The sequence below is a fragment of the Candoia aspera genome, chromosome 13, assembly GCF_035149785.1.
Source record: "Candoia aspera isolate rCanAsp1 chromosome 13, rCanAsp1.hap2, whole genome shotgun sequence".
In the NCBI taxonomy this organism is placed as follows: Eukaryota; Metazoa; Chordata; class Lepidosauria; order Squamata; family Boidae; genus Candoia; species Candoia aspera.
In genome coordinates, this window is record NC_086165.1 from 15,006,883 (window position 1) to 15,128,720 (window position 121,838).

A 121,838-nucleotide genomic window follows, 5' to 3' on the forward strand; every position below is an offset into this window, starting at 1 on the left:
AATATGCCTTTGTGGACTGTCTTAAACCAAGCCTGTCAGATATCCTTGACTTCTATTGCCATGACAATACCCATTTAAAGTTGGATTGTATCAAACAGTGGGGGATAAGAATGGCCACTGGAAGATCACTACAAACCATTACCTGCGATGGTCATCCTTTGTTGGCTTGGCTGGCTACCTTGGTGGCTTTCAGGACTCTGTGATTTGGTGGCTGGATCTGAAGGAGATGAAATTTCATTCCTGCTGTGATTCTTCCTGGAGACTGGATCTCAGAAATAATGAAGGACCATGGTTCACTTCCTGGGCTTTATATCCCAGTGGGTTCCATCTTATCTCCCATGTCTTTTAGTAGTTGTTTGGAACCTCTGGGGTAGATTCTTTAGAGATCTGGTTGGCCCTGATAGGACACCAGTGTGATATACTGATTAAGGACCTGAAAGACCCCTAAGAGTGCCCTGAATCATGAAAGCTCACTGGATAACTCTGGTGATAGTTACTGTCCTGGTGCAACTTGGTTGTTGCAGGGAAAAGAGGGAAGGAGAGAGAGCTATATACTTTGCCTTGAGCTCTTGGAAGAAAAGCAGGATATCAATTAAACCAATAACTAGAGTTTGTTTTCCATTTAATTCCTCATTCCAAAGAGGGAGCAATCAGCTCCAATCATGCAATACACTAGGCTAGAATGCCTTTGCCTTTATAGCTTAGCATGTTGGATGAATCCAGCCAATGATGATTTATTAAACAAAGCAAGGTTATAAAAACCATAGTGTAGCATTGATGGGAAGCCAGCCAATGACTAGTAACAGCAGGGCTGTCTGCAGGAGGGGGGATTAAAAAAGACATGATGGCCCTGTGATCTACATCCTGTCCCTTTTTTACATATGCCACATAATAAAAAAGGGAAAGGGCTTTGATTGCATAGTTGGGGCCACCATCTTGACTTTTTTGCCCCACTCTGCGGATGCCCAAGAGGTACCTCTCTTCATATAAGCCTTGCAATCTTTCTCAGCTTGACCTGGAAATTCTGGGGTTCGGCTTGGACTTCATAAATGCAAAACCGCTCTCTGTACGGAGCTGCAACTGTTTGCCCACCTTTTTGAAGGACTGCAAAGTCATTTTAAAAGGTGCATTTAAATGCTTAGTGGGTTCCTTGTTTGAGTAACAGTGGAGTCCCTGTTCAAATAACAGCAAATCTATGCCAGACTGTTACTTTATTATGACTTCCACCAGCAAAGATGTGTTGGTTTCCACTGGGGCAGCCGTGTTCACCTTTTGCAGCAGAAACTAAGACGTTTGTGACACCTTAAAGGCAAACAAATTTAGTACTATAAGCTTACATTGCAATGTATTTGTTATTCTTTAGGAAGCCACAAAAGTCTTGTTAGTTTGTTATGGAGGCTGTGTATTTTAGTTTGAATGTGCACTTTAGTTTTATTACTTCAAAATCTATAGAAAAGGCAGTCATTTATCGGGGCAACTCAAGGTCACAAGAGTGCAAAAGCTTTAATATAATCCAGAACCCTTTCTAAAGCAAAATGGTAACTAAAGCATAGGAGGAGGGAAAGGTTGGTGTTTGGAATTTTGGTTTCCTTCTGTTACACCGCCATCAACTCGTTCAAAAACAAAACTACCTAAAACATTAGCAGACATTAAAACTTAAAAATCCAGTCGACATAACCACGCGCCCATGCATGCCTAATCCATATCTCAAACTGGAATCAATAGGAGGAAAGGACGATTTAGCACACCATTTGCTTTTCTGTGCCGGCAGCGAAAAAGGAATTTGGCAACCGGGACGGATGCGGAGTTCCTCTGTCCACAAAATAAAATCGCTGAAAACTCCTTCCTCCAATAAATGTCCAGGATATTCTAAGCCCTGGCGGGGTAACTGTGTTTTGCTGACTAAATCGCGTTGGCTGGCTCCGGAGAAGCCCCGGGGAACACTGTGGTGTGGTTGACTAGGTAGTGGCTCCGTGCGCCCGGCGACCAGCTTTATCGGCTCGGCCCGGAGTTCCCCGAGCAGCGGCGTCGGGCTTCGGTTCCGACGGGCCAGGCTGCCTCGCCGGCCAGAGACGGAATGCCAGCCGCAGCAGCCGCCGCCCGTCCTCCCTTTGGCAGCATCGCTAACGCCAAGTCCAACCCGCCGCCAAAGAGCTGTGAGGCGGGGAGCGAAACGAGGGCTGGCAACCCACGGCCGGACTGCCCGTCCCAGCTGGGACCCGACGGCGACGCTTGGCTCCCGCGCCCCCCTCGAGGGGGAGGCCATCCACTAGCCCGCGCCTCCACCCCCTCCCGGCTTCCCGCGGCCGCGTCCGCCTTAAGAGGTCGAGGCTCCACCCACCGGCGGGCTAAAGCAGGCGGTCGCCTGCCTGCGATTCGCTCTCGCCGGGCTTCCAAGTGGGCAGCGTTCTTGTGCGCTGCGCTCGCCCGCGGGGCTTCTTCGGCGCGTCCAGGTCCGGCCGCCGCCGCCATGCGCCCCTTGGAGACCTGCCTGCTCCTCCTGGCGGCGCTGCCGGCTTGCCTGGCCAGGCGCTCCCGGACTGTCTACACCAACCATTGGGCCGTGCGGGTGCTGGGGGGCCACGGCGAGGCGGACCGGCTGGCCTCCGCTTACGGCTACCTGAACCTCGGGCAGGTGAGGCGCGCAACTTTCGCGCTGTTTCGAGGGGCTGGAAGTCGAGGGAGGGGGCGTGCGGAGGGGTGGTGGGAGAGATCCCCCCACCCGGTTGCCCCTTTCCTGTAATTTCACCGCGCCGCTGCACTCCCGAAAGAACTTTCCCACTCTTGGCAGTGCTTTATTTCCCGCGAGCCCCCTTCTACTTGAAGGAGGCGTCTGGCGGAGGGGAAACCAGCGAGGGAGCGACGTAAACCGTCCCGATCCGGTTTGAAGGCAAAGTGCGAGGTCCTGTTAGATCAAATGAAGAGCTGAAGGGATTGGTGTCCGTCCTGGGAAGGGAGAAATACCCCCTTGTCCGAGGCTGAGATTTTCCACTTTTGCTAAGTCTAGCGAGGCGATGCCTCTCAGGTCAAGCTGGGCGCGGTGCTATCCTGGCCGAAGTGGACTTGGTGAGGTTCAGCGAGGCAGATTCCCCAGTCGCTGCATCAGCCGGGGCAGCTTACTTCTGAGTAGGCACGGAAAGGATTGCGACATGTTGGTCAGATCAACTCTCCGTTGATTTCAAGCTTCTGGTGCTTCTTCCCTGCTAGAGAAGAGGATCTCCTCGACTGGATCGGTGCCTTGTAGAAATTGATAGCAGATGTTTCCTTGGGCTGAAGCCGAGCGTGTCCTACCCATCACTTGCCCGCTGGAGGGGGCTTTTTAGCTTAGGAAAGCGCACATCATCCCATTGAGCTTGCTAGACTTTTTAAAATGGTGCCAGGTTCTTTCTTGGTTTTGCACAGATTTGCTGAGGTGTTGCAATGCAAACGAAATGCCCAGGAACGTTGTGGATGACTGGGGAAATGCTGGACAGGTGAAAGAGCAAATTTCTCCATTTCTGCTTGCATGGCTTGGACTAAAGACCCTTCCATACTGGGTAAATCTCACCTTTAGTTATTCTAGTGAACGAGCTGCCATATTTTGAGGTGGACCTGAGTGGCTCCATCTGTTCCAGCACAGGCAAAGTTCTTTTCTGGCTTGAACAATAGATGCTGGGATTTTGAACCCACGTCCCCTACGGCAAAACCTAGCTTATTTCTGAGGTTGCTTCTTGGATGAATGCTGTGTTTTTTCATGAGCAGGAAGTTTGAAGGAGGGCTTTGCTGGTTTTTAGGAATTATGACAGCCTGTGAAGCTATCATCTACCTTGGCTAAACTGCCCCAAGTCCCTCATATACATAACCGCCCCCATCCTTAGCTGAATTTGTGGCTCTTCCAGGGTTTTCTTTCACATCTACAACCTTTCTTCAGCTGTTCTTCCTCCCCTTGGCTCACGGCCAATTAACTTTTAATCTCCAACCTCAACTTTTTGCTGAGGACCTTTGTGTCCAAGGGACTAGAGTGGAGATTTGCAAAAGGAGAGGACCCCAAAGGTAATTACTTAGCTAGATCATGACAGCTGAAAGAAAGGAAAAAAAAAACCCCAGAAAAATAACCAGAGACAGACTCCAGAGGAAACTGACTGTTGGAAATGAATCAATATTTAATTTTTGCCCAGCAAAACATGCCCTTATCAATTTAATACCAGTTATAAAGCTATTTATATATTTCTTCCCAGATGCAATATATGTAAGATTAATTGATTTCTCTGTAGGTGTCTTTTTTCGGGGGGGGGGAGGGATTGGGACAGGAGGCAATGGAGAAAGGAGAAAGTCTTGAAATACCTGCAAAACTGGAACTTTTGAGATTCTTGCCAATACTGTCTTTTATCCCCCTGGCTAATTGTATTTGGCAGCTTTTGCATATTTTAATAGTGTCTCTTTTACTCTATCCCATCTCAGAGTTAAAGATGATCCTTTGGCTTAGGGGTCTTCGTTAAAAAAAACAAGGAAAGGAAAGCCACTGGCTGTGTTCATACTGAAACGCAAACTAACCAAGCATATTTTAGCTTAGCTTGTTTTGTAAAATCAGTCCATGCAATTAGTATAAGGTTTAGTGTGGGCTGTGAATTCAAAAACTGAGGTTCCTGGATTAAATCACAGTTAACCATAGGTAAATATGTTGTGCAGACCCAGCTAGTCCTTGAAAAAATAATAGGTGGTTTATGCAGTACTTTAAGTTATGAGGTCCCTTGTTGGTTAGGCTTAGTGAACTGGGTGAGCCCAACCAGTGCAGTAAATCATGGTTAAGGGATGACGTGCAAACCCAGTTATCAAAACACAGCCAATTGTCTTTCCTAATTAATGAATCCTGGGAAGGGAAAAAGCATTGCTTCAAAAGGCAAGGAATGTCCGACAGAGCGAGAGAAATTTCTCTAAGAGTTGAGGGCACCACATTTGAGGGCAGAGATTGACAAGCTGGGCAGTGCTCAGGGAGGGTGATAACACTGGGAAGGCATCCAGCATCCAAGACAGGATAGCTGTGAATAGCGATTGGTTGGCAATACAAGCAGGTGGCTACTGTTCTTCATTAATATCTTTTGTGTAGGCTTTCTATCAGCCTCTGGTTAGTGATTGTGAGAAGAGGATGCTGGACTTGGGCCAGGAGTGATGGGGGTTGTAGTCTATTACTTGTAGTCCAACAGGAGAGTGCCACATTGTGCTTTAGGTTATATTGTGATTGCTTCGGGCTCAAATGGAGGTCATTCGGTAGGTTGTGAATTTCTGGTCGTCCTCCGTGGCTTGCTGGTTGAAAGGATTCTTAGCCCACTTTCTAATTATTTTGTTGGTGGTAAACTGGAATTAGATTGTACTGCTTGAAACTATACAAGGGGCTCATGTGATTGAACTGATGACTGCATCTCACTGCCCATCTTCTTCCATGCAGACAAAAAGTGAACAAGTCAAGGAGAAGCCTCACTTACAGTATGTTTCCCCAGCATGCTTGTGATTTGTGCACTGGGTTTGTACAGTTTACTAAGCCAAAATGTGGCTTGCTTGTTTATGGCTGTGTTGTGTGAACCCATCCATTGTCAGTCAGTCATGGTTGTCTATCAGTTGTATGAACCCTCGACTCAGGTTACTCAGTCAACCATGACTTAAGCCAGCATGATCACAGCTGTGATCTAGAGTGATACATCTAAGATACAAGGGCAAGAAGGAATTTAACTCAGGTAAAGACACCTTGATCAGAAGCTGGATTCATGTATAACATTAAGCCTTAAGGTAGTTTGTTTGTAGTTTAGCTATTGTGATTTATAAACTGTAGTTTATGGCTCAACACAAGGTGAGAACCCAAATGTTTTAGTATTCATTGCATATTTGAGGAGAATAATGGGAGTCTGGTTAACCTCACTGTGATAAAGTTTCCGTACCTACCTACCTACCTACCTACCTACCTACCTATCTATCTGGCAGTTTCTACTGGAGGTCCCTCCATTACTTTCTTTTCTTGCAGTACAGCTTTACCCCATGTTCTGATCCAGCATCCATCTTGTTGACTTATTTCTGGGGCTCATCTCCAGATACATGTAGGATAACCTTTGGAATGAGGACAATTATGTTGAAATAGAGTGTGCAAAAAGAGAATTAAAAAAAAAACAGATCTCTTACCAAGGGCACTTTTTGTTGTTGTTTATTCATTTAGTCGCTTCCGACTCTTCGTGACTTCATGGACCAGCCCATGCCAGAGCTTCCTGTCGGTCATCAACATCCCCAGCTCCCCCAGGGATGAGTCCATCACCTCTAGAATATCATCCATCCATCTTGCCCTTGGTCGGCCCCTCTTCCTTTTGCCTTCCACTCTCCCTAGCATCAGCATCTTCTCCAGGGTGTCCTGTCTTCTCATTATGTGGCCAAAGTATTTCAGTTTTGCCTTTAATATCGTTCCCTCAAGTGAGCAGTCTGGCTTTATTTCCTGGGGGATGGACTGGTTTGATCTTCTTGCAGTCCAAGGCACTCTCAGAATTTTCCTCCAACACCATAGTTCCAAAGCATCTATCTTCCTTCTCTCAGCCTTCCTTATGGTCCAGCTCTCGCAGCCATATGTTACTACGGGGAACACCATTGCTTTAACTATGCGGACCTTTGTTGTCAGTGTGATGTCTCTGCTCTTAACTATTTTTTCGAGATTTGTCATTGCTCTTCTCCCAAGGATTAAGCGTCTTCTCATTTCCTGACTGCAGTCAGCATCTGCAGTAATCTTTGCACCTAGAAATACAAAGTCTTTCACTGCTTCTACATTTTCTCCCTCTATTTGCCAGTTATCAACCAAGCTGGTTGCCATAATCTTGGTTTTTTTGAGGTTTAGCTGCAAGCCAGCTTTTGCACTTTCTTCTTTCACCTTCATCGTAAGGCTCCTCAGTTCCTCTTCGCTTTCAGCCATCAAAGTGGTATCATCTGCATATCTGAGATTGTTAATGTTTCTTCCAGCGATTTTAACTCCAGCCTTGGATTCCTCAAGCCCAGCATGTCGGATGATGTGTTCTGCATACAAGTTGAATAGGTAGGCTGAGAGTATACAGCCCTGCCGTACTCCTTTCCCAATCTTAAACCAGTCCGTTGTTCCGTGGTCTGTTCTTACTGTTGCTACTTGGTCGTTATACAGATTCTTCAGAAGGCATACAAGTTGACTTGGTATCCCCATACCACTAAGAACTTGCCACAATTTGTTATGGTCCACACAGTCAAAGGCTTTAGAATAGTCAATAAAACAGAAATAGATGTTTTTCTGAAACTCCCTGGCTTTTTCCATTATCCATCGGATATTGGTAATTTGGTCCCTAGTTCCTCTGCCTTTTCTAAACCCAGCTTGTACATCTGGCAATTCTCGCTGCATGAATTGCTGAAGTCTACCTTGCAGGATCTTGAGCATTACCTTACTGGCATGTGAAATGAGCGCCACTGTTCAATAGTTTGAATGTTCTTTAGTGTTTCCCTTTTTTGGTATGGGGATATAAGTTGATTTTTTCCAATCTGATGGCCATTCTTGTGTTTTCCAAATTTGCTGGCATATAGCATGCATTACCTTGATAGCATCATCTTGCAAGATTTTGAGCAGTTCAGCTGGGATGCCATCATCTCCTGCTGCCTTGTTATTAGCAATGCTTCTTAAGGCCCATTCAACCTCACTCTTCAGGATGTCTGGCTCTAGCTCACTGACCACACCGTCAAAGCTATCCCCAATATTGTTATCCTTCCTATACAGGTCTTCTGTATATTCTTGCCACCTTTTCTTGATCTCTTCTTCTTCTGTTAGATCCTTGCCATCTTTGTTTTTGATCATGCCCATTTTTGCCTGGAATTTACCTCCGATGTTTCTAATTTTCTGGAAGAGGTCTCTTGTCCTTCCTATTCTATTGTCGTCTTCCACTTCCGCGCATTGCTTGTTTAAAAATGATTCCTTATCTCTTCTGGCTAACCTCTGGAATTTTGCATTTAATTGGGCATATCTCCCCCTATCACTGTTGCCTTTTGCTTTCCTTCTTTCTTGGGCTACTTCTAGTGTCTCAGCAGACAGCCATTTTGCCTTCTTGGTTTTCTCTTTCTTTGGGATGTATTTTGTTGCCGCCTCCTGAACAATGTTGCGAACTTCTGTCCAGAGTTCTTCTGGGATCTTATCTACTAAGTCCAGTCCCTTAAACCGATTCTTCACCTCCACTGCATATTCCTTAGGAATATTAGTGAGCTCATATCTAGCTGATCTGTGGGTCTTCCCTAATCTCTTTAGACTGACCCTAAATTGTGCAAGAAGAAGTTCGTGATCTGAACTACAGTCAGCTCCAGGTCTTGTTTTTACCGACTATATAGATGTCCGCCACCTTTGGCTGCAAAGGATGTAGTCAATCTGATTTCAGTGTTGTCCATCTGGTGAAGTCCATGTATAAAGCCGTCTCTTAGGTTGTTGGAAGAGAGTGTTTGTTATGCAGAGTGAATTGTCTTGGCAAAATTCTATCAGCCTATGTCCTGCTTCGTTTTGTTCTCCCAGGCCATACTTACCTGTAATTCCAGGTGTCATTTGACTGCCCACCTTAGCATTCCAGTCTCCTGTGATGAAAATAACATCTCTTTTAGGTGTGTTGTCCAGTAGGTGCTGCAGATCCTCATAGAACTGCTCTACTTCAGCTCCTTCAGCATCTGTGGTTGGGGCGTATATTTGGATCACTGTGATGCTAGATGGCTTGCCCTGAATTCGAGTTGAGATCATTCTATTGTTTTTCGGATTGTATCCAAGCACTGTTTTAGCCACTTGACTATTAATTATGAAGGCTACTCCATTTCTTCTGTGGTCCTCTTGTCTACAGTAGTAGATCTGGTGGTCATTTGGTGTGAAGTGGCCCATTCCAGTCCATTTCAGTTCACTGATGCCCAAAATGTCTATCTTTAATCTTGACATCTCACCAATAACCACATCCAATTTGCCCTGGCTCATAGATCTTTCATTCCAGGTTCCAATGGTGTGTTGATCCTTAGAACATCGGATTCGCCGTTCACCACCAGCACCGTCGGCTGCTAGCCGTCCTTTCGGCTTTGAGCTAGCTGCGTCATCACGTCTGGGGCTAGTTGAACTCATCCTCTGTTCCTCCCCAGTAGCATTTTGACCATCTTCCAACCTGGGGGTCTCATCTTCCAATGGTATACCGACATATCTCTGGTTGTACTGATCCATTTAGTTTTCACGGCAAGAATACTGGGGTGGGTTGCCATTACCTTCCCCAGGGATCGCATTTAGTCTGACCTCTCTGTCATGACCTTCCCGTCTTGGGTGGCCCTTCACGGTTTAGCTCATGGCATCTCTGAGGTGCTCAAGCTTCAGCACCACAGCAAGGTAACGATCCTTTGCTGAAGATCAAGGGCACTAGTAATGGGTTATTGGGGTTACGATGTACATAATTTCCCCACATGATTAGTAGGATGCCAGGAGAGAAGAGGACACTGTTGTTAGCAAATATCTAAGCAATCAACTCAAGTTTGAAGGTAACTCAGTTATCATTCAAACCATAATGCTACGTAGCATTCCACACGAAGCACTTGTTACTATCTATGAGAGAATGAAGAAGTACCTTGGATCTAAACGGATCCTTTGTCTTCATTGCAAATCTTGGTCCAATAGTAGTTACACCTGGTGTTTCTGATGCTTTGCAGAAGATTCTCTGTATGAGAGAGTGAGTTCTTACATAGTCCATAAGACACAACACGATAGCAAAACTAATGGTTGCAAAAACAAGTAGAAGCAGAGCAGTTGGCTCATATCTCTTATGTGGGGCAGGAAGGAGAAAGATACACAAGAAATGTTTCTACATATAGGACTTTTTCTTAAAACACAGCAGTTGGTGATGGCTTCCTACTTTCTGAAATAATGCCTACCAGAAGTTCTTGGGAGGTTGCCTGAATGGTACAGTTCTCTGGGCTGAAGCCTGACATTTTGTCTGCATGTGTCAATGGACTGCAGTTTGTAATGGTCAAAACCTTTGAAGAACCTTGTCAGTTCTTGGCTTAAAACTCTTTCCAGCATTTCTTTGAGTTTTCATTGTGATGACCTCTGCTGAACTTTGATTCTCCCAGGAAGTCCTGCAATCTTTTTTTCTTAGGTTCTTCAGCTGCAAAGAAGTTTTTTAAATTATTTTTTTAATCCCTGCATATTGCTTTCCTTGCTGGCTCAGTACTGTTTCTTGGTTCACTGCTTCTCTGTCCTGGTAGCAGGGCAATTTGTCTGTGTACTAAAAGGACTGGTGATAAATTCTGACTTAACTTCAACATTTCAGCCCTCCTTTCAGTATAGTTAAGCCAACAAGCTCTGATGTTAAATATTTAAGGTGCCTTAGGGCAAAATGGGGAAGACAAAATTGACTGAAATAGGTAAATGTCTTGAAATCAATAGTTGTGGTCTAAGATTATACAAACCCATGGTAGAATGAATTCACACAATCCACTGAACCAAAAATTAACCATATTAACTGGGTTTGTGCAACGGACTGAACCACAATTTAGCCAAACAGACTTTAGTTTTGTTTTATTAATCATGCCAACCTCTTGAGACGTTGTAACATAAATTAGTTTTGTAACTAGGATTGGAGTTCTCCCAGGAAGCACAGCTTGGAGGCTGGGTCACACAATATGATAGACTAAAGTATGATTAATTACTTTGGACTCAATGTGTTATCCAAACCCTGTCATCTGCATTAATTTAAATAAACCATGCTGAAACCTATGATATGTTCACATGTTGGGTGAATACAGCCTAGAACATCATCTCCAGAAGCACTAATCAAGGCAGAAGCAGGTTGCCAAGTAAAGTGGTACATGAACTGAGTGGAGGAACTGGCCATGGTTCAAATCCACTGACCTACAAATCTGCTAAAGCAAGATTTAGGTAAAGAGTTCCAAATGCCCCAACTTGCTCCACATCATTCCTGTCCTTGGATTCAATAATGGGATACATGAGGCTATGGCCTGCAGATATCTAACAGAAGAGAATACCTGTAGCTCAGGGTTGAACTGTGGAGTCCTTGGTGCTCTCTGAGCTTGGTTGTTTGCTTGCAACAGGTAACATCATCAGTAGCACTGGTGATGTTACCTAGTCAGGTAACGAAATATCTGCAGGCAAACAACCAAGCTCAGAGACAGCAACAAGGACTCCACTACAGATATCTGTTTCGTGATGATACAAAGCAGAGCCTTCTCCATAATGGTTCTTGTCCTATTAAAGACCTCTCCCTATAGAATGCCAAGCTCCCCCACTGACCTGTTCAGATAGATCTTTTGGTATTGCTTTTCCCAGCCATTAGCTCCCCCTAAGAGTTGGCTCTTTCATAGATTGCTTTATTCTGGTTTTTATTGCATGTATAAACTGATTCTGGAGTTGTTTGCAATGCGAAGGAGTATCACAATGAAACTGACAAAATGGAGATAGATGGTTCCCAAGTCTGTGGAATTGGTACTTAAGTCTGTATTGGATGGTGGTGTGCCACTCATCTCCTGGAGGAGACTTGGTTATGTTCTTTGCCTGATCCTATCCTCACTGCTTTTCTTTGCTGATTGCCTTTCTTTTATAATATGAAGGTGGTCTTTTCTTCTCTCAAATGTTATATGTACTATTTTTGGAGTACTTTGACACCTTACACTTTATAGATGTTTTACTGTCAGCCCTTCAAGGTAGTCCAGACCTGGGACGCATCATGTCCAATTGTAGGAAAGAGTGATAGATGCCTCCCTTAGCCTCCTGGCGGGGAGCATTTATTTGGGTGCAATTGGCAGGCCCCCATTTCCATGGAACAGAGCAGCCTATGTGCTAACAGTGGTGGTGTTACAGAGCGAAGAACACTTCTTCATTGTTTAGGATTTGCGCACTGCAGATGTAAACAGGCTGAGCCAAGCAGCACCGATCTGATGGCTTGGAGGCATCAAAGCATGGCACTGCAGACAGAGGCAAAAGAGCAGAACTTCTGCACATCTGGGAAGCCCTAACAATTTGGAGCAGTTTGAGTTGACCCCATTGATGCTATCTGTCCTGTTTGCAAATGAATATTGGCATGGTCAATTGATTGTATGGCTGATCTTAGCAGGTCCTTTGGAAGACCTTGATTGGAAATTTGGAGTAGTGCCCCTTTCCTCTTGGTGCCTGTCTTCAGAATGGGCTGGGCACTTGGCTAAAAGTATTAGCAATGCTGCTACAGCAGCAGAAATTCTGTTGCTCTGGGATGATGATGATGGTCTCTTGCGTTTATCTTGTACCCCTCAAGTGCCGTGCATAATGTTCCTCCTATTTTCCCAATAACATTCCTAGGAGGTGGGCTGAGCTAGAGTGAGTGACTGGCCTAAGGGAGGACTAGAACTCATGGTCTCCCAGTTTCTAAGTAGGATTCCTTACAGTGCTAGTGAATGGGACAAAGGTTCATTTGTTGAATGACAGGACTGGCCTTTAGGAAGACAAGTTCTACGTTAGCCTTCCTTGATTCAATTCCCTTTAGATATGGTGAACTGTAATTCCTATCACATTGGCCATGCTGGCTAGAGGTGATTAGTATTAGTGTATGGTGCCTTTGGAAGGCAACAGTGGAGAAAACTGGATAAGCCTCTTCAAAAAGAGGAGGGGGGGCGGGCTGGGATCATGCAGCTTGCTAAGCTGGACTTCCTCCACTTGGGCTCATACACTTGGACCTTAACTTCCAAAATTCCTCTGCAAACATTTATATTGCTAAGAATTCTGGTAGTTAAAATTCATGCATTTGGAGACTGCCTAGGTGGAACAAGGCTGAGCTGCACCATGACTTTTTTTAAAACATTGGTTTGTGGTACAAGTCTTGATGCTTGGGTTCACATGCCACACTAAGTTAAAACTAACTACATGAAAGCTTAAAACTGTCTAAGCTCACATGTATTAGAAAATCTTGCAGCATGCCCGCTATATATAGTCCATTGGTGATATAGCTTTCAAAGGTCTGTTCAATGAGATGACTTGGAAATGTTTTATTGAGCACTTGAGAACTGCTGCCAGATCAAATAGACCTGGGCTAAATGGACTATTAGTTAGACTAACAACCAGATGAATTTATTGATAACAATTGGCCTGGTAGGGAGAGGAGATTCCAGATAGACTTTGGAAATAATTCCAGCTGGGATTCCCAGGTGCCTTCTCTCAATTTTGAATTATTTCTTCATCTGTTTGTTAGAACAGGGTCATGTTGCAGACATCTGTGCCTGAAGGAAACTATGTTTCTATGATGCTGCATCTTTTTCTTTGGCCTTGAATCTTTTTTTCCTCTTTTGGCCTCTCCAGCTGCTTATTTTCCTGCACTCTTTTGTTAGTGGTGCATTTCCAATCTTGCGTTTAGAACTTAGAAATGACAAACAGAGAACTGCATAGCTCTTTGCGGGTGGTAGAGAATGTGAATGCTCCTTTGCCTTGATTGTTTATGAATTTAATTTATACTAAAAATGAAGACCCCAGGGATTGCAGATTAGAACTAGATTTAGAGTTTAGAACTAAATGAACATAATAAAGACCGGAAAATGTAAACTCTACCAGCAGGAGATCAGGAAGGTAGTACTGCAGAAATAAATTACTAACAAAACAGAGACAAGAGAAGAGGCATTGCAAAAACTGGCCAATGTAGGTTGTATGTACACACAAATAGTAATATATGTTTTTTAAAAATGATAAAAACTCATTCCTGATGTCTGCATAGACGGGTTGATGGATGGATGTTCAGATTTTCCATGACTGATATAAAGCATGAAGTTCAGCCTGTACAAAGCAAAAACAGTCATGCCAGTTACAGCTACAAGCACGTGCAGTGTTATCTCACAGAACTTCTAACGTTGACTTATGTGACCTTCGTTGTGGTGGAAATGACTTTGTTCAACCTGCAGATACAAGTTGGAAAGGGCAGGGATGTTAGTTGTCTCCTGAAATGCAGAAGCGAGTCAGAATGCAAGTTAGCAAAGCAGGAAAATGATTGTGAACAAGTGTACAGTTGGGGTTACAAGGCTGGGCTGCTGCAAAAGGAACTTCCTAGGGAGGTTAAGAAAGAAACTGCCTTCTACTGTGACCATTGCTGATCCTTTAAATTACATTGCTACTAAGACATGGCCCTCCCTTCTATTTCAGATTAAAACAGAAGCCACACATTATTCGGCTGAACTATTGTGTGGCTTGCTAGGTTTTGGCTTAATTTATGCTAACCCAGCCACTGTGATTTGTAAACTCAGGCATATGGCTGTGGTTGTCAACAAGCCACAATTAAGCAAACCATAGTTTAACACAATGTGTGGCCTCAGTCAGAAAGCCTGAAAAACAGTAGATTGATGTATTCATCTTCCCTTGTGTCTTCCAGCTTAATTTTTCCTCTCCCCAATTGTTTTTCTGGAGGAGATGTAAATATTTAATTTTGCAAATTCCCAGATATAGTTCGTTGCAGTGCCATGCCACCAGTATGGTGAAAAGACAGCATGTGAGTTCCGTGGTGCCCATTTGTCATTTTGGACATTATTATTATTTTTTTTGAAAGCTGGTTCCCTTAATATTCTGCTCCATTTGGGGTTGAAAGCTTATAGGTTGCTGAGCATGATACGGAAAAATCAATCAAAAGCTGAGGGTAGCTAACATCCTAACAAGGCAAATGGGAGTAGATATGGGAGAACTAACAAGGAGAAGGTGCTGAGATCTAACAAGGCAAGGAGTAGAAACACTGGGGAGCTAATTTAACGGCAGCTGCTTGAATGTCAGGGTCTCCAGAACTTTGGAGAGCTCCACTGGTTGACCAAATAACCCCAAACACAGTTTTGCATAAACCTTTTTCATACCAAAAATGCAAACTTAGAACCAGGGACAGTTTGAGTGCAATCCACTTCACAGTGGATGAGGTTGGGACTGAGTGATCTCTAGCTGTTCTGTCTACTCTCAGGGTGCTAACTCTGAGTGGTAGCATTCAGGTCTGCAGTGCTTGCTGGTTCATCCAAGTGGACCTGGATGGGACATTCCTTCAAACAGCGGGTGGTTCTGTGGAAGGGTCAACAGATGCTTATCCTGTGCCGTTCTTGATTTTTACAGCATATCACAATAGGGACACCATTTCCCAATCTATTTCTGAATGTGGGTTAGATGCAAGGCTTTTAACCCTTTATCCCCTGCTGCATTTCTAAACCAAGCATGTTCTCATTGCTTTGGAAGGGAAGACCCAAGCTGAAGCTTGCTTTCTAGTGCAGACAGCTGATATGGCAGCTCATTCAGCCCAGGCTGCAGCAGAAAAGGCCCAGGGTTAAAGCCCTCCTATATATCTGTCTGGGTTTAATTGAACCTTGTTTTTTTTTAACCCATTTTTCAGATTCTCACAACATACTGAATTATGGGCCAACCACAATGTGTTAGGTTAAAATGTGGTTGGTTGGTTTATGGTTCAGTTGCATGAATGGAGGCATTGACATTTTGTTTTCCATAATTCATTTGGGGGATTTTGCTTTTTAGAGTGTGCTAGACACTATTCTACAGGCTAAATATAGATGTGTATTTCTCTGCTTATTTATAACCTTTACTCCCTGGGAGGCAGCAGCTAAGCAAAAATCAAACTTGCTTCTGCCATTCTGCTGAAGGGTCTTGGAGGATTAGTTATATTCTGTCTGCATTGATTATTACATTTTTTTTAAAGGACAGACTACAAACTTAAAACAACTTTGATGGAGAAACAACCTGTTATTTTTGAATAACATACTGCTCTTTTAAAAAAAAACTAAAAAAAATAATGGTATGTGTCTATCCCCCACTCCTTCATCCAAATGGAGGTGTGTATGGTAGGATTTGCATGCTGCACAAAACCAAAATGTGTTGTGCAGATGTAACCCATTCTGATTTATTCAGTAAACCATGGTTAAACAAATATGTCTTAGCTGATATGTTGGATTCTAATTCCTCTCATTACCGGCATCGATCACCTGATTATCCACGAAGGAGCAATAATCAGTTTCTCAACCCTACATTAGTGGAACTGAACTGCTTCAAAAATAAAAAGCATTCTTGTTAGTTTAATCTCCTAGATTGCACCAAATCAACTGGGCAAGATAGGAAGTGTAGTCCAAAATAGGGAATGACTGGTGTCATATAGGAACCAGAAGCAAGTGAGCTGTGTGTGGGTTTGATAAAGGATTTCTGTGACTCCCTTTGCTCTAGGATGCTGTAAACCTCAACATGACTGTGTTTGCCCATCATGCTAACTTGGTTTGTTTAGGTTTGGCTTAGCATGCTATGGGAAATCAACTATTAAACCATGATTTATGGCTTAGTGTGTTGTATGAACTCAATCAGTTGTGGTTTAGCCAATAAACAATGGGTAAACAAATGTATTTTAGTGCATTATGTAATCCCACCTATTATGTACCTCCTCCATCTCCACAGGAGTGTATGAAGGTGAAACCCGTTATGACATATGCCTACTGTACATTATCAAAAAATGAAATATTTGTTTGCCTTTTATATTAATGGTTTACTTATTCCAATACAGAATTATGCAGAAAGCCAGATTCCAGCCATGGAAACTTAATGATTGACTTCAGGCTAGTCACAGGGTGGTGGTGGAGAAAAATTGGAAGAAGGGTCTCTATAGTTGCTGCTTTCAGCTTCCAAAGGAAAGGCAGGATATAAATCTGACAAATAAATATGAGTTCCATAATGCAGTCTGATATACCTCCAATCAAAATTATGGTTCATGGTTTTCAGTGAGGTTGATTTCCTGGTAAATGTCTATAAGACTGCAGTTTTAGCAGATCAATACAACTAAGAAACGTTCTCTAAGATGCTCAGCTCTACAGAACCTGTGTGGATTTGGCTAGATTTCTAACTTGACCAACACTGGGGTCTTGTTCTTCTCTCATCTCCTCTCCATTGGATAAAGTTGTGATTACCTTGTTTCAACCTCAAATGATCTGGAGGGTTACAATTATTGTCTCTGCAGCTGTTGGCCTGGAGAACATGAATGTGTCTCCAAGCAGTGGGTTGTTTGCTCTTTAGAGCCCATTTTCCTGGAATAAGCATGCAGATCCTTGCTGCACCAGCAAAGCAATCATAGCCTTTAGCTTCTTCTCAGATGGGTGCACCTGTGAGGGGCAGATGGTTTTTCTGAGGGTTTTGATTCCAAGTTCTTGCCTGCTTTGTAACTTGGGGGGCCATTTTTCAGATAAAGCAGATTTTGTTGCTATAACAATGCTGGGGAACTATAAAGGTTAACTTTGTTGAACTGGAGCTCTGATTTTTTTTTTCCCATTTCAGTTTAGCTCATTCATCTAGTAAGAGGCTAAAATGTTTAGTTTACCTATTCACATAAAGCTTTAAACAGAAGATTAGACAGATGGACCGTGCACCTCTCTATCTTGGTTCCAGTGGGACTCAGTCCTAGACAATCCAAGGAGATTAACTTAAATACAGTAGCATAACTGATCTTTTGAAGCTGTGTAAATGTGAATGTGCAAACAGTCAAGCTGGGGCAGGTAATCATGCCTGTTGGACAGCAGTGCCCACAGAGAATTAGCTCATTCTCCAGAGTGCCCTAGCAATTGAAAAATTAGGTAGTCAGAAATGCCTCCAAGAAAAACGTTGGGTTTCAACAACTTGCCAGGAGGTGTTTCTTTAAATACCTCAGGGCTCAATGTGACTCATAGAGATTCTTAAGAAGAAAAAGAAGGTAGTTTTAGACCCACATTTTATGTTGAAGTGTACCCAATGCTCATCACCAAAGTTTAAACAACTAATGTATGGAGAGAACATGCTATTAAAGTCCCTCAACTTTAGATGATGAGGCTTCTCTTTGCAGAGTAGATCTTCCCCATTCTTCACCCCCTGAACTTTTAGTTCTGGGAATAAAATGGGTGGAAGGAGCATGAAGGGTTACACAAAAATAAGGGTGAGGGTTCTCCAGGAGAGAGAAAGAATCCATTCTGTTGGGTGGATAGTAGGGGAATACAATTAAATTTCTGTCACTGTCTTTAAATCTTTATGACTGTTCCTAGGACATTTTAGGTACAGTTTTGTATTTGTCTCAGTGTAGGAGTTAAACCTCATTATGCATCATTTATTATATAATCTTTTTACTAAATATTTCAGTTCAAATTGTTGTCTACTAAGATATATTAAATTAATATTAGGTTCCTTTTTTAAAAAAAAAGTTGACTAAATGTAAGTCTAATGATCATGCTTTATCTATGTGGTCTCTAGGAGTTGAAAATGACTAGATGACACAATCAATCATGCTTAATCAAATCTTTCTTTAAGGGCAGCTTTTCCTAACCTGATCTCCTGCCAAATGTATTGGAGGTACATGTCAGCTGCATTCACACAACACCTTAATCTGGTGTTATTTGTTTTATCCATTTTCCAAATTTGCACAAGAGATTGAGTCATTAACTAACCAACCAGGTTGGGCTGAACTTAATAAAGCTTAACACTAACAAAGCTTAGAATGTCTGTGAATTATCTACTAAGACTTTACCTGATCTGGTTAAGCCTGATGGGTAATCACAGCCATCTTAGCCTTTCTCAATTTTAAACTGCAGACCTTATGGTTGTGACCTTTGGCCTGATTTGGGTCTTCCTTCCCTCTTCCCCATAGTTTGTATTTTTGGTCCAAAAAAATTCAAAATATTTCAAATTCAAAATAAGCTGTTCTGACCTTACAGGTCATGCTTTGATTCTGCTCCAACATTGCTAGAAGTGTTTTGACTCCCAGATTAATGTTCCCAGCTGAAAGCAACATTGGCTTTTAGCTCAAAATATTGGGATGGCACAGATTAGAATAGTTGGTTTCAAACTGGAAACAGCTATTTTGAGCTCCTAATGGGGCATTTCCAGCTCAAAATGTTTTGCGCTATAATGTGCAAAACATTGAGAATTTGAGAAGATTCTTTCTTTTGGAACTAATGGACAAGCAATTAGAAAAATGCCGTGGAACTTTGTTTTATATATATATGACAACTGCAGCGAGAGTATTGTGTGCTCAAAAGTGGAAAGGTTCGACACTACCCACAATGGAGGAATGGCTGGCGAAGATGATGGAACTTGCGAAGATGGCTCAATTGATTTCTTTGTTCAGAGAAAAAACAATATCCACATTTATGGCTGACTGGAAACCCCTTATAGACTTTTTGCATGAAATGGAAAAACCATCAGTTATGATTTGTGGTTTTGATGATTAGAAAGAAAACTGGATAATAGAAAAAAGGGAACTTTATTTTTTGCAACCACAGAGTAAGAGTTAATTTTGTAATTGAACTTATATTTGCTGCAAAAGAAATTGGAAGCTTCTTCTATTTCTTTTTATTCTTTCTTTCTGCACTTTTTCTTTCATCTTTCTTTTTTCTTTCTTCCTTTGCCCCTTTTACTCTTTATTAGTTTGGGTTAGTTATGTTCTTTGCAAAACCTAAAGAAAAAAAAAGAATTTGAGAAGTGTCAAGCTTGAAATGCTGTGTTCCAGCTTCAAGACCACTTTCCAACGTCAGCAGAAAGCGTTCTAATGCTGTACCAGCCATTCTCGAAAGGTTCCAAGCTGAAAACAGACCCCTTTCAAATTCAGTTTAGAACTGGAAACAGTGCTATTTCCAGCTTGAAACATTTCTGGAACAGCACTGGAACCCATCCAGTAAGGTCAGATCAGCTTGTTTTGAATTTGAAACAACTGTTTCAAGCTCAAAATATTTTTCACACTCCTAATTTTGTAGACCTTTGTTTTTGGAGAATTAAAAAGATCAGAAATTCTTTTGTGTTGCTCCTACTAAGAACAAAAATACCATCCAGCTATGGATTTTGCATTCATTCCCATGCACTAGCATAACCATGATTGTGTTTGTCTATGCTGTTTGGTAAGTCTAGGAATTCTAGCACCAAGAGATCTGAAGATCATGAGGTTGAGGAAGGCTGATTTAAGACCACAGAAAATATTCCATTTCAGTATTTTCTGCATCTCTGATTTACATGCATGTTGAAGAAAATGAATACCTGAATTGGTTAATTTCCTGACTTGTTTTTGTACATTGATTGTTATAGGTTGGAAGCCTGGAAGACTATTATCACTTCCACCACAGCAAGACCATTAAAAGATCGACGTTCAGCAGCAGAGGTCCACACAACTTCCTCAGAATGGATCCAAAGGTATGTGTGTCCAGTACCAATATCAGCTAAGCACAAAGGCCATGAACCAATGGGACCCCTGGTTCCAGAGTGAAGGGAAGTCAACCAAGTAACAGAAAGTCTATAGAAGGCCAAAGTATATGTGATGGGTAAAGCCCTATTTTTATTTCCATGTATGCTAAGTTCCTGATTTTTTTTGTTGTGCGTTGTTGAAAGGTATTCTAAAATGTACAGTGCCTACTCTGTGGCTCTGCTTTTCTTAAACAAAAGGCAATGTATGAATCAATGTATGGATGTGGTGGAAACAAGGATGTTTTGTACGATAGAAAAATACAGAGAGATATAGCCAGTGCTATTGATGTAAGCTAGCTTTAGCTATATTTCCTTTTCCTTTTCCTTCCTTTCCCTGAATTACTATTTCTGCATGTCCGCACCCTTTATAATCCTGCTTATCCTGAAAGGGAATACTGCAATGGGTATGTGTAATGATTGCCTACCCTAATAGACTCAGACTCACAAGCAGGAACTTAATGATATCTGATTTATTAAAGAATAGTATGCAAATACAGAGAAAGCTGAGAATGAGCAAAAGCGCGCCAAATACAAACTAAAAACCCTCGGCTCAAACGTAATCCCTCCCCTTGCCCTGCCGTTGCAAACTCCCCCCCCCCCCCAGGTGCTGGTAACCGTTTCTGCTAATGTCCTGGGAAAGGAACCTTGAACACACGAGATAACCCAAACACATTCCAATCCAGCTACTAACATAACAATCCCACGAGATGGAATCCTCCTCCCCTCCCAGACGAAACACGCATCAGCCAAATGACATGCGAAACGTTACGATGTACCGGCAACATTGGAATGGTGAACATGACATACCGCCCCCCCAAAAACATTAAGGAGCAGGTTTGAGAGGATAAGCTAGATGAAAGCGTCGAACTAAAAGAGGAGATTGTACATCACGGGCAGACACCCACTCAGGGTGAGGAAAGTGCTTCCAGCAAATAAGGTACTGCAGAGTGCCACGTAGACGGCAAGAATCAAGGACCTTCACCTCAAAATGTTGCTGTCCGTCAATCATGATCGGAGCAGGAGGTGGGGGTTGTGGATGCCAATGATCTGAGTGGTTGACAGGCTTGCGTAAGCTGCAATGAAAAACAGGATGTAAACGTTTCAGATTGTGTGGCAAATCCAGTTTAAACGTGACAGGGTTCACAACTCCCACAATGGGAAAAGGACCAACAAACTTGGGAGCCAACTTCGAGGGCTGAGGGGACTTAATGAACTTAGTGGAAAGGTAGACCTTATCACCAACTTTAAAAGCAGGTTGAAGGGCTCGTCGCTTATCAGCATGCAGTTTATAGGCAGATTGGGCATCAGCCAATACTTGCTGAATCACCAGCCAGGAATCTGCCAGTTGAGCAGCCCAATCAGACGCGGAGCAGGGCTGTGTGGGGGGTTGAGGCAACTCAGGAATGGGAACAAAATCGCACCCAAAAACAGTCTGGAAAGGGGTGCGCCCGGTGCTCTGATGGACGGCGTTGTTATAAGCCACCTCAGCAAAAGGTAGCAGATCAACCCAATTATCCTGCTGATAGTTGACAAATGCCCTCAAAAATTGCTCCAGGTTCGAATTAATAGTCTCCATAGATCCGTCAGTCTCCGGATGCGACGCAGTGGACAATGCCTGCTTGGTGCCCACCAGCTTCAAAAATGCCTTCCAAAATTGAGAAGTGAACTGTGTCCCGCGGTCCGTGATCAAGCGGGAGGGGCTCCCATGAATCCGGTAGATGTGGATTAGAAAAAGGCGGGCCAATTGCTGAGCAGACAGAATAGAAGCACATGGAATGAAATGGGCTTGCTTAGAAAAGTAGTCCTTTACCACCCAAATCACAGTCTTTCTCTGACTAGGAGGCAAATCCACAATGAAGTCCATGGAAACCTCCTCCCAGGGACGGGAGGGGCTGGCCACCGGCTGCAGCAGCCCTTGCGGTTTACCCCCCTTCCGTTTTGACATGGCACAGACAGGACAAGAAGCAACATAACTTTTTACATCACGTCTCAATGTGGGCCACCAAAATTGGCGGCGTACCAGATGCAAGGTTTTGACAAACCCAAAATGACCAGCCACTTTATCATTATGAGACCTAATCAAAATTTCCCTTCGCAAACTCTCAGGGACATAGAGGTGGTTTTGCTTCCAAGCTAAGCCTCTGTCAAATGTAACATTCTCTATTTGCCTGCAACCAAGTGTCAGATTTCAGCTCTAGCAGGAACTGTTGTTGCAATTGTGAGGGAATTGGCGTCCTTCCCCCAGCCGGTGAAACCGAAGCTGGGGGCAGCTGCGCACGAGTCTGACTGTGTGTGACAGCTTGCAATCCCAATTGGGGTGCTGTCCACACTGTACCCACAACGTCAGGTGCCTGGACCGAATCCTGGGGTAGACGGGAAAGCGCATCAGCTAGGAAGTTTTTCTTGCCCGGAATGAATTTTAACTTAAAGTCAAAGCGACTGAAAAATTGAGCCCAGTGGATCTGCTTAGGACTGAGCTTACGGGGTGTGCTGAGCGCTTCCAAATTTTTATGGTCAGTCCAAACCTCAAAAGGACATTTAGCCCCCTCCAAGAGGTGGCGCCATGCCTCCAAAGCAGCCTTGACTGCAAAAGCTTCTTTCTCCCAAACATGCCATCGCTTTTCCGTCTTGGAAAATTTTCGGGACAGATACGCACACGGCTTCAGGCGGTCATCAGCATCCGCTTGCAGCAAGAGCGCTCCAATTGAGAAATCGGAAGCATCCACTTGAACCACAAAGGGTTTAGTGGGATCAGGGTGTTGAAGAATGGGTTCAACAGTGAACAGGCTTTTAAGTTTGTCGAAAGCCAACTGGCATTCAGGTGTCCAATTGAGCAATGCCCCCGGGTTCTTTACCTTACGTGTGCCCCACAACCCCTTCGTACGTAACAAGTCAGTGAGAGGCAATGCAATTTCTGCAAACCCCTGGATGAATTGGCGGTAATAGTTGGAAAACCCAAGAAAATTTTGGAGCTGCCTGTGGGTACGCGGGCACTCCCACCCCAAAATAGCTTGAATCTTTGCAGGATCCATTTCAATGCCCTTGTCAGAGATCCTGTACCCCAGGTAGTCAAGCTGAGTCTGATGAAATTCACACTTAGGCTGAGCTTTATGCTAAGCTTTCTTTCTCAGTTTGCTAAGCACCTGTTTCACCAAGCACTCATGTTCCTCCTCCATTTCAGTATAAATCAAAACATCATCCAAATAGACCAGTACACCCTTGAACAAATGTTCATGTAACACTTCATTGATCAATTGCATGAACACCCCTGGTGCCCCCGCCAACCCAAAAGGCAAAACCTTATACTGAAAAGAACCCAGTGGACAATTGAAAGCAGTCTTCCATTCATCCCCCTCCCGTATGTGGATACAGAAATAGGCTTCCCGCAAATCCAGCTTAGAGAAGATTTTCCCCTTAGCCAGATGTGCTAACATGTCTTTTATTAATGGCAGAGGATATTTGTTTAATATCGAGACTGCATTTAATCCGCGGTAATCTGTACAAAGTCTCAATGTCCCATCCTTCTTCGCTTGAAACAAGACAGGGGCGCCCACTGGCGAATTTGCTGGTTCAATAAAACACCTGGCCAAGTTTTTGTCCACAAAATCCCTCAACGCCTCCAGTTCCTTTTGCGTCATGGCATAGATTTTTGGTTTGGGCAGTTGAGCGTCGGGGACCAACTCTATCGCACAGTCAGTTTTTTGATGGGGTGGAAGTTGGTCCGCTTCTTTCTCACCAAACACATCTGCAAAGCTTTGGTATTGCTCTGGCAAGCCCTCCAGTGGTGTGACAGTGAAATGCGGGGTTGCTGCCGCCGCCCTCCCCACTGCAGCCTCCGGAGCATCGTCCTCCCCAGGGGCTTGATAGAAACCATCCCCAAAAGTCAAAGTCCTGTGCACCCAATTTATATAGGGGTTTTGTTGGACCAACCAAGGAATCCCCAGAATCACTAAGGGATGCCCCACAGGCGCCACCATGAACAGCAGCCCCTCATGGTGGCTGCCCATTTGCAACGTCACCATGCCTGTGAAATGGGTGACTGGTTTCCTCCCCTCCATAGAACCATCCAGTTGGGTGAAAATCATGGGACATTGTAGTGGAAAGCTGGGTAACTCCAAAGCAGCCACCACGTCAGGGTGCATCAAGCAACGCAAACACCCTGAATCGATCAATGCCCAAACTTCAACGATTCTTGTGCGGGAGCCTAACTTCACTTTAATGGTCAGTGTGGGATAGTTGGCACTCACCAAAATATGTTCACGCCCATCCTCTACCACCTGCCCACAGGCGCTCTTTAGAGCAGGTGGCTGGCGTTTCCCGCCGGCTGGTGTAGATCGGGCTCCCCCTCGGCCCCAAAGTAAGGAACCTCCTCCACTTCAGTTTCAGCCATGGCTGCCTTCATTTTCCTGGGTAGGGAGGGAGATTTCCCCGGTCTTGCCCTTCGGGCACGCCGCCGCTCGGTGACCTTCCTTCCTACATTGGAGGCATTGCCCTTTCTCATAGCGGTGCTCCCTCTCCTCCTCCCAGGCATGTTGACCAGACTTTCCAGTGGGCGCAGCAGTGCGGGAACCCTTGCTGAGCCCGGAATATCTCATCACCTTCCTGTGAGCGAAGGTTTCATGGGCATGCTCAGCCTTCCCTGCCAGCTTTATCCATTCATACAGGGTATCTGGGTCGTCCCTGCCGAGCGACCACCTCAGGACCTCCGTATTCAGACCGTCCTTAAAAAGTTCTATTAATGTAGATTGGGACCAATTCTCAACCTTCCCAGCCAGAGCCTTAAATTCCAGAGCGTAGTCTGCACCGATTGTGGCCCCTGGCAAAGCTCCCTCAGTGCCCGTTTTGCTCTTTCTTTAGCTAACGGGTCTTCAAAGTGTAGTTTCAACGCCCACAGGAATTCTTCAAACTCCTCCAGCTCAGGGGCATCCGATTGACATAACTGCACATACCAATCGGCAGCCCACCCCTTGAGCTTAGTGGCAATGGCATTAATCTTGGCTCTTTCTGAACGAAAATACGGTTCCCATTCATCCATATACCTCCTTGCATTGGTAAGGAAGAACGATAGCTTAGTTGGATCTCCATCAAATTTAACGGTAAAGTCCTTAACCCCCACTCTGGGCGGTCCCTTCGCCACAGCTGGGCGGTCGGGCTTCCTTTTAGCTCCCAGGGATCTCCGCTCTCAAGGAGGGGACCTTGAAATTCTCACCCTCGGCGCCCTTGCTTTCTCTCTGCGCCGGGTCCTACTCCTTTCCTCCGGGGAAGGTGGGGGCAAAGAAGGAGTCGAATGCCTATTACTAGACTCCTCTCTCCTCCTCTCCCGGGGACCCCAGTCCATGGACATTTTCTGAAACATAAATTCTAGTGACTCCAATTTGGCCTCCACCAGTTTTATACGGTCAGGGGTTTGGGAAACCTCCTTTTCCTCCTGCCTCACCACGGTTGGGGACATCGGGTATCGCTGCTTCCAAGACATTTTGGACATCCCTGGTAGGGATCCCTGTGTTTCATCCCAGGAGATCAGCTCGCCTGGCGACTCACCGGTCGGTTCAGGGGTTCTTTTACCTCCAACCTCCTCTTCTCCTAGGCTGGAGCTCGACCCCTCTCGAACTTCTGAGGGCTCTCGAGGAAGGACTCTCTGTTCTTATCACCGTGGAGTTGGGTTCCCCCTTGCTCGATTCCTCGCTTTCCGTGGTTTGGGGATTTGGTTTGCTCATCGCTAGCACTTCTCCCTCACAAAATAAATCTGGAAAGGCTAACGGAAAATTTTTTGAGATTCTCAGCTTTATGTAATGATTGCCTACTCTAATAGACTCAAACTCACAAGCAGGAACTTAATGATATCTGATTTATTAAAGAATAGTATGCAAATACAGAGAAAGCTGAGAATGAGCAAAAGCGCGCCAAATACAAACTAAAAACCCTCGGCTCAAACGTAATCCCTCCCCTCGCCATGCCATTGCAAACTCCCCCCCCCCCCCCAGGTGCTGGTAACCATTTCTGCTGATGTCCTGGGAAAGGAACCTTGAACACACGAGATAACCCAAACACGTTCCAATCCAGCTACTAACATATAACAATCCCATGAGATGGAATCCTCCTCCCCTCCCAGACGAAACACACATCAGCCAAATGACATGCGAAACGTTATGATGTACCGGCAACATTGGAATGGTGAACATGACAGTATGTATGTATACTGTATACACAGAATATGATGTGTTTGGTTTTTGTGTTCACATGTTGAGTGAATATAGTCATTTGTATAGTCAAGATTTATGTGTAAATATGTGTAGCCAACCCAGTCACTTGTAGTTAATCCAGTAAATTGATAGGGAGGAAATCATGGTGCTGGGTGAAAATGTGAATGCAGCTAAAGCATGGGTAGTTCTAAGATTTAATTAATTAAATAAATAGGCTGTGGTCATGCACAGAATAGCCACGGCTAATTATTTTTGTCATCCATGAGAGACAAAGAAGGCTTTCTTTCTGGCTGCTGTTCAGTCTCCAACCAGGACCCCTCATCGGCTTGTCTCCACCTTTTATTCTATGTTGGCACTATCTATCAGTGAAATGGGGAATATGCTGTATCTCAGCTCTGCTGTTTCAGCTGAGAGCTTGGGAGAAATCTTTCATAGGAGGGTGAATATTGCTTATTCCTTTCCCTCCACTAGCTGTCCTCTGCCACCTTTCTTATCTTCTTCTCCCTCTGCATGTGACTTGACTCCTGTTTTGGAGGAGGAGGTCCAGTCAACCATACAGTAGGAGATGTTCCCACATACCAGCCCTGGCTAAACCTCTCCCATGCCCCCACCCTTCCTACCTCTTTTCCTGCCCTATATTATCTGCCTGGTGAATTGTTTTTTACCCTCTGGCAGTTTCCCAGACAGAATGTCTAATTCTTTATTGAAGAAAAAATGCATCTTTCCTTGGATACCTCTTTGTGTCTTGGTTATCAGCCTGTGTGCCTGCTTTCTTTTTTCAGCCCAGGTTCTTGAGAGAGTTGCCTTGCCACACTGATTCCTTATTTGTCCTCTAATGGGCTTCTTGATCCATGTCAATCAGAGAGGTCATTCAGCTCAGAATGATATTCTGCTGACCAAGTCTCAACACCTTACATTGGTGCTGGTTCTCTTGGCCCTGAATCAGCATTTGCTACTCTTGTCCACCAAGCAAGTTGCTGTCTAGGTTACGATCCTTGGGCATCATTGGCTGAGCACTGGTTTGATTCAAGTCTTCTGTCTTCCCATTCTTTTGCAGTGTTGCATGTTGGCTTACAATGCTAGAAATTTCCCCTTAGTGCAGCTGTCCCACAGGAATCAGTCTGGGTGTCCCGATTTTTAGTATCACTGTTACCCAGATGAAACCCAGGTCTTTCCATCCTCTTGTGTTTCCCCCCACTGATTTCCAGGCTCCTGGGTTGTCCTAGTTTCCTCTGCCTGTGGTCTTGGGGTCTTGATTGATGATTATCTGACTGTGACACAAATTATCATATGGGTTCATAGGATCAGGAGATGGGTGTTGATGGAAGGGACTATGGCTTTATTGGGACATGCTTTGATTGATTCATACTTGATTCATACTTGATGATTCAGACAGTTGCAATGATCTCCTTGGAGGTGTCCCCAGTTCCTCTCTCTAGCCCTAATCCTAGTCCAAAACAGCCATTTGGATTGTTCTGGACCTTCCAGGCTATTCTCATATTTTGTTATATTGCAGGACTCTGTACTGGTTCCCTGTTCAAGCTGGAGGTAGTTCAAACTACTGGTGCTTGGGTTTAGAGTTCTTTGGTTACAACATTCCTTGATCTGTTGGCCCATATTTCTTCCTACAACCCTATTAGTCCCTTATGTTCCTTGGGGCATGGTCTTCTCTCATTCTCCCACTTCAGGGTCACAGTCTCCAGGCTTCATGCTTTCAGGGACATTGTCCCATGACAGTGAGATCAACTCTCTCCTTATGGTCACTTCTTTAAAAAGAGTCAAACCTTTAAAAAGAGTCAAATAACTTTTTTTTTGGACTAGTATATTAGAATGGGGCCTGGTTATTTTACTCTACTCTCATTAAGATTGGTAGTTTTCAGGTTAATATTTGTTATAGTAATTATGAATGTATGTGTACTTTGCTGTTTCATGGGGTGTTCTTTTAAATATTTATGGCTGTTGAGTTTGATTTGTATTACAAATACTGGTTTTATAGGGTTGGCTGCTAAGTTATGGACTCATTTTATTGGACAAAACTGTATAAGTATTGTGTTTTCTTCTGATTTGTACCATGCCTCAGTAAGGTATGTAATATTAATAATAAGTAGCTAGGGCACAAATAGCCAACGAAGTTTTTTTTTTTTTTTACTAATAATCACTACAATTCTACATTTAGACAGCCACTAAGTGACAGAATATTTCCCAAATTGACCTGCCAAAGGAGCTTTTAGACAATTTAAAACACTTCTTTAGGGCCGTATGATAATTGCTGGAATATTTAATATTCTTTCATTGATGAACAGAAGTTGTTTTTGTACGACTGTGGATTGATTGGATTAAAAAGATGCTAATTACATCTAATTGTCTTTGAAGAAAGAGGGTTATGATATGCTCTACCAGTTGAGTATTTTGTCCTTGGGGGATTGTTTTTGGCTAGTCTATCATTCCTCTTTCTGATTGAATTATACATCCCTATATCTTTGCTACAGGGCATTCCAACCTTGTGGTGGATTATTAACACAGAAGTAAATAGATAATACGTACTTCTTCCCTGTAATCTGCATGAAGATTTTGAAACACAAAGATCATTTATCCCAATTCTGCTTTGTCAAATAACCTTTCCATGTTGCTCATTCTTGCCCTGCTCTTAATTTTGGGAGGTTTCCAAGACACCTTTTGAATTGCCAAGCTGTCCTTACTGGAATTCCTAAAAAAAACAATAGACAGAAAGCAGGACAAATACTATGAACAGGGAAAGGAGAAGAAAAACATTGTATCCTTTCTTATCACATGTGGTATATTTTTCTATTTTTTTCTCTTCAAAGTTATTGATGAAAGACACTAGGTTGAGTTCAACATCAACCATTTTCACAAGTGATGCAACTGCACCAATAAAACTTGCATCCAAAGCTTTAATGGAGAGAAGAGGAGGAGGAAGATCCACTCCTGTTACAATGTTGGGCTTCTGTGGGATTATTGAAAATCTAGACTTCTGTTTTTCAGTCAGATGAAGATAAAGGGAAAACAAGAGTTGAGGCACAGTCTAAGTATTTCCTTGTCAGCTAGCCAAGGATAGAAATCACCAGGTTATAATTGTTTTTCTGGGAGCGGAGGGAGCATTTGAAGATGCCAATTTTAGGAGCTTGGTACTCAGCCCACAGCCTCTAATGGATGACACTATTCCCTAACCCATAAAACCAACTCACTTAGAATTTAATGACACACATTGTTTACTGTGCAGCTTGAAGCTACAGTATATGGGAGAATTTTAAAAAGTTCAAAAGCAAGGGCAGGGAGCCATTTCACAGAGAGATGGCATGCATGGAGGAGAGACCTAATCTCCATTCCCACCCTAAATAATTCCTACCCATAACATTGCAGCATGGAATAGAGTTCTTCAGAATTTGAGATTGGAAGACAAAATTTTTCAATGCTAGTGGATGGTAGCACCTGTCGGTAACTCTTTAAAGCAGCTGTGTCTTTTTCCTGTGTGAGCTTTTCTTCATAGCTCTGCAGGCCACATTTTTCTAACCAAGGGCAAATCGAGATTTATGGACCCTTTTTTGGGGTGGGGGGGATGCCTTTGAGTTGGTGTTGACTCCTGGCAACCGCCTGGACAAGTCCTTACAGTTTTCCTGGCAAGATTTCAGAAGTGGTTCACCATTGCCTCCTTCCAGTGCTGAAAGAGAGTGACTGGCCCAAGGTCACCCAGCTGGCTTCATGCTCCCGTTTTCTATCCTGGTACCTTAACCACTACACCAAACTGGCTCTGTTTCTGGGCTATATCCTTTCCCTAAAGAACCTTTCACAGAAAAGCCTGTGCTTGCAGAAAAGTGTAGTTCTAATACTGCACGCTGAAATAAACTCAGAATCTATACACAAAACCTACTTTGTTGGTGGTATCCCTAATGCAAGTAGACAGTGTGGCTTCACTGGCATTGCATTAAGGAGACCTTAGACCGATCTCTGATAAAAGCCCTTCTCCTTCTTGCAGCTGACCCCAATCTATAGAAGTTCTCTATCAGCTTTTTATTCAGTGTACTTCAATATGTCTTCAATTCTGTAATTTCATCTTATTCAGCAGCAAAAACAAAGGCAACTGTTGAATGGCCTATCAATTGGAAGAAAAACATTTGGTGGTTAACTTTTCAGAGCACTCTTAGATTTCAGACCAATGCAAGGTAGATTCTTAGTGTGAAAATGAATAATTTCTGCAATGGAAAAGCAGCTGTTTAAATTATTGTACAGTAATGCACACCACTAGTATTTACCTAACCATGCTGTCCAAAATTAACATGGCAGCATTCAGGACTTGGCTTTGTTGTGACTTCATAATCTAGGAGTACATTTTTAGTTTATTTTAGGAAGATGGATTACTATTTGACTGTTCCATTTAATGTGTTTGTGTGAATATGCAAATGAAGGTGGTGAAACCTTCACTTACACTGACAAGTAATGCCACCTGGAATTCAAATGGCAGAGAAAAATACTGTGGGGTTCTTGAGCATTCTTATAAATAAGGGTTTTGGGAGGGGAGAATAAAAAGGTAAGTAAACTTTATGTCATCTCAATAAGCTGATGCTTTTAGAGCTGAGATTTCTTTTTAATTTATCCATGTTTTTATAGAAATTTGCATTCCAAAGTGCCTTTTTGCTTATGTTTAGCAGATTGTCCTGTTCAGTTTATCTGGACGTCTTTGATGGATGTGCAGTGTGCACTTCCCAGCTGATCAAAAGCAGATTGAAGATGGTGCATAACCAGCTTTTCTTCCATCAACCTTGCCCCACTAAGAACAGGAACAAGAGACCCCAGGTGCTGGAGAAACTTCTCCCATCCCCAGTCCAGGCAAAAGAGAAAGAAAATGAATTCCTTAAAGCTCTGGACCACATCCTTTCTGTCTCATGCTTTATGCATTTATCTGAATGTATGCAAAAGATATCTAAGCAGTTCCTAGGAGGAAGAGCTGCAAAGCTGCCAAGCCACCTTTCCCTTGCAATGTCTTCTGCATTGGCTGAAGTTCAGAAGAGAGGAGAAGGGTGAAGTAAGAGGTCCTGCAAATGGGGAAACACACTGCTTGCAAGCTCATCATGCTGTAGCAGTTTAAAGAAAAACTGAATTTAAAATACAAATACTCAATAGCTGAATTAGAAATAAATCCATTCGGCCCTGAAACATGACAACTCCAGGAGTTGCTGTCCCTAGGAGAGTGCCAATTTGGGAAAGGCTAGGCTGGAGTGTTACTTTAGTTAATATTCCAAAGCAAATTGCCTAGGTAATTTTTATTCTCTTTTCGTGAGTCGTACATCTCTTGGCCTCTGTCATTGCATTTAGACAGGATTAAAAATAGTCTTGCAATCAGCATCCAATTAACCACACGAGGGTTTGTGCACTTTTCGGGGGACATGATTGATTCTTGAAGGAAATAAATACACTGAGATGTTGCTGATAAAAAGGCCGTAAGAAATGGAAAGCACCTTTTCTCCACAGACTGTGTGCGTAGTATGTACCCAAAGGTGGTGTCTCTGTGGTTGGAGTAGGCAACCTGCAGCTCTCCAGATGTTGATGGATTGTGACTCCCATTATTTCTCACTGGTGGCTATGACTCATGGAAATTGGAGTTCGCCGACATCATTCAAGTCAAAACTTTATTGTGGTTATTGACCAGAAATCCAGTATAATAAGTAAAACCTAATACATAACAAAACATTCAGTAATTTTCTTATGCCAGCAACATTACCGTCGCAGTTAGTCATCTGACCCACGATGGTGACATTCTCGTGGCTTATCTGTGTTGCTAAGTAGCAATGTTGTGCTACTGAGTAAGCAACTTCCAGATTTCTGCCTGCTCTAAGATAGCTTATATAAAATTGTTCAGCATGACTGGGAAGATTTTTTTAAAATGGCTGAAATAAGTTATTTATTATTCCAATTATATAGCAGTTCATCTCATAGATATGACTCTGAGTGGCTATATAATAGCCATTTTGGCTGGAGTAAGCTGTTGTCTTAAATCAGAAAAAAAGGCACAATCTAAAAATCATGCTCTAGGGATTCAGTTATACCTGATCCACATGGGCACTGCCTCAGTGATCCTGGAAGTTTTTGGATCTGCCCTCCAGCGTGGCTGAAGGAAGTCCATTGAAGCCAGCCTGGAATTATTATTGGTGTGTATGAATTTGCCACAGTCTGAATGATCACACACTGCTGATGTTCCCTCTTTGAGTTTTAATTCTGTGTCATGGTGGCCTGTTATGTATGCAATGATTAGCCCAATCACAGATGTTCATCAGGGTAATGAAAATTAAAGCAAGTGGCAAATGCTAAAAGTTAAATACAATCCAGGGAAAGAAATGGTTGCAAGTCGAGGACTACCTGTGCAGAGAACCCTTCTTCGCCAGGAAAGAACACTGATAGACCATGATGGTGGTTCTTCTGGACTCCCATAAAGGCTTATCCAATAAGCTGATTTACGCATATCGCTAAGAGCAACTATGTTGCTCTATGGCTGTGTCTTTAGCAGGTTGTGTTTTGTCTTTACCTAGCTTTGAACAAACTCATTTTGTCTCTCCACTTCTGGCCAGCTTGGTAGAAGCTGTCATTCATCCGGACCAGTTCTCCTCAACCTGGGTGGCTTCCAGGAACTCCAAACGTTCTCAGGGCTAGTCACGGTGGCTGGGGAACTCTGGAAGTTGCTGCCCCCATCTCAGGAAGGATCGTCTAGATGAAAGGATGATGACTAAAAAAAACCTGCCCTATGTTTTTTAGGCCCCTCATTGTAAACCTCATTACATGAAAGCAGGACTGTTTGGGAAAAACAGTCAGAGTGAGGGGTTTTAATATCTTTAAGGTTCTGAGGCTAAAGATGTTTGACAACCCTCTAGAACAATTACTCAGGAATCAGCTGAGCACACATTAAACATCTGGTGATGTTCCGCAGCAGTTGCTAAACATGCCGCGTTTGAAAAGGTCACCGTTGTCATTTTTCCCCCTATGAATTCCTATTTATTACTATCAAAATGTGAGACTAAGCTATATATAAGACTCTCATTTTCTGAGATTCCATTATAGATTCCCTGCGTTCCCTTAGGGATTCTGCTTACCTTGGAGCTTAATCTCAGGTTTTACGGTTGTTTTCTCTGAAGCTGGAGAGGAAAAGGGGGGGAAACACACCAATTTCCTTTCTCCACTTGTGTGGTGAAGATCACATCATTTCCTCATTTTATTATAATCCTAGTATGTTTATAATGGATAAACAATATTTAGCCTACCATTTTCAATGTGCAGGAGATTTATAATTTGATTTATCTTGTTAGTGTGTGAACAGGACTCTCCAGCTGCAGAACAGCTGCTGTAGCAAAGCTGCACAGCAAGAGCTAGAAGTGTTATTTTGACTTTGATCAAAAGGGACTGAAATTATTTTAATGGGGAAAATAATTTTGTTTATTTTGTTTGCTTTGTGGCATTTATTTGACGTGTCATTATCATTTGGTGTCAGGCAGACTAATAACTAAAAACAGTGTTTCTTTGTTCTGAAATGTGTTGAGTGTTAGAAAATGAGACCTATATAAGAGAAAGAGAGCCAGGTGTAGTGGTTAAGGCACCAGGCTAGAAACCAGGAGACTGTGAATTCTAGTCCTGCCTAAAGCACAAAACCAGTTGGGTGACCTTGGGCCAGTCACACACACTCAGCCCTAGGAAGGATGCAAGGGCAAACCACTTCTGAAAATGTTGCCAAGAAAACTGCAGGGACTAGTCCAGGCAGTTGCCAGGAGTCAAGACTGACTCTAAGGCAGAAAGAAGGGAGGTAGAAAAAAGGTAGAAGAAGAAAAATTGCTTAGAAAAATGATAGAACTATTCACAGCTTCAAAACTGCTTTTCATGAGATAAACAATCTCACTATCTCAAGGCATTATTTGGAGGGGAAATTAGGCACTGGGTCTGTGCAACACATTGGATTTGAAGGAAAAACAGGTGCTTGAAAGTACAAACAGGCCCTCCCATAGGACCTGTTGGTAGTTCCTTATAACTGCGGCATCTTTTCCCAGCTTCAGCGTGATCCTGAGAAAAGATGTGTTTGGTTTAAGGAGTTAAGGAGGGCCTGCTTGTGCTTCCAAAACCCAAGTGTCCTGGTGCATTCTGTAGCACAGTTTCCCCTTTGAATCGGAAATGCTACATGGTCCTGTTAAGCACCTTGGTTGGTACCCCCGACCTATTACCTAGGAGCGACTCCCATTGAGTACTTCTAAGTAGAAAAACAGAGGTGTGAACTGCAGAAAGGGAATGGGATTTCTCATGTAGGGAAGAGGGTTATGAGGACAAGAAACTTATGGTGGCCCCTTGTTTCCAGGATCCTTATCTCAAGAATCCCACCAAGTATTTTTCTCTCTCTCTCTCTTAAGAATGAGCTACTGCTGATGACTTGGGGGATTGCTTTTACTGATTAATGAGATTCACTTCGATCTTTGAAGGCTGTGGCCTCTGTTTGTTTCATTATTTTAACTGAGAGCCATTCAGGAGGCATCTGGTGAGCCGAAAGCCAAAACTGAGATGTCAAATACCCTGTTCTGAGGAAGCAGCTCTTTAAAAGAGAAAGCAAATGGGACAAATGCGGCTATTTTGATCATTTTCTAGGTAAAGTGGATGCAGCAGCAAGAAGTTAAACGAAGAGTCAAAAGACGAGTTCGACGCAACCACCGTTTCGTTTCGTTCAATGACCCGTTCTGGACTGAAATGTGGTACATGGTAATTATACACTTGTGTGTGTGAATGGCAGCCATTGCCATAAGGAAGTTTAAGGTCCCCTAATCTTGGGAGGATGTCACAAGGAAGTCCTTTTATTCTTTTAACTAAATTTAATTTTCTCTGTTTTGTTTTGCTTTATTTTGTTCTCCTTCACTTGCTTCTTATACGTATAAATTTCAATTAGCAAGTCTTTATGGTGGTTTTATTGCTCTTACTGTTTTTGAACTGCTTTAATGGGTTGCTTTAGTGTTGCAGCTACTTCGCTGGTCAGTGACAACAAAATAACAATAACAATAATGGTGTGTGTGCTTATGTGAATGCAGATGTGCAATAAAATTAATTGCATTTAATTAATTGATTGATTAAAATAAATTAAATTAAATTAAAGCCAAAAAATCTGGATAGTGGACTTTGCAATACCTGGAGACAGCAGAATAAAAGAGAGAGAACTGGAAAAAAAATCACAACATACAAAGAGCTGCAAATAGAAGTAGAACAACTGTGGCAAAAGAAAGCAAAGATAGTCCCAATAGTAATAAGCACCTTGGGACTCCCAAAACATCTGGAGCACCACTTGAACACCATCAGCATTGACAAAATCACCATCAGTCAATTGCAAGTGGCAGTTTTCCTTGGAACAGCTTATGTCCTGCAACAATACCTTTAACACCATCCAACTATATCATCTGCCTATCCCAGGTCCTTGGGAAGGACTCAGTAGGTGGATAGAAATGCCAAATCCAGTCTAAAAACCATCTGGCTGACCATGTAACCAACAATAATAATAATTATAATGGTGTGGGTGCTGAAGTAAATGCATATGTGCAATAAAATTAATTGCTGGGGAAGAGAGGCTTAAATCCCTCTTTTGTATGATAAGCTGCAAGTTTTCCCACAGTGATTTCACCTTACAGGTGAATCATAATATCTTTGTGGGATGCTAGAAGAATCCTGCCACAAATGTCCTCTTAAGAAGCAAGTTCTGCAGTTTATTTATTAATAATTTTCATATCATAAAAGACAGATAAAAATAAAGGAAATAAAAACAAAAAAGTGCAAGAAAAGAAAAAGAAAACTAAAGTTAAGAAATATATAAATGACTTCCCACCTTCTTTTCAACAGATAATTACAATCTTATTGTCCCTCTTCCCTCTTAAATATTTTACAAATTCCCCTCACCCCCTCCTTTAGTCCACATCTTTCTTAATTTTGAAATCCATAAATCATTAATTCATTTTTTCTACTTTCAGCAAAATGTCCATATAAGTTTTCCAGTCTCTCAGAAAAGTTTCTGTTGTTTGTTCTCTGACCAAACAGATCAGTTTCACCATTTCTGCAAATTCTGACATTTTCACAATCCATTCCTCCACTGCAGGGATTTCATTATTCTTCCATGGTTGTGCACCCAATAATCTTGCTGCAGTTACCATGTAGAAATCAAAATCAAATCTATTACAGTCATAGACCAGCATAAGGAGGGTGGGGTACAGTCAATCAAATAACATAGAAGATACATCAGAGTCTAAAAAAAAGTTAGAAGATAGAGTATAAAATATATGTATTGAAACAGAAAGTAAATATTAAAAACAAGAGTCTAAAGAATCTAAAATGAGGAACTTTAGGTGGGTGTAGGGGAGCATAAAGGTTAGTACGTGGAAGACTATATCTACCAAATTACGGAGCACTCTGGTATGGCGAACTAGCTGCTCAAAAAGTCTAGTCTATGGCACAGGTCATCATCTGACAAATTATAAGCCCTGCTGCGCAGAGCCTGGCAACACTGTATGTTGCAGCAGGGTTGGTATCTGAAAGCAGCAGGGAGGTGTAGAATTGTCCTGTGCACCCTGAATATTTATGCAGTAATGGCGAGATGAGGCTAGCACGAATGTCTCTGTAATACAGGCCCTGGAGAAGCACACGTTCTGCTGCTGCTGTGTGACCAGAGTCACAGGGGCATTGTCTCTCTGGCTAAGGAATCTTCCTGTACCGGCCTTCAGGGACAACTGAGGGGACAGCGTGATATCACACCAGAGTAAAGGCCCTCTGGTGTTAGGTACTTCGAGTTTAGTTAAGTATGCCATAGAGGTGGCAGGGTCCCTGTTGGGTTCACTGGCAATAAAGGTTGGGATCTTGGCTAGATCCAGTTGGCACTCTGTTTAATGAGTGCTGTTGCCTGATCATATCCCATGCTGAGTAGAAGTCCTGGAGAGAAGCCCAAGGATGAGATTTTAGTTGCCACCACCTGTTTCCATGTGGATTGAAATCATCCCTCATAGTTGATGGGGCAAGGCCAAGGGGAAAAAGGATAGTCTGAGGCAGTAGTTGAGTATGGTCACCCACACCCTGGTCTCCACTTTCATGAGGCCTGTTTCCAGTCTCAGGGTGTCATTAGAGACACATTTTGGTACTTGAAGGGCTGATCTTAGAAATTTGGATTGTACAAGTTCTAATGGTGCAAAATTGGAGAAGGGGCCCAGCCAGGCACCATAAAGAAATTGTGCTATTGGCTTGGCTTCGAATAATTTGAGTGCTGCAGTATATAATGGCCACCTCTTGTCTTAAGTACCATATGCAATATCAATGTACCATGAGTCTTTTCTAATTTGTTGTCCATAAGTCCCAATAAAAAGAGAGGGTTTCATTCTCTTTGGTTTCAACCCACCCTTAAACAACAAGAGAACTTGGAAAGAAGCTCTGAAAATTATGCAACCCACAGGCAGACTGCTACAAGAGCAGACATTCATTCAGGTTTTTGAGTCCCAAGGTGTGCAGGACTTTGCTGGTGAAAACCACCTTGGAAATGGCCAGCGTGTTCCTGAAATTCTTTAAATAACAGGAAAATATGTTCTCAGTGATTTGCTTGGGTAGTAGCTGAAGCTGAACTGCTGTAGTTTTGAACAGATTGCAACTCTTGAACAGTCCTCAGGGGAAGTTTCACACCTAATGCATTACAGTAGTTGGTCCTGCCAGTTACCAGAAGAGGAAGATAGCTATGGCCAAGTTGTTGCTGTCCAGTTCAGGTTGCAGCTACTGCATCAGCTTAAATCCACAACAAGGATTTGGGTCTGAAGTGAGAAAGCTAGATCGTGGAAATCGAGCACACTGTGGCTCATTCAGCTACCAATGCAATGTTTCTCAAACTTGGCTACATTAAGCTGTGTGGACTTCAGCTCCAAGAATTCCCCAGCCAGGGTGCCAGTGTCTGAACCCAGCCAATATGTGAAGTAATGCATTTATTCTTTAATAACCAAAAGAATGGGTATTTAATATTTACAAAGCTGGTGTTCATGTAACACACCAAAGGATCAGTTAGGAAGTACTGCTGAACTTTTGCTACCTCCATTCCATATATGGAAGCCAACCAGGCTGTTGAAGGTTATTTCCCCATTCCCAGTGGGATACAGTTTTTTTGTCACAGCTGAGTGCAACAATCTAATTTAGGGTGGGTGCAGCACCCACAGATCTCTCCAAGGAATGGGAAGGGCAGAAGGCTTGAGAGGAACAACTGAGTGGGCATAACTGCTTCTATTGCCTGGGGTGGTGGCTTCCTCTCCCTAATGCAGGACAGGTCCTAGCATTTGCAAACTCAGAGTAGCTGCTGGAAGCATGTCTTGTTGACTTGGGTGTGACAGGTACAAAAAGGAAAGCGATGGCTCACTCATTGCTGTCTTTGTTCTCAGCACTGTGAAGACAACAACAGCGAATGCAGGTCCGAAATGAACATTCTGGGAGCCTGGCAGAGGGGATACACTGGCAAGGGTGTTGTGGTAACTATCCTTGATGATGGCATAGAGAAGAATCATCCTGATCTTGTACAAAACTATGTAAGTAAAGGTGGGGACTCTTTGGCACATGTCTTCTGGCTATAGTCTACTTGTAGGTAAAGGTAAAGGTTTCCCTTGACGTAAAGTCCAGTCGAATCCGACTCTAGGGGGCGGTGCTCATCTCCGTTTCTAAGCCTTGGAGCCGGCGTTGTCCATAGGACACTTCCGGGTCATGTGGCCAGCATGACGACTCGGAACGCCGTTACCTTCCCGCCGAAGCGGTACCTATTGATCTACTCACATTTGCATGTTTTCGAACTGCTAGGTGAGCAGGAGGTGGGATTAACAACGGGAGCTCACCCCGCCGCGTGGTTTCGAACCGCCGACCTTCCGATCGACAGCTCAGCGGTTTAACCCGCAGCACCACCGCGTCCCCTACAGTCTACTTGTACAACATGAGAAAAAGAAGCAGGAAAGTCTGAACGATCTGCTATGACTTCAGCTGCCTTTGCACTCTCTCAGCAGAAAAATAGAGGCAGTTATTCCAGTAGTCAGAAGGAGAAATGGAGTGGGGTCTCACCATGGACCCTGCAAAGTGTCCATATGTTCCTTCTGTTACCCAGCCAGCAACTTGTTCCATCAGGGTGTCTGTGCCTGTTCCCATCTCAGAGGAGTGGGAAAAGAGTTGCTTTAAGAGGTGTCTGAGTTTGGAGTTATGCCCCCTTTTCCTTCTCCATCTTTTTTTCTTGGATGTTGTGTACAGGGATGCAGTCTTTGGATTCAAAGCAGGCAAAACTGCTTTGGATCTGACGTGGGTCCCTTCTCTGTACTCTCCTGTTCGAGTTAAGGAGATGGCAACAGGACAGCAGCGCAGGATGCAACCTTTTGTTACCTGTGTAATACCTCTTCAAACAAGTATTTTCCTGAGCTCGTAAAGCTGCATGTCTGGGAGGACACCAGTCTCTTAAGTTGCTGCTGACAAGCATAGAGAAGGTGTCCACACCAGCCACAAAGTGCCTTAGCCTGCTTCTGATCCCAACACTTAAACACCTCTTGTGTTTTATTTATATATTTAATTAATTAATTTATACAGCCACCCATCTCAGACCAGTGACTCTGGGCAGGGTGTTGTTCTTTTCACTTGGATATCTGAGAGCAGTGATCCTGAGAGCCTCTTTCTGCTAAAGAAATTGGTTTTCGTTTTACAAAATGCTTTGAACAAGTAACTAAGCAAGCCAAAGCTTGCTTGCTTGCTTGAGAATGAGTCCTGTTGAATGCAGTGAAATTTACTTTTAAGTAATCCAGTGTAGGCTTGCACTGTAAACCAGCAATGAATTGCTCAGAGCCACACTATGGTCTGAACAGGCCTCGACGCAGAGATGGGAATCCCATATAAATCTTTTGAGATTTTTGGAAGAAGAGAAAGGATATACATGGAATGACGCATTTTTGAATCCTGAGTTTCTGCAAGTCTTGCTTCTGATTATTTGTTTTTTAGTTGTTCTTTATGTTAATTTTTTCCCCTTAGGACCCTCAAGCAAGCTATGATGTCAATGGAAATGATGAAGACCCAACTCCACGCTATGATCCAAGCAATGAAAATAAGTGGGTTCAGTTTTTTTCCTTTCCCCTACTACTCCTCATTAAGAATGGAATTGTGCTGCATTTTACTTTTTACCCCTGTTTTTGCAGTTAGCTAGTGAATCATTTGCCCTATCACCCTGAAAAACAGCTGGCTACTATGTCCCTGCTATACTTTCTGCAGAAATAACCTGTCCTCAAAAGCCTCATTCAAAGGAGAGTTTTATGCTCAAAAGGAAAATTCCAAATTCGACTAAGGGACGGGTGGGTGGGTGGGTGGGTGGGAGAAGGCAAAGCAAATAATTTTACATCTGTTTTGCATGTCGCAGCCATGTGGCCCAGTGCTGATTGTCAAGCTGAAAGTTTCAGCTAATTTGGGATTTTTACAAGGACCTGGGGGGAAAAATGGAGAGGAGGGAAATCATCCAGTTTCAGGTTGCCTCTACTTTTCTAGCAAGGCTCATTAGCTTTTAACAGCTGTGCATTGAGCAAGAGATTTCTTTGTTCTTCTCTCGCTGATTACAGCTTTTGTGTGTTGAAGAGTTGCATTAACGTTCTGGTACTCTGTTACCAGAAAAAATGTGGTGGCCCTATCCTTATGTTTGGACCTACAGTTATGGGAACCAGTTTAGATATGATCTAGCATTGAATCATGATGGTTATGCTGTCTAGGGGCATGATGCTTTACAAAGAAGAAGGAACACAGTTTAGCCCTTAAGGGGCTTGCAGTCTGAAAGTAAACCCAAGAAAAAAAGACAGTGGATGGAATAGAAATAAAGGGGCATACAGGTAGTCCTCATTTAGCGACCATTCGCAGTTACGACAGTGATGAAAAAGTAACTTTCCGACCAGTCCTTGCATTTATGACCTTCTCAGGTCTGTAAAGCAAAGGAAAGCTGAAGTAAGATCAAAAGCACAGTTGCGGTTTCACTCAGCAACCACTTTGCTTAATGACTGAGCAGATGGTCCCAATTGTGGTTGCTAAATGAGGACTACCTGTAATACACTGTATCACAAATAAGGCACATTTTAGCCTTTGTGTATTATTACAAACTCAGCCTACATGGTTAGGTTAGGGTTCAGTGTGTTGTGCAGACGCAGAAAATTGGGATAATTGTGTATACTATAGTTAGATTAATCCTGGGTAAGCATGCCAAGCAAATGTAGCCAACATCATTCAGGTTACACATGTTTATATGAACTTTCATGGGCTTTAGGATTTCTCGAATTCAGAAATGCTAAGTTTGGGAGAGGGATTTACATCAAGAGGTGGCATCTCCTGGGTATCCTGGGTGGGAATTTCAAAGCATAAACCCAAAGGCAAAGGAGGGGTTGGATGAAGGAAGGTCTTAGGGAAAGGTGCATCAGGATAGATGAGTACGTGAAGACAGGGATGGTAATATACTGTAGCTCTGAAGGCTTTGAAGTTAAGAAGGAGATGCTTGCAGAAGATCTAGGCACAACTAGGAAAGGGCCATAGGATTTTAGGAGTGCAACGTAATACAGCAATGAAGCTTTGCTTTGAAATATGTAAAAGATTTTTTTCCCCCCAATGGTGGGATTTAAGACCATATAAGAACTCAGATCAAAGCAGGGAACCTCTATTCTAAATGCAAGAGCTGGTAAAATAAGGGCACCTAAAGAGTCCCAAACTTTCTGGTAGGGCAGGTATGCAAGCTTCCTGAACATAGCTTTCAAGCAGGAATGCACACAGAGGTGTAGAGCTTTTGGCATCAGTAGGCACATTTAGAATGTTCAGTATGAATTGTGAGTGCTAATGCAAAATAATGGGTTCTGGGGAAGGGCTTGCCCATACATAAAAGAGCTGCACTATAGGCCATAACCAGCCACAAAAAAGCGACTTAGCAGTTCCATATCTGCTCCTCTCCTGCAAGATGCTTCCTCCTGGTCTTACTTTCCTTTTGTCCTTTTCCGGAGAAGGGGCCATAGTTCCAAGGTAAACCTCTGGTCGCAGTCTACCCATCATCATTATAAAGAAAGTTTACAGGGGTCATTAACATGTTGTTTGCTTTGCAACGTGCTAACTCACCATTTTAAAAAAAATGTTAAAACTATTTTAAAAATCTAGTGGTGTAGGGAACCTGGCAGGTACCAAGGGCACTTAGCTGCTCCTGAAGGTCTGCATTCAATCCTTCTCTCTCTGCTTAGCAATTCTATTTCTTAAGAGCAATTCTGGAGGTGGATCAGCCACTGGAACGATAGTTTTCAGTCAGGGCATCCAGCCAAACCATAGTTAAGCTTCATTAACCATAGTTTGGTGTGCTATCAGAAATAAGATGATACAGTTGCTTAATAAAGTGCAGAGCAGCAATTCCCTAGGCCTAATTGTGTGTGTGTGTGGGGGGGTGTTATTTGTGTTGAATTCTGCAGCTCTTTGGCTGCAATGCAAATATATTCTCCAGACTTGCAGGGCTAAGCTTGGTATGTACTATAAGCTCTATTTTGAACATCAGCCTTTCTCTCTTTTAATGATAGTAATCCTCTGAAGACTTTATTAATTGAGGGGATTAATTGTCAAAAACTTGTATGCACTTTTGAAACTTTTCAGAACACAGGCTGCCATGAAGGCATTCCACTTTAATGAATACCAGAAAGCAGAAACGTAACTCAGTAATTCCCTGGACGTGCTTGTCCTTGATTTGCATAGCGTGCCTTTGCCCGTCAGAAATGTGCCTTAACTCTATCAAATGCTCTAGCATTATTTATAATACATGCTGTGGTAATGAAAACTAGCTCTGAATCATAGTCCAGAGTGGCTGTGTTTACACAGCACCCAGAATGATAAACTAGCTAAACGTTTTAGCATAGCACACCATGATAGCCCCAACGTGTATACTTAGTGTTATATGAACCAAACCACTTGAATTAATTTGGCAAATTACGGCAAGGGTATTTTACAAACACAGCAGTTTAAAACTGTTTCCCTGGAGTCCTAACTCTGCCTTGCCTGGACTACTTGAGAAGCCAGGATCATAGGGTAGATTTTTCCTGCATGTATAGAACACAGAAGTAAATACATAATTCCCTGCATCTAAAAAGGTAAATGTTGACTGATCTAGGCTAGCTTCCATGCTGTCTTCTATATCCATGGAATTGAACTTTCCACTGCATATTTCAGTGGGTGAAGTGCACCATTCTGGAGCTAGATGTGTGTCAGATGCATTATTAATATCTGACATGGCCAAGTGAATGATGAGGCCCATTAAGATGATTCCAGGCTTCTTTTTAAGAATGGGGGGAGCACTTTTAGCCCTAGGACCTGTACTTAGCATGCCTTGAAAGAACAGGACCCCAGTGCAGCAGAGATTAAGTACCTCTGTCTGAATAATAGGCTGCTCCTTCTCTTGCATTCCACCATCCCAAATAAAGCTTGCAGGGAAGAACTAATAGGAGAAAAACTATGATGACTGCAACTTTTAAGAGTCGTCTTATAGGGAGGAATGGCTATCAAACCAGAAACCAGTCCTAGTTTATTGCCTGAGTGAGATCCAGGCCTTAAGCCCGGTCTCTGTGGCTGAATTCTGCACTGGTCTCTCTCTCTGGTATCCGCTCAAATTCTTGCAAGGTTTCCACTGAATTCTAAAACCCTTTCTGTGAATTCTGTTCCTAGGCATGGCACCCGCTGTGCTGGAGAAGTGGCAGCATCAGCAAACAACTCCAACTGCATTGTGGGAATTGCATACAATGCAAGGATTGGAGGTAAGGAAGAAAGTTCTTATATTATTCAACCCAAGGGGTGCGTTTTTCATCAGCAGCTGATCTTTGTGGAAGACTGCTTTGAGAAAGCAGTGCGTAATGCAACATTTCAAGGACTCTGGTTGCTATACACTTGTCTCACCATCTACCTCTTTTACTCTTAGTCTTGTCACTGAGGATTCCAGAAACCAAACCTGGCTCAACTGATGCCAGCTGCTAACCTTTGCTACCTATCTTTTACAGTTTTTGCAAAACCACCTTGGAAATATAAATATAGGAATATCCATTTTTCCCCCTCTGTCTATGCCTCCTCTCCCCTCCCCAGTTTTGTAACCCACTAGGCAATTCCTTCTGCTTTCTCTGAAGTATAAATTCCTTCCTCTTTTATTTAAGGGAATGCAGCTCCTGTGATAAACTTACTGGGGAGGGGATAGTGCTGGGTGGGATAACCTACACAGAGGTGAGTTGTCAGTTTAGGGAGAAAGAAAGCTTCCATTTGTTTCACATACATGTCCCTTTAGCCCTTAGAAAGGAGCACTACTATTGCTGTTTTATATACTGAGTCAAATCCATGCTTAAACACACAGGTCTAATATCAAATATTTAGCTTGGCTCTCATTCACAAAATCTCACAAAGTGCAGTTGATGTCAGATTCCCTCCAGAGAATAAGACTACTGCTTAGGAAGTGTTTCTTCATTGCACACAGGATGTATCAGGCAGCTGATGGGCTCTGAGAGGGTGGGAGAAATGGTAAGGAATTATATCCAACCATACTTCAAAGGCCTCACCTCCTTTTACTGCCCGGCCCCCGTGAAGAGAAGTCTTCTGCTGCTTTTTTCTCGCTTGCCCTCGTCCTGTCTGTCAAGACAGTAGCTTTGTTTACATTCTCTGCATTCCTGTTCTCTGTCTGGATAATTCCATAAGTTAGTCTGGGATTTTCCTGCCACTAAAGGAGCCCTGATGCTTGGAGCAAGTAACACATGAATTGGCCCTGTGTTCTTGTTCTTGCAAGTTTTAGTTCTCTGTGGGACAGATTTGTTTGTTTGTTTATTTATTTATCATACTTTTTATCACCGCCCATCTCCCCCACATGGGGGACCCTGGGTGGTTCACAGTAAAAACAATTTAAAATTCAATAGAATTATAAATAATACCAATATTTCAATAAATATAAAATACAATAAAATCCAAATAGGGGCAGATCAAATTCAGCCCATAAAGGGATAAGGCTGGTCCCTGCAGGACTAGGGAACTAACCAGCCCCAAGAATGGCTCTTCCTCTCCCCACTCCAAGCATGGTGACAAAACCAGGTTTTCAGCTGTTTCCTGAAGTCCAGAAGAGTCCAGATCAATAGGCTTTGCAGTGTCCCTGGTGATAACCGAGTCCCCTCTGCCCTGCTGAATGTAAAATCTTTGTGTACGGCCATTCAGAACTTGCTTGCCTTTAGATGTTTTTACAGAAACAGGAAATTATTTTATTTCAGGTCTGTCAAATTTCACACTGACCTTTGGTTGCCCTCTTCCACTCAAACTGAGACTCAGGAGGCTGGAGGTGTGCTAGCAGGGAAGTTCCCTTCCAGCCATTGTTTAAAGCTGTTGCAGTTGAATAACTTTTGCCAGTCTAATCCTCTTGTTCTATGACCCACTGTCAGAAGATTGGCTGCAAGATGATGGCAGAGTCATGGCAGGGAATAGAGGAATAACCCCTGAAGCATATTTGCAAAGGCATGGAGAAACCAAATGGGAAAAATTCAGGGAGTAAATAAGAGATTTTCCCCACTTCTTGTGTTTGACCCACCTAGTTCTTTATCTGTGAAAGTTCCCCTGAGCTTAAGGATGGGGCACCCAATAGGATGTTTAAGGACACCTTTAGGCCTTCCAAGCTCCCTCCCATTTGTCTTTTTATGTATTTTTCTCAATATTTTTTTTAAGAAAAGCTGGCAAATGGCCTCACAAACTCTCACCCTCCAATATCCCCTTTATTTCCAAGGATGCCTGTGGTCCACAAATTGACCCCAAACTCTTTTTTTTAAAAGAAATTAATGGGTGCCATTCCCAAGATCAACAACCTGTCCTTAACATTGCAAATAGGCCCATCAGCCTAAAAAAAATTGGTTTAAGGACTTGTGGTGGTGGATTATACTTCTCTTTTATGCTGATGAGTGTCTATTTCTCTCCTCCCCATATTAATTTGTATTAACCCCTTTCCTGTTCTAATATAAGCAGAGTACAGTTGAAAAAATAGGCACAGCAGTAGAGCACTGACCCCTAAGGCAAATTAAGGAGTGGCCTAAGTTATTGCCCAGAGAAGCCCATGCTTTATCTGGAAGTGCTTCTTGCAAGGGAGAATACAAGCAAAAACTGCTCTTTAATATCAAATATAAAAAAATGAAGATAATCAGCTTTTGCCTGTAGTTGAACTTTGAATTTGTAGCTGGATGCCACAAACGCTTGCTTAATGCCAATGCTAAGCCCTATGCTGTGGTTTGCAAATGCCTGTGGCTTTAAGCTAAGTCAGATCCAAAATATGAAATCAGCCAGTGTGTTGCCTTGTAGCCCTTTTCCTTCTCTTGGAAGGAAGTGGGGGAAAGTATTCTTCTTTGCTCCACAGCTTTCATCGTTTGTCCAAGGGGGACCCCTTCTGAAGCCTCCAGTCTGCGACCCTTTCTCATCTGATGTCTTCTGCAAAGAAGCCTGCTCTTTGAAGTTGCCATCACGGAAACATGTCAGTTTTGTAGTGATGATAAACAGGAGGCCCCCTTGGGTTCTTCTACGGAGGCCAGTGTGCCTTTATCCCATGCACAGTTCTACACTCCTTAAAGACTAGTAGATTTATTGTGACATCAGCTTGTGCAGCCAGCAGCCCATTTTGTCCAACTGAGAGCAGCGCTTTAAACTTTAATCTGTGCAAGCTGAGGCTGCAATAAATCTGGCACTGTTGAAGGGTCTGTGTTGGCCTGCCTAATCAGGAAATCCCTTCTGGAATTGTTGTCTTTGTAGGTGTCAAGAGTAACCAAACATTAAGGCCAACCTTACCATAACCGACTGAAATCATCCTCATTTGGGCAAGGTGTGGGGAGGAAGCCTTTTGCTTCTTTTTGGTCATCACACCTAAGCCAAAAGAGACTCATTGGAAACACAATTGTTGAGGCCTGGGCTCTTCTTAATAGGGAGTCCTATCCATCAAATTCCCAAAGCTCCACTCTCATTTTTTTATTGATGCTCTTTCATTGCCTTCCTGTTTCTGTTCTGTTCTTCTTCTTTTTTGCCAAGGGCAAAGTACATTTACTGTTCAATAAAGAATAACCCATCATTCCCGTTTTCCCATTCTCTTGAAAGCTGCGAGCCATCAGAAGTTTTTATGGCTTACACTGTGGGAAATGGCTGATTTATTCCATCTCCTTTCCATTTTCTTTTTTAAACCTTGACTTCTCCCTGATAATCTATCAATTCCTCCTTCAGCTTGGGTGAATATTTGACTGGAATTGTAAGGTCTTGTCTTAGCTCCTGTGGAGTTCAGATAATGGCAGGGGTGTCTGCAAAGGGGGGATAAAAACGTTAAGTGTATAGCCACATAATCAGGGTCATTCTCCCCCCCAAGTGTATGCCCCCAGACAATATGTTTCTCCCTTTATAGTCCCTTGTTCAAAAAGGCTGGCTCACAAGTGGATTTACCTCAGTGCCCTAAGCCCAAACAGGGTTTCCTTGCTAGAGGTTTAGCGTTGTGTGTGGTTGTAAGTCATCATTTATGGTTTAGTGTACAGGTCCACAACCTGAGGCCACAGGAGACATGCCACTGCAGAGGAGAAATATTAATGCACTGCAAATAATCCTATCGATTGCATTTATTTAATATAATACAGTTACAGTGGTGATGAGTGCACCATTGAAAGATCAGGTTAGGGACAAATCGTCATGGAGAAAATTTATCTGTGTGGTCGCTAAGAGGTGACAATGACTTCATAGCACATAATCAGCTGCATGAAATAGCTACACTGCCCTGCTAGTGTGCTTTGTGAACCCAACTCAACTAAGATGTCAACAATGGTTAAATAAACCTAGATTTAGTATACAATGTGAACATGACCTTTGGGTATTGGAAGGCTGTTTTAGAGAAAGTGAAGTAAAGAACATGGGGTGTTCTGAATCTGATCAACTCTATGGAAGTGAAAGGAGAAAGAAGACTCTTTCCCTTGTCAGACTTTCCTTCTTACCATCTTGTCTGGAAACAGTGAATTCAAAGAATAAGAATCTAAGAGCTCTGATTAATAGTATTTCTTAGAAGGAAGGTTATGGTTACAGCAGAAGAATTCCAGCAAGTACTCTATAGTATTTTCAAATGAGGAATCAAGGAAAGAGATTCTACCTTTTCTGCTGGAATTATCAATCCAGGAGGCTTCCTGATCCACAATTCTTTGCATATCAGTATGCAAATAGGCAGCGATTCTTAACTGTAGCTTTCTCTCAACGCATACTTGCAAGCTGCTTTTGGTGGAGGGTTACTGCATTTTTGTCTCTGCTTGATGACTTAGTCCTAATTTTATTTGTTTTCATTGTATTTGAAATAAAAAATGTTTTAATTATTTTAAATTGTTGGATAACTCAGTCAGAATTCTGGTCAGTGACTGCAGTAAAGACTATTACAACTCTGGCTGAATGGGTTTTGCACAGTTTAGATGCTGTAACCGGATAGCCTTGGCTGATCTCCAAAAACTAAGGATCAGACCTGGATAGCACTTGGATGAGAGACTATCAAGAAATACCAGGGCTGTAGATAGACAGGGAAGTCAGAAAAACTTCCTTGAGGAAAACATTTGCAAACCAATTCCACACTGTTGCTGAGAAAACTGCATGGATGTGTTCTTGAAATCACTGGGAACTCAGCTCAACTGGAAGGAAGAATTAGCTAAAATGGATTTTGCACGTTTTTTGAACAGCTTGGTTACCCATGGATTCAAAAATTTGGTTTCGGGGATAGATATTATGCTAGTTCTACACAGGTTTTGTTTCACAAAGCCTAACATTGTGGAATCTCAATATTGGGGTTGTTTGTTAACAAGGTTTTCTCATGTAACCAGTCCCCTCCAAACCAGTGTATTATTAGCAAACCAAGTATCTGTACTACTATTTTTTTTAATCTGTTCAATCGTGTCTGATTCTTGGAGACTGCCTGGACAAGTCCCTGCAGTTTCCTTGGCAAGGTTTTTCGGAAGTGGTTTGCCATTGCCTCCTTCCTAGGGCTGAGGTAAAGCGATTGGCCCAAGGTCACCCAGCTGGCTTTGTGCCCAAGGCAGGACTAGAACTCACAGTCTCCTGGTTTCTAGCCTGATGCCTTTAATCACTACACCAAACTGGCTCTTATGTAAACTATAGTTCTACCTTAACTCAAGTGGAGGAAAAGCTTTTCTTAGATCAAAATCCTATTTCCCCTTCCACTTAGCCTATCTGTTGGTTTTCTGCAAACTTTTCCAGTTTTTCCATTACTGTGAGATCTAAAACCCTTTATTAAATGAAGTATAATCAAATCTCCCCATTGCAGGCTACAACTTTTTCAACCAGCTAAAGAGTTGCTTTATTTGTTTTTACAATATTTCCTAGTGGGTGAATGTTGATGAGTTTGTGCTTAGTGAGTTGAAACTCTCGTATCTTTCTTTTCACCCAACCAATTAACTTCATAGGAATGTAGAGTCTGGCCTTGAACTACTAGTAGCAATTATAGAAATAAGCCTGCTGCAAAATGCTGGTTGGAATTCAGCTCAGGGGAAGGTTTTTTTTTTTTTTTTTGCTAAACCACCTAGATTCATTCTGTGCTATCAGAGGATAATGTTCAAGAGGGTGTTTTTTTAAGAAACTACAATCCACAGTAAAGCTGCGGCTGTAATTAACTTTTTCTCTTGAGTTTTTTTTCCTTAAGGAAAAATATATGCGGAAAGAAAAATGGAATCCTTTAAAAATAAGCAGAGGCCTTTGTACTTAACAATATTATGCACTCAGATTACCCTTGGCTGCCCTTTCTCCTAAAAGTGCTGCCACCCATGGCAAGCCTCTAAACTGTGATAAATAATCAGTCTTTCCTCCTTACAGAAAGAATGAATCAAGCTCCTAGAATTTTTTAAGGCTGGTTCATGTATATTCATTCATTTATTCTTTCATTCAAGGCTATGCACTTTCTTTTTAATATTACAGTTATCTGCCAGTTTGGCTGCATTTTTCCCTCTTTAAAAAAAAAATACTTCAAATTCAAGGAGGATTTTGGCCCTGATCCAGCAGGCACAGCTGTTGCCTGGATCCCATTCATTTTGAGGAGAACCAGCCAGCTTTCTGGTGGACCGTGCCTCTGATTATTCACTTCAACAGAGCTGTGTTGGCTAGTGCTGGACCGGTGTTCAGGCTCATCAGAGGAGAGTAATTCACCCAATATATTTCCATAACCAACTTATGCATCGCTGTGCAAATGTTCCATCTGCCTTTCGGCTTCTAATGTATTCTCCCCTTGCCTCTGTTTATTCTGCAAGGTGTTCCCTGTGGTGTGCCAGAATTATGCACAAAGCAATCCTCCCCTCTTAGGGACAGCTCCATCTCATCACAGGGCAGCTGTGGATTTGGCCAAACATGAGTATCCATGGCTTGATAACTTTCCAGTTGCATGATTGTAATGCTTTGTATCTGTGGCCATTCCTGAAGATAATGCAGAAGCACCAGCTGGTTCAGAATTCATTTTGATTTGGATTGCTTCTGTCCTCGCTATCTTCTCAGTGGCCAAACCCTCTGCAAACAGCCATACGTACTCCGGGCAGCACCTTGAACTAAAGCCTTTGATTGCTGTCCCTGAGTACCTGTACAAAGAGCTATCACAGCCAATTTCTTTTGTTCTTTCTTTTTGAACCTCTGGGCGGGTTCCTTTTCAGGCATCCGCATGCTAGATGGTGATGTGACGGATGTGGTGGAAGCCAAGGCGATTGGTGCCAAACCAGAATATATTCACATCTACAGTGCCAGTTGGGGCCCAGATGATGATGGCCGTACCGTGGATGGGCCTGGTCCTTTGGCCAAGCAAGCATTTGAACAAGGCATTAAAAAGGTGTGGGGAAAATGTGATATGGTGTAGCCCATCCTTTCCCCTTCTCACAGGTGGGGGGCTTTTTTGCTTTTTTTCAGATTTTGTTCTCCATTTTGCACCAATGCACGGTCCAGTTATAGGGTTCAACATCCTTAGAACTGAAACTAGACATCCCACAGCCTCCTTCATTTCTTTTCTGGAAAAGCTACTTCAAGAGCAATCACGATCACGGAAGGGGCATCCAAGTTTGTTTCTCCTTTTTCTGTCTATGGCCTCTCTACTCAGTTTTCTGCAACCAGATGTGTTTAATCACAACTCCCATCATTGCTGTCAGCCTTTGAAAATAGGCCAGGACAAGAAACAGGCACTGGAGGAATTCTGGGAATGCTCTTTATAATCGTAAGGTAGAAAGACAGAATCTTGAAAGCCTGTCCATGTTTGCCTTTGTCCCGTCTTACAAAATCAAGGCAGGATTGTCTTGTGTCTCTTTCTCACCTTTCTTCTTTCTAAGGACTATGTAATTCTGAAAGTCCACCTTTTCTTCCTATTGCCTAGGGTCGTAGAGGACGGGGCTCTATTTTTGTGTGGGCTTCTGGAAATGGTGGCCGAGAAGGGGACCATTGCTCTTGTGATGGGTATACCAACAGCATCTATACAGTCTCCATTAGCAGTACCACCGAGAATGGGAACAAGCCATGGTATTTGGAAGAGTGCGCTTCTACCCTTGCCACAACGTATAGCAGTGGGGCTTTCTATGAGCGGCAGATTGTAAGTAAATCCATGCAGGGTAAAACTTTGAAGCAATACTTTGCTTTGGTGATGCTTCCATTCTGCAAAGCAATGCAGTCTCCCTGCTTGTAAACAGTAAAACTTTGCTTTGTTTATGTGACACTCTTGTAGCCTGTCCAGTAACAGAAAAAGCTTCGGCATGGATGTTGGGTAGATCTTCCAGCTGGTGGATGACTATAGAAGCAATGCAGAGCACCTTGATGAGTTAAATTACATAACCGCCACAACTGAACAACACCAGTAGCATTGCCTCTGATGTGCAAGCACCTTGCCAAAACTCAGTGAAACAGCTTTACACAAGAATACGGAGTTAGATCATTTCCTAGACTCCATAACAGTTTAAGGAGAATTCCCTTTTCTGACCACTCAGGTCCAAGTAAGACAGTTCCCCTTGTTGACAGTTAGATCATAGAGGAGAGGACTAGTTCTGATTTTTTTTCAGCATGTTTTCTCTGTGGAGACACAGTCGTACTAAACTTCTTGTCTGGAAGACGTTATAGCCAGTCAGATTATCTAATTTGCCCCAAATTTTAGAAAAAGACAGACAGACAGACAGACAGACCTACCTACCTACCTACCTACCTACTGTGGCTTACTAATGGAAGGCCGAAGAGCAGTTGGTATCTTCTTGACCTTGGCCATATATGGTTGCACAACATCTGGGCTACACAGTGTGATTTAAACTTTGCTTCTCCATTTCCAGCTCAGCTAATAGTGACATCAGCTTTCTTCTTAGGTGACCACAGATCTGAAGAAACATTGCACAAAAGGCCACACTGGGACTTCTGTTTCTGCCCCAATGGTAGCTGGGATCATCGCTCTAGCTCTGGAAGCTAAGTAAGGATTCAATTCATCTTCTGTTGTATAGACATTATTTGTTAGTGTGTTTTCATCTAGGGAAAAAGGGAGAAAGGATGAAGAAGACACTATGCTAATCTGGGTTTTGTTTCGTTTTTTCAAATGTATGCAACTGTACCAACATGAAAGCATTCTGGGTGGGACAGAGGCCTGCTGAGTTGTTCCCCTACAACCATTTTTAAAACATGTCCTCTGCTATTCTCTGGTCTTTTTATTTGAATGTCTTGTTTCCTGCAAAGGCCAACCAATTTCCTTCTTTGGTTGCTCCATAGCACCTGATATTCAAAGAGATGCACTCCGTAATCTTGATGACAGCAGATGCTTATATTTGCTCCTAGCCTTCTCTGTGAATTTGCCAAATCCCCTTGAAAGACATAAGATGAAGACATAAGAGTCTTGCTTCAAGATAGTATTGGTGATTTTTCTCCAACCTGATGTTCTCCAGATGGACTGGACTACAATTTTCAGATTTCTGAAAGTTGAAGCCCAGGGCATTTGGAAAGCACCAGGCTGCAGAAGTTGGCTTTATGCAGGTTTGACAGGAGAGGGCTGGCATGCGTGCATCTTGGCTATCCAAAATAAATAGAAGCCTTTTCTTAAAATAAAAATGGGCAGAATTTCATGAGATTCAAAAATCTCAAGTTCTTGCCTAAGATTTTGGATAAGACTGATGAGATCCTTAGAGATTCGGGGCAATTTTAAAAGTTTCTTGGTGTTTTGGTGCATGTCCTCCCTACTGTGGGACATTAGCCGATCATAATGGAACATGTTGAGATATGACTCCAAAAGTTTCTCTACCGTTACTTATTTTCTTGACTGAGAAACTCATGATCTTGCATAGATAAGCTTCTGAGGAACCCTGAAAACCTGGGTGAGACTGCATTGTCTCCTCTTTTCCAGTGAAGAATGGAAATGAGTTTCCACAGTAATGTTAAAATTGATTGCTTTTGTTTAGGCTCAAACTTCTTCAGCTTGGTTTATTTTAAAAATGAAGGGGAAGAGAATGATCTCCAAGCTATCACTACTGACTACTTTTAATACTCCCATGCTGTGACTTTGGCTTTCAGTGCTAATACATTGTTAATTGCTGTGACTCACAATGGCAGAGATGGGTTTGTTTGTTTGTTTGTTTGTTTTGCATTATTGTACTGAAGATGAGACCCTTTTTTTTGCACTATAATAATGGAAGAGATTGAATTGTCTCACAAGTATAAGTACAAGCATTGGCACCTTAAGTTTTAAGACTGTTTGAAAATTTCAAAACTGGATGTGTGACTGGGGCTTACAGAGAGACCCAGATTGTTTGCAGATAAATTGGTGGAAGCTAGATCTGTAAATTTTGGAATTATTTAGCTCTTTGGCATAAAACATTCCATTAAATGCTCAATACCAAACATGTTACAGCAGTGTGGAGTGTTCCAGTGTTTCCTTCTCTTGCCAGAGAGACAATCAACCAACATTTTAATTCCCAAATGCTCTGATTATTATAACATGTATATATGTACTTACGTGAATAATATATAGGTGCATATGAGACATTTTAAGAAACACCTGCAAGACGATAGCCAAAATCGCTGATTTTCCCAGATATTATTTTATTTATTTAAAAGAGTTACATAGCTGCCCATATTCTAACCACAACCCTATGTGGCTCACAAAACAATAAAATCAGTAAAGAACTCCAAATAATCACAATAAAAACTCATGGCACCCTGGGGCAACACTCTCCACCATATCAAAGTACCATCTTACCAGGCTTGAGCCTCACTTTACCCCACACGCTTGTGGGAACAGCCAGGTCTTCAAGGCCTTCTAGAAGGCAGGGAAGATGGGGGCCTGTCGGATCTCAGGGGGAAGGGCATTCCATAGGGCAGGAGTAGCTATGGAGAAAGTGCACTTCCTAGGTCCCTGTAGATGACAACATTTAAAAAGAAGGACCTGGAGCATGCCCATCCTATCTAACCAGGTAGATTTTGGCTTTTATGTCTATTTATCCCAACACCTTCTGAACTCATAGTTTATTTTCTGTCACTCTAAAGAATTTGCTGAACTCCAAATCAGTTCAGGAACAGCACCCATCATGCCTAGCCATTAGTTGGCTGAAAGTGATTGGTTTTGTAATCCAACACTTGGTTTCTTGTTTATTTCATTGATCTATGGCCAGTCTTCCTGTCCATACAGTGAAGAGGAATATACTGGAGGAGACAGCTTGTGAGAGATCAGGGGGTTTTAGATGCTTTGTACCAGCCTTTCTTGAAATTATGAGGTTGCATCTCCCTTCAGGAAGTGATAAGTGAACAATTTCTTGAAGTCTTCTTGGAGTTACCCCTGAACCTAATCTAAACATGGTTGTAATGTAATGCTCTTCAGTGACAGGGTGGACTATGTCAGTTTTGTTTCTAAGGGCCACAGCTCACCCTCTCTCAAATCAGCATTCCTGCTAAAAGAAACAATGCAGCATTTTGTACGTGGCTCATCTGCAGTGGGCAACCAAAGCTTTTGAGTGTCCCTGTTTCTATAGACTTCCCTACAAATAGAAAACTGGCTTGTCAGGTTGTGCTTTTTCCTTGACAGATTTATTTTCTTTAAAAAAAACAAACTGGAGCATTTATATATGGAGGAACATTTAAGCTAGGGAAAAATGTGCTCTACCTGCGATGCAGCCCATTCTGCTGTCACAGTATTCTGTTTTTATTCCTCTGTAACCGGGACTCCAGCTGACAGCATCCTAGCTGCTTGGGGGTGGTTTCTCAGCTCATTGACCAGAAGCCTTTAGATAGTTATTGGCTAAAGTTGAAGAATATTTCTGCCACAGTGCTTCCCTTTGGCTGAGTCCTTTTAGAAGCCCACCTCTAGAGACAGCAAAACCTGCTGCATGCATACATACATACATGCATTTCTCTGTCATTCCTTCTGTGATTTTTAGCCCTTTGCTGACATGGCGAGATGTGCAGCACCTGCTTGTGAAAACATCCCAGCCGGTACACCTCTTGGCTCCTGACTGGAAAACAAATGGAGCTGGACGTCGAGGTGAGATTTCTGGTAGATTTATGTTGGATGGAGTTCAGTTTACTTCATCAAAGCGGGACTGCAGTGTTCATTCTGCAGACACTGCTACTTAAAAGGAATCTGTAGACATATTTGGGACCAGGTATGAAGGAATGTATAGTACATGCCTCGTGTGGCGCAGAGTGGTAGGCGGCAGTGTTGCAGCTGAAACTCTCCCCGCAACCTGAGTTTGATCCCAGCGGAAGCTGGATTCTCTCTCAGGTAGCCGGCTCAGATCGATTCAGCCTTCCGTCCTTCTGAGGTCGGTAAAATGAGGACCCAGCTTGCTGGGGAAGGTGATGGCTGGGGAAGGCAATGGCAAATCACCCCGCTCTATAGTCTGCCAGGAAAACATCACAAAAGCAGCGTCCCCCCAGAGGGTCAGACATGACTCGGTGCTTGCACAGGGGACCTTTCACCTTCACATGAAGGAATGTAGAGCTGACCTTGGACATAGGGAAGGAATGAGCGAGCCATTAAGGGGGGACTTTTGGAGAAGATTACACAGTCCTGAGACAGAGGGAAGTGTAAGAAAGAAACTCAGAATAACTTCACCTTGATTGGGTTTGGTGTCAGATGGGGCAGAGAGAAACTTAGGCAGGTTTTCAGGATTATTTTATTCTACCTTGCTGCAATAAAGAACATTCCTGGAATTGCTGCCATGCCTATGTCTTGACCTGGTCTACGTCAAAGAGATGGGATCATGCCATATACTGCACTGAATAGTCTACATGCAAAAACTGAGCAGTGAACTAAATAGCATTACTGTTTGGGGGAAGATAACCTTGTTGTGGTCAGAGGTCATCCTCCTTTAAAAAATAAATAATTCAGAGGGCTGATGGCAGTCTGTTGCAGACACTTCCAGAGCAGCCAAGACTGTCAACCATTTTTAGGATGTACTGCAAAGCTGAGTATTGCAAAGTTTATTTTTGCTCAAAAACACTCACTTTAGGAAACAATACAATTTAAAATAAAAGGACCAGGCTGGTCTAGAGGTGAAGATGTTGGACTAGGGGCAGGGAGATCATGGTTCTAGTCTCTGCTCAGCCGGAGAAGGTTGCTAGGTGACTTCAGGTCAATTCCTTCCTCTCTTTCAGCCCCAGAGCCAGCATAATGTTGTGGCAAAGGTGTTCTAGGATTAGGGAGACCCAGGTTCTAATCCCCACTCAACCACAGAAGCTCTGTGGAAGATTTTTGGGTCAGTTCCTCCCTCTCTACCCCAGAGCTAGTATAGGATAGTGGTGAAGGTGCTGGACTGGCCTCAGGGAAACTCATGTTCTAGTCTAACCTGAGGAGTTCCCTGGGTGACTCTGAGTCTGTCACTCTCTCTCAAACAAGTAGTCTCACAGGTTGTCGATGAAGACAACAGGTTGTCTCTCACAGGTTGTTGTGGAGAAATATACAAGGAAGGAGGGCCCTGTTTGACACCTTGATCTCTTGAAGGAGAGGCAGGATATAAATCTAAGAAATAATAAATGCAGTAGTCATTTGAAGGGAAGAGGTGTAGAAGCTGAAACCAAACAGCTGTGCATTTCTTAAGAAAATCACAGAGCAAAATAAAGTTGAAAAATAGTTTGATTAATTCACCCAATGCAGGACCATATTCTTATATAATAAGAGGTACAAAAATATTGAAGTACTGACAGAATCCCACCTTCATTTCCAAAGCTCCTAACAGCCCTCCTGGAGGGGGGAAAAACAAGCAGCTTATTTTTGCTTCCATGAGGCCAGTCGCATGCAGGGACACTTTCTTTCAGGCGAAAAGACCTCCCAGCCAGCTATTTCAGCACAGCTGCTCTGATCCAATTCTCCCCTCCTGTGACAGACTTATTAAACTACTTTTTTTTGCAGAAGGGAATTCTAACCACATATCGCACAATGGTTGCTCGCAGGGGAGCATGATCTCTATTTGTTTTGCTTTGACGGATGGATGGATTGTTTTTTCGCCAAAGATGCAAAGCAACAGGACAAGAACTTTAAAAAAAGTTAAATCTAAAACAGGACCCTTGCTCCCCCAAAGTCAAAGGAGAGAATCAGAATAAAAACTTGAGGACATGGATACTACCCACACTCATGTCTACAATATTTGCATGTGCAATACATATGCAGTCTTTTTAAAAATGCATCCATATTCAAATCTGCAGTCTGGAGCAACTTTATTTATTATTTCAGGTCATACATCCACCAAGCACATCAAAATAAAATGTAGTAACAATCTTTGTATAGATGAAAGTTGTCTATTGGGGAAAATATTAATATGGCTGTTTGAATAGTGACCACATTTGAATGAACATAACCCTCATTGTAGAACACAATTGATTTTTCAGAGCTGTTTGTTGTATTAAAAGCAGTTTGTAATTCTTTTAAGTACTACTGATCCAATGAAAGAGGTATTCTAATTTCCCAGGGTTTTGTAATAACAATCCTGGCTACTAATAACAGGAATCAATTTAGTTTCTTACATATCTTTGGAAGTAGGAACAATAAACCGAAAGCAGGATTTATTGTGAGACATTTTGGGGAGATTTTCTCAATTTCTTCAAAAACATTCAACTAATGTAAATATTCCCAAGTGGTTTAAGAACATGGAATCACAGGATTTTAGGGCTGGAATCAAGGATTACCCACTCCAACCCTCTCCAATGTGCAGGAAAACTAACTAAACCATCCATGAGAGGTGGCTGTCTAGCCTTTTCTTACAAACTTCCAAAATGGGGAAAACATAACCCCTGCAGGTACACTGCTCCATCGCTGTACATATCTTACCATCAGGAAGAGTGATAGTAATAGAAAAGGAAGAGGACATTGCCTTCAAAGATGGTAGTAGGTGCCAATTTGCTTATAACCTGATGAACACAACTTAGAAAAGTGTTGATTTACATAATGCAATTTTAGCAGAGTGCCCCCCATGAATTATCTTCATGGTCAATTCTTGATGATTTTGCTGAAATAGATTTGAAAGAAATTCTGGGCCACCCAGAGTTCCAATGTGATTGGTCAATTCTTCCTTCTTTGGACTCCAGCACGTCTTTGCAAGGTAGAAAGAACACTGTATTATTTACTTACTTACTTCAACTTTGGTGCCCTTGATTCCAGGCTGATTGGGTGGGCTCACAATATAAACAACAACACAAATACAACAAAACAAATAGAAACACAGTAAGGGAAATAAAATGGCAAATCCAGACAACTATATCCAAACATATGTGACATATGACAAACATAACTAACAACAGGGTTCCATCCACCCTGCCCCAACGTCTGGGAGAACAGCCAGGTCTTTAAGGCCTTCTGAAATGTCAACAGGGTGGGAACCATCTGGATCTCAGGGGGAAGGGACCTTATTCCAGAAGGCAGGCACCACAACAGAGAGTATGTTGCTTCTTGTCTGTTGTAACCCTTTAAATAGGGGTGCTCATTCCAAAAACTCTGTGGCCAGGACAAAAACAAAATTAGACATAATTAACTGTAAACATATATTTAAATAAAATTACATTAAATGTTGAATATGTCAGGAGTCCATGTATTTAATAATATTTCCCCCTGTGACTTTAGAAATCACAAGTTGGTGGCAACTTTTGTGGGGAGGTGGGAGGTTGTAACCCAAGCTTTTGAGGGGTCTCTGAGTGCACACCTCTGGTTTAAAGCCAGCAGAAGAAATTGCAAAACTTTTTTATTGCTGCAACTCTGTGCATGTGATAGCACCGGGGCATCATAGAGTTAAACACATTTTCAATGAGAGAGTTGAGCTGGTGAAGAAAAAGATGTTTTTATTCCCCAGCAGTTACAGTGGGTTTTCTCATTTATGTTTTCCCCTAAATCTCAGGATTAGGTTCTTGAATTCCTTGGAGTCATCTTCTTTTTTTCAATAATTATATTAAAGATTATATGATACAAATAAAACTAATGCAAGAACCTAATACAAAAAAATCATTAAAAGAAGGAGAAAAAATATTAAGTGCAGAGAGAGAAAAAATCCCCCCCTCAAAAAAAGACAAGGAATTTCCCCTTTCATCCCCAGCAAGAATATTCAACATTAACAACTTATCACTGTCTCTTAAAATGCAACCAAATACCTCTTCATTCCACAATTCACCTCATTTTCTATAGAATTATTTGGAGTCTTCTGATTACTAAAATACTCCCCTCGACCCCAACCCCACTGGTGTTTGTGGAATAAGAAGGCCAAATCAGCATCCCCATAGGTTTTTGGAGCCATTGGTCTTGAGCATCCGTTATGTGTTGTAGACTGACCCACCAAGAAAAACGATCCTTCATCCTTCTGAGGACTGCTAATCCTCTTAGAGCCATGCTTTAATCAGGGGATGTATACAAGCTCCCGTCTGTTTCAGCAGGCAAAATCTTAGGCAAAAATAGCATTCAGAGAAGGCTTAACTTTCTCCGAATTGATTTCTCTAACTTGATTTGAGAAATTCCTCTGCTTTTTCTCTCTCTCTTTGTTTTTCTTAGGTTTAGTTTTTGCTAGAAGCTTGACATTGTCAAGGTTCAGAATAAGCCCTTGTCAGAATTACATTCTACCTCCTGTGTTTATTTTCAGTGACTTTACAGTAATCCTTTTAGTAAAACCGTTGGCAGCTTCTGAACGAGAATAGCCTGTTGCTCCTGGATTTTTCTATGACAAATGGAAGCAGATGTGCCTGTACGCACGTGCAGATAGGGAGATGTGTTACTGGTGCCAAGGAAAGAACCTTGCAAGTATTTTCTGATTGATGCGATAGGCATGATTGTCCTATGTTGTCTTACAATAAAAAATGAAAATCCTCAAGGTTTTTTGACATATGTTTATCTTTAACATAAGAAACATGACCAAAACAAGGCAATAATTCACTTTAAGCAACAGAATTGGCCCAGTTCAGGTTATTGTCATACTACTCTAGCTTTCCCCAAGCTGGTGTCTTCTAGATAGATTTGGATGAGAATTCCTAAAATTTCTAGCTAAGCATAGTCTTTCTAATGTAGCATAGTAGATTTGTTACGTATCTAAGCACAGTGTAAGAGCTGTTTTTCCCCTGGGTGGACTAGAACCTGAAGTTGGACTAGAACCACTCCCAGTCTAGCACCTTCACCATTATACTAAGCTGGCTGTTGGGTTGAGGGGGTGGGACTGGCCCAAAGTCATCCAGGGAGTTTCTGTGGTTGAGGGCAGGCTAGAACCTGGGTTTCACTGTTTCTAGTTCAACATCTTCACCACTAACCTGCGCTGGCTTTTGTCTTTAGCAGAGAATTTAAGGAGTTGGAGTTCCAGCATATATAGATGACACACAATTAGAAAATGCTATATCATTTAGCATATGAACATACAAGATAAATGATATTAGTCTTTCTTGGTTCAACTGCCCAGAAATAACAATAACTTATTGCTATTTCAACAATCCCAAATTATGACTGTCACAAGGCATTATATACACAAGATCTTGTGTATATAATGTATATAATGCATGTTGTAAAATTGACCTGTGACTGCAAACTGCAGTCACAAGTTATACGAGGGAGAGGGAGAGAGGAATGATCACTGACACACAAAGTAAAGAGGTTTTGATATGCAAGATAATAGAAGCAACTTTGTCAAGGATGGTCAGTAACTTTTTGGTGGTGGTGGGCTTCTGGATTGATCTTTGAAAACTGAAAGGCAGTGCAGGATGCATTTTAAATGTTCAGAACATTTTTCCTTTATTGTTTAACAAGATGATTTGTTGGAGGTTAAGACACTGTACAAATAAAGATTATTGCATGTGGAGAAGAAAGGAAAATCTTAAACCAGAATGGTATGGAAAATAGGGATACCTAAAGGAAAGGGGTCAAAGAGAACATCTGAAGAAAAGGACCCTGAGTCTTAAAAAGTTGTGCAAAACCCTTTCATATTTACAGATAACATCTTTTCTTTATAAAGTTGTGAAAAATAATTGTTTTTCAATAAACCAGTGAACGTCTGAGACACCTTTCTTTCCAGTTAGCCATTTGTATGGATTTGGCCTGGTAGATGCAGAATCTCTGGTTGTGGAAGCAAAAAAGTGGACGACGGTCCCTGCCCAACACATCTGCATTGGAACCTCAAATAAGAAACCTTGGTGAGTGTCGTGAGAGTGCTCACATCTTGATTGACTGACTCTTTGATTATGTGCCATTGTATCAGTATCAGCTCTTAGCAATCATATACTGTACAGAGGCCTTCTCCAGGATGATCTGTTCCTAGCCTGGCCCTTTGGGTCTTCCAGTGAGGCGCCCTAATCAAGTCATTCCATCTTGCTGCTGGTTGTCCTCTTCTTCTTTTTCTTTGTTACCCATCATTATGGGCTTCTCAAGAAGCCCTTTGCATAATGTAGCGAAAGCTTCTAACCTGCTAACCTTCAATAATACATTTTTTCCTTTGCAGAACTTGACATGTGTAGCAGAAAGAGATCCAGAGATTGTTCTATAGCAGACCCCCAGATAGCCTATTCTCAAAAATAAGTGTTTTGACTAATCACCTTTTCTGGAGTTCCCCCACTCCACTGTCCTCAGAACCATGACATTGAAGATTGGCTGCTGAAATGATTTTCTGCTATCTGTTTTGGCAAATTAAGAAGTAAAATTATTATTTATTATTTATTAAATTTATATCACCACCCATCTCCCCCAATGGGGGACTCTGGGCAGTTTACAATAAAATAACACTAAAAACATAACCATCTAAAAATTACCAGTAAAATATACATAAAAACAACTGTATAAAATATAGGTGCTTTAAGGCTCTAATGGGCTCAACCCACCTTTTTTTTTTTAAAGTCCATTTAAAAATATTTCAAATCCCTCCAGAGTAGTGCAGGTAGAAAATTCTAACTGGACATATTGCACTGTAAATAGACACTCAAAAAAAAGAAAAAAGAGAAGAGGTTAGGATTTTTTTTTTCTTTTAAAACTCCAGAACCTAGGAAAACTGGGCTTAGCAAATCTAGAACAGAGGCTGGGTAATGGAAAAGTGGGAGAAGACGTGGGAGAGGAAACATGGGATGGAGAAACATAAACCTGAACAGGTCCCAGTTGTCCATAGTGAAATTGATACGACCTGGGCAAAGTAGAGGATGTTTTAGAATGCACATCTGAATCAAGAAAGCTGTAAAAATCCTGGCAAGATAATGAAATGCTCCAGCACCTTTCTGGGATTTAAGGAGCTCCCTTGTGGGTTTTAGCTCAAATGCAGCATCTATAATTGCCTGGGCATGGAATTGTTTTATGAGGTTACCTTGGGCCTGTACCTTGCAAGACTACAAACACAGACATGTTCCTAAATCTTCTGAGACTACCCCGCCTCCTTTATTTTTCATACCTTGTGTTCTTGGTTCCCTTCCCTCTGAAAGCTTGTTTTCTTCTGATTTAGTTTGGTGTGGCATTTCTGATGAAAACAGGTTCTAATTACTGAACTGTGCAAAACTTTTTGTGAACCCAGAGATGACTGGAAGTTAATTCACTTTTGCCTTGATCCTTATTCCATGCATGTACAAACAATTTCTTCTCCTCCTCTTGTTCTGGGGTGGGGATGCATTACAAAGGAAATACTGAGTTATTAGATGTAGCTAAATAGGGCTTCGGTTTTGCATTAGAATTGCAAAAATTACTTCCATAGCCTGTTTCAGAATCAGTGCAGTAAAACAGAGTAAGAGTTTGTACTGTATATCCTCTTGGCCATGAACAGACTTTGGGTCAACCTCACTTTTTAAGCTACTCTACTTCATAAAAGAGGTGTTGTGAATATACAAGTAAGAGAGGACCACATGGTCTGACCTCCTGGAGAAGGGGAAAAACTGAATGAATAGTAAACATTTAATAACAATTCCTTATTTATAAGGTGGCTAGAATTGCTTTGCATGGTGCTAGGATATAAATTAACACAGGAATGCAAAACAGGAAGGAAACTAAAATGAATATATGCTTACAATCTAAATAAATATTTGATATTTATTTGTATCCCCAGAGCAGCTATATCACACACACACACACACACACTCTCTCTCTATATATATATATATATATGCACACACACATACACAGGATATACACACATACACACACACATACTGTGCAACATATGACTATCAGCATTTAATACATTATACTTGTAACAACATCAAGCAAAATACAGCATAAACTAAAATTGCAAGATGTGTAACAGTTGATCCACCATAATGCCTTCTTTAATTCCCAGAATCCCTGTTGGTCATGATGGCCAGGAACTCCTGGAGCGTAATCTCCTGGAAGGCACCAGGTTGAAAGAGGCTTACTTAAAATGGTCACAGCTCATCAATACAAAAGTTATTTCAGTAGACATCTTAAGACTGCAGTGCAAATGAACAGGTGTATTACACTACAACACAGGCATGGAGTTGAGTTTGTGGTTTCCCAAAAGTTGCCTTAAATTAAGCTCTGATTGGTTAACCACTCAGTCCTTTAGGTTTTCTGCTGCTCTGTGATTCCCAGGGAATCTGTTAGCCAAGGAATCTGGGTATGCTTTTGATGAGAAGCATACCCAGAAGTACTAGTTCTAACTTTATTGCAAGGTTACATTAACAGAAACTTGCAAGTCTGAAAGTACAGCTCTCCCCACTCGCCTTTACAGCCCAAGAAACTAGGGAGGGTCCCTTCTGAGAAATTTGCCTTGCACCTGCTCCTTCTGCCAGCTCAGCTGCCTCTTATCTGACTGTTGCCTAGTCTGTAACTCTTCCTCCTGTCTCCCAAGGTCATTCCCACATACCATTACAGAATCCCAACCTAGATAGTGAGTTACCTACAAACGTTCTTTGATCTGTGCTTCAGCACCTCCACTGCTGATGATTGCAGTATCTCCCACTGAGTGTCAGGTGATACCAGTTAGCTGCCCCTTGCTATCTGATCTATTCTGTCTGAGCCATTTTCTTTGGGCGCAGAGTTGGTTTTTGATTGCATCCCTTTTCCACTTTCAGGCTATGAGGCCTCAGCATTCATTATTTATTTTCTTCCCAGACATTATTTTCCATGGATCTATCTCACTCTAGAATACTTAAGCGGCCTTTTTCAACCTAATGCCTTCCAGATATGTGGGGCTGCAGAACTGGAATTCTGAGATTTCCTGACTGAAGATACTTGAAGGACAACTGTTTGCTTTGTAGGTCACCTGGCAACTGGGGTTAATAGTGTTTGAATGTTAATGAACAGTCATACACCGTCTAGTGCTGCAGATGACATCATTATCACATTTTCCCTCTTTTTCCACTTTTTGGGTGTTTTCCTGAGTGGAATGGGGAACCTGGGAGTGGTACAGTTGACCTCTGATTTGAAATGAGACATTCTGGAGAAGCTTGAAGAAACAAGTCCCAGATTTCAACCCTTGTACACTTATAACCTGCCACACCTGCTCTTGGCTTCTTGGTTCAGTAGGACTCTGAATTAGTTCCCTTGATGATAGTTCCATTCCCCAGTTGCTTCCAATTTGTGCAGCTGTGTAATCAGCCAGAGATGCTGATTCAATCCATCCGAGCCCTTGTAGACAATTGGGTGTGGTGCTGGCTAGGTTGATTGCTTGGCCATCTTCTTTAGATGATTGGACTCATATGGATATAGGTCTGGAGAGGCACTTACGAGAAAATGAGGTGGCATAAGGCTCAGTTTAGACTCTGTGAAATTAAATGGACCAATGGCTTGTATGAGACTGCTTCTTAAATTCATTCTTTGCCATCTAACCTACCTAGTGGGTATCCTTTGCTGAGCTGTTCATTTTATTGGCATAAGATTCTGTCTTTATTTGGACCATGAGAGCTGCTTAGCTAGAACCAAAGAGCACAGAACTGTGTCCTGCCAGCTTATGTAGCAAGCTGGTAGGGAGCCAGGAAAAAACAATTTTTGGACTGCTGGCTGAGCAAAGAATTGGCTTTCCCTTGGTCAAGGAAGTCTGTCACGGCCATCCTTCATCTGGCTGCCATGGTGTTCCCTGCCATTTATGATCTGAGCCCCTGCTTTGTTGCTTTCCCCTAGCAGTTGCACAATTCCAGCTAAGGAACTAAAGAAAGATTTCCAAACAATAGGGATTATTGGCCAAAAGGATATCATTTTCCCATGGCTGGTAGCATCCTAGTGGCAACAATGTTGTCTGTGTTTGGCCTTTTAAAGGTGACTTTTAAATATTTTGTTCAATCCATCAAGGTAATGCTCTGTTGCACAAACACTCTTGCACACATGGAGAAATGGTTACAAAGCTCATAAGATTAGAAGACAAATAGTTTTTAGCCCTAAGATGTATGAAGCCATCAATGAAGTCAGCATTAAAAAAAAATCCTCATTAGTGACCACTGCAATAATCTGAAAAGGGAGACTGTAGCATGCCACCAAAGTGACAAAAGTGCCTGCCACACCACCTGGTATATTCTGTATATGAATAGTCCCAAGCGCTTGTTGCCACACTCTGAAACAGTGTCTCCAACACCAATCGCAAATCAGAGTGGATTTATGTCATTGAGTTTAAATACCCTGGAAGAAAATTATGATTTCCAAGGCCACCACTTTGAACTGAGCTTGTAAACTTGCTGGAAGCCAGGAAGGTTTCTTTATGGAGTAGATATGAGAGCTCCCATCCACACACAGAATACTTTGTTCAAATTTCCCCATTTCTTTGAGCAAAGGAGGGTAGATCTGTATTTCTTTTAGACTCACAGCTGAGCTTGCTATTGTTGCAGAGGGCATGCTATGTGGTGGGTTGCTTCATACTGTATCTGCAGCTTCAGATTTGGAAGATAAGCTCGATCTGTATATCATGCAAAGATGTTAAGTAGTTGGTTTGGGCTTAAGGCAGTCTTTCCCAATCTGGGCACCTTTCAGTTATAGACTTCAAAATGCTTAGCTATTTCTGTGTGGCTGGGGATTTCTGGGAATTGAAGTCTGCATATAAGCCCAATTGTTGAAGGCTGGCTTAATGTGGAAACAGTATCAGTAAATAATCCAGTCAATCTCAGTGCATTCAGTCACAGAGCTAAGCCGTGATTGTTAGGCTTGTCTGGAAGAAAAAAAAACCCTCTGTCTTCTTCTGCAAACTGTGATCAGAACAAGTCAAACTTAGCCTGATACACAAACACAAATATCAGTAAGCAATATCACCATACAATAGGTTTGGATTTCCTAAAAAACCTTGATTTCTTGGCTCCTTAGGCCATGTCCATATTTTGCATTGGAGCATTGGACCTGGTGACTGCTCGAACAACTGAGCAGAACAGCTTTTAGAAAATGAAATCATGCTGCAGGCAAATAATGTTTGGAAGCTCACTTGTAAAGACCCTTTTCTTCTCAAGAAATGACATCACTGCTTATGGTTTTCATAGATTCTCCCTTTATGAGTAAGCCAAAATAAAAGACTAGTAACATGATACTCAAGAGAATCCTCCACCAGATGCTCAGAAGCATATCTTTAGAGCAAGTCTGGAACCAATGAGCAAAACTCTCCTAGTAAATTAGACATTAGCAATATGTTTTGGATTCTAAGTGAGGAGTTGGTTTATTGCTGATGGGGAGTGGCAGTATACCAAAATCAATGGTCTCCAAAAGCGTGAAATCCTCACTTGAAAGAGATCCCAGAATGCTGTTGATTGTCCCTTTCTTCTAAAAGGAAATGATTAAAAACAGTTGTAGGACTAATGTTGGAAGCTGTCTTGTGTTAAATCATAGCATTGGCTTCATCTGGCCCAATTTGTTCCACAGTGACTGCAACGCTCTCAGGAGCTACGAACAGGATTGGGGGGTTTTGTCCCCTGGGCTGACCTGGAAATGATTGGGATTGAATAGAAATTGTATTTGAAACTAGAGGAGATGGATCTGAGTTAATCTTGAGAATCTCTACTTTGCATGCCTTTTACTTAAGGCAAACCGTTCCCATGTGGATTCTGCTCCTTTTGAGAGATGATGGTAGGCTTTTCTTTATTTCCAATCTCATAGGTTCATCCCTGCCAATAAAACTGTGCGGACTGTGACTATAACCAGTGCCTGTGCTGATAACCCAGAGCATCATGTGGTTTACTTGGAGCATGTTGTTGTACGAATTTCTGTTGCACACCCTCGGCGGGGAGATCTACAAATATACCTAACTTCTCCTTCTGGAACCAAATCCCAGTTGCTGGCAAGGAGGTGAGTAGTATCGAATCTCTGCCATGACACAATTGGGACCCTGAGCACTTTAGTCAGAATGGGCTAATGACAAAAAAGAAAAATCTTTCCACTGTTTCACAGATAAACTGCTGGGGAGGGATGGGCAAAGGTTTTGAATCTTGCAAGAGGCAAAGTCATGATGCCACCAGTGGGGGGTCCACAGCAATGCCCAAAGAGCCAGGCAAGGGAGAAGCATGGAGAATTGTAGAACATGATTTTGATCCAGTAAGGTGCTTGTGAGTTGCTGAAAATAATCTGGAAGGAGGAGGTGTGTGCTGTCAGTGCTGCCATAAATGACAGACATCCTTGTACCAGATTAGACCTCAATTAGGCCAGACTTTGAGGGTTTCTCAGAAATAATGCAAAATGCTTTTTGACATGGGTTAGAGATCAACCGATAACAAGTGACCTTCCTGAGGACTCAAGCTGAGATATTTGAAGGCTGAGAGAGCAAGGCTTTAAATGGGTGACTTATGTTCTAGCTTTTTTCCTGTAATGTTTCACCCTTATCTAGTTTTCCTGGATGGATTCTAGTTGCATTATCAGTTTTTCCTTCTTTGAACTTCCAGGGAGATGAGAGGACTTGGGTGACAGGAGATGTAATGAATGGGTTTGCCTTTCATGCTAAACCAGAAAGAAGCAAGCCATATTACAGTACAGCTTAGCAGTGCATATGGACCAGGCCAGCTGAAAAGTGTGATTGTAGCTTGCCAGTTGCCACAGTACATTTTGCAGAGCCTGTGATTATTGGTCCTTCAACCCATGAGCTTTTTGCATAATTACAAAATTACAATTATACCTTTGTAACTGCCCTTTCAGCTGTACTATTTTATTTTCATATTCCTACTTGGTGATTTGAAAATCAAGGATCCAGTGGAAAATAATGGGTTGTAGGGAATAACATTCTCCCTCTTTCAGATGTGATTTCACTTGCCATGAACATGAGCAAGAGGTCTTAATCATCCTTTTTTAAAAAGTGGATAGAATTTGCCTTGCCTAGTCAGGGTTGGCTAATCCAAAAAGGCATCATTGCCCTCTTGATACAAATCATTCTGCAGCAGCAGAGTTGAAGCGAAGCAGAGTTAAAGCATTTTGGGCAGCGTGTTGGCAGGAATCAGAGGAGTAGAACTGGTAGCACACACATGTGCATTAAAGTTGAAATGAATGTCTTCTTTCTGCATCACTTTGTCGCCTGCACATTTTGATGATGGGGGTTTGTCAGTCATTCTGGGGGAATACATACTTGTTATTCAGTTGGATGACATGTTGGATGCCAAATTTGTTGTTTTAAACTTCAGTAGCAATTTCACCTTCTGGGATTTAATTCCTGGCTTAAAGGTTAACATCAACATCCAAACTTTGTAACCTGGATTTTTGTTTTGTTTTACTTTGGGAGTAACCTTTGCAAATGCATTTTCAGTGTAGGTTTCAAAATGGAAAATTATTTAAAACCATTTCTTGGTTTTAGGATCACAATACAAGAGAAGTTTCTGAAGGACTGCAGTTGGTTAGATGATAAATATGATATGCATATCACAGCTAGTTTTGTGGGTCTGCTATGGCAAGGATACCGATACTATTTTATTTGATTTACTGTCCAATCCCAAAAGTTCTGGGAAGTCCACATGTTGATTAGTTTGTGGTTTCTTCCAACCTGTTGACTTTCTTCTGTGAACCATCTCCCTTGAACAGGATTTTTTTTTTAAACCTGTTGGAAACTGGTGTTGTTTTAATGTATTTATATCCATAAGTATCCCTTGTCATAGCATGGAGTAGGTAATTATTTAGTTGGTAAAATGTGATTCAAGACAGAAGTTGAAACTCAGAAGGACAAGGAATATCCAGAGATAGAATTCTGGAAGGTACTTCCAGCTTGACTTTACAAGTTTAATGGCCCTTAAGCTTCAGATGTAGATTGGAACATAATTAGATACTGTTGGAAAATGAAGAAATGAGAGGATGATTAGTTGAAATATGGTTGACTGGACCTTCCATTATGATTAAGCTTCTTATATACAGCACATAAACTTGACCAGATAGAGCTTCACTAGGACAATTGTGTTAAAAGCAGACGTGATAGCTCTTTCCTAGTGCTAGCAAAGCTCAAGAGATAGTCAGCCAAATGCAGTCCTGCAGTTGTTTTATTTATGTATTTATTTATTTATTTTGGTGCCCCTGGAAATTATCCCTGCTGAATTTTATAAACAAACACCAAGAAATAGAGAGGGTTCCTGCTGTTTTTCAGGAAAAAATAGCAAAAAGGTGCATAACCTTTCTTTTAAGCATGAAGTACATCCCAACCTTCTCCCAAAACCATGAAACCAGCCCCTGACTCCTGGAAATCCTGAGTCCACCTACTACAATAAGGTGATTGCCTTGGCTGCTCCAAGCAAATACAGCCCCCCCTCCAGATCTGTGATTTGATCAATCAGCTTGAGAATGAACTCTTGATGCTGGTATCTTGTTAAACAGACCGCATGATGAGTCTAATGAAGGCTTCAAACACTGGGAATTCATGACTGTCCACTGCTGGGGTGAAAGGGCAGCTGGAGAATGGACATTGGAGATCCAGGATAAACCCTATCATGTTCGAAACATAGACATACAAGGTAAGCTTGTAAGAATTTTTTTCTGTTTTTTACAGTGGCTGGGTTCATGCTTTGTGCCAAGCCATAGCTTGTTTAATCAAGGCTGACTAACTAAGCTTCAATTGACTATGCTTACACGGCACTTTCGGCCATAAATTGTGGTTTATATTCTGCAATGCCTAGAGTCATGCTCAGTTAAGCTGAAACTAAACCAACCACATTGCAGCTACTGCCAAGCCCTAATTCTGAGTGTCTCCCACTCTTAATATACACAGAGATTTGAGCTGATTGCTTCCAAAGCTTAGTTACAAGCTGATTCCTAAGAAATCCTTTTCTTTTTGGTTCCACACTTACTTGCACTTGATTTTTTGAAGACAAAGGGAGGTGAAGCACTAACTCCATGGTGGCCAGATTCCAGGAAGAAGCCCTACTCTAACAAATATACAATTTCCATGGAGATTTTCAACAGTAAATGACTATCTACATCTTTGTTGAACTGGGTCAGTGGGTCATTTGATGAATAAATGAGTGGGAATTCTCATCGTGGGGGTTCTTGGCTGTTATACCTGTCCAAGTTAATGTCCAGAAGGTGCAATATCAAGAGGCGAGGAAAAATGCTTGTAAATATGTCCCCTGCTTAGCAAGCTGTTGGCAACAATGACAAGAGTGTCACCCTAAAAACCTTTCATCTCCTATCATCAAATTTGTTGATTTATTGGAACTCAGAAAAGAAAAGAAAATTCTTTTCTCGCACTGTTTAAAAATGTGTCTGTGTAGTGGGCAGAATTCGTATAGATAAAGCAAATGATATATGTCTGTTCTATGTCACTGTCCTTTATTATAGCTAGCAGTCTTACTGAGAGTGACATTAATGACTGATAATGAATTGGTGCTTGAGAGGAAGGTCTCTTTGCTTCTTGGAGTCTTCCCTTCACTTCCATTTTTGGTCCCTGGTCTCTGTCTCCAACAGAACCATAATTGATGTTCAGAAGCATTTCCCCCAAGTCTGGGCAGGAGGCTGAAAAGCAACAGATATCTCCAATACAAATGTCATTAGAAAGCATTGAACTAATTCAGTGCTGACATGCAGATGCAAAGAAACCAATGCAGGATTGTTTGTTTGTTTGTTTGTTTCTGGTGTTCCAAGACTTGGCAGTGTAATTGCCCTTAACCTCATGTAAACTATGCCAGGGCTTTGTAGTAGCACTGAAGCAGTTGACATCCAGAACAATCATAATTTTGCCAGTGGTCTAAGATAAGTCAGATAGCTGGAAGTATAAAAAAATGTCAAGATGAAGTGGATTGAAGAAGGGTAGCAAACCTGAACAAATGGAAATGTTGGGCAGAGCCCCGGTGGCTTTTAAATGAGCATAAATTCCTCATCTCCTGTAGCACAGCCTTTCCCAGTCTGGTATCTTCCAAAGTCCATGGGATTATAACTCCCAGAATTCCAAGTGCCACAGTTCTGATGTAAGGACCCATGCATTTGGCGTGGTGCTGGTGGAAATACCTCTACCTGTCACCTCCCAAATGTCTTGCCTTCTCTACATACAGTCATCCCTTCACCAGCTGTTACTATCACAGCTTTCCTAACTATCCACCCATTTATAATTGCTCCAGAGAACTGCTCTTCAAATAGGCATTTTTCTGAAGTTTTTAATGCAGATGTGTTATATACTCATAAGGATCAGTTAACAAGTTGCCTGATACTTATTAAGTCCACCTCTAGAGCTTGACTGAAACACTGGGGATTCTTCGACAGTCAAGGGCTTGGCCAACAGTTTATCCTGGAGATTTACCTGGCTGGTTATGGTATCCTGTGAGCTTATCTGCAACAGCAGAGCACTTTCTCCAAAGAGAGATTGCCTATCTTTGTAGATCTTCTCTAAAATATACAGTACTTCCACCAGAAAATGTTAGGATATTCCAGGCAATGTTTTTTGTTCCTGCCAGGGATGTAGACATTCCAACAAGCTGGGCCAGAGTTCCAGGTAAAGATAGTGTTCACCCTAAAACACACCTTTTTATTCACCCTGTTACATTCCAGGATTGTAAGCTAAGATGGAATTTATGATATAAACCCAATAATGACAGACTTGATATATTAACTAGGGTTGTAGAGGATTTGCCATTAAAATTTCAACTGATTCATTTGTGAACCCCACTGAATAGTTGGGGAAATGATATTGTTCTGTTATTTGGGAATGGTACCATCTCATTCCAGGAAGAGTATTAGAGGAAGAGCTATTCAGTAGCTTGTTTTACTGCTTCAATAAAAACAACCCTATACTGCCTGAGATGTCAAAACTATTTAATACACATTGTGCTCACTTACACCCCTTTTAATGGATTATTACTTCAGTAAGGGAGAGGACTTCTCAACTAAAATTACTGCTGATTGAGGAAGGTGATTTTTAATCTTTCATAGGGAAGTTAAAAGAATGGAGTCTTATTTTATATGGAACAGCTGAGCATCCTTACTCTAATACCAGCACTCAGCACTTTAGATCAACTATGCTGGACATGCCATCTTTGGAGACGGAGCCCTCAAAAGTTGCTTTCTTCCAAAATCAGATGGAGATACTGGAGGAGGAAGAAGAATACGCAGGTAAAGTACCCCAAACCATTTATTTCTTCTCCCTAGCTCTGCTTTCATGCACAAGCAGCCATCAGTTGTTTCTTTTCTTTTTTTCCTTAGACAAACTAAAACAGGCAGCCTGTAATCTAGTAACACCGAGAATGTTTACTCCACTATTGCCCAATCCCCCACAAAGCTAGGCTGGGAAATGCTTTTCTAAGAACTTCCAAGAAATTATTTCTCTTTAAAAAAAAAAAAAAAAAAGCACAAGGGCATTCCCCTTCTTCCGTGGGACTGCAAATACAAATTCAGATAAAATGAGATTCCTTTCAGATTTCCAAGAATCTTGGCTTTAATTTAAACAGGGAAGTGGAGAGATTCTGACGTTGTGGGGGCTTGCATTGTTAGGCTTGAAAAGAGATGGGAAAGGCTTTTTGAACTATAGAAACATCTGAAGTTGATTTCCAATAGCCAGAGGATAGAACTGCACAGCCCACAATACTTCATGTGTCTCTTGGTGGCTGCCTTGTTCAGAACAATAGAGACAGCAGTTAAAAAAGGAACACCAATGTCCTTCATTTTAATACAAAGCACAACATTTACAGGCCTTCCCTACCCTTCCCCTTCTCCTTCCCTGGAGGACCAACACTGGTCAGCCCCAAACTGTTGGGAAATACAATTGTTTCATAATGTAAAATGTCATTATATGATAGAACCACATGACAGGGCCAAAGCAATTAAGTGTCTCCTGAAAATTAGCCACTGTCTCTACATGGGATGTGCTTAGTCCAGCACTAAGCACACAACCCTGCTAGTGTATTGGCAGTGTCTCCACCCTGCAAAAAGAAAGAAAAAACCAAAAATGCAATGGGATTTTTCATGTTGTTCCAAGGGGAAACTTGGAGACGGTACTTTCCAGGAAACACAGTCCTCTCACTCACCCCTCTCTGGGCAAAGATACATAATGGAACAGATCAGTCCTGTTATCAGAGGCAGATGCTTGGTTTTTCAAAGGAACAGGTCTGTCTAGCTGTCTCCTGACCTTCGTAATGCAAAGATGTCCCTGCAGAATTGATCCCTTCTCCTGGAGATAAGAAGTCACTGAAATTGTCTGAGGCAGCCCTCAATTCAGAGTAAAAGGTGTGGACCATCACCTTGCTCAGAAGAGCCCCAAAAGCTCAAGTCTTTAAGTCGAGCTCAAGTCTGTGGAACTTCGTGGACACGTCCAGATAGTTTTCTTAGCAATATCAGAGAAGTGGTTTGTCCATTTTTTTTCTGGAGCTATGCAGCTTGTCAATTCAGTTAACCAAAGGCAGTATCTATTATGAGGCATTAGTGTATAGCAGAGCTGTCCCTGTTATTAGGTAGCGTAAAGCAAATGTCTCAGCAGGTGCTTTGTGGGGAGGTAGCACCAAGACAGAGCAAGTATTTCCAGATATATGGTACACTGATAGACCAAGTGCTGGATGCCATTTTGTAGGTTGAACTAGGAAGAGTTTCATATCTCTTCTTTCAACAGATCTGTCTGTCTCCCTAAGGTTTGTGTCATAGGGAATGTGGCGACCAAGGATGCGATGGTCCCAATGCTGATCAGTGCCTGAATTGTTTCCACTACAGCCTTGGAAGTGTTAAAACTGGCAGGTAATCAGCAGAAACACCAGGAAAAAGATGGGGTTGCTGGTGAGGGACAGCCACAGTTTAATATATGTTGCACAGTTAGTTCCACATGCTAGATTTCGAAACTAGCAACAGTAGTGTGTTGTACATAACCCAACCTGGTGCTCCCCAGATACATTGTGGCTATTAACCCCAGGATTTTTATAGTTAACACAGCCACCAGACAATTTCTTACCCATTTTGAACACCGGTAGCTTCTTCCTTCAGCTGTGAGGAGGAATCAGCTTAATAGAAAAAGCTGCACTAAGCTCTCAGATTTCTCCATTCTATCTTCATCTTTCTAAGGCACTTATTCTCCAACCTGATGTCCTCCAGACAGGTTAAACTACAACTCACATAATTTCCAGCCCATGTAGCCAAACATGGAGCTAATCCAACACATCTGGAGGGCATCAATTTGGGGAACTTTGGTCCAAGATTCATACAAGAAAGGGCTGTAATGTTTATGACGGAAGACATCACAGAAACATTCTAACAGCGCTATGAGAGCTACTTTGCCCCTGTTCTTTTGGCTGGCTCTTGCCATAATGGGTCATCTTCTGGTCTAATCTGGAACATTTGTGGACTCTTTCCAGGAAATGTGTGAATTCCTGCCCCCCTGGCTACTTTGGGGACAGTCTGCAACATAAGTGCCGCAGATGCCACAGGGGCTGCGAAGCATGCTTGGGCAGAAGCCAGAACTCGTGCACAGCGTGCAAGCGTGGTTTTTATCACCACCAAGAGACAAACACTTGTGTGATGCTGTGTCCAGCTGGGTTTTACTCTGATGATGGTAAGAAAGGGAAATCAATGCTGATCAGCTAGCACTCACTGATGGGTGGAAAGTTTTCCTTCTTCTCTGAGGTGGCATCTACAGTACGATCTACAATGGCTTCTCTCCTATTATAATATTTTTAGGTGCCTTTTCACAAAGACAGCATAAATGATTCCTGTTCTGTCTGTTTTCCTTCTACCATTTAAAATTATTTTATGTGTTTTTAATCTTATTCATCTTTGTGTATTTTAGTTGGTCTCTTACAGATCAATTCTAGGTTTATAATATTTAGCAGCAATACAAAAATACATTAACTAACAACTGTCATCAAATAATTTGTCTTTTAGTTGATTTTGCATTTTTCAGATTGCCAGAGCTGCCACAAAGCTCTTAGGAAACTGAAGGAAGAGTTTCACAGTGTATTAAACAGAAGCTTCTAGCAACTTTAGCTTTAACAACCAGTTTTGTTTTCATCCTTCCTTGAAACTGAAATAGCTTCTAAAACCATTAATGTTTGCACTTAATCTGCAGGTCCACTAATTGATTGTTGTCCTGCTTAGGGAGGGAAAAATCAATCAATTCCAGTTTTGCTACATTGGAGGAGGAGAGCCATATCAGTCGGTGGTGGAAAAAAAAATCAAGAGTCTGGTAGCACCTTTTCCAAGTAACATTTTTTTTTAAAGGCATAAGCTTTCATGAGCTACAACTCATGTCACCAGATGCATGGAGTAGCTAGACCAACGTAGGTGTCCTAACAGTCAGAAATCACGCTGAGACGAGGAGTAGGTCTCTAGTGTTTATTACTGCTACATAAAACAGAATCCTAACAATCTGAAGAAGCGTGGGAAAAACCCGGACAGATAAACCCCGAAAGTTAAGGTGGGTCTGATCTGTGTCTCTTTGAATGGCTGCTTAATTCCTCAGTACTACGCATGCATTTTCCCCCCTGGATAGGGGCCCCCTCCTGCTCGCCATCAGTACTCATGACAGTAGGATTTACATTGGGGTGAAATGGCGGACAGACAGGTTGGTTATGCACATTTAACCTGCATCTGCATTATCAATCTGTCTTCCTCTCTTTCCCCCCACCTCACCCCAATGTAAATCTTCCATTGGTCTTGCTACTCCATGCATCCGATGAAATGAGCTGTAGCTTATTTTATCAGCTTATCCCTTTTCATAAAATGTGTAGCTGGAGAAGGTGCTACATTCTGAGCTTTTGAAACATGTTTCACTTTTCCCATCTGAAATTAATTTTGCTTCATGTGTATGTCAGTTTCCTTGTTTTCCTCAAGCACCAAGGGCGATATTTGTTTGTTTGTTTGTTTGTTTAGTCAGTCCATTTTGGAAGCAATTTTCTGTAATGTTTGGACAGGCAAATTGCCTTGACAACATTTGAAGAAGTGCACATATTGTTGCAGAAGTGTGTTTCAGCTAACATGTGGGGTTAACGTGAGCAATTTCCCCTGCAACAATGTTCCTCGCTGATTAAAATAGGAGATCTGGGGATTGATCATGGATAGCTGTAGCTGGTTGATCGACAAGTTCCAGTTGCTGCAGGATTACATTAATGAACCCTGCATTTAAATAAATGATATTTCTAATTGCCAGTGAAGAATTCCAAATGATGTGGCTAGACTGATTTAATCAATAGGACTGAGCAGCACTATTCCATTCAGTTCCAAAAAGGTGGTTTGCAGGGACATGAATACGATACCTATATGCAGCTTTTTGAAGTAGATCCTGGGAAAAGTTGCAGCTGTTTTAAAGGGTTACAGACCCACCATCCATGTCCTTGCATGTGATGGAGAAACGTTTTGGATTCAGATCAAAAAGTACTGCATAGCCGTATTAATCAAGACATTGATTTAATCTCCTGCAAATCTCAGATGGAATGAGGAAGGTTTCTGACATCTTGAAATAAAATGTGAAAAGCATCAGCCATTTTAAAATCAGCATTTTAGATTAATCAACATGGGTTTTGAATATTTAAGGTATGCTTGCCAAATCTTAGGATTTCTCCCAAGTCAAAAGGGCTAGGAAGTGATATATTTTAAGATGAAATAAGTAGTTAATTATTTCTGTCAGCCAGCCTAATAAAAAAAAAACAGTACCTTTATTGTTCAGTGCCAGATGGTTTAACTTGCTGTTTAATTTCAGTACTCTAAGTCATAAATGTTACATCTCCAATTATGTTTTCATATTTCTGGAGTTTCTTTTCACTCTGGACTCTTCTTCCTACCCTGAAAAGGTCAAAGACGTTGCCAGAAATGTCATCAAAACTGTAAGAAATGCTTTGGGGAGATGGACAAATGTTATGTCTGCAAAGATGGATTCAGGTGAGTAGCTGATGAAAAAATAATGCAAGGTTTTCAGAAGTTATTGTAACCCCATGCCAGAAACTAGCAGTGCAGCTTTCAGGTGATTGAACAAAGAAAGAGGGATGCCAAAAGTTGTTATGGATTGTTGACCTCCTTGCTGGATCTCCTGAGAACATTACAAAGAGTATGTGACACGCTTTCCAGTTTGTTCTTCCCATCATTTGCAATGTCAGCCTTCCCTAATCTGGCCCTCTCCAGTAACGCTGGATGAAAAATCCCAAAATTCCTAGTTAGGTTTAGGAGGGATTCTGGGAGGATTTGTTTTCCCCACTGCTGATAATATTTTTGTAGGGGTTTGGGGTTGGGGACAGTTCACATTAGAATGTATGGAAAGGAGAAGGATTTAGCTCCACATCTCCTGACTTTGACTGGGCCATGGATACACTCAAGTCCTTGTGTGCTGCTTACATGGAGAAAAAAAAGTAGCAAGCTTAAGTGATTTAAAAAGAATATATTTCGTAACTTTATGAGTAACTAATGATATATTGAAAAACTGATTTCCATGACAGTTCAGATCCCTTATTTGCATCTTACTTGTGTTTTGCTTGTTATTCTTTTTACATGTCTTTCATCCTTCATGGCTCATAGTCTTTTTCAAATGTTTAATTTTTAAAAATCAAATCTGATTTGGTATTAGGATATGTCATGAGCACTGATGGCGAGCAGGAGGGGGCCTCTATCCAGGGGGGAAAACGCATGCGTAGTACTGAGGAATTAAGCAGCCATTCAAAGAGACACAGATCAGACCCGCCTTAACTTTCGGGGTTTATCTGTCTGGGTTTTCCCACGCTTCTTCAGTTTGTTAGGATTCTGTCTTATGTAACAGTAATAAACACTAGAGACCTACTCCTCGTCTCAGTGTGATTCCTGACTGTTAGGACAGGATATAGCTGTACTAATCAGGAAGCTCCTAGGCCAGATCTTGTCTTTGACATGAACTTATTCACTTGGTTTCATCCTCCTGTTAGTCCCCATTCTCTATCTGCAGTGTGCACCTGATAATATACATCTAGCTCCCAGGGCTGTTGTAACGATCATGACAGCATAATGTGTGTGAAAATTTTTGAATACTGTAAAGTGCTTCATATAAGCTCTATACTGATTTACTATAAATCTTGCCACTTGTCAATTTTACCTTACTGGGTCTGGGAAATGGAGAAATTATTTAATTTGGGGTTGTACATACCAATTATCTTCATGATGTATGTATCTCAAATTCAAATGGAGTAGATGATTCTGGAAAGATGTACAAGCAACTTAAAAGAAGGAAGGGAGGAAGAAGAGTAAATAAACATATTTATGTTGGATCTTTATAAAGCACTCATTTTCTGCCCAGCCTCTGATGGCTCTTGGCTTTGCAATATGCACTGTACAGGTTAATATTCTAAACAAATTGTGTTTGCTTGCTATGAGAGGCATTAACTGGCCAGGACCTTACACGTCTAATAAGGGCACTTTTAATAAGGAGACCTTTCTAATCCCCTTAGTTTTTTCTGTGAGCAAGAAAATTGGAAATGGTTTTAAAAGCTTTTATAGTAGATGAAAGTTGATGCAGGGGAAATTTGGCAGGCAGCTGCTATATGTTTATGTCCTCTCTTCACATGAGAGGACATAGATGGTGCTCAAGGTGGCTTATTGGGCGAGAAGGAGATGGCTGATGGATAGAGGCAGGGTACACATTGCTTATTGCAAGAGTAGATAATCTTTTTGGACCAGCATGTACATATAGAGGTCTGAAAAAACTATTGTGTGCATTCTCAGCAAAAGACTGTTAGGATGGCACGGCTAGTTACAAAATATCCATTTGCTATGAGGGAAACTGTCTCAGCAGGTGGTAGCAGTTGGCTGACCTTGTCTGGTCTTGGAAACTAAGCAGGGTTGGAGCCTAGGTAGTCAACAGACCAGAGATGGCAATCGATTTCAGCTCTCCAGGAACTCAGCTCCACTTTCAGTAAACAACTGAAGCTTAATGTACTTGACATTGATAAATAAGTGCTTCACTGCAGAGAAGAAAGATGTCATATACATATAGAAGATCTGCCTACTCCAGAACATGGAAATCAAGCCATATATATGTCATTCCCAGGCTTTCAGTCGTAGGCCTTTTCTTCTGTTGCTTTGAGCCAATGGGTTCTTGACTATTCTTGGGCTTCAGTGTTGGAGATATCTGTTTCATGTTCGTATAACTCTTCTGCCTCACCTGAGAATCATTGGTTTCTGCCTTGCCAGCTCCACTTCTTATATTAGTACTTAGTTGGGAGACCATCAGAAAATCCCAGAAGAAAGCAATCACATATTTTTATTTCCATACTGTTGCTAAGAAAACTGCATCCAATGGTGTCCACCAAGAATCAGAAAGGGCAAACTAGCAAGATGGCTCCTTGCTAGATCTTCTCTAATTCCTGAGAGGATTCCTCCCACCCTCTCCAGGTTACTTTATCCTTTTCCTGGACATGCTTCTAAAGGAAGTCCTGGGCTGCAGCTATCCACCATTTTTCTCTTCTAAGATGCTTCCCTTTTCAGAAGGATAACTTCCCACTTAATTTTTTTAAAATCATAGGAATATGAAACAACAAAGAATGTCAAGTGGAACAGGGCACTTGATGGGCACCAAGGAAGGCATATTAATCCCTAGTAGTACAGCTGCCTGCTCATTCCTTAATCACCCCACAACCACTAGTTCTTTTTTTCTTTCTTCTTTTTAATAGGGTGGGGAGGAAAGAAACTCCTTGCAGTATCTCCCATTCGTTCTGATGGACAGGAGCAAACTTGTCCTCCTGTTCCTGGAGGTTAAGACGTTTTGGTCCAGTCTTCTGATTGCTTTTATTTTATTCATATTTATTTATGCAACCAACCTTAGAATTCAAAAATTGTAGCTCAAGTAGCAGGAGACTCCATAAAATTATACAATACAACAAAAAGCTGTCAGTGTTGTAGATAAAACACTGTAAGTTCACTAGCAGTATTTAAAAAAACAGACACTGAAATCTCCTTACTCTGGGGAGAGGATTCCAGAGACAGGAAATTTCCTTTATCCACATACCCTATATATACAGCTGGTCCTTGAGTGGGGGGTCTATAGCTTGCTCCCCTGACCAGCTGGAAGGTCATAAGTGACATTACTGGAAGGATGTTGATGTCTTTGGAAAAGATGGGGCCAATTCAAGAATATCAGTAAAAGGAGGATGTTCCTTTGGGAAGCTTCACAAGTTTACATTTTGGGATGAAAATGCTCTCAGTATCCACTCTTTCCCCTGTATTCTTAACGATGTGTAATAAAAAAGAGCAAACAAGTCTAAGCTTGATCTGGCCACTTAAATGGTACTTGCAAACTTCTCCATCTTTGCCAACTCAGACATTTGAAGGTGGGTGAGACAAGCACCTCTACTGATGGAGGTTGTCAGGAAGTTTTTCAAGGAGGCTGGAGCAGTGGGCATTTGGCCCTCACCCTCTTGCTACTCAGAATTTAGCAAGTTCCAGCAATAGCTTTAGCTGCTCAAAGTTTAGCACAAGCTGTTGCTTCTTAATAATCCTTTGGTTGCCTCCTTCCCGTCCCAGCAATAAAGCTCCAACTTATTTTGGCTGCCTTCAGAAACAAATGATGCAGGGCAACTTCAAATGAAATGAGGAGGATTGGCCTGAATGATAACGTTTTCCCAAGGAAAGAAGTGAAGCAAAAAATGTCAACCACCAGAAGGTTGATCTGAACAATTGGTTCAGCAGGGGTCCCAAAGCTTCTTCACAGGATTCATTTAGAGGACAATAATTGGACTGACATGACTGCTTCAATAATAGCACTTGGGCAAAAGTAGAAAATTACGAGTTTCCAGGAGATGATCCACTGCACAGGAACAGTAAAAGTGGCTTCCCTTAGCTGCAATCTGTACAGTGTTTCCTTTTATTGCTTGCTAACCTTTTAAGCTTGGCAAGGTTTTGCCAGCAATGTCCCTGTCTTCTCTTATTTAAAAAAAAGGAAGCAGGCAGATTGACATGTGGGTCAGCTGTCAGTCACACATAGCATGGATGTGCCACCTTGACATATAAGGCATTGTTTTCAGCTTTGCTTAAGGCAGCTTCTCCCAATTTGACATCCTTCAAATGTGCTATGCTGGCTAGGAAGCAGGAAATCACAGCTTGACACATCTGGAGCAGAAAATGTCAGTTGAGAAAGTCCTTAAAATAATGACAGGGCAGGCCTAGGTAAGAACATCTTCACAAACCAGTTGAAAAGCAATGGCCTTGGTGGATGACCCTCCCAAGATTAAGATTCATCTCATCTATGAGTACAGATCATTCTGCTGGTCTTGTGTTTTAAACTATATGCAGTTTGTGGCTTCAGGTAGTGTAAATGCTTGCAGAATGGTTGGTTGGTTGGGTTTGTAGGCAAAGAAGGGATAGTTAGATCTTTTCTATCTTCTCTGTAAGCTGCTAGTTCCCATGGCTAGAGAAGAAGCATCAGAGGCCACCTGCGTTCATAACATATGCTTAACCAGATCACTTACCAACCTAATAGCTACATTTACACAACACACTAAGCTTGGTTAGTTTTAAGCTTGGTTTGGGTGTGGTTTGTGTTTCTGTTGCAGGAAGCAAAGCCATTTGGTTAGCTTGGGGTCCCCTATATTGTGCAGAAAATGGACCATATCATCTGATGAGAAGACAGATCTGAGAGATGCTTTGAATATACTGGCTCCTGATTAGTGGAAGAGCTTGTTGGATTAACTGCTCCTCCTCATCTTTAGCTATTCTTTCTCCTAAGGACTTTTGGCTATCTAAGCTCTAATGCCAAAATTTTCTTTTCTTCATTGTTGTTACTGGATCTTTTCAACCAGCTTGCTGCTCTTTGGAATCCCAGAAGAGGCTGAAATAATGTGGATCCACACTCTTTTCTTCAATAAGAAAGGTTTTCTCTTTGATGCAGAACTGTTTAATTCCCCCCTCACGGACACATGCACCCCATTTGGATGTGGAAACGTTCATTTCTGCCTATGTTGTTACCTTTGCTTGATATGACAGGGAGCGGCAGGTGTGTTTTTCTTTCTTGCTACCAACCTTCTCACTGCTTTCCTCTACAGCCTTGTAGACAACAACTGCGTTTCAGGATGCCGGCAGGGCATGTATTTGATAAAGGAACCTCTGCAATGTAAGGGCTGCCAGTCAGACTGCAGGACGTGTGCAGGTACATTAATGATCTCCTAGATCTCTAGGTGCTCTTCTTTGTCTAAACCAATAACTAGTGGGTGTGGGAAAGGAGAAATAAGGAATGAGGTAGGTTTTTTTCCCCTTCAAAACCCCCAAAACCAGGTGAGGTATGCCCAGTCAGGTAAATGAGTTTTCATGCTGAGTGTGTCATGAAAACTTAGCCTTCACTGATTTCTCTTGGTGGTAGATCCAGTCTGCCTGGATTTCAGAATGCTCATGTTGATCATCATCTGGGCCATCCTGGGAATTGAACTAGACTGCAAGAATAAGAGAGAATTGTAAAAGAAAGAATAAAAGCCTGGTTTCTTTAATGCCAAGAAACATCTGACATGGTTTGTACATCACACTATGCTTATTTGAGATGTGAAAACAGCTGTAATCATGGCTAATAGTTTAGCACAATGTATTAACCTAGCCAACAGTGATTTATTCAACAAACTACAGCTAAGAAAGCCATGGCTTAGCATGTATTAATCCTATATCTCTTAAACTTAGTTTGTACCCAGATTCTCATTTTAAACAATCTTGGCTGTTAGTATCCTATCAACTCTCAAGGAAAAACAATTTATTCTTTCTTGTCTGACTTGTAAGAAAAATCAGGATGCTTTCTTGCTATGCATTTTATGATTCTAAAAGTATCGATTGTGAGCATTACCTGAATGGAATTGTACCTTTGCTTAACATTTATTCAATAGAGTGGTTCTTGATATATCCTTCTTTGTATTCCATCATTTATGTTTGGAGAATACTGGTTTTGTCTTTTTTTTTTAGTTAGTTTGGAGTATAAAAGTTTATATTTCTGCTTTAAGGAAAGAAGTCTTACCTTTTCACGGGTCTCAATGGGCAGCATTAAAAAGCCTGTAAGAAGTATAGCTCAAAGGAGCTGCTGAGTGTCAGAACTTCAACCTTACATGGCAAGCATGTACAGCCTCCTTCTGAAAATTCACTTCCATTTCCTGATTTCTATCTGGCAGTAATTTAGCAGCAAATACGTGCAACGCTCAGGCAAGTTTGGACCTACTGAGAACTGGATGTCTCCTCTCTCCGGGAGGTTTGGCCATGATCTAAAATAGCTTTCGTGAGCTTGAAAGAACTTCTGAATTCCCAAGATTCAACCCCTACATTACCCAGATTCTGACATGTCCCTAATTTTCATGTGTAAATTGTCAGATGATTTCTTACTCTCAGAGTTATCTTTTTCTCAGGCACCAACTTCTGCTCATTGCAACCTCATACCTCATGATTAGAAAATAGAACAGCAGATAACGAAGGCTGGGATGTCACTACTGCCAACCAGTGTCCTCCTGCCTTCAGAGAATCAATTGATTTTTTTTTAGTTTAAAAAATTGGAATTTCTGGCATCCCACTCAAAGTTTATTCTCCAGAAGGCTTGGCCCTGTCCATATATGTGACATAGTCATCTTGCTCACTGCAGCCCTTGACCCCTGCCCTCCAAATCTGCTAAGAGCAGCACTTGGCTATGAAAAGTTGCCATCTTTTCACTACATTGTCTGGTGTGAAATAAAGTTCTTTGAAGAGTTTCTTTGCCTGCAGATGGGAAACCAATAAGTCGTCGTCTTTCTGTTCAGATTACATTTGGAAGAAATTGCAATGATTTTTGGCTTATACTTCATTTTGATATTATCTCGCAAGAAATGCCCATGCTGTTCATTGATGCACCTTCTTTTTAAAGAATGAACGTCTCACAAACTGATATTTCTTGGCCACTAATGGGACAGGGAGTCATATTAATTCTGCATAGTTCTAAAGAATCTAGTAACTCCTCTCCCCACCGCCACCCGCATCTTGCACCTGCAACTTTCCTGACTGGGGGCCATGTTTTTCCCATGATCCTTAGGGCAAAGCCAAGAAGAATGTCTCCAGTGTGCCAGGAATCTCCATGAGTGGAGGTGTGTCCCAACATGTGGAGAAGGCTATTACCATGACGAGATATTTGGATTACCATTTAGAGTCTGCCGAAGGTAATTATCTGCTTTGGCAGCCCGATATGAAAGCTTTTAGAAAACTGGTTTGGGAGTGATCTGGAACCCTCGCTGAGCAATCTGCTTTGGCATGCTGCAAACGTAAATCTTTTGTCTTGACTGTCTAAAATTGCTCTGATGTTGCGAGATTTACAGAGGAAGAACAAAATAAGACTCTTAACTACTCAGATGCTTCTACAATAAGGCCATTTAGAGTTCCTTCTGCAATTTTGGAATCTGATTTTATTCTTGCCAGTTCCCCACATGCTCATCAATTTGATATTGCCCCTCCTTAGCTCCTTGCAACATCTGTTCCCAGAACAAAAGATGGAAGTGGAGGGAGGTGCTTTGCTACTAAGTGATCTTTTATGAAATGCTTTCCCCTGCAAGGGATACAGCTCAGGGGCCAGAGCTTTTCTTAAGTCCCAAGTTCAGCCAGATGATTCCCCTGGTACTCCTAGAAAAACCTAAAAACCACTGTATATGCCAGCATATGCTAGCACATGGCTTGCAAATCTTGATGTTGGAATCCCAATCATGTGGTAGGGCATCAGGTTGGGAAGGCTAATGTGGACAGAAGGACCTGACTTGCTTTAAAGCAGCTTCCAGTTTCTAAGTAGGGCATATACAGTGCATATAGGTGCTGAATTATGTGCAGCTGGATACCTCCCTTCACTGCCAACATGTTTTTCTTAATAAAATTACCACTATGAATCATTACTTTTAAAAAAAAAAAAGCAAACAAACTCACACAGAGATTTGTAAACTTCTTTACTTTTTGCAAAATAGAGCCCATTCTGCAACTTCAGCCCCCAAGAGGTTTCATTCCTGATTTGAGAGCTGCCTACACACTTAGCCTAGCTGATGCAGGTTTCTCAGAATTTTCTCTTTTTTTAAAAGTTGTATCAGAAAACAGAAAACTTACTCCAGAATCAGAGGAGAGAATATCTTAAATTCTAGGATTTTATAGCTGGGTTATGACTTAAACTGCTTTTGACTGCATGTTGTGTAAACTCAGCCAATTACTCATTGAATGAACCATAATTAAGACAACCCACTTTACTGCAGTGGGTGAACCTAGCCAATATCCACATAAAGACAGAGGTATAAATGTAGACAAAAATATAGGTAATGTATATAAGAATAAAAGGTGGCAGAATTATGAAATGGGTATTAGATGTCTTCGTTCATTCCTCTTCTAGGAATATGTAACATATTGTTTGCTTAACCATGCTTTCTTGAATAAACCACAGTGATTGGGTTCAACTTGCTAAGCAAAAACTGACCAGCATGGCTATGAGCTATATAATGTGGCTTGTCCCATTTTTGGCTTAACATGCAGAAACCTAGCCATTAAGCTTTGGTTTATGGTTTAGTTTGTTGCATGAATCCAGCCAATGGTGGCTTACTGAGCAAACCATGATTAAAGCAACGTGTGAATCACACCCATACCTAAATTAAGGTTATATGTGTACCACTAGTTATCAAATAATTGTCTTTTATTGTCAGGTGTGAAGATAACTGCTTAAGTTGCGATAGCACTGGAAGGAAATGTTCCAAGTGTAAAGAAAGTTTTAATCTGCTGAGTGGCTCATGCATTGCTAGTGATAGATGTCACAATGGTATGTATTTTCGTGGATTGTTAGTATGTGAAACAATTCTGTTTGGCGTGTGGCTACAAGTAGTGGAAAGTAAGGGTAGGAGTAGGCATAAAAGTTAATGTTTTGAATGTGTGGGAAATGGCGGTGAGCAGCTCAGGAAAAAAGAATCCAGCACTTCAAACAGAATTAGATGTTTAGTATCAGAATGAAGAGCAGATTGGGAAGAAATATACTGGGACTGTAAGAATTGGATTTTCAGTCAAGCCATTACTAGTTCTGCTTGCCTCCATTCCCTAGAATCTCATCCTTCTCTTCAACCAGATGTTCCTCATTCCTTTTCTTTCCTGCATCAAAGAGTATGGCAATTTAATCGCTTTTGTGGCTGAAATCTCATATTTATGGAATATATAATGAAGCCTACTGGAATTAAATTGGGGTTGGAGGCATGGATGGAGAAGAATTAGTGATGTGAAAATGGGCAAGTAGAGCCATCAACGTAACTTCTTTTGATATAAGATTCCACACTGAGCCACTGCAGAAGCTTCTGAAGGAAGGGAAGGATTTGCATATTCAGATCCATATAAGACATTAAATGTCAATTTTTCATTCTTAAATTTAGTCCCTCGTCACAAACTTGGCTGGCTATTCTGTCTGAATGTCTAGAAACATGCTGCAGCAGTTGTGGGGAGTCTAAACTTTATTTTTCATTTCACCTTCACTGCTGGGGGTGGGTAGAGTGATTGTAAGGAAACCTGCTGTAGTTGCTTTGTAGTTTTGTAATGCTACAATATAATTATTATATGGGAGAGACCCATAGCTCAGTTAGTAGAGCATCTGCTTTGTGTGCAGAAGGTCCAGTTCAGCCACGGGCATCCCAGTTGGCTTCTGGAAGCCTGACAACCGTGGTAAGAATGTGTAGACAAAACTGAACTCATTGGAACCAAGCCTTTGATGATGGACCCCCACTTCTTAAGTGGTGGAGTCCCATCAGACTCTTTGAGAACAGAACAGCAGGAACTCATCTGCACTATTCCAGCTTTTGGCATTATCCAGTGCAGTGTCAGCTTCTCATCTTACATTTTCCTATTCAAGGGAGGTACAAAGTTTTTCAGGGGCTGCAGGACATCCTTGGCCTCTGAATGGTGTGCTGGAGACGTTCTAAAAACTAGGCATGGCTAGGGCAAAGAAGTTGGTGAGACAGCAAAAAGTAACTTTGAATTTATATATTTAAACTAAACACAGTCCATATGATTGCTCCCCAAGTGTTTAATGATCCCCCCCATCTTAAAAATGAATATTTGGTGGTAGCTTGGGGGGGGGGGCTGAGACCCTACACCCGCTTCATTATTTTCTTGAACTAGAACACCCCGAGAATAAATACAAGGTTTGACTGGGGGTGGGTGGTGCTTTTGTATAGTTCCTTGTAGATGAATGTCCTTTGAAAGCTAGACTTCAGAATAATGGGGCAATGTGCTACTTTTAGTTCATCCAACAGAATAGGTTTTGTGCTCTTATAAATCCTAGTTTGTTCAATGGAAATGCTAATCTAATTTCTCTCTCCCCACTGTCTCTTCTTTCCAAATGCATACTCCCCCAGCTGATGATACATTCTGTGAGATGGTGAAATCCAACAAGTTATGTGAGAGCAAGCCATTTATACAGTTTTGCTGTCGGACATGCTTCCTGGCTGGCTAAGCCAGCATTTAATATCTTTCATCTGGAGGCCCTGATGTGCCAGTTCCTTACAACAAAGTTTCCTTTTTTTCTTTTCCACTTCTCCCCCAACCCTGGCCCTAACCTTCATCTAATGCTGGCTTCAGCTTGCAACTCAGATTGTTTCACTATCGCCTGCAAGTTTGGTTCCTACAGTGTAGTAAGTATTATGTCCTAGATAGTGTTATCACCTTGCTTGCTGCATCTTTACCAAAAATAAATAAAGTAAGATAAAAAGGCCAATGGCAATATGAATCCTTCTCAGACAAGTCTTGCAAGCGAAGATGCACATGGTCTCAGTTTCACTCATGCTAGCCAACTTGTCCAAATTGTTTCCAGGCAACCGTTGTGCGAGTAAGGATGCAGGTGTACATTCTTTCTGCATTTCCAAAAAGGAAAGGGCATTACTTCCTTCTCCCTCCCAAACCTTTTAGAATAGTTTACAAATTCCTAGGATCAGCTGCCTTAGATTTGCATTCTCTCCACTGCAACGTCATGATGTGATATGATTTGTTTCCACAACATTGTACTGGAAAATAAGCACATTCCCCATTGTTTTTGATGGCATCATGGTCTTAGCTTGACAGTGACCAAAGAGGGATTTATAGAGTTGGCAGGGAACAGTGGTCTCCACTTAGCCCCGTGCATTCATCTCCCTGTGCACTGACCTCAACATTCAAACCATGCTATAAATGATCTGGTGTGTTGCCTATGACTCTGATCAACTGGATTTGAAGCCATCTCTGGGAAATAGCTGGTAACATGCTAGACTCCTAACCACAGATGCAGCTGCAATATTCTCTCCCTGCCCAGACAGATCTCTGAGCTCTGACAGATCGCTTTGCTTCTCTCGGCCCACCATATCTCGCCAACAAAATATTCCTGAAAGATGACAGCTCAGTGATTTCAGGAGGCCAACCTTTCCAAAGGGTGCTTCATTTAGCCAGTCAAGAAGGAAGGAAGGAAGGAAAGAAAAAGAAAACAGCCAATTCTACCAAATCACATTGAACAGAACAACACATCTGAATGTTTTCGCTATACATAAATATATACATATATATAATATAATATATATATTTTATAGTTTGTCATGTGGTGTTTATATAATTGTGTTAAGATATATTTGACTATGTTGTCTTATAGATTTTTTTAAAAAAGAAGTAACTTATACAGTCATTGCCTTCATAGAATTTTTTAATTATTTTTACAGGGACATAACTTTTTTTAAGAAATGTGTTACCCTCCTTTCTAATGACATCTTTATAAGCTTCAACAAAGTTATTTCTTTGTACTGAGACATATGTAAACAATTTTTTTTTCTTATACAGTAATGCCTGTTCTGACTCACATTTTTAATAAGTTAAAACCTCCAGTCTGTGAAACGTGAAATTGGCAGTAAAATGTTAATTGGCTCTTTACAAAGTGGGTTTTCAAAATTTTGGGGTGGGGGAAGGTGGGAAACTAAAAATTAATTGGTATGTTCATACTGCTTGAACCCATGTGCTGTCAAACTGGTGGGATGAATACTGAAAGCCAAGCTAGTGTTTCTGATATGGCCAAAAGCTGGCAAAACAACCACAACATGAATAAAATATTTATAATCCCCATGAGTTATACTGTATTGATTTCATGCTACTGAAGTATATTGTTTTATTTTATTATGTAGAATATCCTATCTCTTGTAATCTTTTATAACATCTCTGAGAGAGACCAAAATATACATATTGGTAAGTAGCACATGGGTAAAAATTCCCTGGGTGCAAAATTCAACTAATCTTTTTAATTAGGCTGCATCACTCCTTCTTGGTGGACCAAAGATTCATAACACAGTCTGGGGTATATCTAATTAATCAGGCTTCAGTTGTTCTATCTATTTGTACATGTATTTCAAAATACAGGGATGGAAGAGGCATCCCAGATCCTTTCTTAAACAGACCATCTCTAAGATGGAATGAGCTGTGATCCAGAAAACTAACTTAGGCATTTTTTCTCTCCTAATACCAATTTCACAGTAGATAGAAGCAGCCCATCTTCAGTGATCCCATTAGGGTTGCTTCAGTCATCACTGTCTTTCAATTTTTAGAGATGGGAGGATTAAAAGGAGGAACTTGCTGTATGAATATAAGCATTTTGGAAAATTGGAAACCTCAGTTGCACCATGACATGGGATCCATTTGTTAGTAGAATCATTTTCCTGCTGGCAGACATCCTTTCCAAGATGGTGGAAAAGCGATGGGCAAGATGGGATTAACTTGAGGCGGTTGAACTTTCCTATTGTGGCCTCTTGATATTTCTTTCATGTGTTGTACTAAACCATAATGCGGTCTGTTTGGTTTTGATATAGCATGCTCTCTGAACCCTCCCACTGTGGTTTGTAAGTCATGGTTTATGTCCTAGCCTGTGTGAACCCAATTGTTTAGTCAGTAAACCATGATTGTGGGTGAGCATGATGTAGGGCTCTGCCTGAGGAAATAATGCCTTTTTTTGTGACTCTGGATTCCCAAAACTCCAATAGGGGAATGCATGGATCAGTGATTATGAAGTTCATTTGCTCTGTGTCTCAGAGCTGTAACTATTATAATATAATGTCCTCAAAATGTTTAATTCTTCAGTGTCCTCAAATCCCTGCCAGCAGGAACGTGGAAAGAAATGCCAGTACACAATAGGCAAATAACAGAGGGGCAAAGTTCTTAATGGATTCTGTCTTTACTGCATGCGTAATTCCTGGTACCTAGCTGTAATTAGTAAAGAAAGGGATTGTATAATGTGGAGTACTTGGTGCTCTCTGCGCTTAGTTGTTTGCTTGCTTGCAGACATTTCACTGATGATGTTCCCTAGTTGGGTAATGAAACATCTGCAAGCCAACAACCAAGCACAGAGAGCACCAAGGACTCCACAGTTCAACCCTGAGCGGTGTATATTCTATTCTGTTGGATTGTATAACAGTTTCTACCAGGGCAATCCCAGACACCTCTATTCAGAAGTAGACTCATTAAATTCACTGGTGCTTTCTCCCTGGTAAAATGGGTATAGCAACCTTTCCCAGTCAGCACAGATTTTAGAGTGCAGTCTGTGATCCAAGGGTTGAACTAGTAGTGACAGGAGCAGAAGAGAATTAAAAGAAGGTTTAATTTAGCCAAAGTATCAGCTGACCCTTCAAGATATAAAATGAGATCTAAACTCTCTTCCCAAGCCCTGGAAGCAAACACCTGCTCTTTCATTGTAGGAATGAGTGAGTAAAGCTGCAATAGTCAGAGAAAGGTGCTTGGAAAGAATGAAGGAATGGACAGACTCTTTCCCGAGGCTTGGTATGTGGTGCAAACATGGCCCTGGCTTAGCATAATGTTTAGTTCATAACAGCATGGGAAGTAAATGGTGGTTCAGTGCATTCTGTGAACCCAGTCACAGACCTGCAAACTATCTAGCCGAAGCTGGGCTATTTCAAATAATTTATGCAGGACGTTGACGACTCTAAATCTTTGGTAACCTCATCATTTTCCGCACTATCATATTTGGTTATACTAATAATACTCCCAGTATAAGGTTAACTGAAGAAGTCTCCTGGTTTACTCAAAAGTAAATCCTATATTCAATAGCACTTCCTCTGCTTTGTATAAGGGTGTCATTTATTTTATTTGTCCCCACCCATCTCCTCCCATCAGGGGACTCTGATATGTGTTCATCAGCATTCTGAGATGGAAATTCAAGGCTAAGCATGACTTAATTTGAGAGGATTTCAAAGAGAGGAAAACAGCAGCGCTGGCAGAAATGGGTAGATGCCACTGGAACAATCAATCTTTGGAAATGAGCCATGTCTTTAGTGTTCAACCAGTTAATCAAATATCATGTATTATATGCCCCCTAGATATCTGTTAGGTCTCCACTTTTTAAAGTTCCTTTTGTATTGACTTTCCTCATGCTTGTTATTTGTGAATTATGATGTTATGAAACGGGGAGTCTATAAATTTGTGTAATAAATAATACATAAATAAACCAGTTGATTGATAGGACCAAGGAAGCTCAATTATGTTTTTAAAAAATCAATTGTGGTTGAGTATGGCACACTGGTTGGTGTTTTCACAATAATTTATTTCTTGGCAAAAGCTGACTCAGTCCCACACAAAATTTGTGTTTTTCACCAGACTATCTATATATCTATCTATATATCTATCTTACATCCATCTATCTATCATCTCTGGATGGGTAAAACATTTTTCTTGTTAAGTATGCAGTTTCTGATGAAGTAGACACTTGGCATAAATTTCTCTGATGCTAGTATGCCACCTCGTGGTCTCCAGTGACAGGAATATAAGATTTAAATCCAGTTGTTGCAGTTCAGAGGGTGCCTAAGGAAGGGAGAAATATTAATTCTACTGACATATAGCATTTGTACCCCTCTATCTTGATTTCCTTCCAGCAATCTCAGAGCAGAAAATGTGAGCTTTCTTCCCAGTAAACACAGTATAGAGAGAAATGCAGAATTGCCCCAAGCCAGAAACAATGGATGAACTTTCAACATTTGATAAACCTAAAAAAGGAACATTAGAAATGCCAGATCAATCCATTTTCCTCCAGTAGCAATACAATACATTCCTAAAGTAAAAATCATTAACATCACACACATAGAGTATACCAGCAAGAATGTCTCTTGTGTATCCACAACGTTAATTTGGCTGTAACTTTTACCTTTTAAAAAATTATTTGGGAGGCCTATGAGACACTGGGGAAGCAAAGACTTTATAGCATAACACAAGAATACAGACCCAGGATTTCCAGGAATTGTTTGCATTTTGTGGTGTAGTGACTTCATTGTTTCTAGGTGCATTAAGACCCCTTATGCTTTTAGTTTGTTTTCTATCAAAAATCTGCAAGAAATTGTGCCTTTATTATTTGGTGTTCAATTCCAAAGCAACAATTTCAGAAGATGGGATAGCAGAAAAAAACTTAGTTTGTGGATGCTTGTGGGCTTTGGTTGCCCATTTATTTTGGACCTGTTTTTCCGTTTAATTTTGCTATTTGAAAATTTAAGGTGCAGTCAGATTTGCTCTCTTCATGTTTCAACTTCTCCTTGATCTTAAAATTCAGTCCTAGTTGGCTTTCTTCCCTACCAACCCTTACATGGTAATGTGTCTTACTAGTTAGCAGTATGCTGCTCTAACACTGCCCTCCTGGCTTATTAAAAAATGCATTATCCTCACTGATGCATGCAGAAGGACTATATTGAGGACACTTCTTGGCTGATGAACAACCAATAATATATAATTGCTAAGAGATAAGCAATGTCTGGTCAAGGCTGGGCTGATCACATCAACATTCCTCTCCAAAAGACAGACAGACAGACAGAGAAGACGTGCATAGTAAATTTTACATGCTATGGCTTCTGTCAATTTAAGTAGAGGTAAGTTGTGTTTTATACAGAAGACTGGTGAGAAACTCTTTAAATAGTGAACTGCCAACACACTGATTTCTTCATGTTGCCAAGATGTTCTAACAAGAATGCAACCTGCAGGTGAAAAAAAGACCAAGTTGTATATTTGTCTGTGTGTAAATGCATACACATTAGCATTAATTTTGTGTGAACACAGGAAAGGAACAAAGGCACATCTGTCTTTGTCAAACATGCAGTCAATTTTTTTCAGAAATGTGTCTGTTTAGGAGTTGCTATAAAACAGCACAGGCCTTGGACCTCATATCAAAGATGCTTCCTTGAAGCTATTAAAAGAGGCAAGATAAGTGAAAGAAGCTGAGCTAGACAAGGCAAGGCAAGTTTGGAGAAGCAGCTGAGCAAATGGTCTGGACTAAATTCATTTTGTCTATAAAAATGGCAGTTCTTGGAACAGGAGTACAATCTTCTGCATGAGCTGAATTCAGACAATGCACTTAACCTAATTTTGGTGTGGAATCAAATGTAGGACCCAAAGCAAATATTCAAGGCTGAACTGCAGTATTTATTAAACAGTGCACACTGGGGAGGTTCTCACCAAGATGGTGGGTGCCTCCCCTGCAGGCTGAAGGAATGATATTTATATATTACAGCAAAAGGAAATGATGTAAGCATACGTGTTCATATGATGATGCAGGCATACATACATATTCATAAGCCATACATCTCGTTACTTTCTGCCCTACTTATCTACTCTGAAGAAAGCCATTGTCTGGTGGGAAGAAGGGAGGGAGCAAACTTCTTGAATATGGAGATTCATGGGCTGCTCTGGGAATATCCTGACAAAAGTTAGCAAAAGCTGCAGAAGCTGGTGTGAGATAGTTTCCAAGGTTGTTGCCATATTTTTTTATGTTTCAGTTTGGTTTAAATGGGACCATTCATCTGAAAACTTATTTTTCTCCCAATGGAATGAATCCATTTTCTGATTTCAACCATAAACTAACCACACGGACTGTAGGTGGATGCTAAGCCACCAAACAAAAAAAGGTTTAGGATTGACCAAGCTAAGCACATTGTATAAACTCAGCCAGATTGTCTACTCAAATTTAAGCGCAAGGTGCAGATGTATGCGAAAATGTAGATGCTGTGATCTATAGTCCAGTCGCTATAGGTTTCTGCCCAAAAGTTGGAATCAGCACGTGGGAAAGTCTTTAGTAGCAAGCTCTTGGCAACAGACAACACGATTCTCACAAAATCCTATTTAATCAAATTTATTGAAAGGGAAAAGGGATTCAGTTTCAGAAATGTCAACAACTAGATGCTTTCACTTTAACACCCAACTTATCTCTAGCCCTCTTAATTCTCTTGCTAGCAACTGTTTGATTAATAGAGGAGGTGGGGGGTTTTCTGATGACGGAGCATGCCAATTTTATGAGCTAGCAATGCCTCATGAATCACTAGCTGCTTTCTCAGGCTCTGAGAAGTCCATTACAACTGACTGCATTCACACAACATGCAGTAGACTAAAATAGGTCATAATAAAATCAATCTGTTTGGACCTCATTTAAATACAAACATAGTGGTTGTATGAGACTTCTGTTGTAGCAACTCCAAGGAAAGTCTCTCATTGCTCTGATTCCTAGTAAGGTTTATTAAGGAAGTAACAACCCAGGAATTCCAGCAAGGACTCTACTCTCCAATGAGAAACCTATATTTAGGCAAATCAGAGTGGGAAGTTTCTGTTTCCTTTTCTCTAGCACTTCCGCTGGGATCGAACTTGGGTTGTGGGGAGAGTTTTGGCTGCAATACTGCCACCTACCACTCTGCGCCACAGGAGGTTCTGCAACAGTCAAAAAGAACAACAAATATATAAAAACAATCATTATAAAAATATGAAACAAACATTAAACATTAAAATATTATTAAAAATTAAAATATATTTCCTTGCGATTACAGTGGAGATAATGAAGATAATTGACTGGTGTGCAAAACTTTCTTGTGGTGAAAAGCTTTTTGGGCTGGTAAAAAATGAACAAGAGCCAGAAGGACAAATGGGCCTTATAAATGGGTATCTCAATTTGGTAAATGTTCTTCTTTGGGCTACTTCTGTTTTAGATTTTTTCAAAATGCATAATAAAGATTTTTTAAAAAATGGTTTGGAAAAGGCAAGTAGACTGAGGTCTGAGGGATACCTACCCTTTTAGCCTTCAAGAGGGCCGTGAAGACCTGGCTCTTCCCCCAGGCATTGGGCTACGATGGGGGTTGAGCCAGGAGGCTGTTTGGTCTGTGTTTCTTATACTTTTTGCTCTCAGGACCGCTTCTCATTTTTGAAAAGTATGGAAGACCCCAAAAGAGCTTTGGTTTGTATGGATTATATTTATTGATATTTACCATATTAAAAATTAAAATCGATGCATTTGTAGAATGATTATCTAGTCATATAAAAATAACAATATTAAACCCCTTCAATATTAATATCAATAAAAAAATTTTCATAAAAATTTTTTTTAACAGATAAAGAATAATAATGAGAAGAGTGACATTGTTTTAAACGTTTGCAAATATCTTCAGTATCTGGCAAATCAGATCACATTTTAAGAAACACTACATTAAATCCTCAATGGGCTTGTCAGGGCATCTTGACAATAGTGTTTTGCCACCTGCAAGTATTTGTATTTCTATTTGGGCTTTATTGGGAGGGGGAAGAGCATCTTCTGTGACTTTGTAAACCCAAGGGGGGGTTTCCAGGTAAATCCAACCCCCTCCCCTTGAAAAGAGGAGGTCCTCCACGCCAACAGCGTCAGCGTTACCATGGCGACGGAGTAGCCCTGCGCTAAAGCCGGCGGCGCTCGATAGCTCGGCTTTCGGCTCCGGCCGCTCGGTAACTCAGCTCTCCGGATTGCGTCAGGGGTCGTTGCGACGCATGCGCGCTCCATTAAAGCGCCTTTCTGGCAGCGGTGCGTCTTTTGCGGAGGTTGCTGAAGAGGGAAAGATGGTGAAGCTGACGGCGGAGCTCATCGAGCAGGCGGCGCAGTATACCAGCGCCGTGCGAGACCGCGAGCTCGACCTGCGCGGTAAGAAGCCAGCGTGGGGGCGGAGCGGGAGTGAGCTTGCTCCTGTTCGGCTTCGTAGGCCCGGGGCTCCTGGGCTGGCTACGCAAAGCGCTTTCCGAGCGGGATGGTGGCCGGTGAGGGTCCTATTTTAAAAAGCGCTCTCATGGCATGTTAGGGAACGGGGAGGTCGCGTAACTCTGGTTTGTGCGGGTTTTAAAGTCCCTCGGGACGCTCCCAGGAGTGGGGTCGGGAATGGCTCCACTTCCGGCCCTCTGGCCCTGGGAGCCACCTGTGTACCCAAACCTGTTTCTGACCGTCTGCTCCAATCTGGTGTGGCCTGCAAGGACCTGGCATGGCTGCCTGGGCAATAGCAGCCTTGATTCTTGATACACGAACAAGCACAGTGGTTTTTAACTCTGTCCGCCGCCCGGAGTCACCGCCGTGTCTGAGTTGGGCGGCCTTATAAATTTGTTTAATAAATAAAAGTAAATAAAAAGCAAAAGAGCAGGCTTGGTTCTTCAGGGTTGGGGCCCAGAGAGAAGGCTTGGCCTCTCTGTTCTACCCTGTCTTTGGCACCTGAACTTGCCTTAAGTGAAAAATGCATGCCGTGGGCCTGATACAAGGTGGCTTGGCCCTGACCCCCATGGGTGATAAGCTCTGGGTTGTGCTGGAGGCATTCGGGGCTCCCTGCCTGTTATTGGTGGGCCAGATTTTGTGTGTTTTTTTTTCTCCAGCAGGCCTATAAAAGCAAATTTGTTCATTTTTGCTGATTGATTCACTTTGTAACAGTCTAGGTTAATTTATACCTAGAAGCTCTTACAAATAAGTAAAAAAGCCAAGATCTTTTGTTTTTGATTCCCAGCATCTGTTAAGGTGTGTGGTTTATTTGCTTTTTGATTACAAATGTTGATAATACTGTTTTTTTATATACAGTACTTTTATATCTAAAACTATTGAACAGCTTTATGTATTTCAATAGATAAGTCTGTAAAGTCATAGAATCCTGTTTCAAATGTTGTTTCCTTCTGTCTGTTTGAGCTTGCCACCATTCACTCTGGCAGACTCCCACGTTCTCTTATGAATTTGATCCATTTTGCCAGGCCTCCTTGCCAGATTTGTTATAAGTGTAGCAATTATAGTTCGCTGTTAAATGTTATCAGATACATGCTCAGAATGTATATTTTCTTTTTTATACTGCTTTGTGTTTTATCAGGATACAAGATTCCTGTAATTGAGAATTTGGGTGCCACGTTGGACCAGTTTGATACTATTGATTTCTCAGACAATGAGATTCGGAAATTGGATGGCTTTCCGCTGCTGAAGAGATTGAAAACCTTGCTGATGAATAACAACAGATTAAGGTGAGTGTATTTCCAGCCACAATTTTGAGGCCTGGAGTCGTCTTCTGTAGATCTGTGGTTCAAATGGAAATTCTAGATTGCTCTTTCTTTCTGTTGCATACCTGAATGCAAATGTAAAAGCAGATGATACTTGGTAAAGAGATTCTCTTCTACCAGATTTTGTTTAATTGTTTAATTGTTTTCTTCTCTCTTTACCCTGTCCCTTTTTTAGCCGAATTGGTGAAGGACTTGAACAGTCTTTGACAAATCTCACTGAACTCATCCTTATCAACAATAACATCATGGAATTGGTAAGTCAAATAAAGGAAAGAATAAATAACTAAGCTAGGGTGACCTAGAGTTTAAGAGTTATGCTCAATTTCCTTCTCAATACCTAAACATTCTTAAAAGACCTGAACACTTTAGCTGGGCATGCATAAAATTGTGGGAATTTGTATGGTAGTTTCTAGATGAATTTCTACATCATCCTAAGCCATAGAGTATAGTTTACAAGGACATTGGCTGGATTACAAAGCCAAAAGACAATTGACTGTTTTGAAACCCGTCTGTGCTGAGTTGCATGACTAAATGTTCTAATGGTTTTCTTTTACTCTCTCTCTTGTTCTAATCTGAATTATATATGTGCTGATATTTGAATTTGCCTTTTTCCTACAAAAGGATAAAGAGGAGGATGTTTGTTTTTGTGTTTAATGATAAAATTTCCCAAGCCTTTTTAATCTTAGTTTTAGTGTTATATCATTGGTTTATACATTTATCCATATACGCTTCGTTAATATAAACAGCAGAAGATAGATGTTCTCAGGCAAGCAGCCTTGATGAAAGCAATTTGAATTGTTTGCACAGTCAAGATTTACAATTTTCCCCTTTTAAGAAAACTGAACGACAGGACTGGTCTCTAAATGTAGTTTGACAAACACAGGTGGTTGAAGTAAACAGCAGGGCCATTATGTGTTTCTCTAATTTCAGTCCATGTGTGTTGGTCTGCCTTGCCAATGGCTTGGTGCCAATCTGCGGAACATTTTTGACCTTATAATGCATAAACCTGGGCAACCTTTCTTCCTGTAATCTACAAAAGACAATGTAACTTGGTTTCTTTCTTCTGGAAGAAAAAAGTTAGTGGCTTTCTCTAGCTCAGAAAGAATGCTGTGCATCAGGCAGGCCAGGAGTTTGCAGCTTAGAAGTTTAAACTCTACAGGTCATTAAGCTTAACAACATGAAGCATCAAAGCTTCAGATTGATTGTGTATATAAAAAATAAAAATCTGGTGAGTATATATATGGTGAGTGCTAAGCCTAAACTTTCTTAAATTAAATTGCATACATGATATATGCTTGTTCTATACTAAAGCTTGTACTTCTTGAGGGAGATTAGTTTCAACAATGCAAAATGTAAATAATGTTTAACACTAACCTAATGTTTTATTTTACTTAGGGTGATCTTGATCCTTTGGCAACTATCAAATCCCTAACTTATCTGAGGTATAAAATCTTTATTTTTAAACAGTCTTACTGGTTGGTGAAAAAATTAAGGACATGGCTACTGTTACTTAAAAACAAATTTATTTATTTACTTATCAGATTTATATTGCACCTTTATTTGTACAACTAAACATAGGTAAAGGTAAAGGTTTCCCTTGACGTAAAGTCCAGTCGTGTCCGACTCTAGGGGGCGGTGCTCATCTCCGTTTCAAAGCCGAAGAGCCGGCGTTGTCCATAGGACACTTCCGGGTCATGTGGCCAGCATGACTCACGGAACGCTGTTACCTTCCCGCCGAAGCGGTACCAATTAATCTACTCACATTTGCATGTTTTCGAACTGCTTGGTGTGCAGAAGCTGGGACGAGCAACGGGAGCTCACCCCGCCGCGCGGTTTCGAACCGCCAACCTTCTGATCGACAGCTCAGCGGTTTAACCCGCAGCGCCACCGCGTCCCTAGGACAACTAAACATAGTATACATAATATTTCCTCCTCCTGTTTTCTCTGTAACAACTCTTCCTCCATAAGGAAGATTGGGCTAAGAGAAAATGACTGACCCAGTGTCACCCAGCTGGCTTTTATGCTATAATTTTTCATTATTTTTTTACAATAAAGCTGATTATTTATGGTGATACATGTTGGAGAGAATACAAAGATTTTACATAGTTGTCACTTCCTCAGTTTTCATTGAATTTTAGATTTTCTCCCTGAAAGATTTATCTTTGTAGATCGAATACTTAAAACATATGACTAGATGTCAAAAAGATTTAACTAGAATACAGGTAGTCAAATTAAATGCTTGCCTGCAAGTTCAAGTGGTAGTCTAGAAAGAACTTTGGTTCTGTGAAAAGTAAATTTGTTTTTCCACCAGAAATTGAACAAATAGCTGGTTGAAGTTAGTGCCATAAAAATATGCAATTGCTATGTGTTTTATTTATTTAAAGATTGATATTGTTCCTCTTCCATAGCAAGGTAGAATGGGTTATTTACAGAAACAAAACAATACATGCATAGATATAAAACAGCATCAGTTAGAATCAGCCTGTGATTACTTTTTAAAAACAAAGGCTCCAATTTGTTTGTGGTTCAACATATTTCTTTAATACTGAAGTTGTTGGCTATTCCAAATAAGTGGGTTCTTTGAGTCTGGATTAAAACTTATTTTTAGGAGAAGTGTATAATCATGAAAAAATAGAATTATTTTGAAGATTGCAAATATTTGCACAGGAAAAATATAACGTGAGCTCTTTAATAAAATATTGCAAAATGTTTTTCATAACAGGTAATCAAAAGACTAAGTTCCATATATTCTAGAGGTGTTAAAATATTTTGTAGTCAAAACTTGGGAGTTTTCCATTCCAATCTCATTAGAAACATTCTTGGGAGATGCCTTAGCAGTCTGAAAGTGGGTTGCTCTGGCTATGAAAGGAGGTCAGAATGTAATGTTTCAATATCAGAATGGGACATTTTGACCTTGTAATATTTTATATATGTATAATGTATGGTGTTAAATCAGGTTATATAGGGTAAATTCCTTGATAGGTATTTGAAATAAGTGCCTTCTTTTTTTGCATGTAATTGCAATGTTTGTAAAACATAAGAAATCTCCATTTAATAGCTCATTCTTTTTCACATGTAAACTTGGAACAATCCTAAGATATTTTTTTATCTGCAGTCACTTGTTAACTGTGTTAATGGTTTTCCTACTAACAGATTAAGGTGCTATTGTATCTAATCATTTTGGCCGGGTGCAGAGGTTGAATTCAGCTGCCCCCTTTTCGAATGTTAATTATTGCACCTGGGGGGAGGAACCTGCCCGGACTTGTTTCAGTTCCTCTTTCTCTTGTCCGCCGGCATGTAGTCAGCCAGATAGCTCTCAATGAGAGCTAAGTCCTTTAAATATGTTTTGCTTTCATTTTGCTTTCTGTAAATAAATTATTTTTATAGAAATGCCTGGTGTGTGACTTTTCTGATCTCTCCTGGGCTAAAGGCTTTCCCAGCAATCTGCCAACAAACTGATCGGTGTTGCAAACTCTTATCCTTATCAAAGACCTGTGTCTGTATTGCTTTTTCATCTGGTAATTAATTTATTTTAATTGTTCAGACTACGTTCCTTTGATCTCAGGTTTTGGGGTCACAATTTGTTTTTTCCATTCCATCCTTTGTGGTCAAGAAATGACCTAAGAATTCAGAACTTTATGAGAAACACAATTGACAGAAATGGAAGGGAAAGCCCAGAGTTTTTCTCTTAGTAGTCCCTGTATTTAAATTGTCTAAACACATTTCTCCTTTTGGAATTGAGTGAATGTCTTCCTTTTCCCTCTTTAGTGTTTTGAGAAATCCTGTAACAAATAAGAAGCATTATAGGTTGTACGTCATCCACAAGGTTCCACAAGTCAGAGTGCTGGATTTCCAAAAAGTGAAATTAAAAGTAAGTCCTCTGACACTTCTGAAGTACTGTTTCCTGACAAGTAGATTCATTTGCTTTATTTGAGTTTTTCTATTTTCTGGGTATCATTTTGATTATGGATGGACTTTTGCAACTGTAATTTGAAATGTCGTCTTGTAATTGCTGATCTTATGGAAACATACCACAATGCAGTCATAAAGCTGGAAGTTTTAAAATATATACTTGTGTTCTAAATTTAAAAGGTAATTAAGATAAAACTAGAGAGCCAGTCTGGTGTAGTGGTTAAGGCACCAGGCTAGAAACCGGAAGACCCTGAGTTCTAGTCCTGCCTTAGGCACAAATCCAGCTGGGTGACCTGGGCCAGTCACTCTCTCTCAGCCCTAGGAAGGAGGCAATGGCAAACCACTTCTGAAAAACCTTGCCAAGAAAACTGCAGGGACTTGTCCAGGCAATCTCCAAGAATCAGATATATTTGAATGGATAAAAAAAAGATAAAACTAGGAATTCTGGTTTTGTGTCCAACCAGCATATGATAGACCAAATGAAAATTTAGAATTCATTTTGAAACATGTATTCTGTTCTTTTAAACTAGCACATTTGGAGTAAGTCCCTAGAAACTGGGATATTAATTCCTTTCTTAGATGGTTGGAGAAAGAAAGTGAATAATATCAGAGCATCTAAGCTAAATGGAATTTGTTGTATGACATAGTAGTTTATGTGCCATCTTTGACAGCAGTACATCCCTTTTCAAAAATGGAAGAAATGTCTGACATAAACTACACAACCTTTGGGAAGAATTGCAAGTTAAAATGCATAATCTTGATGTGTGTGTGTGTATTTATATAAGTTATTACACATCCTGCAATTTGCTTTGGGGCAAAAACCATGCACAGTATGCTTGTTTCTGTTGATGTTGCATTAACTTTGTGTGTGTGGTGTTGCTGTAGGAGCGTCAGGAGGCAGAGAAAATGTTCAAGGGCAAGCGGGGTGCACAGCTTGCAAAGGATATTGCCAGGAGAGCCAAAACGTAAGATACGGATAACCACTTTAAACTCTTCAGAAACACCACAGGCAAATGAAGACCTAGTTGAAGAAGCAGTAGCTGTCACTAATTAACACTGCATTGCTTCATATACCTTTGAAGAAACAATATGACTTGTGATGGTTCAAAATTTAACTCAGCAGCTTAACCTGCATGTACCATTTTCATTTTGCTTGGGACAGTGTTAAAGGGTGGTATTAGGGAATGCTTTCCTGGTGGTGTTTCTGAAAGAGCTATCATTTAATTGTATCAGTTTGTTAACAAAGATAAGATACTACACTTGATTGAAATCTGGGCTTCCCTGGGCTTCTCTTGGGAAGTTCAAGAAGCAGGTGAGGACCTTTTTAAATTTAACAGGACATTTCTTTCTGAAGTTTCAACCCAGGTGCTGGTTTGCCTACTGACAAAAAGAAGGCTGGCCCCTCCCCAGGAGACGTGGAGGCTATAAAGGTAATATTTTCAGACCCCATAAAAGGAGAAATCAATCAAGAAAAGGTGCTCAGTGGACAAATCTAGCCAAAGTCTTGATATAAAAGTACATGCTGCTGTTAATTTCCAGAACTTTATTTTGTTTGTTTGCAGTTGTAAGCTTGCTTTTGCTACTGTGTAGCTTTCTCTTCATTTGTTTTGCAGTTGATGAATATAGATTCCTTACAAATTCATAGCTGTTTGTTACAGAAAATAATATCCTTTGAGCTTGACTATTCATTGGCCTTTCTTAATGTACATGAGTGACTTTTGATGTTTCTTTTTAAGAACGCCATTGCAAATGCCTCAACTCTGGCTGAAGTGGAGAGGCTCAAAGGCTTGTTGCAAGCTGGTCAAATCCCTGGCAGGGACCGTAAAGCTGGTAAGAAATAGCTAGCCTTCCATCTTATAGAACGGGTAGCTGACCAGTTTCTGTTGAAAGAGCAGAGAAGGAGACTTTTTATTGTTTCTGGAGCAAGTTAGGGTAATTTTGAAGGCAGAATGGAACATTTCAAGGCTGAGGTATTTAAATTGCCATCTTGTTGAGAATATGCTGTTTAAAATATGAACAAAAACAAGCAATACAGAATTAAATACTCTTCGCTACAGAGTGTGGTAATGTGTCCTTATTGCAGTCTGGGGCAGCAAGGAAGGTCAGAATATGCAAATAACTCAAAAGTTGGCAAGTTAGTATGAGAGATTGTAAATCTTTCCAAATGAAAAAAAAACTGACCCAGTACAACTGTTCCTTCGGTAAGAATATGATCTTTCACATCTCTGGTGGACAGAATTAAGGTTGTTTTTTTTAAAATTTGATTTCTTATTTGTTACTTAGGCCCTTCAGATGAGGCTGAGGAGGAGATGGAGGAAGATACAGTTGCCAATGGATCTTAATATGCACTTTTTTACATCTTGTATAATCTACAGTATACTATTGTTTGGCTGAGCTTTTGAGTTCTTTCCTGAACACAACTTTTTTGTTTCGTTGAAAAGCACTGTGGGGATATGCAAATTGTAGTTTGTAAATTTTATACTGTACATTTGAAGTTAAATAAAGCCGCCTTTTTTGAAATGCATTCCGCCATTCAGTGTAAACTGTTTTAATGTTTATGTTCAGCTAGATTAACAGTATAATAAACGAATTTACTAGTGCTATAACTGTTATTGGGATTGCACAGACTCCCAACGCATCTGCTCTTACGTTATGCTTTATTGTGTTGTTCTGTCACAAGCAGCAAGCTCTGTTTGGGAATTTGCTTGTTAAGTCAGGTTTGCAGACTCAGATTCAAGTGAGAGCTCGCTCACTGCTGATTGAAAATAGCAAAAAAGATGAAAAATGATTGGCTAAATGTTCAGCTGAGCAGAAAGAAAAGCAGATTAGTTACTATGCAGTGCCAATTTAATGTTTTGGATGCAACATGCTAAACTTAGAATTAACTATGGTGAAATTTATCTTTTTAGTTGGCAGGGTTAAGACACTACTAAAATATTGTGACATCCACGTTGCTGGAGTTGTAATGCCATGCAGATAAGCAGGAATGATGGCCACTACTGTGATTCTCAATCTGTCAAATGGTGAAATAGACCTGTTTTACTTTTCCTGATTTTTTAGAAAAGTTTGTTGTATGGTCCATGATAAACCAGATAATAAGGTATATACCTTTGGACTTGTTTGTCACTTGTGTTATTGAAGTAGCTCTTTTGATCTACCTCCTGTGACAATTCCCAATTGGCACTGCACCAGAAAAGAACTGAAACCTCTGTCCTTGATGCCTGATGCTACTAGTCAGAACACACATACTTTATTACTACAAATGTGAAGGTCATGACTGAGGTGTCTTCCTTGGTGCTCAAAATCTAATGAGAGACAGCTACCCTGTGATACAATCTAGACAGGCCAGAAATAATTTTAAGAACCTTTCGTGGCCTCCTGCCCTGAAAGATCTGTTATAGAGGTGTTCAAAAGTGAAGAGCAAAGACATACTGGGCTTATTAACCCGATTAAATGCCTACGCACGTGTGTGCGTGAGCACATATATGTATATAAAACATGAAATGCATTTTGACGTGCAAATGTTGAGCTGCAGCTTATAAACACGTCCCTCTGTATTACACGCACAAAATGCATCTCAACTTTTTTTTTTTACAGCTTTTGCAAACCGGACGTGAATTGCCACGTTGCTTGTAATGTAAGTTACAAGCGAAGCGATCTACGCCAGGCTCCCCCGAAAGTTCCCCGCGGGTTTTTGCCCGCCCCGCCTCCGAGGTAGCCACGCCCCGCTAGAGAAGTCTTGTTTTCTCCATTCAGCCTAGTCATCCTAACTTTGCCGCTTTCGCTTCTCCTGACTGGTCGAAACTTCGCCCCACCTTCTCTGCTTCGGCTCCCGATTGGTGCAACCTTATCTACATCCTCATTGGGAGACGGAATTCTGAGGTGCGGCGTTGTCATTGGCTAGCCGTCAGAGAGCGAGAAACCCGGATGTGGCTGAGCCGTTCCGGCTTGTGGCGGGATGGCGGGTAACGTGCCGCCGGCTGCTCAGGGCCCTCCCGCGGGACAGGAAGGTGTCCAGTTCCTTCTCCACGCAGGTGAGGGTGAATCTGTTCTGGGAGGTTCTTTGTGGCTTCCTTGGGAGAAGTTCCGAATTTAGGGCTTTAAAAAGGAGCCTCCATGTTCAAAGGCAGTATATCGTTTCTAGTGACTAGGGGTTCGGTGGGCATAAACAGAGAAAGAGGTGGATGTGTTGCTGCGCTTTAGTACATTTTACAGAGATTAATCCAGTCTTTGCCAGCCTGGGGGTCTCCAGAGGTGTTGGGATTACAGTTCCCATAATTCTCAGATGTGTGGGCTTCGAGTTTCGGGAGCTACCGTCACAATGTATGCAGCGGCGACCAAGCTGAGGAAGGCTGAATGATGGTCCGTATAGCTTGCAGGGATAAAAATGTAATAAGTATAGCTACGACTACTACTAATAATAGCAACAATGCACAAAGGAGGGAGCATCGTGTAAACGGGAATGTTCCTCTCAATTTCTGGGCAAGATCCACCCTAAAAAAGTGGATTCCCTCCACTTTTCAAAGCTAGATTGCTGAAATATGGGGAGTAGAACAGTAGGCAAAATTCTTCATCTCCTTATGGGAGTCCACGCATTGGCGGACTCTCAGGTTTTGATTTTAAAGTGTGGGACTCTATGCTCCAGAGAAGGAGCACAAGTACTTTTGGAAATTAAAAACTATGCCATTACATACACACATGGCTGTTGTGACAGTCCATCAGCTCATCATTTATGTCTGCTACCTTGTTTTTTGGTCATTAGAATACTAATTAGGTCTTTTTAAAACAAGTGTTTATTAGGGCTGTGCCCTGTGTGATTAGATCATTGCAAAAAGGTTTCCCCGAGTGTGTGGTGGCACCAATGCTGTGCCTGCCTGCAGGTCTTTAAACCAGCTGTGTCTTTTTCAAGATCACTGGCAGCTGCAGACAGTTGCATTCATGTTCCCATGCATTCTGGCACTGCTTTTTGGAATCATTCTGAAGCACTGACAATCCTAGTGTATATCGCGTTTTAGAAGGGACTTCCCCAACCTGCAGTTCTCCACCATGGAACTTAGGGTTTCTAAGCAATATCTCCGATCTTTTTTCAAACCTTGACTTCAGCTAGATTACTGCGTCATGAGCCTACAGCTAGGCTGAGGTGTACTGTGATATTATGTTACATTTCTGTTTTGCTGTTTTAGCCAAGTTCCCAGAGTGACATATAGCAATCATGTCATAAAACATCTTCAAAGATTGCACTAAAGGGCAACTGTATTTTATTGAAGTTATATCTGGATTGAAATATTTGGAATTAAGTGTATGATTTCCTTAACTCTGACACTTAGAGGTTTTTGCTACTATGTTTCATTTGGTTGTATCATTTTTAATTGTTTACTTTTTTAGTTTTCTTGTTGCATATATGTTTGCTAAGCATTTTTTGAAAAGTGCGAAAGAAATGGTTAAAGGAGTTACCATAAATATATCAGTGGTACTGTATGACACAGTACCACTGATATATTTATAGCTTCAATTACAAAATGACACAACATCCAAATACAATTCTGCTTCGTTGTAAATACAAAAAAGAGGCATTTCTTCTGGAATTAAATGAATATTTCAGCTACATCTGTAGGATGAGTGAATTTTGAGCAAAGAACAAATCATTGTGTTAGTGATGCCTGTTAAGATGACTAGCTAGTGTGCCACAATAAAACAGAAAAGATTGAGAGTACAAATAAGTACAAGTAGTCCTCGCTTACCAACCAGTTGTTCAGCAACCATTCAAAGTTGTGATGGCACTGAACGAGTAGTACTTATGACCAGTTCTCAAAGTTCTGGCTGTCACACCACCCCTGCAGTCATGTGATCGTGATCTGGGCACTGGCTCATGCGATGGTTGTAGCACCCTGCAGTCACTTGATCACCATCTGTGACCTTCCCTGCCAGCTTCCCACAAGCCAAGTCAATGGGGAAGCTGGCAGGGAAGGTCACAAGTCACTCAGGTAAGTCTCCCCCACCTGGCAGCAGCCACCCTGGGCCCAAAATCACTCATGCGCACTGCTTTGGCCACCTGTGCACCCTTCCCCACCTGGTAGCAGCCACTTGCCAGCCTGCTTGCGAGCTGCCTGGGACTTGCAACTTCCTGCCAGCTTCTCCACTGACTTTGGTTGTTGGAAGCCTACAGGACGTTGCGAGGAAGTCCTTGCTTAACGACCCGCGATTCTCGCTTAATGGCAGCAACAGGGACTGCCGGGATTGCCCTCCCTAAGCAATGCAGTTGCGCTTTATGACTGCATTGCTTAGCGACAAAAATTCCCGTCCTGATTACTGTTGTTAAGCCAGGACTACCTGTATGCATGTTCTGGATTTCTAAAAGCACCTGTTTAGAAACGTCTGTCTGACCCAACAATGCTGCACTTGGATTCTGACAGGGTTGCATTCTAATAGGAAGAATGGAAGTGAAATGTCTTGAACAGGATGCTGTTGGCATGGTGCAATAATTCTAAGGACCTCACAATCCAGAATACCAGTTCCCTCCTCCCCACCAGTTTTTCCACTCAGCTTCAGAGAAGAACACCTGCAAAGGATGAGCAGAAATTTGTTGTGCTGTATTAGCAATGGGAGCGACTGGCTGTACGTGATAAATTACTAGATATCTCGCACCCTAGATGTATGGAATAATGTTGTTTTTCTGCCTTTAGTTGGTCCTTTGTTAGCTTAACACAGTTGTATTTTTTCACTGCCAGGTTGGTGTTGCAGCAGACCAAATCCCGACCTGTTCCTTGTTCTTTGTTCTATATCCAAGTTAAATTCTTGCCTTGTCTTCTCTTCCAGCGAGCTCACTGGTCTCAGACTATGGCTGGTATATCCTCTTTGGTCTTATTGTTGTTTATCTACTCATACAAAAACTCTCGAAAAATCTTCAAGTCACTAAAGAACCCCGTGTGCCCATAACAGCTGTAGGTGCGTATGAGGCATGCTCTTGTATGGCTATTGTCTCTATGAGTGCGTGACTGCTTCTTCAGGAAGATCTGTATGCATCAGAGCAGGATACATTTATTATTGCTACTGCTAACAAAATGTGGACCATTATTAGGATTTGGTGTTAACTAGGGGCAAGATGAGCTTGTATTCTTGAACAGAGTAGGTAAGCCTATGAAAACTGGAAAAAGGAAGAGGATTTGAAGCAATACAAAGAAATAATATGTTTAGAAGCCACAGACAAAATAGATGGAAGGTGATATGAACTCCTCCCTTTTGTCCATGCAGAAGTTTAGATTGCAATCTCTGTTCCTTTTACTTACTTTATTCTGCAAAGCTGCATGCATGTAGTGACAGGGTGCAACAAAATCCCAGCAATTGCTTGTTAGTATTGTGCTATCATCTGCAAGTGTTGCTAGCTGGATACTGTGGTCATCATCTCCACAGAACTGATCAGAACTAGGATCACAGTTTCTGTGATTTGTGAGAAGTAAAATACAATTGCCTTCTTTCCACAGTTCTTGAAATTCCAGGCTGTATGCTTCACTTATGATTAGCAGAAGAAATAAATCTTATCTCCTTTTTTTGGTTTTGGAATGTGTGTCTGCTCAGATTGCTTCAGGAAAGTCCCCCCCCCCAAATTGCATGTGCTTAGAAGTAGACTTAATGATGTTCTGGGTTAGCCAGTACTGATTATCCCTTCCATTTTGATGGAAGAGACTTTCAGATTAATCATGTTTTATTCCAGAAGCTTAGCTTTGTTCAGTTCTTCCTATGTTGGGTTAGCATATTTGTCTAAGAGGGCTAAGGGTGGTGGGAATTGTCACCAACATTCCAGAAAATTCTAGGTTGGAGAATTGTCATTCTGCTGGAATATTAAACCAGGTAGAAGTGATTAACTCTGAAATCTGAGCAGCAGTGGCAAATTAAATTAAGGCAAGTTTTAGTGTCAGAACAGATGAAAAGCATAAGGCTAGTGCAAATTCATGATTTCTAGGAGACTTGAAGCTTTTGATAACTCTCTCTTGTGATTGGTTTAGCACCGGATGTTGTCGTTAAACAACAAGAAGCTCTTCTAGCTGCCCGGATGAAGATGCAGGAAGAATTGAACGCACAAGCAGAGAAGTTCAAGGAAAAGCAGAAGATGGTATATCCCAACCAGTTGGCTTTGTCTTTGATAGTAAAGCAGCTGTTTACAGAACCACCATCTGCAGCAAATTTTAAGACCAGCAGCTACAAGTGTGCTTTTTATTCAAAAGCATGAGGAAAATATACAGACATTTGACTGGGAGCCTGCATCTGGAAAAAGAAAAAAATCAGTACCATAAATAGCATTTTCAGAGTACAATTTGGGATCTTCCCTCTAAAAAGCTAATTTAGAACTTGGCACAGGAGTTTCTATTCTGTAATGTTTGTCATCATGATAAATTGGATTCACACATTGCACGAAACCATACAGTGGCTTATTTGCTTGGTGGTTTAATGGAGTGTGTGATTGTGGATTGTAAAAAACCATAGTGACTTAGCGTGGTATGTGAACTAGCTCACCCTGGTTTGTCCAACAGAGTTGGTAAAGTAAACCATAGCTTAATGTAATATGTGAACCTAGTCAGTTTGGATTGGTTATAGCCTAATGCTTGAAATATGCAGAAAATATTGGGGGCTTGGGACGTAGCACAGTGTACATTCTTTCCCTTTACACCCGAAGTGTGGGAAGTTTGCAAACATGCAGAAAGTTAGCTATAAGTCTGAACCTGCCAAGAGAGAAAAAATGAAAAGGAATTGCACTCTCCTTTGTTGATTTCAGCATGTTATCTCCTCAGTCATCCAAATTGTCCTCACCCTCCATTCCAAATAACTTGTTTAGTTATCTGGCTGTGAAGATAACTGTGTTCCTCTGACATCAGTGTAGGCTGGTTTACTTATTCCTCTCTCCTCATGTTGAAGGGAACATTTTTCCTGGAAAAGCAACTCTTATGCATAAAGAGAATATGTGTACTTTTGCCCAGAAGCTGTTGAATTTAAATCTTGTCTCTTTATGCTAGTTCATTTCTGGCTGCCTCCATCAGGCCTGCTCAGTGGAAGTCATACATCCCAATTTTGTGTTCTCTAGATAATGTTGGACTTCAACTCAAGTACAGGTAGTTCTCGCTTAACGACCACAATTGGGACCAGAATTTTGGTTGCTGAGCGATGCAGTCATTAAGCAAATTCCACCCATTTTTATTACCATTTTTGTAGTGGTTGTTAAGTGAATAACATGATTGCTAAGCAAACCACATGGTTGCTAAGTGAATCACATGGTTCCCCATTGATATTGCTTACTGGAAGCCAGCCGGGAAGGTTGAAAATGGCAATCATGTGACCATGAGACATTGCGACAATCTAAGTGCAAGGAACAGTCATAAGTGAGAGGAACAGTTGTAAGTCAGTTTTTCATTGCCTTCGTAAGTTCGAACTGTTGCTAAACAAATGGTTGTTAAATGTGGACTACCTGTAATTCCCTTTAGTTATGCTGGCTGGCAGTTATTGGAGTTAAAGGCTAGCACATTTGGGGGGATACAAGATGCAGAGAGCCAGAGCTAGATGTCAACCACTCCCCTTCTTTCCGTGGTCCTTCTACTTCCCTTTGATAGCCTGCATTCAGCCTGGAGGGCACCCAGCCTGGCGTGCACCCAAAATTTCATTTTAATCTGTTACATTCACATTTTGCCTCTCAGCTTGAAGAGGAGAAGAGAAGGCAAAAGATAGCCATGTGGGAAAGCATGCAGGAAGGAAAAAGTTACAAAGAGACTCTCCAACACAACCAGGTTGGTCCTTTGGGCTGAATGGGAAAACTGTTCGAATTCAAAAGATGAGCTGAAATCTCTGAAGGAGTTTTTCTCTGAATTTCAGGAACCCAAGCCTGGAGCCTCAACATCAAAAGCTGTCACAAAGCCAAAACCCAGCAGAAAGCCCTTACGAGGTGATGGTAAGTTCTAAACCAAGAATCATTTGTGTGTGTGTGTGTTTCTGTTTAATTACAAGTAATCTTGGAGGGTGGGGCGCCTTTCAATATGGTACTCCTTGCTTCATTCCATCAAGCTCTGTATCTTGTGGATTGGAAACCTGAGGCTAGCTGAATGTAAAACTCCATGATCCAGTTGTCCCTCCAGAAAATTTTGTTTTTCTCCTATAATGTGCTGATTCTGTTCTTGAGATAGTTCTTTATTTTTTAAACATTGCAAAACATTTTCTATTCTGTTATTGGGCCACTGAGTTTTGTATGTCCCTACTTGTGATTGAATCACAACTTTCATCAGTCCTGGTCAGCATGAAAATGATGATGGGGGATGCTGGAAATTGAAGGAAAAAACATTGCTTTTCTATTTTAGGTGGTAGAGAGCCTCTGTTTCTCACAAAAGTCACTGGTCCTTAATGTAATATATGCATGCAATCAGTATCCTGTTGATCTGAGTAATGTTTCTTAGCCTACAGATGCCACTTTCCCCACATATACAGGATTATTCATATAAGATTTTTTTCCTTGTTGCTGTTACTGGTTTTGAAGGACTCCAGATTTCCTTTTACTTGTCTTTAGTTTGTGTCCTTCCCTACCCTGTTCCCTGAGGGAAATCATGTGATGAAGTTCCTCTTTCTTCTCCCAGGTTATAACCCCCTGTCTGGAGAAGGTGGTGGGACTTGTTCGTGGAGACCAGGACGCAGAGGCCCTTCCTCAGGTGGATGAGGCTAATTCTACCGGTGTCTTCCTTTGACACCGGAGGGCATTAACTTCACCTTGCAACCAGTGGCTGTCTGTGGGTTGCTTGCTGTGGGGATTTTGGGAGGAAAGAAGGAAGGTTGGTGGTTTCCTATGTGGCTGTGCCATGCACTTGTCTGAATTTTAGAGCTTGGCTCTGGAGTTTCTGTTCCCACCGAGTCACGGAAACGGATGCAAATGAAGTTCACAGACCGTTCCCTCTAGCAACCAACTTTGGATGACGTGGCCCTTCTAAATGGTGACCACACCACTGAGGGCAACTGAGCTTAGAAACCACTGAGCAGGGCGGTTCTTGCCATACCCTTTTTATCATTTCTGCTTTGTATAACAAAAATAACTATAAATAGCATTTGCAAGAGATCTGTTTCTTTGGCCTTTTTCTATAGAGAAAAGTATGTGCTCTAGTTTAATAAATGTGTCTTAAAGCTGCAATCCTGTCTGCATTTCAGTGGAACCAAACCCTGCTGCACTTGGAAGGGTCACTTCTGATTGGGTGTGTACTGGATTCTGTTCTAAACCAAGCTAAATGTATTTATTTCATCCATCTCAATCACAGCAGCAACACTAGGTGATGTATAAAAATATCATGAAGGTGGTTTAAAATAATAATGAAGAAATACGAAGAACAAAAAAAAATCAAGAGCCTGCATCAGGGAAACGGCACCACCATTGCACCACCTGCACACATTGATCAGTCAATGTCAAATCAATATCTAAAGTGGCCTCGTGGATCTTCCTGCCCCAGAATCTGCTGCAAGAGCTGGGCTTTAGGGCATTCCTGAAGGACAGGGTAGAACAGTGCAGATGTCAGGAAACTGCTGTTGTACAGGGGATGCCATGGAGAAATTCAGAAAATACATTGTGCATTACTTGTTTTAGCAGAAGGTCTCCCTGTTCCCCAAATGTTGCTATTTTTTATGTAGCAGAGGAACAGGAGCAAAACAAAAATATGGGTCTCTGCTGCAATTTAAGCTCTCACCAGAAGAGAGGCTAGAGAGCCATTTGGTATAGTGCTGAAGGCATCAGGCTAGAAACTGGCAGACAATGAGTTCTAGTCCTGCCGTAGGCAAGAAGCCAGCTGGGTGACCTTGGGCCAGTCACTTTCCCTCAGCCCTAGAAAGGAGGCAATGGCAAACCACTTCCAAAAAACCTTGCCAAGAAAACTGCAGGGACTTGTCCAGGCAGTCTCCAAGAATTGGACATGATTGAACGGATTAAGGGGAAAAAATTGAGGATATTGGATCTTCATTTTTTCTTGCCTTTTTCTGAGAGTCAGAAGTGACCTAACATAAAAAGAGAAGCAATATCTCATGTAAGACAAATTATAAATAATACATGAACAAATACAAAAAACATCTTCTAGCACCCTTTTAAAAAAGTAGGTCCACATGCTCAGAGGCACGGTTGCTAATTCTGAGACTGAATTCTGCTATGCCTTGCTGTTTCCCACACATCACCTAAGACTTAAAATCATGGTTTGCAAACTTCCAATGGCTCTATTCACACAATATAGCAAACCAAAGTCAAATTAACCACATGATGACATATTGTGTGGCTTGAACCCAGCTTTAGGAGAATGTCTGCTTTCTGCTATCACTATTTTGTTCCTAAAAACCACCAATTTGTAACTTTTGGGTAGAATTCTCTGATTAAAGAGCAAAGATAATGTTGCAGGGCTGCATTTGACTGAAATTGCATATGACATCTACAATGTTGAAATCCAGTGTTGTGGAGCCTGTGAAATACTCTGTTTCACTTGGTAACCAGAAAGTGCTCAGCCAAGGACAGTTATTAGCCATCAGACTCACAGAATCCTAGAACTGAACGGAGATGATGAAGCCATCAAATCCAACCCCTGAATCAAGGCAGGATCCCAATTAAAGCATCCCCAGTGAAATGGCTGTCTGGTGTTAATCAAACACCTAATGAAAGAAAAGCCACCACTTCGCTCAATAATAGGTTCCACTGGAAGATGGTCTTACTATTACTAAGTTTTCCCTAACAACCAGAATCTTTGTTTCTTTAACTTAATTCATTATCCAATGTCTTGCAAGGCAGCTTATGATGATGGTTATATGGTACATCATTGCTTTATAGTCAATAATTCTTGTCATGTGACTGTTTTAGTTTAACCATTAGTTTAGCATTTGCTGGACACAAAGAATTTCTACACCTCAAACTTCCTTTAGGACATTTATCCTGGGGGTTTTGGACATGGACGTGGACTATGTTATCTTTAAATCATTATGTGAAATGGCATTTTTTGCTAAGTGTAAGTCTATTACAGGTTAGAACAGGCTAAAATAGAATCAGAAGATTGTAAAGTGAGCTCATCCTAACAAAACACTGATAACATTTTTACATCCCATTTCTATATCCAGCTTGTCAAGTAAATGCTTTCCACATCTATCTGAGTCATTGAATACAATTTTAAGAGGGAAATTGTGTTTTGTGTATCAAAGAGCTGGACTGATTTCAATATGTCTTTTTATACTTTCCTTATTTCCTTAATTGTTTACTTACAATTCATGTTTAGTTACAGTTCATATCTGACTAAATGTCTAGCCAGATATTTATGGCTAGCCAATCTGAGATAAGACCATTTTCCTTCGAAAACTGTAAATATTTTTATCATTGTATAAGGTAAAGGTTTCCCTTGACATTAAGTCCAGTCGTGTCCGACTCTAGGGGGCGGTGCTCATCTCCGTTTCAAAGCCGAAGAGCCGGCGTTTGTCCGTAGACACTTCTGTGGTCATGTGGCCGGCATGACTACACGGAACACCGTTACCTGCCCACCGAAGCGGTACCTATTAATCTACTCACATTGGCATGTTTTCGAACTGCTAGGTTGGCAGGAGCTGGGACTAGCAACGGGAGCTCACCCTGTCACGCGGATTCGAACTGCTGACCTTCTGATCGGCAAGCACAGCAGCTCAGTGGTTTAACCTGCAGCGCCACTCCTGGAATTTCTTGACATACTTACAATGGTCCTTCCAGTGTTTGGAGTATCTGTATAGTTCCTGTAAAAAAACAAACAACTTCTTGTAAAAGAAATGGTCATTTTCCAGAAGCCTGCTTATCTACAGTAACAAATACTCAAGGAATTATTGACTTTGGCACCCTATATTATTATACAATGTCTGTATACCAAATTAATTGCTCGGTTTCTTCACAAAAGCTTTTTGCTTGTTTCATTTGCCTATATGATCAAGTCCTTTTTCTCTGGGGATCTTGGATGCTGATACTCTTATCCAAACTAAAGTCATGCTGGGTGTGTTCCTCTGCCACAAGAAAGCCTAAAGTTATTGATGGCTTACCACTCCTTACGGAAGGATATTTTTCATACCTTTGATCTGTGTGTTTGCCAGTTGTAGCAATCAGTTTTATTTATACCCTGGGTTCACACATCACCCTAAATCAGCCTTTGGCTCAAGAGTCACTTCCAGGGTGAGTAACAAGAGTATCAGTAAGATGCTGGATTGGAGAAGATTGTGCTAAACAATGGATGATTAAATAAGTTACAGTGACTGTGTTCATGCATTATGTTAAGCCAAAACAAAACAAAAGCTGCATTATACTTTAGAATGAGATATGAACTTGGCTCTGGGGAATGTAAAGCTACTTAATGTTCATAAGAGCTTTTGGTCTCATCTGGGCATACTCAGATGATGTTTAATTACTGATGAATTAAGATTTGGAAAGAGCTGTAGAGATTCAACCCTTTAAGGAAGCTATTCTAAGAACAGCAAGTTGTAAAAGGCTTCCTGTTGTTGGTAGATAAGAATGAAAGATGGCAAAAGTTGGCTAGTTCAGCTGTTGGTTGACAAAGAAGCAGTCTTGGAAACATCTGGTGGAGCAGAAGACACCTTTAAAGTTTCATCCATAGGGCATTAGTCCCAGCGTGCTACTTATAATGTGCACAAAAATGCAAGAGTTGGCTGGGTTCTGTGATGGAATTATTACGTGGCTGACAGATGAACAACAAAGAATTGTTGGATACATTTCAGGGCTCAGTTTTGTACTCAAGCCTGTATTTACTGAAGTCTTTAATCCTTCAAGGTGCGTAAAATGTGTGCCAAGGTACAAACAGACAGAGGGATTTTTCCTTTCAGACACTAAGACAAATTATTCCTCCATTTGAAATTAAAATGGAAAGCCTTAAGTTATCCTGTAGAAGAATCCAGGGACTACGCCATGAATAAGACCAAATGGGACCAGACCTGCTCTAATTCAAGTAAAGCATGTTCTAGCTTGTTACATCCAAACTGTAGACTAGTTTTGCCATAATGTGCAAGTATATTTTCTACAGGCACAAAAATACAGTTTGGCATTGTAAGGAGAGGAGAACCTGGCCTGCTTCACCAAGTGCATTAAAGCATGAATTTGTTAATCATGGTTTACTGAATAAGGCATCATTTATTAAATGTGTTAAATAAATCAATAAATCATGGGTGGGTTTCACAGAATACATAAAGCCACAATAACCCCTTTCTGACTATGTATGATGCATGAGTTAAGCCAAAACTAATTTGGCCACTTCATAGTGACAGAGTTGTTTCCTGTTGTGTGTGTCCCCAAGTGCTGATTTTTTTCAGATAGACAAAGTGGACCTTCTTAGGTAGACATTCTAAGGGGTTAGGTATAAGCCAATTGAGAAAACCCAAAGGTCTGCAGGAGAAACAACAATGAACTGTGCACCCTTACAATAAAAGGGTGGAGGAAACCCCCAACCTAAAATGGCTTAGTGGAGGATGGAATGCAACAGGTAATTCCATGGGGCATTCTGGAAGAGGATATGGACAGCTTGCAAGGTGATCAGTGATGCTCCAGGTAGTCAGCCTCAGGGTTCAGAAGTTGATTGCTGGCTTACAAAAAACAAACACTTTCAAAAGGTTCAAAGTCCATACCAAAGATTATTAGGCCAAGTGAAAGGCTTTAAAAAACAGTTCCAACCTTTTGCCATTACTAAGGCAGTTTGTCAAACAAGATGGGTAAGAAGGAAAAGGGAGAGGAGGAAAAATGGAACTTGTATGCAAACCATGTTGATAATGACAACAGTTGCATCCTTATAAGGAATCAAAGGGGAGGGATTATCAAATTCACACATTTCATGATGTGTGTGTGTGTGTGTTACGATCCATGCTGGAATGCTACTGTATTCTGCCTAATTTGGGTTTAATTTTTCTTACAAAGCTTTGTTAAGATGGTCATTTTAGTTTGGTCATTGATCAGCAAAACAAAACCAGAGTCAAATTTAACTGGCTGAATATCAATGCAGCCTATATAGCACAGAAATTGACTAGAGTAAAACAGGCTATAGAATCATGTAACAATACAAGTAAAATTGTAAGTTAAAGAATTTGGGGCATAAAAATTAATATAGTGAAGTATAAATGTATATAAGGCAGTTAAATTATTGTTTAGAGTAAAAGAACAGTAAAATGACCAATCTAGAATACAGAACCATTATAATACTAAAAGCCATGGAAAAGTTGTAATATTATTATTATATCGAGAGAAAATGTAGTGATGTAATATATAAGGAAGAATGATACATTCTTGATACAGGTGTGATTATGGTTTCAAAATTAAAAGAGCCCAATTATGGTGACTATATTGTTAGAATGACCCTGGCAGGTAATGTAAATAAGACAGAAATAATCAATTGACAGTAAGGACATAAAACATTGATATAAAGTAGTGACTAAAAGGAAACTAATTTGAAATGTTTCCAAACAGAAAATGTCTAGGAGATGCTTGAAGAAAAATTATGGAGTATTGTACAAACTTTGTTAAGATACTGGCAGAAGTAAGCAAGCAGCGACCCTCCAGATTTTTAAATATTTCAGCTTCCAGAGTTAATCTTGTGGGATTCTGGGAGCTGCTGTTTAGCAAGTAGTGGAAGTTTATGGGTTGCCCATCCTAGACTGTCTTCTTAATCTCTCTCTCTTTTCCACTTCTCAAATAATTTGCATTTCTCACAAAGGATAGTAACCATTTATTTCACGTAACTGAAACACTAGTCATATTTTTTCACCACCCCCACCAATATTTTCACTACGATTTTAAAACATTTTTCAGTGATGTAGAAATTCAAAGGCTTGCAACTTCCTTCCTTCCTTCCTTCCTTCCTTCCTTCCTTCCTTCCTTCCTTCCTTCCTTCCTTCCTTCCTTCCCTGGTTTAAATATGGATTTAGGGGTTTTCTGACTGCTAAATATTTCATTTTTCAAAAGTGAAATATTTGCAGTCTGTTTTTGGCACAAAAGCTGCATGAAGCCCTCAGGAGGGCAGCATTGGTTTGAATTCTGACAGAGCTCCTCAGCATGGCTACAGTGGCAAATCTGGGTATGCAAGAAACTGATTAATACTTGCCAAAGGAAAAGGTTTCCAGGGAGATGAAGTGGAGATTCTTTTCAACATCTGGCCTCAAAGAGGCCAATGAGAGAAGATTTGGGTGCTGGAAATCTGGAGGGGGCTGCAGGTCTTCTGCCTTGTCCAGGAAAAACATTGATGGGCTGGAAGGAATTGTGACAGGCACAAGATCACTTCTTGCCTAGCTTGGCTTCTCTATTGTGATTGCATTATTTGACTGTGTCAAAGGTCTGCTTTTTTCGCTCCAGTCTCTACCTGGATTGAAATGAGTGGCTGGAGCACCAGCTTCCAAAGGAAGGATCTTAGATCCAATTTCCAGAACTGTGTTTGGAATAAGATATTGGAGGAGGCAAAGAAATTGGAATGTTTGGAAGGGTCTTCTGAAGAGTTTTGTTTGACCACCGTATCTTTTATATATCTTTTTAATCCGCTTTCCAGGTGTTCTCTCTTTTCAGAAGACCCTATTTTCGTTTTCAATGATTCTTTAATTTTAATTATTCTGTACTTTTAAAACAGTTTGGATCAGATGGCAGGTAGGGAAGGAACAAGCATTCTGAAGGCCCTAAAGGCCCTTCTGCTCCCAAACTCCTTTTTTGAACCTTCCCACAGCCCTCCGTTTCAGCAGGGAGCAACCCCTGGCCAGCCTTCTCATCTAGACAAGGAAGTCAAAGAGAGATCCTGGAAAAAGGCAGAAGCAAAGCACCTCTGTATTGCTGCCAAGAAAATTACAGGGACATGTCCTTGATGTCACCAGGAGTTGACCTGGACCTTGACTTGGAAGAGGCTTTACTCTCACTAACCGAAAACTTTATGATCCCGTGTCCATCGTTTTGGAAGCAAAATGGGGCAGGCCTAGAAAAATACAATGGCAGTATTTAGTATCTAAGAAAACCTTCAAATATGTACGAGTAGATTTCTATTAAAATAAATCTCCCATATACGTTTTTAAGAAGTTAAAAGGCTGTGCGTATGTCTTGCTCTCATGTCCATGTGGAAATTCAAGGTTGGCCATAAAGGCTCCAGTTACAATTCTGTCTTCCACTACTACTGCCACTTTCTGGCCTCTGGCATGTGCCACCGGTATACTCCCACCTTACTCTGCAGTTGACAGTACAGGCCGGATCACAATTTATTATTTTGCCAGCCATCTTCATATCTCAGATGGGATGAGATGGAAGTATGAAGCTGTGGGTTGTCCAGACTTGATGAGAATTCTGGGAAATTAAGCTGGACATGCTTGATGCACACCAGCTTGGGAAAGACTGCTGTGAACCTGGGCTCCAATTTTTGTAAGTCAAACTTCAGGTGCGCCTTGTGTCAATATCACTTAAGAACTGACAAAAGGAAAATCTGCAGAGAGTGTAATTCAGTCTTTCCCATCCTGATATCCTCCAGATGTATATGGACTACAACTCCCAGAATTCTTAGCCAGCAGGGTCAAGACACCTGGCGGACAGCAGCTACGGAAAACAGCATGGAGTTGGCTCAGGCATTGGGCAAATCTGAAATCTAGTTTCCTTAGTTTTAGCTTAATATGTTGTGCAAGTTCAGTCATTCGTAGTTTATTCATGGTCAAGCAAATCAAGTCAGTATTTTGGCACAGTAAAACAACAGTATGCTTATGCGGCAAATCAGGTAACATGGAGAAAAGTGACTTTGTGAGTTGATTGTGCAATTGATTCTTGAATAAACACTGAAGAGGACAAGTTGTCTTTTGTAACCAAAACCTACTATGGACTGGTATGTCCCTTTGAATGAAGTGAAGGGGATGTGCTACTATCTGTGCCTGCCCTGTGGAACAGCACCCCCCCAGAGGTATGGATGGCCCCAACCCTGTTAGCCTTCCACAAGTCTCCACCTGGCTCTTTCTCCAGGTTTGGGGCCAAGTAGTTAAGCAATCTCTGTTGGTGTTGGCGATGTGGTTTTGTTTGGGGGCGTTATGGTTTAATTGTGGTGTCGTGAACTTGTACTATTAGGAAGTTTTTAAAATCTTTGCATGCTGCCCAGAATCACTGCTGTAAGATAGGCAGTTCCATATGTTATTTAAATAAACAAACAAACCAATCTCTGCATCTCATTGCTGGAAAGATACAGTGTAGATAGGAGAGATTGATCTTGTGGTCGATCTATTCATCTACCCCCACCTGAAAATCCCATACAAAGGATCAATATAGAAAATGTTTGGATTGCAGATTCCTGAACCCATTGTATTTTCCCCTGTGTGAAACTAGGGAATGTAATGGAGCATCCTGGAGGAGGATATGGCCAGGTAGTTGACTGCTTGAAAAGGAACATTCCATGTTGCGTTGTGGCAGATCTTCCCCTAATAATACTTAGATTCTGACTGGGTGGGAGTGGGAAAAGAAAGAGAGGTTTAA

General features: G+C 41.4%; 3 protein-coding genes and 1 long non-coding RNA gene across 6 annotated transcripts; all 4 read left to right on the plus strand.

Annotated features, from left to right (window-relative positions):
• Positions 1–2,377: 2,377 nt before the first annotated feature.
• On the plus strand, positions 2,378–90,229 carry PCSK6 (proprotein convertase subtilisin/kexin type 6). 3 transcript variants are annotated; one of them, XM_063314397.1, is made up of 21 exons: positions 2,382–2,635; positions 20,063–20,167; positions 35,053–35,163; positions 38,844–38,987; positions 40,456–40,532; positions 44,140–44,228; positions 51,135–51,307; positions 51,842–52,054; positions 52,812–52,912; positions 55,860–55,963; positions 61,953–62,070; positions 67,934–68,122; positions 70,616–70,752; positions 73,160–73,339; positions 74,848–74,950; positions 75,562–75,758; positions 77,992–78,079; positions 83,197–83,300; positions 85,182–85,305; positions 86,815–86,927; positions 88,504–90,229. In XM_063314397.1, exons 1-21 carry the CDS (start codon positions 2,471–2,473, stop codon positions 88,599–88,601), a joined length of 2,733 nt encoding a protein of 910 aa, XP_063170467.1. In that variant the 5' UTR covers positions 2,382–2,470; the 3' UTR covers positions 88,602–90,229. The 3 variants fall into 3 exon arrangements, 1 of the variants encoding a protein (XP_063170467.1); XR_010068689.1 differs by lacking the exons at positions 77,992–78,079; positions 83,197–83,300; positions 85,182–85,305; positions 86,815–86,927; positions 88,504–90,229 and having other exon boundaries at positions 2,380–2,635; positions 74,829–74,950; positions 75,562–75,584; XR_010068690.1 differs by lacking the exons at positions 70,616–70,752; positions 73,160–73,339; positions 74,848–74,950; ... (4 more) ...; positions 86,815–86,927; positions 88,504–90,229 and having other exon boundaries at positions 2,378–2,635; positions 61,957–62,070; positions 67,934–68,123.
• Positions 90,230–91,362: 1,133 nt separating this feature from the next.
• LOC134504946 (uncharacterized) lies at positions 91,363–92,629 on the plus strand. The gene is made up of 2 exons (XR_010068691.1): positions 91,363–92,256; positions 92,315–92,629. It is a non-coding gene; the product is annotated as an uncharacterized LOC134504946 (long non-coding RNA).
• A 4,294-nt stretch (positions 92,630–96,923) lies between these two features.
• SNRPA1 (small nuclear ribonucleoprotein polypeptide A') lies at positions 96,924–104,888 on the plus strand. Its single transcript, XM_063314050.1, has 9 exons — positions 96,924–97,076; positions 98,269–98,416; positions 98,628–98,706; positions 99,848–99,894; positions 102,221–102,323; positions 103,250–103,329; positions 103,719–103,794; positions 104,101–104,194; positions 104,648–104,888. The coding sequence occupies exons 1-9, from the start codon at positions 96,926–96,928 to the stop codon at positions 104,704–104,706; spliced, it is 837 nt and encodes a 278-aa protein (XP_063170120.1). The 5' UTR covers positions 96,924–96,925; the 3' UTR covers positions 104,707–104,888.
• Positions 104,889–106,259: 1,371 nt separating this feature from the next.
• SELENOS (selenoprotein S) lies at positions 106,260–113,519 on the plus strand. Its single transcript, XM_063313963.1, has 6 exons — positions 106,260–106,398; positions 109,181–109,309; positions 110,368–110,474; positions 112,048–112,137; positions 112,223–112,298; positions 112,975–113,519. Exons 1-6 carry the CDS (start codon positions 106,323–106,325, stop codon positions 113,052–113,054), a joined length of 558 nt encoding a protein of 185 aa, XP_063170033.1. The 5' UTR covers positions 106,260–106,322; the 3' UTR covers positions 113,055–113,519.
• The last annotated feature ends 8,319 nt before the right edge of the window (positions 113,520–121,838 follow it).

What these genes read in the sequence shown, in the direction of transcription:
- SELENOS (XM_063313963.1), top strand. Translation starts at nt 106,323, where the DNA reads ATGGCGGGTAACGTGCCGCCGGCTGCTCAGGGCCCTCCCGCGGGACAG. An exon ending in TCAAGGAAAAGCAGAAGATG is followed by an intron (nt 110,475 to 112,047) that starts GTATATCCCAAC and finishes TTTGCCTCTCAG; the next exon opens with CTTGAAGAGGAGAAGAGAAG. An exon ending in AAAGCCCTTACGAGGTGATG is followed by an intron (nt 112,299 to 112,974) that starts GTAAGTTCTAAA and finishes TTCTTCTCCCAG; the next exon opens with GTTATAACCCCCTGTCTGGA.
- PCSK6 (XM_063314397.1), top strand. Translation starts at nt 2,471, where the DNA reads ATGCGCCCCTTGGAGACCTGCCTGCTCCTCCTGGCGGCGCTGCCGGCT. An exon ending in TCCCAGTTGCTGGCAAGGAG is followed by an intron (nt 68,123 to 70,615) that starts GTGAGTAGTATC and finishes CTTGTTAAACAG; the next exon opens with ACCGCATGATGAGTCTAATG. An exon ending in TAGTGATAGATGTCACAATG is followed by an intron (nt 86,928 to 88,503) that starts GTATGTATTTTC and finishes ATACTCCCCCAG; the next exon opens with CTGATGATACATTCTGTGAG.
- SNRPA1 (XM_063314050.1), top strand. Translation starts at nt 96,926, where the DNA reads ATGCGCGCTCCATTAAAGCGCCTTTCTGGCAGCGGTGCGTCTTTTGCG. An exon ending in ATGAATAACAACAGATTAAG is followed by an intron (nt 98,417 to 98,627) that starts GTGAGTGTATTT and finishes TCCCTTTTTTAG; the next exon opens with CCGAATTGGTGAAGGACTTG. An exon ending in AAATCCCTAACTTATCTGAG is followed by an intron (nt 99,895 to 102,220) that starts GTATAAAATCTT and finishes TTCCCTCTTTAG; the next exon opens with TGTTTTGAGAAATCCTGTAA.